The 143,596-nt window shown below is 47.4% G+C and overlaps 2 protein-coding genes and 1 pseudogene across 5 annotated transcripts; 2 read left to right on the top strand and 1 right to left on the bottom strand.

Moving 5' to 3' along the window:
- Positions 1-25,903: 25,903 nt before the first annotated feature.
- SLC6A17 (solute carrier family 6 member 17) lies at positions 25,904-53,339 on the top strand (the record flags this gene model as incomplete). 2 transcript variants are annotated; one of them, XM_080915352.1, is made up of 11 exons in its annotated part: positions 25,904-26,189; positions 30,417-30,574; positions 31,989-32,121; positions 32,747-32,928; positions 34,434-34,544; positions 47,198-47,439; positions 47,695-47,887; positions 50,135-50,318; positions 50,888-51,047; positions 52,364-52,526; positions 52,971-53,339. In XM_080915352.1, the coding sequence occupies 11 exons, from the start codon at positions 25,904-25,906 to the stop codon at positions 53,337-53,339; spliced, it is 2,181 nt and encodes a 726-aa protein (XP_080771478.1). The 2 variants fall into 2 exon arrangements, with proteins under 2 accessions (XP_080771478.1, XP_080771477.1); XM_080915351.1 differs by having other exon boundaries at positions 50,126-50,318.
- Positions 53,340-64,264: 10,925 nt separating this feature from the next.
- On the top strand, positions 64,265-85,699 carry KCNC4 (potassium voltage-gated channel subfamily C member 4). 2 transcript variants are annotated; one of them, XM_080916252.1, is made up of 4 exons: positions 64,265-66,031; positions 75,445-76,381; positions 78,203-78,406; positions 84,545-85,699. In XM_080916252.1, the coding sequence occupies exons 1-4, from the start codon at positions 65,348-65,350 to the stop codon at positions 84,598-84,600; spliced, it is 1,881 nt and encodes a 626-aa protein (XP_080772378.1). In that variant the 5' UTR covers positions 64,265-65,347; the 3' UTR covers positions 84,601-85,699. The 2 variants fall into 2 exon arrangements, with proteins under 2 accessions (XP_080772378.1, XP_080772377.1); XM_080916251.1 differs by having other exon boundaries at positions 64,268-66,031; positions 84,607-85,699.
- Positions 85,700-129,700: 44,001 nt separating this feature from the next.
- On the bottom strand, positions 129,701-131,013 carry LOC308420077 (histone acetyltransferase KAT8-like; annotated as a pseudogene). Its single transcript has 2 exons — positions 130,224-131,013; positions 129,701-129,730 (listed from the first exon to the last, which is right to left on the bottom strand). The product of its transcript is annotated as a histone acetyltransferase KAT8-like (transcript).
- Positions 131,014-143,596: the final 12,583 nt, after the last annotated feature.

The following is a 143,596-nucleotide window of genomic DNA, read 5'->3' as shown; positions in this document are numbered from 1 at the left end:
TGGGAGCCTTATTTTCTGCCACTGAGATCCAAGACATACAGGAATCAGGTCACACATCCTTTGAAGGCCTGTGCAGTCAGAGTCTCCATTAGCACTAGCACAATGGCCTCCTGTTGCCATGGGAGATAAGGACCAAAGCCATTCAGAGGTTCCTCTGAGTCATGGGTAGAGGGATGAGAAGCAGCAGGCAGGAAGTAGAGGCCTTCATTAGTCCTCTGTGTCATCTTCCACTGTCTGTCTTTGTTCCCAAGGTGCCCCATTTCTCTGACATTTGCCCCAAACCTGTTTGTCATTGAAGTCCAGTGGTTTTAGGAATCTTTCTCAGGCTCCAAAGTGAGTCTGTCATGAAACATAGAACACCAACAGTGATGAACCTTCTAGAAGCTACCATGAGTAGACTCTAGGACTAGACATTGAGATCTCTTCTAAAGACAGCAGGATATTTTTGAAATCCTCAGTGGTTCCCAGCTTCCAACTAAGCCTACTTAAGTCATTTTCATGATGCTCTTTCTACATCCTCAAACTTTTGTTAATTCACTATTATATTTTTATATAAATAGATTTTTCCCATGCATGTGTGTGTCTGTCTATGTGTGTCTGTGTGTGTGTGTGTGTGTGTGTGTGTGTGTGTGTGTGTGTGTGTATGTGAATGAACACATGTGTGGCATATGTATATGGAATATATGCACATGTGTATATGCTTAAATTGTCATACAGAGGCCAGAGGAAAAGGTTGGGTGTCGTGTTGTGTCAATCTCTTCTATATTTCTTTGAGATCGGGGATCTTACTGAACTTGGAGCTAGGCTAATGACCAACAGCAGCAACCCTCTGGTTTCCACCCCACAGCTCCAGGAAGATAGGTATAAATGTATATTACAGTCATATATTTATACAAGTACTAGGGATTTAAACTCAAGTCCTTCTGATTGTGCAGCAAGATCTCAAACTCACTCAACTATCTTCCTAACTCCCTAAAAGTAGAAACTTCTGGGCCATCGCTTCTCGGCCTTTTGGCTAAGATCAAGTGTAGAAACTTCTGGGCCTGACACATCATATTTCTGTGTAAGGAAAGAAATTGTCTTCCAGCTTTATTTCTTGCTTGTTCCTTAAGTTCAGGAATGTAGATGGACCCAGAGTGAGACAGATGTGCCTTCAAGGTCAAGGACAAAGCAAGCTTTTTTATTGGGCTCATCTGTGCTTGCCAATAGAAGTGCACCTACAAGGATTTGTCCCACCTCAGCCTTTACCTGAAAACTGTAATTCTACTAATGAGGCTCGCCCTTAACTAGCTATGTGCTATACTTTGCATCTGGATGTCCCTTGATCCAAAGCCCATGGTTAAAGGTTGATCCTGAGCTTGTTACTACTGGGAAATGATAGAAATTGTGAGGTGCGGTCTAGTTGAATCCAGGTCATTTGGGTGTGCCCTTTGGGAGAGTTGTGTGACCCTACCTAGTCTCCCGTTCTCCCACATACCCTGAGGTGCATGGTTCTATTCTGCCACATATTCTTGCCTAGATGTCGTACTATAGGTACAAAGCGATGAGGCCAGTGGACAATAGACACGAACCTCTACAACTGAGGCAAGATGGAGACTATTGTCTTTACAAATTTATTATCTCAGATATTTGCTATGCTGACAGCCAGGGAGCTTGCCATTGTCTTAGCTGCCTTTTCACAGTCATTTTCTTCTTTACCTTGACAGAAGTTAAGACTCCAGGTTTCTCTTAGAAGATACCAGGGAGATATTGAAAGTTTCAGAGTGAGGCGGAGACGCTGTGAAGATAGCGTATCTGTGCTTGCTTGAGAGAGGGCAATGCAAGGGTCCTTAAGAAGTACCATGGTTTCTGAGAAGGAAAAAAACAAAACAAAACAAAACTCAATTTCTATTTCTAGGTTCCACTTTAAAACGTCAGAAAAAACCTCTAAGGGTGATTTTTATATCAACGATGATAAAAACAAGATGTACCGTGGGAGAGGAGTGCAAATGAGTCAATTTGGTGTCCTTCTAAATCTCAGTACTCTAAGAGCTGAATGGGACACCCCGCTCCTGGCTACCTGGTGCTGACAAGTACCCTATTGCCTGCATTTGGAAGCATTGATTTTCCTGTATCCAGGTGAAGTTCTCCATTGTCTTCTCACTGACCTATACAGAGAGAAGCTGGATGCACCCTAATCACCTCCAAGTTGCTCATGGCTGATTGTATAAGCCATTCCTCTGCCAGGAACTGAGCACAGTGTCAGACAGATTTTTTTCTCATATGCAGTTTGTTTTTGAAAACCAGAGCACTGTGTGACAACAGTAGAAGGTGGGTGTTGAGCCATAGGAAGAACTGCTGTCCCCTAGTTGGTCCCAGGTGACCACATGAGAAGGAACTACCCTGTGCTGCCTCTGCTCATGGAAGCCCCTTCTCCTTTCTGCTATGGATAGATGACCTTCAGAGCACTGTGGTGTACAGGTCCAGTCCTCTCCTCTCAGAGTTCTATTCCATCTGCACAGGGGTCCAGGATGAAGAGCACCATCATTTTTAGACCCTACTCTGTGCTCAGTGTATCACCATCCTCATTTCCATCCCATCTCCATCACTGCAGTTGCAGCATCTCATGTGGATGAAAGCCTCAGTCTGCACCCACTGCTGCTAGAAATGTGTTGCTTGGACCACACATGGAGAGACCCATGGCTCCAGGTTCATATGTAGCAGAAGATGGCAGTGTCTAGCACCAATGTGAGAAGAGGCCTTTGGTCCAGGGAAGGCACGTTTTTCCAATGTAGGGAAATGCCAAGGCACTGAGGCGGAGAGGGTGATTGGGAGAGGGAGTGCACCTTCTAGAGACAAGTGAAGAAGGAGAAGGGATGGGAGAAGGAGATAACATTTGAAATGTAAATACAGAAAGTATTTAGTAAAAAATAAAATTACAGAAAAGAAGAAGAAATGTGTTGCTTGGGGGAAATCCCATTGGCATCTCAGCTAGCTGCGAAGGGGGACAGTATTGACTGTTATCACCATTTCATGAGCAAGGAGACTGAGTCCTGAGAATGAGGTGACACCACAAATACTTGCCCTCTGACTCCAGGAGCCAAGGTGAAGTGTTTGTCTCAACCTCATTCCGTGTTTCCTCTGCTGCTCTCAGTCTTCTGGGTTTATTTACACCTCCTGCCCTAGCCTCCTGAGTTGCTGGGGCTATAGTCTGCTCCCCTTGCTAAGGGGATGAGTTTTCTAGTACATACTGTGTGCTGACCCACCCCACTGTTTCCTAAGAACTGGGACCTGATGACTCTTTATTTTTTCCCCTAGGCTGAAAATTTTACTTCATCTCTTCTGTGAATTCCATTTGATTCATTTGTGAGAGGATGAATCCGAGTTCATTAGGCCCCGAGGGAGAGTGGCTATGGACGATGGGATTAAGGAGACAAAGGTGCTTCGGGTGTGAGTTAGCTGTAGGATGAATGGAACTAGTTCATTCCCACTAATAGAACTAGTTTTCAGGTCCCAGTTGCTAGACCCAGGGAATCACATGACATTTGACCTTTTCTCCAGGTGAAATGGTACATATCCACAAAGATTGTCTCTATCATCTGAAGCCACAGCAGGACAATCATTTTATCTCAGAAGTACAGTGTTTCTTTTACAGGCTCAATGACACAGTGACAGTGGTGGAAAGAGACTTCCTTATCAGCTATGTTTTAGATATTAAACATATCTAATTAATCATGGGCTTTGTTAATTAATCTTCGCCAACTAAGCACAACCTGGTGGGGTGGGGTTCCCATGGTGGCCATTGGACGAGGCACCATTTACTAACACTAAGAGTAGATGAAGAGTGGTCATGGAACATCTAGCTGCTTTCATATAGACATAATTATATGGCTTTTCTGTTTTTTAAATTGTTGCTTAAGAAATTTTCCCCAAATGTAGTCTCTCTAGCTTAGGGGCTAGAGAGATTCCTCAGTGGTTAGGAAAACTGATTGCTCTCCACAGAACTTGGGCTTGATTCCTATTCTATGGCAGCTTACAAGTGTCTGCAACTTCAGTTCCAGGGAATCCTACATTCTCTATTGGCCTCTGTGGACACCAGATATGTATGTGGTGTACAGACAAACATATAGACAAACACCCATACACATAAAATCCGATAATGAATGAATGAGTGGGCAAGTGAATGGATGATTTAACAAAAAAATAAATAAATAAGTCCCATGGTGTAAAGCATCAGACTTGTCTCATGAGTTTTGTGGACCAGGTGCCATGCAATAGCTTTTCTGGGCAATTGCCTATGCTCTATGCTGAAGCAACACAGTCTTGCTAGAGTCTGGAAAATTTGCTTCCAGGAAGACCTGCTCACTTGGCTGGTAGGCTGCGTTTTAGATCGAGGGTTGGCTTCAGCTTCTCAATGAGTAGGTCTCTCTGCATGGGCTTCCTCTTAGGATGGTAGTTAGTTCTAGAATAGGATTCCAGGAGAGAGAAAATGGCACAAATACTTTCTTATAGCCTAAATTTAGAAATAGGCATGAGATCACTTCTTTTATCTAAGCGGTTGTGAAGCTCAGATTCGAAGGAAGGAGATAGATTTCACCTCTTGAAGAAAGCATTGTCAAAGGATTTGGGAGCCATATTTTAGAATACCCACATTAGGGAAATATCAATAATTGGTGTCACTCAGAGCAAGGGAGGAAGGGAGAAGTCATTATCTTAGTATCTGTGTTTTCAACATACTCAGAAGTTACATATATGACAGGGGACCCACTCCACAAGCCCCTAAATAGCAAGGATGAGAGCAAAGGCTTTAAACATGGGCTGAGCGCTCTGTATGACTTGGGTGATTGACTGAGCACACTAAGTCTTAGCTCCCCATTCATAAGACGAAGAACCAGTCATACTGTCCCCATAAAACCACAGTTTAATTTTTGGATTATGCTATGTGCTATGCAAAAGGAAGACTTTTTATTCAGGATGTTCAGAGAAGAGATGGCCATTGGGATCGAAGTGCTTGAAAAGACTACATGGTTCAAGTCTATGTCCCATTTCCAACTCAGCACATAGACAGTAGCTTCCTGTTACTTCAAGAGCCTGCCCACCAGTGATGCCTTTCAGGCTTCAACTCTGACTCATTGAAGTTTTGACAATGTGGATTGGCTTTCCTTCTAGAGACTTCTGGAACACGCACTGTCCTCCCAATTCCTGCCTCCCTGTCTTATTTTCTGACCCCCCTTCTTCCTTCTTAGGAGCCAGTCCTCCCACCAGTGAGTCCTCCCACCAGTGAGTCCTCCCACCAGTCAGTCCTCCCACCAGTCAGTTCTCCCACTGAGACTTTCTAGACCATCTCTTCCCCGGGATGGTCTTAGCCATGGCCTCTGTGGTTAGGACTCCTGGATTTGAATTCAGCTTGCTCTCCTGGCGTTCTCATATGTCTAACTACTCTTTTCTATTTTTGATTAATATTTGTAGAGGGCCCATTGTGTGTTAAGGATAGACATAATCTCTGCCTTTATGGAGCTTCCATACCAGCCAAGGAGACCATCTTTGAGTAGCCTGTCACATCTTTAGACACCTAATCATTGTGAGAAAGACTACAAAGGGGAATCTATCCACCTGAAGGGTTAGCACTACTCTCCTCCATGGTCAGAAAGATATGGGGGATTCTGTTGTATGAGTGGACAGGAAGCAAGGGAAGAAGAGGAGGGGCCGGCAGATGGGCCTGAAGTTTGAGCCAGGAAAGCGTGGGAAGTGTGGGAATAGCAGAGAGAAGGCTGCTGGAGCAAGTGGGCTGCAGGAAAGCCAGGGAGGGATAGATGAGACTGGAGACAAGGAATGGCTTCGAGGCACTGTGGGCTTGTGAAGGACACCGTTACCTTTTCACTTCTAGAAGATTCCTCTTGTATGGAGAAAAGGGGTGAATCTGGGATTTCAGTTAGGAGATTATAACTGTCTGTGTGAGTGGTGGTTATAGTTTAGACACAGATCATGATAGAAGAATTAGAGAGAAGTGGCCAGACTCTAGAGGCTGTTAGTAGCTAAGGCCTCCAGGATTTAACATGGAATATGAAGTTATGAGAAGGAGGTAGGTTTCACGGTGACAAATGGGTTTCTGGATGGGAGACTTGGAGGTGGTGCAGTGAGCACAAAGTTGATTGTTGTGCAGGAGGCGGGGGTCCTTGCCTGGAAACGCAGAGCAGGGAGTTGAGTGTGTAGGACTCAGGAGACTCCAGAATGAAGGTGTCAGCAACAGAGAAGATGGTTTAGGAACAACTCAGGACAAAGGACCAAAATTCTAGAAGTTATTAATTACATAAAGGTGAGAAGGAAAACTAGGCGTGACCAGAGGGCAGAGGGACATACAGAGTGGAACTTAATGAAGGAGAGGGGCCCGAGAAAGTACTGGAAAAAGGTCAATAAATGAGGACTAGAAAAATGCAATGAAGACTTAGTCAGAGGTCATTGATGGGATCTATCTAGACGTCAGGATAGAGTAGAGCTGGCTAAGAGTGAGGAGAAGAGGAGGAAAAGAGACAGAGAACCTGGAAGAAGAAAGGTTGAGTCACTTTTTAAAGGAGATATTTGAACATGCTTAAGAGCTGCCAAGAAAGACACAACACGGGAGAAGGTGATGAGCCAGGAGAGTCTAGGATGCCTAAGGTTGACTCAGACTGTCAAGAAGCTGTGGGCCATGGGACCCAGGGGCTAAGTAAGACCTGGATTCAGATAGCAGGGGAGCTCCCCTGCTCTCTCAGGGATGGGCAGGAGGAAAAGAGCTCAGCTGCTCAGGCAGGAACAGGAGGAGCTGGGGGGGTGCTGCTCCAGGTGGGGGAGCTTCTGAGGACAAGGCAGTTTCTGAAAGACCAGGGAGACAAGCCACATGGAGGCACTGGGAATCGAGAAGCCCATTCGAGGCTGGTGACCATGAAGGCAGAGGGAGATGGCTCCATACTGTGAGTCTTCTCTCCTTCTCCACCAGAGAACTTTGGATGAAGAAACCAGGTATTGCGTTTACTCAGGATTAGGGTTGTCAGCAAGTGGATATGGTGAGACAAGGAACTTCTACCTGATAGATGTGCTTTCTTGGTATGCCTCAAAGCCAGGACCTCACTGCCTTCTTTCCCAAATCTCCTTTTTCTGGGTTTTGTGTTTGTTTGTTTAGTGACAATACAATCACTCAATAACTGTAATTTATCAAGCACATGTGATATCAGATAATTTAAAATAAGCATCTTATGTGATCATAACAACAACTGCATAGGACATGCATTTTCATACAGTATATACCATGTACAGACGTGGAAACGGAGGCTCATTCGGTTGTAGATCTGACTTGGGGTATGTAAGCAATGACAACCTAGATAGAAACTGAAGTTCTTTACGGTCACCCTGCCAACTCTAAGTCCCCTTTCCTTAAAACCACCTTTATCTCAGGATTTTCTTCCTGTCATCCCCTGTTTCTGCACCTCAGTTGTCACACTGTTTGCTCATCTCCCCCACATCTCTTACATCACTAGCTTCTTTCTTCCATGGACCTCCATCCTGGTGATTTCCTGGTTGATTCCACTCAGACAGTGATCCTGATGGGCCTTCCCTGTAATGTCCACAGGACTGTAACAGTGCCCAGCAAACGATAGGCTTGTTAAATACCTGCTGATTAAAAGAACCAACTATTGGGAGAGTTTGCTCTCAATGGATACTTTGCATTCCCAGATGTCTCAAGGGCCAAGGAACTGAAGGCCTTTTGTTACAATAAGGTCTGGAGGGTCTTTGCACTGTAAACTGGTGAACTGCTTTGAGAAACAGAGGTGGTGGAGGGCAGTTCTGTTTGCTGTTCATTAGGATAAAAATTCTGTCCAGTCAAATTCCCTGCAGGTTTTCTTGTAGTCTATTATGAAACATTGAGGCTTTCCTAAACTTGAAGCCCCCTCCCCCCAAAGGGCTGAATGAAGAGAAACTGATCTGAATATGAAGCATTTCACTCCTAACCCAAGTTCTTTGTTTCTGGCCCTGGGCTTCTGAGTCTTCAGTCGTCGTCCATAAACCGAGGTCAGGCCGGCCAGTGAGCCGGAAGTACAATATCCCAGTATTCGATTCTGGTCACCACCAACTTTCACTAGGAAAGTTAAGACGATCTCACTTCCTCCATCCTTTCTAAACAGGTACCTGCTTAGGGATACCAAAGGTCCCCTAGAGCAGAGATAATTATTTTAGACTTCCCAAACAGCGCTTCCAGCCAGACAAGTCCTGTCACCTCTTGCACTCTCCAGCTGTGTTTCAGCTCAGGCAACCACCTGTATGTACATAGTCTTCACTTTTACACTTGCCCTGAGCAAATAAATACATTTGCACTGTTCCCTTCACAATGGCTGCCTTTCCTCCTTCTGCCTACATATCCTTTGGGGCCAGCATCCTTCAACACCTGTTTGGTACCCAGTCACAACTTCCCTCTCTCTTACTGCCCTCACTAGACTCATCTGTCAGGGTTCTGGGAAACTGAGTTGTATAGGGGTTGCCCTTGTAGGGTGGTAGGATGGAAGATTGCCAGGGGGAAAAGGCAGCCAAAAATGGGAATTGAGGAAACTTCCACGCAGGGGTGGAAAATGAATAACCACTGAGTGGGATTGGGAGGGTCAAAAGAAGATGAGTCTGTGAAGACAGGTGAGGTCCCAGCTCAGAAGGCCTTTGGCCAATGGCGGTCCATTTTCCTAAGAGCAGATGACCTAATGAGAGCTTCGGGTCTCAAGAGGCTTCTTTCGGCAACCCCTCTCCTGCTCCCTGCCCACCCTCCGCCAGTGTCCGCCATCAGAACCTCGCACGCAGCCGGGGAGCCTCGCATTGACGCGGGCCCGCGCGTGAGTCAGGCCTGCGTCACGGCGCCCCGCCGCCAGGGTGGCCTTTCGGAAAGCGAGGGAACAGCGCGCACCGCGCTCCGCCCAGCTCCGTTCCGCTCCGCAGAGCGACGCGGACCGGGCGCGGGGACGGCGGCATTCGGCCAGGGCCTTCACAGCCACGCGCTCCCTCCGCGGCGGGATTTGTACTCGGGCGGCTCCCTAAAGCCCCGAGCGAGCGGAGGGCGGGAGAGGGTTGGGACTGGCGGCGACGGAGGGAGCGACGAGCCAGCTGAGTCGCGTGCGCCGGCGCGCGCAGCTCCGGGTACCCCAGCCCCGGCTGGGGCCTGTCGCTGCCTGACTCCACTTGCCCTCGGGAAGGACGGTGCACCTGCGACCCGTCGGGGACCAAGGCCACTCGGCGGGAATCCAGGGGCCGAGTCCGCGCGACGGCCCACGCGGGACAGGTAAGTAGCTGTCTGCTCCCCGACATGGCATCTCCGGGACAGCCGCTGCAACTTTGCTTGCAGCGGCCCCGCCCCAGCCTGGAAGGCCAGAGGACCCCCATTCAAGGCAGCGCTTCCTCCGGGTCGGGTCCGCAAGACCCTGCGCTGGCTCAGGGGGCTCCTCCTGCCGCTCCAGTCACCGTTGCCTGGCGACGGAGGCCCGGAGCGGCGACGTTCTGGCGCGTCAAGGGTGTACAGCAGCTCCTGCACAGGTTGGACTTGAGCTTCAGCTTCTGGAGCTCAGGATGCCCCAGAACTCCGGAGGTAACAGGACAGCTGCAGAGGCGAGCGCTGACGGAGGACCAGCGAGGCCAGCTCGGTGGGTTCCTCCGCCTGGAGCGCTCCCAGGGCGCAGCCCCACGGGGAGGCTCCAGCGCTGCTGGAGACCCCAGCCTCAGACTCTCGGCCACGGGCCCGTGACCTTGACGGTAACATTGGCTAGTGAAGCTGAACGTTCCGCGGCCGAGATGAATATTTCATTCCCAGCCCTGAGGCTACTCCTCAGTGAATTTGGGGCTAGGTTGGAAGAGCCCTTCCTCCCTTGAGGCAAGCGCATCTGGGGACGGAAAGGCAGAGATAGGAGACGTGCACAAGGGGCCACAGTCTAGAGGGGCCAGCTGTCTGGAGAGAGGCCTCCGCCACATTTATACCTGTGCAGACAGGGCTCTGAAGGGTTGTTCACAGTACGTCAAGACTGCTCCCCCCAGGGGCGCGGCCGCCTTGGAAGGAAGCCCGATGCTTCATTCTCTTTAAAGCCCAAACAGCTCTATCAGGGGTTCAAATTCAGTTCTGAGGCTACCGGACACAGTTGCTGTCAAGTGGTCTTTATTCTTTGAAATTGTCCCTCCTTTCCCTCTCCCTCCCCTCTTTTCACCCTCCCTCCATCCTCCCCTCTCTTTCTCTCTCCTTTTCTCCAATTCTCTTTAGAAATAGTTTAATGGGACATGTGAATTAGGAAGTATCTAAGTAGCGCTACATGGAAGGCAGTTGTGAACCACAGGCAGGTTGGATTGGGTTGGGTTGGGTGGGGATGAGGAAGAAAGACTGCCGTTGCCCTTTTGACAAAAACCTGCAAGAGACAGAAAATCCTGAAATGGCTCTATAAAAATCTGCCCTGAAACTTTAATGTCTACTTTGGTGGGCTTCGGACTATGTGGTGCTTAAACACGTGTGCCTCCCGCGGTTTTCGCGGTGAACCGTGCCCAGTAAGCTAGGGCCTTCTCTTGGGAGAGAAGGACTTTCAGGTCACACCTGGTTGCCCTTGGCTGTGGGCAGGCCATCAGAGGTTGTAGCTCCTGTGTTCCCTTTTCCTCTAATGGAGCAGCTGTGGCTAAGTAGGTGGCTGAGTTGAATAGAGAATTTCTGCAGTTTAGCCTACGGTGACTCAGTGCAGGAGGGGAATCGTGCCCACCAGCTTTGATTGGAGTTAGCTTAGCCTGAGTCACACAGAGTCGTGTGTCAGCTGTTTGTGAGTTCCTTGGAGTTCTTTAGCAGGACTCATGAGCTGGAATGGCCCAAGCTCCAAGTACTGTAGGGGTGGGCAAGTCTTCGGAGCAGATCTCAGCTTGCCCGCTGTTAATGAGGTCCTGTTGAACTCTGTCCCCATGGGGATGGAAAGCAGGACCAGACTGCAGTGAAGGTCCTGGGCTTGTGGTCACAGTTTGGTCTAGTGCTCCATCATATGCCAACATGGTGACCTTGGGCAAGTCACCGTACCACGGAACATCTGTTTTCAAAGTTGTTAAGAGGACACCCTTGGTAGCATCTTTCTTACTTTGTGACCAGTGCTAGACACAGCAGGTGCCACCTCTTCCCTTGTGGATCTCAACCAGAGATGTTCTCCCCCACTTCTGCTGTGTGTGTAAGAAGATGGCTAGATCCTGTATGACTGAATCCATGCTCAGCTTCAGATGGAGCCAACTCTAATTTTCAAGTTTCCTCTGGAGGGGGAAACTGGAACAAGAGCCATTCTTGTGTGAGGTGAGCAGTGTGATCCTTTAGAATAGCTCCTGGGTGACTCCAACAGAGAGACCTTGACTCACTGGTATTATTTATGACTGTGGCTTGTTCCCAAGCTGAGTAGACATCAGGGGTTCTTTCTTTGTTTGGAGATGTCTTGCCATCTCCCTACCTACATGTCCTATCTAGAGCAGAGTTAGAAGCTTCAAAAGAAATGCTCAGCAGAACTGATGCTTGCTTTTCCCAGAGAGGAAAGAGAAGAATGAGTCCCCCACTTTCTTGAGGGGTACAAGGCTTTTTGTCCCCTTCTATAAAGTCCCCAATCTAGGGCTGACATAAGATCCATTCATTGAAGAATGAAGGACATGGTTGGGAGGTGGTGGCACACACTTTAATCCCAGCACTTGAGAGACAGAGGCAGGCAGGTCTCTGTGAGTTGGAGGCCAGCCTGGTCTTCAGACTGGGTTCTAGGACAGCCAGGGCTACACAGAACATAAGGTCCCCCAAGGTAGCAAGAAAAAGTTCAGGTTGACCATGAGACTCCAATTAGCTACTGAAAGTGTGTGTGTGTGTGTGTGTGTGTGTGTGTGTGTGTGTGTTGTGTGTGTGTGAGAGAGAGAGGGGGGGGGAGAGAGAGAGAGAGAGAGAGAGAGAGAGAGAGAGAGAGAGAGAGAGATTACATTGTATGTTCACTCTGAAGTCAATGCTTTCTGTATTTGTCTGGAAACATCCAATAGAAACAGATGAGAGAATCCCAGAGCAGGAGCACCCTCCTGCCTGGTGCCCCCACCCCAGACTCTCCTGTCCAGTTTTGCTGCAGGAGGACGATTCATCATTAATCCCCTTAAAAATGCTAAGATAAGCTGCAGAAGAGTTTTAAAAAGAAGGCAGATTGCCTGCCCTCCTCCAATCCCCAGGCAAAGTCTAACTTATCACTGGCTTCCAGGCTATGCTGCAAGAAATCCTGACAGCTGAACATCTGAGAACCAGGATTGAAAAGACAAAACAAAACAAACACCCTAGGCTGCTGGAGGTCAGAAGCACAATTCTGAATTGCTGGTATACTATCCCAAAACCCAAGTGGGATAGAGCTCTGAGGGCAACGCCTGCTGCCTTCCATTCCATTCCAGTACACCCCCCCTCTTCCATCCCTTCCCTCTTTCTCTCAGATAGTGTCTCAGGTAACCCAGGTTGACCTCCTATTCACCAAGTAGGTGAGAATGACCTTGAACTCCTGACCCCTCTGCTCCCAAGTGCCAGGATTACAATGTATAGCAGCACACACATGCTTTTAGGAGGGGGAAATGTAGTTCTGGACTGCAACACTTCATGCTGTGGCTGGCACACATAGATAATACCCAGTTTTGATCAGGGCGTCTGTGCTAAATGCTCTCTTTACAGGGCATCTTATTCAATTGTTCCCTCAATCCCAGGAGACAGATAACACTATCTGTAGTTTATAAATGTGGACTTTGGGGTTCAGAGGGGTTAACTAATTCGTTCAAGGTCACTCAGAATAGTGAGTGGCACCTGGGACATGGCAGTTACTTCTGTCAGACTTCAAATTTCATGTTCTTAACCACTATGTGATATGCTCTCAATAACAAGTTCCTAATAAATAAATAAGAGCTGAGAGTGTAGGCATTTGCCAAAATAAGGTTTATTAAAATCTGTGGGCTCTGCTCTTCAAACTAGTGCCCTGGACAAGAGAGAATTAGCTCTCTGCCAATGGGAAACTGGCAGAAAGTGAGCAGACCCACTCTGTCAAGGTTTAAGGAACATGACATTTGGTTCCAGGCGAGTTAGAATCGAGAAAAAGATTCCGGACTCTGTCTTGGTGTTCCGTAGTCCTGTCCCCATCTTTCTCCTCTTGAGTTCACCACTCCAGATTTTCCTTCCTTAAAGTTTGTCTACTCAGGGCTGGTGCCTGGAGCCAGAAGGGATGAGGCAGACCAAGTCGGATGCTGCCCGAGAATCTCTGCGTCTGCAGAATCAAGGACAGCAGGAGTGGATGGGAGCTCTGGTGTGTCAGGTTTCCCTGCTGGATGGTATGTGCCAGGGATTCGCAGTCTCTGATGAGGCCCAGACCCCAGAGCCAAAGCTGGCACACCAAGGTTATTTACTGCAGCTGCTGGCAGGGACTGGTGAGGGCTGCTGCCTGTTTCCTAGTCACTATCCATAGAGCTGCTCCTCTTCTTAGGCCTCTACCACTTGTGTCCTTGGCTGTCCTGGGAAAACAGGAGAAAACTAGGCTCCTCCTGCCTATCTGTCTCTTCCCTGAGAAGCTGCCATTCCCAGAGGAACAGGCTTATCTTGTCCTAGCCTGCTTCCTATCCCGAAACCTCTAGAGACCTCAAAGGAGAAGTTCCTGTAAGTAAGGCTAGAGAGCTGAAATGTGAGCATTAGTGGTCCCCTGCCCAAGCCAAGAAAGCTACCCAGAAATCTTTGCTTCAGGGGCAGCCATTTTGTGGAGATGCAATCTGCTGATAACTCTTCTTTCTCTCCCTCTTTACACAAGTAATTTTTAAAAAATTAAAACATTCATCGATGTGCAAATTAAGTTATTAAAAAATCACACAATTAGGTGTTCTCCGTGAACAGAAAACTCCTATGTGAGAACCAATGCTCCGAGGCGGTATGAATTATCATTGAGTTACTAAGATAGTCTTATCTCAGAACCAGGTATATTTTATTAGAGAATGGTTCTGGGTCCAGTGAGTCATAGGCTACCTCAGTCTACACCTTAGAGTTGAGGTATAAAGATTTATTTCCTCTGTAGTTGTGGGATGGGAGTGAAGCCATAAGAACCCCAGATCTAAGACCTGGCACTATGTTCTTTACCCAGCTGTTCACCTGAAGTTGCCTCACCCCACCCCCATCATTTACATTCACTAGCTTAACTAGAATTTCTTATGCACTATCAATTTGTCAACCATTCTTTTATTTTCAAATAGAATTCATTGGCCCTTACTCCCCAAACCCCATCAATTGTATTTTTCCCTGAATAAGCTCCCTAGACCCTAGTGTAGTTTAAAGATCCACAGGAGCTGTAAACAAAGTATGTTCACAAAAGATGTGAATATCACACAGTAGGAGGTCCTGGCAGGTGCTGCCAGGTGAGAAGTCCGTGAGGACCTAGACCATGTCTTCTTCTTCTGGGATCTAAATAGAGTTCATGTTTTTCTTCTGGGCTGGTTCCCAAAATGGCTGCTGGGCGCTGTCCACGGTCCTGCCACACCCCAAAACTAACTGCCTGCTAGTAATTTGGGACTTCCTTACAACAGCTAGGAAGAATCTGTTTGGCCAGGCCTCCAAATGCAGTATTCTATTAGTTATTTAGTTTTAGAGAAACACCGAAGAAAGCAAGGAAGCTCTTGACCCCAGGAAGATGCCATGGTCCATGAGATTGTTCTTCTGGACCTATGGGTGTGGATTTGGGTGCAGCATTTTGCAAGGCAGCAGGACACACTACAGATCTTCCCAATGAGTGCTAACCGTTTACATAGTCTGAAAACACGATATGCAAAGCCTCCTTCATTTATCATAATGTTCAAAACCAGTATTAATTTTCCTGTGTACCATGATTTGTAAAATGTTGGAAAATACTAACCCATGAGAAAGATCCTACACTACGGAGCTTGGTAAGCCACAATTTAAAAACTTAGCTCTTGCACTAATGGCTGGGTAACCTTGTATGTAATGGTTGGAGTTTCTTTGCCTAGGAATCTTCATTTACCAAATGATGACTGAACTTTCTGTTCATGAGCGTAGTAGGTTGTTGTTTTAACTTGTTCCCAGTAAGGAATACTTTCTTCCCCAGATGTTTACCAAGCTGCACAGAGGGCTGGTGAGAAAAGAGATCCAACCCTTCTTGTTCTCGGGAAGGAGACACCATGTGGGGACTGTAATTAAGGGTTTCTGATTACCACTTCTTCAAGTGCTCTTCAGAACTCTGCTGGGTAACTCAGGTAATTGGACACTATGATCCTTCTGTGACTCTTTGAAACAAGAGAAAATAATGAGTTTAAGAAAATCCAGGTCAGAAGATTTGGACAGATGCTAGGAGACCCATCTGTCACCATTGTGAGCCTCTGTGGTAGGGAGAGCAGGGAGTAAGGCCTGAAATCATTCACTTTTGTTTTCAGATCTAATTTTAATTCTTTTCTTTCTTAAGCTTGGTATACACAGAGGTCTTCTGTCTGGGGCCTGGACTGTCCAACAATCTGGCTCCTCATTTTCTTTCCTTCAAAATGTTTACCTCATGCAGCAGTCTGACCCAGGTTGCCTCCATTTTTACTCGCTCTCCCAGTTTCTCCAGTTGTTGCATTACAGGCAGCCGTCGATCCTTTTGAAAATAACTGTGTCAGACCCCATCTCAGCTCACAAATCCCCAAGTCCTTTCTGCTAGCCTCAAAGAAAGCCCAAACTATTTTCCATGTCTGTGGGTCCTGCCTGCTTTGGGCATTCTGTCTCCCAGTCTCAGCCCATCCCAGCATCCCTTATGCAGGGTGCTCTGGCCATTGTTGCTTACTTTCACTAAGCACCCTAGTCCTGCCTTAGTGCCTTTGTGCTTTCTGGTTCCTTTATCTTCACTGCCTTCCCAGGAAATCTGAATGGCTCATTCTCTCTCTGTTTAGGCCCCTTTGTTATCTTATCAGAATGTGCTCTTAACGGCTCTACATCTCACCACAGTCCCCCCCATCTCCACTCCCTCCTTTGTGTTTCATATATCATGTAGTTATTGACCTCCCAGCATGAAAATATAAATCCCACAGGGCATCGACACAATTTCCGCTGTCCTCTGATGTCCCAGAACAGGGCCTGGCACATAGTGTATAGTTTATATTGAAAGGAGTAAAGGAAATGAAGAAAAGAGAAAGGAGGGAAACAAAAACCAATATCAAATGTATTTTCAGCAGTGCCTCTAATTGACAGGAATCTGGGTTCCATTCTTTCAGGCCAAAGTTCTTTAAGTAACGATCACTTGCATGTCCCTACAAGATTACCATGTCAGTGGGTTCCCTTGGGCCAGTTCCATGTCTGTTTCAGGGCATGCCACAGGTGGATGTACCTATGTTCCTGGCTGAGCCAAATTCCTACACTGTCTGGACTAAAGGAAGCCCATGTTGCCTTATGGGGAGTGGGGGGCTCTGCTAACCACAGTCCTTGTACTTTTATACACATGAATTAGGAGTGTTCATCCCTGTCTTTCAGGTCCAGAAGTTGGACTCAAAAGAGGCTACATACATTCTCAGGGATTCACTGTGGGTACATGGCAGAGCAGGATACATGGCTAGGTTTTCCTGCTTCTAAACCCCATGCCCTCCCATGATTGCAGCCATGTTGGGAGTCAGGCCCTGGAGTCAGGCCATGACAGTGCAGATCCAGTGGCCTCCACTTTTTGATCACACACTATTTGCCATATTCCGTCATTCCAAAAGACATGTTAATGCTCATCAGTATGTCTCAGAAGCAGGATGTAATGTGTGATCAATATCCATCTCAAAATGGCAGCTGGTCTGTGGCAGAGGTGACCCAAGATCCAAGAATCTCTAACTCAGTGAAACATGTGTAACCCCTTTAGCCTGTGCTTCTTCATTTTAAAATGTGGATACCGGTGATGTTTCCAGTTACGATCATAGAATTAAGTAGACAATGGCTGAGTGGTGCTGAGCACCAGGGCTCCCACAGAGGTGGGACTCAAGCAGTGTGACTATTGAGGTTTGGTCTTTTGCTTGTACTGTAATGATAAATACTGGCACCCAAGGTCTGGTTGTCCCCAGGGACCAGAGGATCTGCACATGGTTTCAAATGACACTATTTGACTCCCCCCACGAAGTTATCCTTGATTGATGAATAAAGATGTTTGTTGCCAGGCTGGAGATATGGCTTAGTGGTTGGGAGTTCTGACTGCTCTTCCAGAGATCCTTAGTTCAAGTCCCAGCAACTACATGGTTGCTCACAGCCATTTGTGATGTGATCTGATGCCCTCTTCTGCTGTGTGTAAAGACAGCTATGGTGTGCTCATATACATTAAATAAATAATATATATTTTACAAAAGATGTTTATTGTCTATAGTTGGGAAGAACTGAGATAGGTGGGGTTTGAGGTTCCCAGAATTGGGGTCTAAGGAGAACCATGAGGAGGAGAGAGGGAAGGTGGAGAAGACGCCATGGCGTAAGAATCTTTAAAACATGGCCACGAGGACTGGCCAATTGGATTTACTAGTAGCCCAGATGGAATATAACAAGTTATAACTGAGGGTTATGGGAAGTAAACATAATAGCATAGAGGGTGGATGTCTGCCCAGCTCTAGTGCCCATTGAGGCTTATTATAAATATAAAGGTTGCATGTCTTTTATCTGGGAAATAAATGGTTGATCAAAGGCAGGGGAGAAACCCCAGACTGAGATTAAATATTTTATTCAACATGTGACCCGTGGGCTGCAGTTTTCATTGTCATTGTCACCCTTGTTATATCTTCAGAGGTCCCCCAGAAGACAGCTCAGCACTTCATGCTATCAGGATGACCTCATGCCTACAGAGCACCATGCCACCCATCTTACATACTGAGCATGCATTTCTCATAGGAAATGGTGAAAAGGAACCGGACGGTCTGGCTTGCACCGGCCATGCCCACGCCCACGTTCTCCAGTGCCAGTTTCTCGCCGTCTGGACCATCTGTCCCTTTTCCTGCTTCTTTTCTCTCATGACTAAGAAAAACAAGATTTTGGCCCCACAGAACACATTTAGCAAATATGGCAGGAAGGCAGAAGACATTGTAGAAGGCACAATTGACTCCTTGGCCTCATTTGTTGTTGGAAACCACCCTATCCTTAGCCCCCTGGCATACTCTGTGCCACCTGGTACCCATCCACACTTATTTCTAACATGAAGATGAATCCCATGTGTGTGGTGGTGAAGGTGGAGCACAAAATGCTGGCTCCTTGAAAAGAGGAAAAAGACAATGGATCACAGTCAGGCTTCTTGGGGTGCTTTAGTTTCTAGACTACCACCTGAGGACATTTTTGGGGCACGACATGTTCTTAGAAATCAGAATATTTCATCAGAAAGTGGAAAGACTTTTATAAAACTAAATTGGATTGGAAAATTTTTCTGAAGGGAATTTGAAAAATGCAGGTTCATTTTTTTGTATTATTTATTGAGCATGTATTAATAGAAAAACATCAGAGTTTAGTCTCGCCAAATAGGAGACCAAAACGCAAACCCTACAAGCTTGTGAAATGGAATGATCAGAGAAATCCTCATTCCCTGTATTTGGCTCCTTCCATCCACGTGGCAGCCAGATGTAGTTGGTAGGTAGGTGATGCTCTCTGTGTTACAGATAAACAAGGAACAGAAAACTGGCTTCTAAGTTCTGCTTTCACCGCACATGCTCAGAGAGCTGCATTTGATTAGCATCCTGGTGGGGTTCAGTGTCCCCCTGGTCAACTCAGCTCACTCTTTCCCGGCCTCTTTGTTTTAAAGGCAGCAGTTGAAGTTTAAGCATGGAAGGGGGGTTATTCTTGGAGGGTGGGGAAGCAAGGACTCCAGAAAGTCCACTTCTCACCCGTGGAAATTTGTAGAGTACCTTGTGTGTGACAGGTGATGGTTGTACTGGGAACAGTGAAGGGTGGATCAAAAGCTGAGAGCTTGGTTCTTGTGCTGAAGGAATGTCTCGTTTGGAAAAGGGATGTGGGCACACAAGCAGCTAGCTGACTGTCCCAGGGAACCAAGGTAGTCTTATGGAGTATGCTAAGAAGGGAAGAGGAAAAGGCCGTTCGTGTTCACTCAAAGAACTGCAGGAGGCGTTATAAGAGGTAAACTGAAGAGGTGGACCTTGGAGGCTTCCGAAGGTTGCAGACATGGAAGGGTTTCTGGACATGGAAGGGATTGAATGTCTTTGAGAAGGGCTATGGGTTCTCTTTAAAGTGCTGCAGATCTGGATGACATAGTGTTTCTAGCAATTGCTTCTGAGGACCACATGATGGTAAAGCTACTTGATGCCAAGATTGATGACTTCAATTTGATCCTGGAGACCCACATGGTGAACAGAGAGAACTAACTCCTACAAGCTGTCCTCAGACAACACATGCATGCACCCGTGCACAATACATATGATAGACACAAACACACATACACACAATATAATAACTATAACTATATAACTATACACATACATACACATATATTTTAAAGGTCATAAGTGGATGGCTAAGGGAAGTGAATAGGCATCCTACCAAAGGCTCCTAAGCAAACAAAGGGCCTGAGGCACAGCAGGACAATGGGGTCGGGGGAAAGATGGACACATGTGCCAGACTTCATGACATTTGGATGGAGTGAAAGAGGAGGATTCAGAATGGGGTTGGGGTTCCCTGCTGGCATGTCCTGGGAGAGGGAATTTAAGAAAAACCACCACTAAACCATGCATGCTCAATCAGCTTGCCTTTGGTGACTGTCAGACATTTGGAGAAAATAATTAAAAATAAGCAGGAGGACAATTTGTATCTCTGAGAGCATTCCGACCTGTTTTGAGCTATGTGGAAGCCCAAGGCTCTGAGGAAGCTAGGAAAACTGCCGGGGTCACAACTACTGGTCACATGGAAATCAGAAAGCCACTAAACAATCTCTGAGGAAAAGGGATCTAGCCACATTCTCTTTTTACAATCAGGTATTCTTGAACTGGACCTTGGCCTTGCCACTTAGCAGTTAGAGCTCTCGATTCCTGCTCAGTGTAACGGTTTCTCTTCAGAATGAACTGAGACACAGGCTGCTTTCCATGTTCATAAACTTTAGGGAGCAGAACTGGGCATACCACAGACTGGAAAATATGTGCTCTGTTGTGTGAATAGTTGGGCTGACTGCCTGCTTTTCCAAAGATGGCATCTTGTTTACCTAGCTTCTCTGGAAAGTTTATGCCTTAAATGACCTCCCTGAACAAGAACCATCCCAGATCCAGAGGAGCCAATCTAGCATCCCCAAAGAGACTTTTCTCTGTGTTTATTGGCTTTTGGGTGGAGGCCTCAGTGTGGCCCTGCTCACAATCTGAGAACAGTCATGCCCTCCCTAAGGCTGATTACCAAGGTGTTGTGTTTGAACATTTGTTGTGGAGCCATTAGCGCTCTGGGAGGAGATATTTTTACCTGTCTGCCTCCTAGTCTCACTATATTGGTTTTTCTCCTTTCTCTCCTTTAAAGAAGATTCACAGTTCACTGCTCAGTCCTGCTTTTCTCACATGAGCTATTCTGAGCTGTGAGCTACACGGGTTGCTAAGTGACAAGCTGGCACTGAAGGCTCGCTCTGCACTCGAGCCCCTCTATGTTGTGCTTTAAGTAATTGAGGCATTCTTTTCAGAGCACCATGCAACTTCATCATCTGATGTGCTGCTCTTGAAAGACTTCACAACCTACCCCGACTACTACAGGGGGATAACTAGAGTATGGTTAGGCTGGCTGTCAACACCTCCTCTCTACACTCCAGCAGGATCTCAGCTGACAGAGAATGGCAGGACAGACAGACTGTAGAACCTGCTGCACCCAGTGCCTGGGTGGGGTAGGTCATGACTTGCTCATATCAACATGCAAGAGGGACACCCTTTAGACATATGCTGGGAGGTTGCACAGAATCCTCACTGGCCCACTGGAAACAGATCCAGGGAAGTTAGGGTTTAGGCTCCATATTTGGCTCATGACTGGCCCTATGGGATGTAAAGGCAGAGCAGAGAGAGATTGCCCTCTCAGGATTCTAATGTCCTGGTGTCTGTCCTAGGCTGTCTTAGGGCCATTGGCTAACAAGTAACTGTGAATTTCCATACCATGATCTGAAAGCTGGCATTTAGCCAGTACATAGATTCCAGGCTTGGGCACTCACTCTGAGTGTGTGTATTTGTGTGTGTGTGTGTGTGTGTGTGTGTGTGTGTGTGTGTGTTTGTGTGCGTGTTATGAGTGTGTGTTGGGGGTTGGAGGGTAGGATTAAAAGGCTGCTGGTAAGAAGCTGTACAGGGCTGCTGAGATGGTTTAGGAGCTAAATGCCACTGCTGCTAACTAAGCCTGATGACCTAAGTTCAATCTCCATCCACTGGAAAGAGAGAAGAACCGTCTCCCACAAATTGTTCTCTGAGCTCTTCATGTGTGTGTGTGTACACACACACACACACACAAATAAATAAACTCAATAAAAATTTCAAAGCACATTAAAGATGAACAAGCAGGTCCAGGTACTTGTGAGGTGTGGCCCATGCTCTGCTTTACCCTTGACCTGGGTGCTGCCATCGGTAAACAAAGTGCACACACAGTTAACTGCTTGCTTCCCTGAGTTCCATGGAGTAGAACTCAAATAAGAACCTATGGTGAGGCGTGTTTGTGAAAACTCTTAGAGTCTGTGGCTTCTGTCTTGCGTGACAATTCTCAGTGTTGTGAGGAAAACTTTGGAACCTATCTGTGACAGATGAAAGGACAGAAGCCACGGTAGTTGATACACAGTGATGCTGAGATTTGAACTCACACCCAGAACAATCAGTACCCCATACTATATCAGTATGCAAAAATATTTTAAAGTGGCTTCAAATGGCCACAAAGGCCATATGAGCTATGTGATTACTAATAATAGTAACTTTTCTAAGTGATGTTGCTAAGCTTTTGAACCCACACCTGCAGCTGCATGGTGTGTACTTGGCTCTCTGGGGCTCTAGGGTCTGATGAATGGGGTGTTGATGAGAAGCCTCAGGGGATCCCAGTTCCTGTTATGAAGGATGAATGCTTCTGGGCTGGGGCTGTAACTCAGTGGGAGAGTACTTGCCCGGTGTTCACAAGGCTCTGGGTTAGATCGTTGGCTATACACACACACACACACACACACACACACACACACACACACACGAGAGAGAGAGAGAGAGAGAGAGAGAGAGAGAGAGAGAGAGAGAGAGAGAGAGAAGGTGGACATTTCTCTCACTCTCTGCTCACTCTGGCTTTCTTGGTATTAAGGGAGGGATCGTGTAAACAAATGTGAATAAAAACGTGAATAGTTTAATATGCAAAGTTCAATAGTGCTAGGCCTTCGGGCTGCAGCCGGACCCTTCTCTTGTGCCTGCATCTGTGCTGGGCACTTCCTTCCAGCATTTGTTTGCCTCCCAGCAGCTTTTTGGAAGAGGAAGCCTGTCATTAAATAGAGCCATTTCATTATGAGAAGATGGGCCCTTCAGTAACTAAGAGGTCTCGACCAGGAGTATGTGGTCAATTCTCCAGAGGTCAGTACCTCATCCAGACGCCCATCCAAGTCCTGGATGCCCATCACGCATTTTATGTCCTCTCCTCTCTCTGGCCGTGTAGACCACATTGCTGTTCTTGAATCACACTACTTACGTGTGTGTGTGTGTGTGTGTGTGTGTGTGTTTGATCTCTGCTAGTGTTCTCTCCTGTCACTTAGGGCTCTGCTCCAGAATCACCATAGTTACCGTGATGCCTTTCCTGATGCCCTTCATTCCCAGCCTGAAGGCAGGGGTTCCATTCCTCCCTTGCTGCTTCTCTTTGCTGCACACAGCACCCCTGGCCACTACATTTGATATGTATTTAGTGTCTGATTGTGTGACAGGAGGTCTGTCTTGCTCACTGTAGTATCGCTGTCCCCAGCACAGATCCTGACGTGTCAATCCTGATTGATTAGTGAGATTCCCTGTCAGGAGGACCTGGGTAGGATGAGCAACTTATTTCCTCTCTCTGGGGCTTAGTGTTTTCATACATATATACATACATACGTGCCCCCTCCCCACATATACACAAACACACATGTGCACACGAATGTTATATTGAGCAATTATAGGGTCCCTTAAGATTTAATTTTTCAGAATTTCTGCACCTGAAAATACTCCCTGGGTGTAGAACCTCCTGATTTTGGCTACAGCCCAGCACTGCAGCTCACAGGCTCCCATCAAAGCTTGCATCCTGCAGACCCAGTGGTACCTGGGTCCCTGGGCCCCATCCCATAGAGTAGAGGACACTCTATGAATGACATCAGTAGAAAGAAGGCCACATAGCACTGGGTGTGGCCCTGTGGCTGTGGCTGCTTTCTGCATTGGTGCTTGAGAATTTCTAGCTTAAAGTGGTGACATTTTTTTCTTTTCCACATTAATGGCCAGAGGCGCTAGTCACTAGGGATTCATGGGGAAACATGTGCTCTAGTTGGCTAGCACTGAGATGCGTTCTGCAGCTGGTGGGGATCTCCCCTGGGTTTGTCCATTTCAAGCCTGATGATGAGTAAATCAGACCTAATGCACTGCAGTGTGTTCTGGGAAGTCCTATGTAGAAAAAGTAGCTGGGACAAAATTCTAAGCCAAAGCATCTGGGTGGTTGCAATCTCCAGACCCCCAACCAGTATCCTTGGCTCTAATCTGCAGTAAAAGCCTTCAAGGTGAGTTGCAGGGGATGAGTAGGTTCCCAGTCAAGGAGCTCTGTGAATGCTTCTATTTGAGTGGGCTTGGGTCAGGGGCCTTCTGCATGTTCATACAGGTACTCATCCTGATATGCCAGCCCTAGACACAGGTATTGTATAACTCCCAGAGTACCCTTCACTTATGTAGCATGGGCTATACAGCAACTGGAAAGAGAGCCTTGGGGGCTCCTGAGACCACAGATACATCCTCTAGGGCACCCGCTAGGACACAATGGGATGTTCAGCTAGCCCAATACGGGGTCTCAACAGAATTCCTTATTGGGAATTCTGACAACTTTTAAGCAGGTTGACTCTGCCCCAGTTCATCCAAAGTCTGAGGCCCTGATGTGCTTTTCCTAAGATGGAAGAGACAGCTGCGAAAGATTCACTGCTGTTCTTGAACAAAACTAGCAGTCTAGGGTCACCTCCTGATGTGGTCCATGGCCTGGCATGTGTCCAGCTAGCAGTCCTCAGACTAGCATAGATGGTTTGTCCCCATCGGATAGGATTCACAGATTGATTGAATGTGTAGCAGGGTAGGGATGGTCAGGTCCTAGCTGGGCTTGCCAGAAAGGTAGTATCATCCCCAGAAGAGAGAATGTCCCGTGCCCTTGTATCACACAATGACCTTGTCTGTGCTCCTCAGGGGGCATAGACGCATGAGAAGAATAGCAAGCCTGGCTTCCAGAGACAGCTTGTTCCCTTAATAAAGTAATTACAGCTCTGGCTAATTTACATCCCTAGAAAGATGCAGGGCAACGGTAGGCTGGTGTGTGTGTGTGTGTGTGTGTGTGTGTGTGTGTGTGTGTGTTTAATTTTAAATTCTCCAGCCTCTCCTTAATGAGGAGGTGCCTTGAAACATAACAGAATGCTGGGGCTCTTCAAAGCGTTCATTTTCTCAGTGCTTTCTTCCTTTAAGGGAAAGTGTAAAAGACAAATGAGGGATGGCAGCCGAAGGGGAGGGACCTGCCTCCCCCACCCATGTCGTGCAGACATTATCTGCCATAAAGCTGTCGCTGAAGGATGGAGAACCAGCTCTTGGCTGCAGTGGCCTTCAGATAATGTCACTGCTGAGCAATGACCCAGGATTTGTTGGCACCGAGCAAGTGTTTCTAGAGCTCTGGTGCCAGAATTCACAGCGGAGCCTGGGCAGGTCTCCTGCCAGGGAACTATGAAAGGGACCAAGAAACTAGCATCCAGGAACCCCATCATGATTCCTGCAGAGCTTCCTGGATCATTCGTTGGTAGGCCTGGGAGCCCTCATTTCCACAGAACTCCTAGTGACTCTTCGGCCCATGGATTATGTTTTTCAACAGGAAGAATTTAGAGAAGTTAGACACGGACTTCCCATGTGTATTAGTTACTTTCTCATGTCTGTAACCAAAGACCTGGCAAGAAGCAACTTCAGAAGGACTTCTTTAGGTGGTAGGAGCAGCTAGGGGCACTGGCAGCAGTGAGCACACGTCTGCTTGCTCACATCTGTCTTCACAGACTAGGAAGCCCAGCCAGGGGATGCTGGCTTGTTTTCTTCCTTTCCTCCTTCTCATTCAGTCTGGGACCTCGGCCCATGGGATGAAACGGTACACACATAGGGTGAATATCCCCCAACCCCTCTTAAAACACTCAAAAGGGTACTTCACAAAGCAATTCTTTCATCTAACAAGTTGATTGTCGAAATTAGCTACCACACCAGGGTAGCTTTGGCTAACTAGAACACATTAGAGATAGATGTGAGCCCCAACCATGCTACCTTGGAGGGAGAAGGCTGTGGGCATGTCGAAAGGTCTTGACCACTCTAGGCTCTGCGTTGCAAAAGACGGATGTCACGGTGAATGACCTTTATTTCAGTTTAGCATATGGTTTTGTTGGTTCTGCCATAGTAGGTTTCCAGCACCTTCTAGTGATGTCCAGGCAACACCTATGGGAAAACAACATGTGTGTTTACCTTCAGCTCCCCAGTGAGTATCCTGGAGGGGATAAAAGCAAGTTCAACCCCTGAGAACCCTCTCTAGTATGGGATATCTACCAGGGACTTGATTTGGGTTCTGTCTGTTTACTTTGGGATCCTGATTTCTGGCATCATCAGTGAATCATCTGCTGCTCGTCTGCTTTCACAGGCTTTTGGATGAGAAAAAGCTGACAGGAGCTGAGCCCCACCTTCTCTGTGTGCTGGGGAATAGGGCTACACAGCCCTGGTGGCACCCATGCCTAAGAACAGCAAGGTGACCCAGCGTGAACACAGCAATGAGCACGTCACGGAGTCAGTGGCTGATTTGCTGGCCCTCGAGGAGCCTGTGGACTATAAGCAGAGTGTACTGAATGTGGCTGGCGAGACAGGCGGTAAGCAGAAGGTGGCGGAGGAGGAGCTGGACGCAGAGGACCGGCCAGCCTGGAATAGCAAGCTGCAGTACATCCTGGCCCAGATCGGCTTCTCTGTGGGCCTAGGCAACATATGGAGGTTCCCCTACCTGTGCCAGAAAAATGGAGGAGGTAAGAGGTAGCCATGACTGATCAAGGATACCCAGAAAATGGGCTGACCTGGGTTAGGAAGGGCCATGCCTTTGCTGAGAGAACTGGGGTCCTTGGGGAGAGGAGTGCAGGATTCCAGAACAAGACTTGGAGAGTCTCACAGGGGCTCGCGGCTATAAAAAGGCTGGAGGCCACGATAAGAAGGTGAGCCCTGGACATGGTTGAGTGCACCCCTCTAAGAGTTGTGCCAAGAACGTAGCCCTTTTAGCAACACTGTCAGCCAGGTCTGGGACCTCGTACAAGCTGCTGAACCTCTTAGGGTTTAGTGTGCAAAACTGAGCATAAGAGTACTTCCTGCCTACAGGATGGTTGGACGGTTTAAATGAATTTCACATACTATGTTGGTAAAAGCAAGTGTTGGCTGTTACTGTCAAGCACTTATGAGATACAAAGTACTATTTTAAGCACTTAATGGATTCTGGGCCTACTGCTAGAAACTCCTCCTAGCTGAGCATCTTGGAACAGCCAAAGCAGCAGTTTGACACAGTTCATCCATTGGCTCCTCCCAGCAACCTTGTTTAAGGAAGAGGCCATTGTCTTTACTTTAAAGACTATAGAACTGGGGTACAAATTGGTTGGGTAATTTTTTTCTGGTCATGTGGCATGAAGGATTAATGCTCGTGACAGGATTTCACTGGTGGGCCTGGCCCTGTCATGTGCACTTGACACCATATGGGCTGGCTGCCAGAGGTGGGGTCTGATGCTGCACCAGCATGCAAATTTCTCTTGAGCATTATGGCTTGCTATAAAATTGTTATCAGTACTGATAAAGCACCTAGGGCAGGGAGATATCCCTAGGCACCCTCTCTCCAGAGTGTGAAGATTCACCAGAATTTTCCAGAGGCAGACTGGTTTGAAACCATGGGAAAATTACAAAAAACAAACAAACAAAACAAAAACAAAACAAGAAACAAACACTTAGTAATCTTGTGTTTTAGTTTTTTCTTCCCTGTTGTGATAAAATACTCTTATTAAAAAGTAGCTTCCGTGAGGAGAGGGTTTATTTGGCATATATATATATACATCCAGGTCACAGCCCATCATTAAGGTAGACCAGTGCTGGAGCTTAGACAAGAACTCACAATACCATGAAAACACTGCATGCTTACTCGTGGTATAATGCTTAGCTGTCTCGTGCATAACCCAGACCACCTTCCCAGGGAATGATGCTGCTCATAGTGGGCTGGGCTCCCCTCGATCAACTACTAATCAAGTCCATGCCCAGAGGCCAGTCTGATCTGGGAAATTCCTTTTCGGATGACCATAGTCAAGATGACAGTCAAAGATACAGAGGAAAGCAGGAAGCTGCACTGTGTTCCTGAAAAAGCTGCCGCAGGGAACTTAATAGCTCCTGGGTCGGCTGCTCTGGGACCACCACACTCCAGCCTGTTGGGTTGTCATGGTGGAGATATGAGTGTCTCTGTGCCCACAGAAGTGCATTGGGAAGTGTTGAAAAGGTAGACCAAGAAACAATCAGCAATACAGAATCTCAGACAGAGTGCAGCTCTCAAAGGCTCAACCTAGTGACCCACCTCTGTCAGCCATACCCCACCTCCTAAAGGTTGTATAGCAGCATTCTTCTTAGTCTGCCTATTTAAAACAACTCATTTCTTCTTCACAACAACCCTATATATAGAAGCAGGGAGTGGAGGAGTATGAAGTAGCATTTTTGTAAATAAAACAAAAGGGGGCACCATACAGTTTTGTCTAATATTTTCATTCTCTGTTCATCAGTGGTCCTCAACCTTCCTATGCTGTGACCCTTTAATGCGGTCTCTCATGTTGTGATGACCCTCCAACCAGAAAAAAATATTTTGTTACTACTTTATAATTGTAATTTTGCAACTGTTGTGAAGAGTAAGTAAAAATATGTGTTCTATGGTGTTAGGCGACCCCTGTGAAAGGGTTGTCTGACCTTGAAGGGGTCTTGACCCCCAGCTTGAGAACACTGGTCTGCCTAGCTCACAAAACAACAGCAAAGAGAGATCAAGCCATTTGTCCAAAGTTGCAAAGTAGATGGCAGGGCCTGGGTTCCAGTCTTGATGGTCCAACCCCAGAGCCTGACCTCAGCTTCCTTTCAATCCTTATAACTGGGGCCAAAAATTGACTGTGCTGACAGACTTCTGTCGCTACAAGTAGGAAGGGTTTGCCAAAAGCAAGGCACAGGGCATAGACAGGGACCTGGGGGACTGCAGTGGTTATGTTCCACTAAACGCCCTGATGCCCCAAGCGGTGCTCCCCAAGCGGTGCTCCCCGCTGTTCAGTTCCAGAATTCCTGAAAGACAGCAGCACCGGAAGAGACCCACTGATCTCCAAGTCATGTTTCCAAGGTGGAAGAGAGCACTGCTGCATGTCCAGATGACTGCAGCAGGGATCGATACACAGATTCGCCTTTGACTAACCATGAACTCAGCTCGCCTGTGTGTCCTGGCCTCGAGCCCTCTGTCCAGACTAAGTTCCGTGTGGTAATGACTTGCAGTCATGATTGGGATAGAAGGGACCTTGGCCACAGGAAGCCAGTCCACATTTTTTTCTTGCCATAGATCACTTTTACAGGCTCTCCCCAGTTTGTGGCAGGAGGAAATATCGACAGGAGATACTAGTGTGCTCTGACCCTTCCGCTCATCTCCCGGTACATCTTGTCCCGCCTGAGGCAAACAAACAAACACTACAGTGAGGCTCTTTCTTGTCTTTCTGCAATAGATTGCTTCTATTGCTTCTGTTTCCACTGAAGACCAGGAGGCTGAGTTAAGGACAGTCTAGAGGTCTGTGCCTATGGTTCTTTGGTCTTCCTCCTGTGGCTCCGCTTCCCTCCACCTATGAGCACTTGATGGGCAGCTTGTGAGTGAGAGGATGGCTGTGTGTGTGCATAAGTGTGTGCCTATGTGGGGTGTGTGTGTGTGTGTGTGTGTGTGTACACAAGCGTGTGTGCTAAGTTAGTTGCTGCTCTGTAAGGCTCAGTGGAAAGCTTCTCTTGGAATGTTCTCCCCACGAGTTTCTTCAGCAGAAGTGTGCTCAGGTGGCTCCCTACAGTGTGACCAATCCAGGACGTGTGTACGCATATGCTTGCTCACATTGCCCGAATGAATCTGAGGAACACACCTCCCACAAAGTCTCCCAGAATGTCGTCTGTGCTTTCTGTTTCTCCTGCATCCTCCAAAGCCCGAGTCTGGCCCAGAGGAGACCCATGATAAACAGCTTCTATTGCTAACTGGTGGACTTTGTGTCCAATAGATGCCTGACCCCCAGTGTTCATTGGCAGATGGTGTGTGTGCCAGAAGAAGGGTGAGTTACAGAGGACAGAGCAGTGTAGCTGGGGGCTTTAGAAGACTCCTCCCTTGAAAGGCTTTCCCTGGAGGTGCTAGGAAATCCAGGAGACAGGGGCCAGCAAGGCAATTTGACAGGCAGGGCCTGGCTGATAGTGCTGCTAACAGGGCTATATTCTTGGCACAACTCTCGGTGGGGTGCACTAGACCATGTCCAGCCATGACTTTAATTCTCTTGCTAAATGCCCTGTCACTTGGAATTGAGATTGTGTCTGCAGCTAGGTTTAAGACAGCACGATTAATTTGTTATCTGTAATCTTTAGCAAGATCATTCTATCCTTTATGATTCCCTTATCACGCTTTCCTGAACAGCTAATTTCTCTTCCATTCCACCCAATTAGCTGTGGATTAATGATGAGGCTGATCAGACCCTTTCTCTGGAGAGTTTCCAAGCTCCTGAGTTTCTCAATCTGCTGTGTCAGCATCTGCGTCAGATGCCAGCAGGGCTGGACCACATAGTGGGGTGGGGTGGGAATGAGCCCTTGGGGATGAGTGAGCAGGAGCCATCATGGCATCTGAGTGGGTTGTGGGCAGGTATCCACAGAACACTATGTAAGGCCAATGTCTGAGACTTGACATGCGGCCCCCTGAGAGGCAGGGAGCCCTGTGAACAGAAGGCTCTGGCATCCACATGCCCCCTCATTTCACATCTCAAGTCACAGGATCAAGGAGAAGAAAGTCCGGATGTGCCCGTGTAGGAAAGATCACAGCCATGAGCCATACTATTCACAGAGAAGCTCCAGATGGCCTAAGAGATGTGGCTGAGACTGTAGTACGTGGCTCCCACGCCCCTTCCCTCACACTCTTGTCACTGTGCCCGTGCTACGGTTGAGACTGTAGAGCCTTTTTCTTTTCCTTGCAGGTGCCTACCTGGTGCCCTATCTGGTGCTGCTGATCATTATTGGCATCCCTCTCTTCTTTCTGGAGCTGGCTGTAGGCCAGAGGATCCGCCGTGGAAGCATTGGTGTCTGGCACTATGTGTGCCCCCGCCTGGGGGGCATCGGCTTTTCCAGCTGTATTGTAAGTTTGGTGCTGGGGGGGTGACACTGTGTGGGAAGCAGTGGGGCCACTTGCAGATACTATAAAGGACATTCTCAGGTTAATGGATCACAGTCCTGGGCCAAGACAAGTGGAGGAAGAGAGACCATCAGCAGAATTACAGCTGGTGTCTCAGGGCTATAGCTGACATATTTCCTAAACTGAAAGTTGATGGCACTGCCAGAAACCACCTGTGACATTCACAACTGATGCTAAAGAGGGAAAATGTGACAGGTTCACAAGACTATCTCAGTCCCTATTATCTGGAGACAGATGGACCATCCCAGGTCCCACTGCTCCTTACCAGCCTTCAGCTTCTTTTGAACTCCATTACCCTTCCTTGAGGAGAATGCTTCGAATGTGTGCGTTGTAGGACCCCTCGCTAGTGCGCCATGTAAACGGTTGAAATAATCAGACTGGAGCCTTATGATCAACCCATAAGGTTTTGGGGAGACCTCGTGGGCCTTGGATGGGGACTTCTAGGCTCATCTGTGTGGCTGTGGATGAACTCTGGCTGAGGAGAGCTGTATACATTTGAGGCAATGCAGCATCCCCTAAAGGAAAAGCCCCCAGCTGCCCACGTTCACACTTGAGATAAAAAACTAGGATCCACGCTATAGCTGACCATGTAAGCTATGTACAGGTGATGCCGGGTTTGACCACAGGACAGAGCAGACTTAATAGGAGGTTTTATCTTCACACAGGTGCTCACATGAGAGGGAAGACACTGAGGACCCTTTGCACTCACACTAACCAGACATCCCAATTGTCTGGGTTAGCCAGGACTTTGGAAGGGACCTCTGAGCATCAGGAGTAGATGCAGCCAAGCCCTGACTATAAAACATGGATAGACCCTCTTATTTTAATACATTTAATACTCTTATTTACACTCTGTCAAGTGTAATTACCATGACCCAAGAGGCAGGCTGCTCAAAGTTTCAAAGAAAGAGTAGCACCCAAAAAGAAGAGAAGACACAGGAAAACAGCAATCCACACAGTCTCAAAATACATCACTGTCTGGACCTATAAGGACCAGTGCTGTGGTATGCCTCCATGGTCCTGGAGGGCATCTCTAACTAAAGTCCCAGGAAATGATAGAGGAAGGGCTTCAAGTATCTTACAGGGATTTAAAACTGGAAAGGATTAACATTTTAAGAGTTTATTGCTTAAAGGAGCAAATTTTAATATCCCAGGAATTCCTTTGTGGCCTGCCTGAGTACCAGATGAATCAGATGAATGGGGGAGGACTAGCAGCAGGCCCTTCCTGCTCCATCTCATCCCCTTTCATCCTCCACCATGGCTGGTTTTGAGCTGCTAGGCCTTGCATGGTGTGCAGGCAGGTATAGCTTTACCTATAGCCACTATGATGGTCTTACCTTGGTCCTCTCATCCTCAGGTCTGCCTCTTCGTTGGGCTGTACTACAATGTGATCATTGGGTGGAGCGTCTTCTACTTCTTCAAGTCTTTCCAGTACCCACTGCCCTGGAGTGAATGTCCTGTCATCAGGAATGGGACCGTGGCAGGCAAGTGTAGGATCCCCAAGGAACCCCAGCCAGCCCCGTTCCAGGAAGGACTCTAAACTGTTTAGTGCTTAGATTCGGGATTTCATTGGTTTCTTGAGTCACCTTGGAGAAAGCACTTCACACCATAATCCCCTCCTTTCTCCCCCCTCTCCTGAAGGAATGATCTACTGATCTTCTGGCCTGGCTCACAGAGGTCTCAGGGATTGAATTTTGTTTAATTATGAAGTACTGTGTTACCCTAATAGCATATGCCTAAGAATGATTTTAGACTGTTCCACAGATGAAAAAACAGGTCCCGAAGCCACTTTCCCATGCTCAGACTGTCCATTTAACCAATGATCTGAATTCTGGGTTTCCAGCCTCGGTCTCCAGGCCTTTCCCCAAGAATCTTCAGACAGACTTGGCTCTTCTGTTTGTGGATCAGTGAGCACAGGATGGTCTGGGTGGGAACGTAGCCATTTGACCGTGGTCTAAAGCCTTTTCGGTCCCATCAGAGACTCAGGATTCCTGAGGATCTTCCAGATCTCACTCTCAGCTACCCACTCACCCACTGCTACCTGGGTAGGGTCCCACCCAGGACATGGCCTTGAGGGCTGGAAGCTGAGGCTCTGTGACCTTACTGTGGTTTTAGTGGTGGAACCTGAGTGTGAGAAGAGCTCGGCTACTACCTACTTCTGGTATCGAGAGGCCTTGGACATCTCCAACTCCATCTCAGAGAGTGGGGGCCTCAACTGGAAGATGACACTCTGCCTCCTTGTGGCCTGGAGCATCGTGGGCATGGCTGTAGTCAAGGGCATCCAGTCCTCTGGAAAGGTGAGCTGGGATAAGGCAGCAGGGACTCCGAGAGCAGGAGCTTGAACCCCAAGCCACCAAGGAAGAATACTAAAGTGATAGCCTCCCGGGAGGGGAGGGAGCATCCGCACTGCAGACAGCCCAAGGATGAGCTTGCGAGAGTCATTACTGGGACACTTAACTGCCTTGGTGCTCATAGTTCAGGCCTGTGCTGCAAACACCAAGGAGAAGGAAAGCTGGGGGTATTGATCTTGGGGTGCCATCTGTCTAGATGCTGCCTCCTCAGGTTCCTAAACAAAAGCTCTTGCACTGGGCACTCCAAGCAGTTGTTGATGAAGCTCTGGCCCTCACACTATCCACTGGTAAAGGGCTGTTAGCTCAGCTGAGAACTTTGAGTCCCCCAAGCAATCCAGTCCCTGAAGGTGCATAAGGACTGAGCCCTAGCCATCATTCCCAGCAGTTCCAGCCTGTATTATTTATGACTTAGTAGAACTGGACTGCAAGAAGATGGCAGACATCTGATAGGCTCCCACTCATTTTACCAATGGGGAAACTGAAGTCTATACAGGGGAAAGCGCCTCATGTAATATCATCCAGCCAGTCTGTCTGGGCTGGTGCTGGAACCCTGTCCGTATGTCTCTCTGTCTGTTGAGGTTCTTTGGTCCTTTATCAGATTCAACGAGTACCAAAACTAAGTTGTAGAGAGCTGGTATCACTTCAGCTACCAGTCTCCTCACTCTCTGGAGGCCACAATAAGTAGTTGAGATTTTGTGGTATTTGTCAGAACCGCCACACCCATACATCCTTGGTTCTTTCTCACCAGCGTATAAGTTAAGGATATTACAGCCCTTTAAAGGTGAGAAGATGGAGGCATACTAAGATGAAGGAGCGAGCCCGAGGCCTCAGGAGTGGTTGATGGAGGCTGCAGGATCAGTCCCCAGGACACTAGCGCGAATGCATCCTTTTAGCCTTTCTCCTGCCCTGTTCTACTGCAGCTGAGGGTCCATGAGCAAATTCTTTGTTTGTGGCTCTGTACCAGGCACACCGGGCTGTGGAAAGGTGCATGACATGGATCAGCTAGCAACTAGCACGAGGCTCAGGTTCAGGATCTCTAGGGGCTAGACCCTCTTCTGATGGGCTCTGCTGGGGAAATGTGCCAAGACCTCCTAGATGACTTTTGTTACAGGACCTCTAAGGACAGGGGAGACAAAACTGGAAAAAATGAGAAGGGAGGGCACAGAATTTCTTCACCCCATAACAGCCCTTAGGAGTGGAGCCTAACAGCTCATTCCTGCCAGCCCTTGAAAAGCGGAGCAGCTTCAGGCACAGCCATGCTGACTCCTCTGCTTGTTCTGCTCCTGCCTGGGCCCAGGGCCAGATGATTGGTGGGTTTGGCTCAGCGCCTGGGGGCTCCAGGCTCCAAGTTCTGCTGCCTAGTATCAGAGGAGGGTCATGGGCCCCAGCTGTGAGCAGTGTGCCTGCTGTGGGAGGGGCTGGCCTGACAGGGGCTTTTGTCTTCTCTGCAGGTAATGTATTTCAGCTCCCTCTTCCCCTATGTGGTGTTGGCCTGCTTCCTGGTCCGGGGGCTGCTGCTTCGAGGAGCAGTTGATGGCATCCTGCACATGTTCACTCCTAAGGTAAGGGTTTGTGGCTCCCACGTGTGGGGGATCCCCATCAGATCCACCGGGCCTGGTCAGCTTCATGCAGTTTCACCTTTAGACCCTACTGTGTGTCAGGTGTATTGCCAGTCCCCCCTGCCCCCATTGAGGGGCACAAGGAAAGGGCCATAGGCTCTGTACTCTCGTTTTAAGGAGAGAGCTAGCATATCAGTTTGGGTAAAATCAGAAAAGGCTGTAGACAAGAGGTGGCCACTGACATGAGCCTTGCAGAGCAGGATGAGCTTCGGCTTTAGTATGATTTACTAATCCAAGGAAACCGCAGAGCAAGGATGTGGAAAAGCACCAGGCATGCCTGCAGCAATGGTACAGGCAGATTCCACTGAAACGTGAGGGAGGGGCTTCATTCATTCATTCACTTACTCATTCATTCGAGGGGTGGCTTTCTTTTGTGGGTCTGTGGCAACAGGAGCCAAGAAGATGAACTGCCCTCAGGAATTCCAGTTTGTACCCAAACCAGGGAAACGGGGAGCCCACCCAGGCTCCCTCACAATCCCACCAATAACCTGTGAAGGGAATGCACAGAAACTTTAAAGAGGCTGCAAATGAGAAACAGGTGTCCCTAAGATGTATGCCCAGCCTTCGGGAAGGTGGTCTGTCCTCACAGCGTAGCCCTTTAAAGCCCTGGGCACAGCTATGGGAGTCATTCCACTGGGGAGTAATAATTGTAGACTGCCTCCAGCTGGTGAGACTAAGAATTTCATCTCTAAATCCTTTTGATAAGTAGCAGCCAAAAGGGGCCTGCTAAGATTCTAGCGCATATGCTCCAGGTCAGACTGGGTCAGACCAGCTGGAAACCTCAGAAGTAGAGCCTCCGTACCTATGTAAACAAATGCACATACACACTCCCTTACACAGGTAGTTCACACTGAGTGAGACAGAAGACCTCAAATTCTATGGAGTTTGAAGTCCCCAGGTCCCTTTGACTCTCCTGCCCTGCTATTGTGAGTAGGTTCTGGTGGGTGGAGGATGGCCAAGGTTAGGGTCTACACTACCCATAGCTGTACAAACTGGCCCTAGGCATCCTTGGACCAAACAATCGAGATTTCTACAGACATACTCACAAAGCATGAAGTACATTTCCTGAAGCAAGCAATAGGGCTGTGCACGTTATATCTAACAGATAACCAGTCGGTCTCCTCTAGAGTAAGTGTTTATTGGCTTCTATGAGTTACTTCAGCGGTCACCCTAGAGTCACAATCTCAAGTGTCTGCTTGAGTCGTTGAGTTATACTTCACTGAGCTATATGAAGATGTTATATGTATGCTCTGGTTATGTGTATGAATACAGAGCTTCACAAATGTCTCCAGATAGGCTGCTGACGGAGTTAAGCGTCACTGGTATAAAGGATTCAAAAGATAATGGCACAGGAACATTAGACTTGGCCACTAGACCTGGCACACACAGTTCTTCAATTCACCTCACTGGATTCACACACCCATTATATTACCTCTTTAATTGTGAAATATTTCTAACATAAATATACATATCTAGTAATATAATAGACATTTTTAAAGAAGTAAAACATCACAGATGCCAATAAAGTAATGCTCTCTGATGTGACATTCCTTTCTTTTCTCAAGGATAGCAACTGGCAGTCTGCTCCTGCTGCTGTAGCAAAAGACTTTAGACTAAGTAACTGATAAGCAAAAGAAATTTTATTACTTACAGTTCTCGAGCTGGGAAGGTCAATGTGAAGGCACCAGATTTCACAGTGAGAGAGCAGAAGGACTCAATCCGTCATCGAGAAGTCGGGGCAGGAACTCAGGCAGAAGCTGGGGGACGCTGCTTACTGACTCACTCTCGGCTAGCTTTCTTATATCTAATATCTTATTTCTAATAACCCGAGTCCCTATTATAAAGACACTAATCCCATTCACAAGAGTGGATTCCAAGGAATCGCTCCTGACTATTAGGACCCAAGTGAAAACTGGGGGTTACAGAAGCTGTTATTCTGAATTTGGGATTTATCCTGCTAACGCATCCTTTGAGATGTTAGACACAGACATATTTCCACAGAGAGTGCATAGCATTTCTACTTACTCTTACAGTCTACGTGTATCTTCACGGCTATCCTTCTATGACTTGCTTTGATTTTTCATGACACTCTTCTTTTTGTTTTACATATACTGATATGTGGGGCTGTAGCACACCTATTTCCGTATGTTTTAGTGTTTCACCACAGATCTGAACTAAAATGTTCTTATTTGTCAAGTATATGTCTACTTGATGGTCATTTATTTCATTTGTTTCCAGTTTTTACTTTTGCTGACATTGCTATGTTCTGGTTAGTTTCCTTGTTGCCGTGATACATAGTATGGCCAAAGACAACCTGAGAAGGATAGGGTTGACTTCATCTTACCCTTCCAAGTCACAGTCCATCATTGAGGAAGAATCAGGGCAGGAACTCAGGCAGAAGCTGAGGGGTACTGCTTACTGACTCACTCTCAGCTAGCTTTCCTACGTAGCCAGATCTATCTGCCTGGAGCTGGTGCTGCCCACAGTGGACTGGTCTCTTCTACATCAATCAAGATAATTTCTTACAGACAAGTCCACAGGCCAGTCTGACCTGGGATTCCCTCTTCCAAGCTGTGTCAAGTTGACAATAAAAACTAACCGGCACAAGCTACAATCAACACTGTTACAGGAGTCTTTGTTTCTCTAGGGTATCTACAGTAAAGATTGAAATAGCTGTCTCAAAGGGGATACGTATCTTCAGCCAAAATACTTCCCAAGTGGTCATAGCCATGAACACTAACAGTATATAACTCTCAGACAAGATTCTTTTTTGCCCATCAAATGGTTGCATATAGCTTCTGAATTCATTGAGCAATGGGGGCACCTCCTCCCTCAAACCATTTCCTGGATGTTTTAGAAGCCATGTGAATGAATCTATCTTGGCATTAAAGAGGCCAGAATCTTCTGAGCTCAAAAATCAAACCCAGGAGACCCTAGAGGATCCAAGTCCCTAAGAACTAGCTTGGTATAGCTCATGGCTCATCTGACTTGTTGGTCTCCAGGACATTGCATCCACTGAGAAGTTTTGTGGTACATGACTCTGGACGGTTGCATTGAGCAGGGAGGGGTGGCTAAGAAGACTTGAGCTCTGCTCCATCAAGGGCACTGAAGCAGCCTGTGCTACCGTTTGCCTGGAGTGAGGTTTCTATTTACAGACCTTCATTACTGTGCAGAGAAGATGAACCCACATTCAGAACAAGCCATTCAGCAGTCAGTGCAGGGTGAAGACCACTGTGGAGAGGTGTCTGTTTTAGATCATATGAGGTAAAACATGGGTCTCTGGGGCCATAATCTGAGGATCTCTATGTCCATTTAAGGTTCTTGGTACCATGGGGTACCAGGTAACTATCCGGAGGTGCTCAGGCTTCAATATCAGTAACATCCCAATAGGTCATACCACTTTGTCATCTTGAAGAGTCCAAGGTAATTCTGACCATGGCATCTCAGACATTTTTCAGACTTTGTTAGATGATGTGAGAGGTTCTCCCTCCTTCCCTGACTTCTTCCAACATCAGAAACTATTCGGGATATAGGACTTATCCTTTTGGCAAGCAGAGAGCCAGTGGATCTGACAACTGCTGCGTACCAGGATGCTGGGATGACTCACCAGTGCCTCTGATGGGATCGTGATTGGTGTTAATGGCTACTGGATTGCTTGAAATTCCCAGACAGCTTTCCCTTATCATTTTTTTTCATCCAATTGCAAACCCATGTCACCATAGGGTACCCTGCAATTCTTATGTAATTTACCCAACATATAATGGTGAATGGAGTTTTCTTAACACACAAACTCTCAGAGTCAGAATTACAGCAGACAGATTTCTCAGCCCTTTACAATGGATGGTATAAGCTAAGATCCAGCACTGATACTAACCACTGTGGCTAAGGGAGAGAACGGAGCAGAGAACAAAAGAATTGGGGTATCTAGGAGAAGAGTTGTGATTTTATAGAGTGGTCAAGGAAGGCCTCGTGGAGAAAGAACATTTGAATAGCCACTCTAAGGAGTCCCATTCTCCTTAGCTACATGCAGATGTGGAGATCACACTTTCCATTCTAGACAGAGAGACAATGAATGAAAGGAACTTGAGGCTGGGCCATCTTGCAAAGTCTAGGAAATGTGCTGGAATGGAAAGAAGGAAGGGAGAACTGTGGTCTAACTAGGGCTATGAGGATGTAGGGGGCCATGAAGGCATTTTGTTTCCTCTGTTGGAACTTTGGTCAGTGGGAGGTTCAGGGCAGAGGGATGGGATAATATTGTCACCCTGAGCCTCTTAGAAAACTGCCATAGGGCTGGAGAGATGGCTCAGTGGTTAAGAGTACTGATTGCTCTTCCAGAGGTTCTGAGTTCAAATCCCAGCAACCACATGGTGGGTCACAACCATCTGTAATTGGATTTGATGCCCTCTTCTGGTATGTCTGAAGACAGTTACAGTATACTCACATACATAAAATAAATAAATCTAGAAAGAAAGAAAGAGAAAAGGAAAGAAAGGAAGGAAAGAAGGATGGAAGGAAGGAAGCTGTCATAGATAGTCCAAGAGGAGAACAGGGAGGTTTGCTTGTGAGAGTCACTGGGTGGGAGGCAACTGCCAGCCAAGCAAGGATAGCGGAGTGACTTGGTTGAGTTGAAGAAACACTCAGAGAGCAGACTGGGGTTTGCTGTTGTTTGGATGTGATGTGTGGGAGAAGTCAAGAGGAACTCCAAGGCCTTTTGCCTGAGCAACCAGAAGGATGAAGATGACATTTACAGAGATGGGAAGGAGGGAGGGAGAAGCAGAATTTAAGGTGAACATTCAGAATATTGTTTTGGATGTGGCAGTTCTAAAATGTCAGGTGAGCAGGTGGAGATGCTGAGTGGCAATTTACTCTAAAAATCTGGAAGAAATGGGTGAAGGAACAACCTTGCGATTCCTGGGTACTGGAATTCAAAGCTGTGGCTTGGTTTATGTCACCTGGAGGGTGAGCACTGTCAGGGACTCAGCTCTGGAGCCAAAGTGTTCATAGGTTGGAGGAGAGATAGCAAATTAAGAAGGCGGATGTCCTGGGTTTCACCACCAATGTTAGAAAAAAGAATGAAGGGGGGAGGGTATGCTCCATGGAGGTGCAGCGAGGCCTGGGGACAAGGGGGATGTCTCTGGGGGACCCAGAATAGAGTTTATTCAGGGCATGGGGAGGGGAGTTAAGAGGGTCGTAAAGGCAGAGAGAGAAGAGGAGTAGAGAAGCAGAGGCCAGCCATGAACACATTGCACGTGCAAGGGTGGGGGGAGAGGAGGGATAAGTAGGGGAGAGCAAGGGAGCAAGAAGTCAAAAGGCCGAGAGGGGGGAACAGCCCTCTTTATAGTGTCAGGTAACTGGGGCGGAGCATACCTGGCTATTGCCAGGTAACTATGGGGTGAGGTATACCTGGCTGTTGCTAGGTAACTGTGGGGTAAGGTTTACAGAATCTCAACACTCCTGCTCCTAGGCAGAGTGGGGAGAAAGCTTGAATAAAGCCGAGATGTTCACATGATAAAGACCAATCAGCCAGCAACAGAAGCGTCCTTGGTGACCTTCATAGATGTTATTTTGGCAGAATATGGGGGACAAACTCTAGTAGTAATGGACTGAATGAAAAGTGAGGTGACAGGTCAGAGACAAGCAGGCGAAAGCGTCTATATCCGTTAGTTTAACTGTGAAAGGAAACAAACAAACACGGAGAGAGACAAATGCAGTAATAACTGGAGAGGGTCAAGGATGTTACTGCAGAATTTATGTAGTGATGAGAACAAGTCATTGGACACTGTCAGGCTAGAATTGAAAAACCAGTCTGCATCTCTATATAGGATGCAATGATTCTACACGTAAAGCTTAAGAGAACTCACAAAATGATTTCACAGAGTTCTAACATGAATCTTCACGGCAGTGTGGTTTACAGTAGACCTGAAGTAGAAACAACAGAGCTGCCAATCAGCTGAGGAATGGACACATACAAAAAGGTCTGTGCATAAAACAGAATGGTGTCCAGCTATAGGAAGCTATAGGAAGGGATGAGGTACCAGAGCTGTGATGATGTATAATGTGCATGTGACACAAGCCTAAGGACCCAAATGTGACACCTAAAACCCACATAGAAGAGCCAGGCACGGTGGCATGTACTGCAACCCCAGCTCTGTGGGTGGGGACATGAGAAGACCCTTGGGACTTGGTGCTCAGCCATTTTAGGTTCTATTCTAGGCCACCAGTGTTCAATGACTTAATAAACCAGTGAGATATTTTATATCAAAAACAAGCAAATAAAAGGTGGAGAGCAACCGAGGAAGGGGTTCAAGGCTGACCTCTGACCTCCACTCATGAACTACAGAAATGTATCACCCTCCCCTATGAACACACACACACACCACACACACACACACACACACAAGAATAAAGTAATCTACAATACATGCTACAATATGGAAGATCCTGGAAAACATTAAACAAAGTGGAAGAAGCCAGACATAAGAAGCTACATACTATGTAATTCCAAGCATATGAGATGCCAGCGCAAGGGAACTCATGGAAATAGTATTTTAGCCATCATTTAGGGCTGGACTTGAGGGGAGAGATGAGGAACAATTGTTAATAGAAACGTGCTTCTCAAGGGGAAGGGAGAGTCTCTAAATTAATAGTGGTACAAATTCCATGACATTAGTGTGCTAAAAATCGTTGAACTGTGTACTTTAAAAAGATCCAGATGGCATCAGGGAGAGGCCCAGTGTCCTTGGGGGAAGAGCTGTTGTTAGCTGGATTCAGAGTTTCCACACCAAGAGTGAGCAGACCCTGGCAGCGTGCTGTGATGGAGAAGATGTGGGGAGGAAGGGGTTGTAATGATGGGAGTCTTCTTCTGATAGAGTCATCTTTCTCAACAAGGTAGGAAATTGAGTGGTTAGCTGAAGAATGAAGAAGGGGCACTGGAGAGCTAAGAAGGTGTGAGTGTGAAGTCACTGTCCATATGGGAACAATGGGCAAGCATGGCCCTAAAAGACATCTGGTAAATAGGGCTCAGAAGTGGGCAGGACCTTGGTAGCATGGACCACACCTAGCTCTCAGCAATCTGATGATGCAGCCTTTTGCACATGAGTATTCTGAAAGCACATAGCCTCCCAGGCCGGGGAGGTGCTTAAACAGTTATATTCCTCATACACATCAACTTGCTTAAACCCCTTAAGGCCCTTCAGGGTAAGTGTTTTTATTACTGCTGTTTCCCAAAAGAGGTGAATGAACTGTGACGTGAGGCTGTGAGGAGACAGAGCAGCGCAGTTTGCTAGATGCTCTGGGACTCTGTGGGACCTGGAACGTACACCGAGGAAGTATGATGAGGAAAAACAGGGTGGTGTGCTCCCAGTGTGGGAAGTGTTCCACGGGGTGTGGGAGAAATACACGCATACGTGTGTCTGTATATGTTGTAACGTGAGATGTGTATCTCATGTGCTGCTATCTGTATGAATGTCACTGGAAGAATTCTCAGGAAGCCAATGTCATGGTCACACATGTCTGAGGAAGGAAACTGGATTTCTGGGATTGAGGGGTAAAGAAAAGGAGCCCAAAGGACCAAGAATGTATGTTAACTCCTGGAGAAAAGCAGAGAAGTCCCCGAAAGTCCCAAGAACTCAAGAAAAGAGTTTGGTTCTGGGACTTCTTGACTCCTGTTTGAGCAAAGACCTCTCATCAAGAAGATGCCCAGCTTCCACTGGGAAGACTCCTCATCTCTTGAGACCTATTTTCATAGCTGCAAGATGGGGTGCACAGTGACACCCCTGCCCAGAGATACCTACCAGCAAGTGGAGAACACATAGCAAGCACAAGCTATTATTATCCTTGTCCCTTGCGAAGGTGACACTATTCTTAGGCAGTGGGAACTCTGCACTCCAGTGCCATCTGGTGTCTTGTGGCTCAGTCTGGCTCTGCCATGGCAGGTGCTAGAGAAGTACTGAGTGTGTGCTGCTGTCACGTGTGAGCTGTTGTCACTCGACACCCAGGTGGTGCTCAGCTGCTGCTTGTGCATTCAGAAAGCATCTTTTATGCTGCAAAACATCTTGTTCCATTGGCAGGAAGTGACTTAACCACTGTGCTAAAGAAACAGCAGGAAGCCAATGCTATATCACACTGGATACCTGGGAAGGAATAGGCTTCTCTCCAGATTAGAAAATCCTGTCTCATCTCTCCTCTTGTAGTCTTATCCCAGTGTTTGGAAGAGACATGTCCTGTCTAGATAGTGAGTGACCTCTGTTGTCACTTCCTAAAATCACATACTGTCACTCCATGACAAGAACCTCCTTTAAAATCAAGCAGCATCAGGCCTTCCATACTGAAGCCTCCTGAGTTCACCTTCAGGTCAGCTTCGGGTAGCTGTTCATCTCCAACATCAAAGTGTCCCATTTAAGCTATGGACTAGAAGCAGGGCTGTGGGAGAACACTCACACAGGGCCATCTCCCCTCCAACGACAAGCTTTAGCATTCGATGGTTTTATGAGGCCTCAAACTCAGTTCTGAGCTATCAGTCCGCTTCAAAATTGTCCAAGACTGGAGGGGGTTGGGGTGGGTTGGAAGAATGAGATTGCTCTCATATGGATGGTTTCTGAAACCGGGGAATGACTAGAATAGGGATTTGCTACACTACCCTTCTCTACAGGTCGTATTTTAAAAGAATAATGACAGCCATGATTTTAACATAGAAACAATTGTTTGTAACAAAAATCATTGCATACACTTCAACCCTGCCCTGTCCTTTGAGGTGTCCTCAAAGCTTTTAGATCGGTCTTACTCACCAGTTTGGAACTGGCTCGTCTCCCCTAGAATAGCTGCTTTTATTTAAGAAATTTGGCCCTAAACAGTGATGGGTTAGACATGTAGCCACACACCTGCTTCAGTTTCTGGGAATAATGAGAATCCTAAGGAACTCCCATGCTAGAGTCTCAAACATAGATGACATCATCACAGTAGATACCAAGAAACACCAGTGAAGTGTAGCATGCCTTCAAAGTATATGTAATCCCTCAACCCATTTCTGGAGCCTTTTGGAGAATCATTGAAAATTTGTCACCCAAGGGAGTGAGGGGAGAGGGGTTTAGAAGAGCCCTTTCATTAGCAAATAGCCATTTTCTTCTCTTTTTCTATTAGTCCTACTGTAAGGAAAAGATGACGGGGCACCAATGAAAGGAAAAGTCACTGAAAGGAAAAGTCACAGGGCACCAATGTTGTGAAAAGATGACATTCCAAGCCTCGGCATCAATGTTAGGGGAAAGATGAATAGAGTGGGGGGCATATCACCCATGGAGGTGCGGCAAGTCCTGGGGGTAAGGGGGATGCCTCTGGGGGGTCCATGTTGGGAATCCCTTCCCCCTGAGGGACCAGCCACACAACGGTATAGTACAGAATAGAGTTTATTCAGGTCATGGGAGAGTTAAGAAGGTGGTAGAGGCAGAGAGAGAGAGAGAGAGAGAGAGAGAGAGAGAGAGAGAGAGAGAGAGAGAGAGTAGAGGAGTAGAGGCTGGCCATGAGCATGTGGAGGGAGAGGGGGGAAGGGAAGGGAAGAGGAGGGGTAGGGGTGGGAGAGCAAGGCTGCAAGAGCAAGAGAGAGAGGAGGGGGACAAGCAGCTCCTTTTATAGTGTCAGGTCACTGGGGAGGAGCATACCTGGCTACTGCTGGGTAATTGAGGGGTGGGGTTTACAGAATCCCAACACCTACTACAGACCCCTGTTTACTAATGTCTTTTTTTTTAAAGTTGCTTCTCTTCACTTTGAGTCCTGTAGAACTCATTTGGAGGGAAAATACTTGCACATGTGAGGCTATTTATAGTCTTTATTGATTCACTTGGTGTGAAGCTTCCTATTGTGTTGCTGAGACCCTCAAGTGATGGTTACAGGGTGAGGCCCTGGACCTTGCTTGGGATGTTAATGCAATTGTGTCTTAAAATACAATTAGAAGCAAAAGCCCTCAAGTCTAAAGCCCTAAGGTTTTACACAAGATCCCTGGGCTTGGTTTCCAATGTAACAAACAAACACACATACACATTTAATCCTTAATCAAAAGGCAGACTTTAGTGTTAAAGCTAGAGCTCAGAAGTAGAACAGGACCCTAGCATAAAGAAGGGCCTGAGTTCCACCCCTCATACTGTACATGTGTACACACACACACACACACACACACACACACACACACACACACAGAGAGAGAGAGAGAGAGAGAGAGAGAGAGAGAGAGACAGACAGACAGACAGACAGACAGAGACAGAGAGCGACAGAAACTGCACATGAGGAGGCACACAGCAGTGCAGGACATCCTTTTCCGATTTTGTCTCCCAGGCTCCTCTATGACCACTGATAGAGAACCTACCCTTCAGCATTCCCGCCTGCTTCTCGCTTTTCAGGGAAAGCAGAACTATCAAGTCAAGAACCCCTCACATGACAGGCAAAGCTGTAGGTTTTTTTTTTAAGATCTTTTTATTTACTACATATAAGAACACTATAGGTATCTTCAGACACAGCAGAGGAGGGCATTAGATCTCATTACAGATGGTTGAGTCACCATGTGGTTGCCGGGATTTGAACTCAGGTTAAAAGTTAGTGCTCTTAACCACTAAGCCATTTCTACAGCCCTTCCTTTTTCCGTTTCTAACAAGTAGTTCAAAGGGCTCTTGTGGAGGACAGCTCCATTCCCCACTCCTATATCCCTTCCCTTACTAGTTTTCTTTAATCTGATTATCAAGCCAGAAATGAGAATACAGAAAAACAACAATCTCATTTCACAGACCTTTTCCCCCTGATGATACCTTCTCTGCTACCTTCTAAGGCTCCTTCTCTAAGAACTAGCTTATGTGCATGGCTCCATTTCTTTCCCCATGCTTCTTGCCTCCCTTCCCTCCACCTGGCTCCAGGGCCTTTGGATCCCTGAACAGCCAAACCCATCTGTTACCTCCTGGCTGCTGACTTCCTCTCTGGGGCTCTTTCAACGAGGTGCTGACCTTCCCTTTACAATGTCCTGGCCCTGGGCTTCCCCACTTGTACCTCTCTTGCTCCCTTCAGGATGACTTTCTCTTCCATGCATGAAACCCTAGAGATGAATTTGGACCCAGGATCTGCCCTCTTCTCAGTGTCTACCTGTATCCTACAGGGCCGTGTGCTAGGCACAACCTCTTTCTTCAGCTGTACTCAGCAGTAAAACTGCACTATCTGCCAAGCTCCCTACTCAACATCTGGCACTTTGAACTCAGCTTCTCTGTAACTGCTGTGTAGACATGCTCTGCCCAGCCCTGCGGACCTCTTCTCCCCTGAAACTCATCTCCAGGCCAGCCACAGGCATGGCCTTCCAGTCTAGCATATCCATCTCCAGTCTATCTTTAGGGTCTCCATTTCTCTCAGCACCATCTGGTGACAGGCAAAACCACAACCACATACCCCTTGGATTTCCAGGTGTTTCCTTGTGGCTTCCTGGCTACATACATACACCTGATACTTTTGTGAATGTACATCCAACAGTGGCCTTCCTTCTTTATCCTCTTAGTGTTTCCAGAATCAAATGCTTTCTTACAATGAATACAAAAATCTCTAAAGGCCTTTGACTTTTTATGGATTTTCTCAGAACCACTTATTCTATTCCACCTGCACTATCCCACCTGCACTGCCTCACCTGCACTATCCCATCTGCACTGCCTCACCTGCACTATCCCACCTGCACTGCCTCACCTGCACTATCCCACCTACACTGCCTCACCTGCACTATTTTATCTGCACTGCCTCACCTGCACTATCCCACCTGCACTGCCTCACCTCCCCCAAACACACTTGCTCACCTGTACTATCTCATAAGAACCATCTCACCTGCACCACTGTGTCTACATCACTTCTCCTGGCCACATCATCACACCTGCACCACCTTTTCTGTCTATATCACTGTACCTGTACCTACATCACTGAACCTGTACCACTCCATTTGCTTATCTGACCCGCACCCCTACCTGCACCAACATATTTATACTGCTTCATCAGTCTAACCATACTACCCTCACTGTATAACCACCTTGGGCAATTTTATGTCTCTTTATATGCCACCCCATGCTCACACTGATCTGTCACTGGTCAGAAGGCATCTCGAGGATTCCCTCCCCTGAGAAGCATCCTTGCCTCCTGACCCACTGAGTGCCTGACTGTCCCAACCCTTGCCATATTTGCAATTTAGCATCTGTTGGTGGGATCAGTTTCCCAATGTCCATCTCTCCAACTAGTCCATAAGTTCCAAGGATGCTGGAAACTTGAGGAAACACGAGTGAAAGAAAAATTGATTTGATAAAGGTTAGAAATAGCTCCGTGTCACTCAGATACTCTTGTAGCTCAGCTTCCTGTGTGAGCACTCAGTATTGCAGCCCTTTGAGGTTGACACTGTTATCTGTCTTTTGCACCTGAGGAAGCTGTGGATCAGAGAAGTTGGTGAGTTTCCCAAGATCCCACAGACATAGCTGTTTTATACCAAGTCATTTTACATGGACTCGGTTGAGGCTGAGGAAAGGGCGGGGATGGTGGGCACACGATTAAAACCATCATCTCTTTGTCTTTCTTTGCTCCCGTGCTCATGCCTGTAGCTGGACAAGATACTGGACCCCCAGGTGTGGCGGGAGGCAGCCACACAGGTCTTCTTCGCCCTGGGGCTGGGCTTTGGAGGTGTCATCGCCTTTTCCAGCTACAACAAACAAGACAATAACTGCCACTTCGATGCTGCCCTGGTGTCCTTCATCAACTTCTTCACCTCCGTGTTGGCCACCCTCGTGGTGTTTGCTGTGCTGGGCTTCAAAGCCAACATCATGAATGAGAAGTGTGTGGTCGAGTAGGTGGCATGGCCCCTCTGGTTCCTCCTTTTCCTGTCTGCCTCACCTAGGGGTAGCAGGTGGAATGGGCAGGGTGAAAGGTCCCCTCTGTTCCATAAGGAATGAGATCATCATCTTCCTTAGCCCTGGCTCACAAGGACAGGTTCATGGATGTTTCTGTCAGAGACCTGTGGGTGCCTGCCTGGGTTTCTGAGAAGGGCCTCTAAGGCCCTACTCCTACCTTCTTACTTTGTCTTGCCTTCTTTGTGCTGCAGGAATGCTGAGAAAATTCTAGGGTACCTCAACTCCAATGTCTTGAGCCGGGACCTCATCCCACCCCATGTCAACTTTTCTCACCTGACCACCAAGGACTACTCAGAGATGTACAACGTCATCATGACTGTTAAGGAGAAGCAGTTTTCAGCCCTGGGCCTGGATCCCTGCCTCCTGGAGGATGAGCTGGACAAGGTACTGGAACAGGCCACCCTTTCCAGGACAGACAGGAATCAGAGATAGGCTAACTGGCTGCAGCTTGGGAACAGGCTTTGAAAGACTGTAGAGAGTGATTGTTTACTAATAAACACAGACTTACTATGTATACTCACAATGTATGTCTGGAGAAAGACCAATGTCAGCCAAAGCATCTGCCAGAGGTTAGCTTATGATTAGATGAGGGGCCAAAGGAAGTATTGAAATCACAGGAGCCATTGCTAGTTGAGAGAGCCTCCCCGTCTGTCTGTCTGTCTGTCTGTCTGTCTATCAAGATTATTTTATTTTTATATGCATTGGATTTTTTTGCCTGCATGTATGTCTGTGTGAGGGTGCCAGATATTATGGAACAGGATTTACAGTTGTGAGCTACCATGTGGGTGCTAGAATTGAACCTGGGTCCTCTAGGAAAAAAGCCATCCCTCTCAACTGCAGAGCTATCTCTCCAGCCCAGCTTCACCATTTATAGAGAAAACTTCCTATGCACAGGGCCCTATGTATATAGTGCACTTAGTACATGCCAATACCCTTTTGTTTCCATTTCCTTTGACAATGCCCCCCCCCCGTAGCAATGCTATAAGTTGAGTATGAATATTGTCCCCAGTTTTATCAAGGAGCAGCCTGTAGGTTGGGGGAGGAGCTTGGTCAGCATTTCACAGCTAATGAATAAGCAAGCAATATATATATATACATATACATACATACATATGTGTGTGTGCATGTATGTATATCAACAGTACTCTTGCTCCAGAGTCCCCTTTCTGCATCACCCCTTGAGATTTCTGCCCTCCCTGGCTGCCCCCACTTCCATTGCCACAGTGATACTTAGCTCCTGGTCTAGAGCAGAAATCCTGCCTCCTCATTAATGCTCAGGTCGAAGTGAGAATAACTTTCCTATGTTTGCAATGTTGTTAACTTTCGAGATGACTCTTCTGCTAGAAGTGACAATAGGAAACAAAGCCACAGATCCCAGGACCCTGCCTGGAGCCAAGGTTCATGTTGGGGATAGCAAACCCTAGAGCCCCTGAGATTCTTCATAGACCAGAAGCTTCCCTTAGAGATGTCTGAGCACATTGTCAAAGGCAGCCCTGTAGCCTGGAGATGGAGTTTGGTTGTATGTAGCATGTAGTATGTATGTAGTATGGAGTTTGCTTGTGTAGCATCCATGTAGCCCTGAGTTTGAACCTAACCACTTAAAAAAAAGGATTAACAGAAGAAAAGCGCAAAGACAGCTCCGCTGGTCTATGGGAGCTGCATTCTACATCCCTTGCTCTCTCCCATGATCAAGAGTGAAGGAGCCCAACTGGAGGTTCCTCTTCTTCCATGTTCCATAAAATCCCACCCAGTCTCATGGGGCTGATCCTCTGACAAAACTAGGATTACAGGAGTTTTTTCACACAAGGAAACCTCAAGAGTATCTGAATGACAACTAAAAACTCAGGATGGGTCATGTGTTTCCTCAAAATCACAGGGCAGTTATAAGTGATGTGAGCAGGCAGTGTGTGAACAGGTGCTCGTGCAAACGGCCTCTGTATTAAGGCAAAGTCTCTTCCTGGACTTTCCATGAGAACCCGATATTGTTATAAAATCTCACACCAGCTTAACCTTAAACCAATGAAACCATTGCCTCTGTGGGAGAATGACATAGGATGGGTACTTAAAGACTACAGTTGCTTTTATTGCACAGCTGAGCCTGCTGATTTAAGGTCTGGAGTTTGGCAGTTCAGAAATGGGAGTGGCCATTGTAACAAAGATGGTGCCTTAGAAGAGCAGACAGAGTCTTACACTGGGTGTGTTTCTATGAGCTTCTTCACCTAGATCACTGGGATCCTTGAACAACTTGTAGATTATAAGTCCCCAGGAAAACTCTCGGGAGCTTTCTTTTACATCTTGGTTTAGTTTGGGTGGTTTGAGACAATAGTAATCTGCAATCCAGGTTAGCAGGAAATTCAATGTGGCTCAGGCTAGACTTGAACTCATAACAATCCCCCTGCTTCTGAGTGCTGGGATTAGAGGTATGAATCACTACAGCTAGCTCTCTCCAGAGATTCTGATCCTCACTAAAGTTGAGGACCCACTCTCTCAAGCTGAAAGAGTTCAAGTGGCAGTGGGGATCCTTGTGAAATGGAGGGAGGGTCCTATAACCCTAAGGACAGGGGAAAAGAGTCAGGAAACTTGTGGAGTAAAAGTGGCCCCTACTCTCTACCCCACCCTCAGTCTGTGCAGGGCACAGGCCTGGCCTTTATTGCCTTCACTGAGGCCATGACACATTTCCCGGCCTCCCCGTTCTGGTCTGTCATGTTCTTCCTGATGCTCATCAACCTGGGCCTGGGCAGTATGATTGGGACCATGGCAGGAATCACCACACCTATCATCGACACCTTCAAGGTACCCAAGGAAATGTTCACAGGTAACTCCCTGTTGCCCTGCCAGACACCAGCCCAGCATGTGCATGACGATTAGGTTCTGACTTGATCGGGTCATTCAGCACCCTTTCTGCAGAAGGCCCTTCTCCCTCACTGCAGACCTTGGATATTCCACTCAGCTGCTAACACTGTCACGATATGCTTTTACCTCTTACCCGCATCCCTGGGTCACAGGGATGGGGTAGCGCAAGTTCTCTCAGATGGGAAAACTATGGTGTCCTGGGGAAAATAATCCCAGGACCAATCCGTTGAATCAACTCAATTCAATTCAATAATTAAGTAGAGCAGTTGTCTTGAGCCTGGTGTTGTACCAGGTGCAGGGACCATGGCAGAAGAATGCAGTTTTCCCTTCCTCAAGCCTCCTGATACAGGAGAGCTCAGAGCCTCATCTTCCAGCCCTCTCCTGCAGGGCTGTGCCTGTGGGTCATGGAGAAGGGCAGGCTGCAAGCCTGCTTGAAGCAATGTGATAGAAGGGAGCTGGGTTCCCCCAAGCCACTAGGATTCCACCCACCCTGCACCTTTGCCCCCACACCGGCCTCCCGGCTCTCTGTAGTGGGCTGCTGTGTCTTTGCATTCTTCGTGGGGCTGTTGTTCGTCCAGCGCTCCGGGAACTACTTTGTCACCATGTTTGATGACTATTCGGCCACCCTGCCACTCACCGTCATCGTCATCCTTGAGAACATCGCCGTGGCCTGGATTTATGGAACCAAGAAGTAAGGAGGTCATAGAGGAGTGGCGGGGATCTGTGGTGGCTTCCTTCCCATAAGGGCTTTCTGGGGAGTCTCGAGTTCTCATGGCTGCTTGTGAAGGGGACAAGAGATTATGGTCTATCAGGGTTAAAGGGCCCCTTGGCACTGTAAAATTGAGGGCTATAAAGAGGACATAAATGCTGGAGGCTACTTGGCTAGTTAGAAACAGAGCTTTGCTAAAGACCTTGGGAATCCTGGGTTCAGGTTCTGATGCCAGCCTAAACGATCAATTACCACAGCCCCTTTGCTAAATATCAGTCCTTACATATCCACTAAGCTTGTTTAGCACGTGGTTGGGATTTGATAGGCTCCTGCTCTCAAAGAGTTGGTGGACCTCAGCAGCCTGGTTTATAATTTTAATGTATGGTTTTGGTATCAAGTTTAGGTTTTGCAGGGAAAGAGGATTTGGTTTTGTGTGTCCCCACTCATAGCCAGCTCTTATTTATGGCCAAATATGCATTCCCAGGGACTTCAGGACTGGTACCTCCCCCATCCCTAATTTACAGTGTCCACTGTCCTTGTCCTCAGAGGGACCCAGGCCTTCCACTAACTACCTTGGCTTGACCCTCCTAGATGTTCATATGGGTTTGAAATCCAGCATCAGGGGAGTCATTTGCATCCTGGGAAGGCACAGAAGGAGGCACTGAACACATAAGAAAAGGAGCCCCCAAAGGAGATTGAGTTGTGGGTCCAGGAACAACTGTAATTTTGAAGCAGTTATGGATGTAAATGCTTCTAGTTATCTTCAAATAACTGGGATGTGACAAGAAATCTATTTGGGATAAAGTCACAGGTATTGTTAGCACTCCTGATGTGGCTTGCAGTTATGATAGAAGGAATGACGAGGGTCGGTTAGTGTAACTGGGGTAAAGGTGAGTTTTGTATACCACTGACACCCATATCCTGCCTGCCTCCTAGAATTCTAGCAGAGTCTGGTTTGGGGAGTTTCTTTCTTCCCATACTAGGAAGGTGCATTGCTGCCTCTCCTCCAGCAGGGGGAGGCTTGAGCCAGGCCGGTGGGAGAAGACGGAGCTTTGAGAATCCAGAGCTTTCTAGCACCTATCCACTTGGTGCAGGGCCTGTCTAATGGGCCATATCTCTGGAGGAATGTGGTGTGAAGTAGGCAGATCCGAGCCTCCCGAAGATCACGGAAGCTACACACTGTGAACATTGAAGGCAAAGGCCAGCAGAGCTCGAAGGGACTGGTCAGAAGCAAGTGACTGTAGGAGAAAGGGAGGAAATGGTGAGGAAACTGCTCTGTCTTCTGCTGTGCCTGGCAGGTTTATGCAGGAGCTGACAGAGATGCTGGGCTTCCGACCGTACCGGTTCTATTTCTACATGTGGAAGTTTGTGTCTCCTCTGTGCATGGCTGTTCTCACCACAGCCAGCATCATCCAGCTGGGGGTGTCGCCCCCAGGTTACAGTGCCTGGATTAAGGAGGAGGTGAGTGGTACCCCCCCAAACCCCAGAGTCACTTGCATCTTCTCAGGCCTTTAACCTAACAGACAACTGGAACAAAGCTTTCTAGAGCAGCTCCTTTGTAACGGGTCTTGCTGGGTGTGTTGCACTCCTATGAAGTGGCACCATTGCTATAGTATAAAAGGAGAACCCGAGGCTCAGCAAAGTCAGTACACTTTCTAGCTCTTCTAAGGCACAGCCATGTTTTTCGTGTCTGTGGAGTGGAATTACCCGCCCTTTCTACAGATGTAGAAACTGAGGCCCCTTTAACCTAGCTGATATTTAAACAGCTGACCCTGGGACCACACCCAAGTAGCACTCCATGGGGAGGGAGGAAAGTGGGGGAGGCCAGGGTGGGACAAGATTGGCCTGTAGGCTCGGGACTGTGCTGTCTGGTGCCCCGCAGCCTCTCCCGCTGTCACCCTCTAGGCCGCGGAGCGCTACCTGTACTTCCCCAACTGGGCCATGGCGCTGCTGATCACGCTCATTGCTGTGGCAACTCTGCCTATCCCTGTGGTGTTCATCCTGCGGCACTTCCACCTGCTCTCCGATGGTTCCAACACCCTCTCTGTGTCCTACAAGAAGGGCCGCATGATGAAGGACATCTCCAACCTGGAAGAGAATGATGAGACTCGCTTCATCCTCAGCAAGGTGCCCAGCGAGGCGCCCTCCCCCATGCCCACCCACCGCTCCTATCTGGGGCCCGGCAGCACATCACCCTTGGAGAGCAGCAGCAACCCCAATGGACGCTACGGAAGCGGCTACCTCTTAGCCAGCACCCCTGAGTCAGAGCTGTGACCACAGCTCTACCCTGCCTGCCTCCCTTCAACACCCAACCTGCCCACTTGTCTGGGCCTGGCCTCTTCCTCCATTTTGGCCACCAGACCTAGGCCAGTGCAAGGAGAGAGGATCTGTCCTGCCTTGTTCCCCACCCAAGTCCAAGACTCCCTACCTTTGAGCAGGGGACTGGGGACAATTCAGTCCCTATTCCAGGCCCCCCAACCCATGTAACTTTTTGAGAACTCTTGCCAAGTTGCAACCATGTAACCACAGCAATTCCAGTATGGGGGGACTTCAAGTGGACACTTTAGGAGCCACCTCTCCTTCTCCTTGTAAAAGCTATCACTTGCGGTTCTTGGGTCTCAGGAAGGATCCACTTGTACTGTTTGGTCATGGTGGTGATGCACAGAGGCTTCAGGGCTGAGGGTGCAGGAGACATTAGCCCAGCCCAGCATATGAACAGGACTCATCATCCAGCCAGGATGGGGATGAGATCAACCTGAGAGGATAGGGATGGGGATGCGTGTGTCAGGACTCAGGCTTTGCTTTGGCAGGAGGTATATGGAATCTCCTCAGTTCTGTCTTACGGGAAGGCAGGGCCCTCTCAGGCTTAAGCATGAATGCTGGCGCTGAAAGACATGAATCCAGGGTTAGTTCATGGAGTCTTTGGATGTCCCTGTTTACCCCGACAGGGGCAAAGGGGGTATGTTCTTAATCCTGCCCGAGAGTGTAGCGATGAGGTCACTTTAACTAGGGCTTAGCCATTTTTCAATATTCTCTATCCGACCTGGAGCCAGGGGTGGTGGGTGGTCTTTGCCTCTGTCCAGAGAGAAAGGGGCACAGTGCAGGATGAGGTTTCCAGAGCACAATTTGCAGGTCCCCAGCACAATCTAGATGGTTTGGAGCACAAGCAAAAACATACTCTTCCGCACCTCACCTGGAGCTCGGTTTTCTCCTTAGTGGCAGCTTCTCCCCTGGAATGAGGGTTCCTGGAGTCCAGAGGTGTGCCACCAGGAGCCCTTGTTTCTGAGGAAAGACAGGTAAAAATAAGTAACTAAACTCACTGCCTGCTCGGGCGGCCACACATTCTCCTTGTTGCACAAGCACAGCCACTGGTGTGTACATCATGTGAACACACCTTGGAAGCCTTCTCCAAACTCCCCTAGCCTGTTCAGAGGAAAGCCTCTGTTTAGGTTCCAAGGGAGATACGTGTATGGCAGTGTCCCTTCTTCTAAGGCTCCCCTGCTTTCCTCCTTCAGAGCAGCCTGTGAGGATTCGTAACCTGATCTGAGAATCAGAACATCTCTCTGCAGTATCACCTCAGAGAGATGGGAATATGGACATATATGATTGGTTGACTCCGATGGATGGATGGATGGATGGATGGATGGATGGATGGGTGGGTGGATAGGTGGGTGGGTGGATGAGTAGATGGATGGATGGATGGGTGGGTGGGTGAATGGATGGATGGATGGATGGATGGATGGATGGATGGATGGATGGATGGATGGGTGGATGGATGGGTGGGTGGATGGATGGATGGGTGGGTGCGTGGATTAGTAGATGGATGAATGGATGGATGGATGGATGGATGGATGGGTGGATGGATGGGTGGGTGGATGGATGGATGGATGGATGGATGGATGGATGGATGGGTGGATGGATGGGTGGGTGGATGGATGGATGGATGGGTGGGTGGGTGGGTGGATGGGGTCACCTTAACTAGGGTTTATTTATTTCTCAATTTCCTCTATCCAACCTGGAGCCAGGGGTGGTGGTCTTAGGTACACACACACATACACACACACATACACACAGTTTCTATCTTTGAAAGTTCTGGTAGGCAGAAACAGACTGAGGCATTTTCCAGAGGCTCCTGGGTTATTTTTATGACCCAGATTTCCCTCAGTAGTGAAAGGGATAGTCTAGGCCCAGATGTTCACCGCTTACACCTAAGCCTACTGGGCACCCCCCTCCTTAGCCTGAGAGGCCCATCCTCTCAGCTTGCCATCTCTCTTCGCCCTCAGCTCCACACACCTCTCACTTCTAGCCTTCCTGGTCCCACCTGTTCTAGTCTTTAAAATGAGAGGGAGATGAGTTTTTGGGGCACAGCATCCCATCATCGGCCCCCTCACCTGACAACACCTTCTAGCTGGCCCCATGCCTAGTCCCAAGCAGAATTAGAGAACAGGAAAGCCAGGCCCCAGCAGAGACTCCACTATGTATACTCCTCTCCACATGCTATTTCTATTGTACAGTCAATGCGTACATGTGGGTGTAAACCCTGTGAAATGACAAACCCAATATTATACTGTGGCTGGTGGACTATTTCCATCCTCAGTGCTGTAAAGATCTATTTTCATTGTATATTTGATATATTTTTAATTTTGTAGCGTGGCTGGGCCAGGCCCCAGCCTGCAAGCCTGCAGTGAGTGGGGGTGGGAGGGGGGAGCTGAGCCGGGGCTGTTTGCTTATGCACTGGGGGGCTCTGTAGTGTGTGTTGTAGCCTTTTGCTGTAGGCCACAATCTGTCCTGGCTACACCTTTGCTGTGAGTTGGACATAGGACACAGAGCTCTGTGGTTTTGTGTGTGTGTGTGTGTGTGTGTGTGTGTGTGTGTGTGTGTGTGTGCGTGTTACATTCGTTGGTGTGAGTGCATAAGGTGCTGATCTGTGATAACCTCCCCTCCCCCAGTGTTCATCACCTTCTGAAGACCCCGTGTCTTCCTCTTGGCTCTGTGGGTGAGGCCTCAGAACAGGCACTTCTAAGAAACACTAGCTGTGGGGAGAGGCACGTGTTTCTGCAGGTGACTCATTACCATTTCACCTGGGTGGGAAGAGGGCCTTGGGTGAGGGATAGCCCCCAGAATTATTTTCCAGTCGACCTTCTGTTGTTCACTGGAGTCACAATGTCTTAGGCAGACAGTACCAGGTTTCTTAGGAGGAAGGCACCTCTCTGCCCTTTGGTCCAGCATTTGTCCTTGAAAAAGTCCTGAGTACTCAGAGCAACAGCTGCTTCTCAGACCTCTGCTGGCTCCTTGGGAGAGAGGGTTGGGCTCACCCGACCACTGAAGACCAGCTCCAATTTCTGGAGAGGAACTGGAAATAAAGGCCAGTCTTTACAGGGTCCCTACTGCCACTGGTTGGTGTTGCCCATATAAAGCCTACCAGGAGGCGAGGGGTTTCTGGAGCTGTGAGTCAGTCGAGTTGGAGCAGTGCAGAGGTACACCTAAGGGTTCCTCTTTTGCCTGTTCTCAGCTCTAATCACCAGCTTCTTGCTCAGGGAGCCCTGGACCCTTTCATGGAGAAACAAGAAGTCTGAGGTTCTTGGGTTGGGGGGGGGGACATGAGGTGCAGAGGGATTGTACATAGGGTTGGCTTCTGCCATCACGCAATAAATCTTCAGAGGCTGGCTGCTGCTTTTTAAGTGCCAGGAAATGTCCTCCAGAGGCAGTGTGTGTGAGCCCCGAGGCTGTGAGCCAGGCCCCATGCAGGCCTGCAGTATTACCAGGCAGGGACTGCCTTTCTTCCCTTCCTTACCCCTCCCCCAACTAGAGTATGCTCACTGTGAAAAGAGAAGTGAGATCAAGCAGGTTGTAATGCACCTGACTCTCTGTGCATCCCTGGGTCCCTCTCCTTAGGTCTCAACTACGGGGAGCTGGGGGAGGAGGGCCCAGAGTCATTTCTCATGAGAAGTCCTGCTTTGTACAGACCTAAACACATACCAGGCAGTCACTTCCGGTCCAGACACACATTCAGAACAGTTAAAGTTCATGTGTCCTGGACTAATCAGTGCTCTGGGTCAGGACCACTCAGCCCAGGAGAGGAGATGAGGCATCGCCACCCCAGAGCCCCCACTTCATCTCCCCTACCCTGGTGTACAATAAAGTGTCTGTTCTTAGCAACCCTCTCTTGCCTTTCCTTACTTCCAGGAGGGGAGCTGAGGGGGGCTTGGGTGGAGCAGTATTCTTGTGGGTGCTGGCTGAGAAATTTGAAGACAGAGATGCAGTCAGTTTTCTAGGAGTGTCCCCGGAAACACGTGTGCACTGTGCTTGCTCTTCCTAGGCCTCAGCAACTCTGTACATCTGAGATTTTTCTATGAGGGAAATGCTTGAATCTACATTTTTCCAGGTAAGGAAAGTAGGGCTCCATCTGATATAAAGATGTCCCCTTCCAGGACCTTTCAGGGTAATTCTTATCCAGCCCGGTTTCAGGGAAAAACAATATAGGTTTACTTTTGCAAGAAGGACTGAGGGGGGATACAGGGAAGGCAGGGGACTGACTTGATCTTTAGGGAAGTGATTTAGCTCACAGCAAGCCATGTTCTAAGTCCCGAGCGTTACCCCTCACTTCAGATAATAACTTTTGGAGTCTTCAGTGGGAGATAAAGGTGAAGAATAAGAGGTAATACCTACCACAAGGTCTTGTTAAATAGACACCCGCAGGATGTTCGATCATAAAGACTAGAAGGGGCTGGTGGCGGAGAACCCCCTCTTCCTGCCTCAGCTAGGAATATAGTCTTAAGAAGAGCCTCATCTCTCCCACCCCAGTCAGGCTCAATGCCATGTGACCTCAGTTTCATTCAGAAGAGTCCTCCAAAGGAACCTTCCATTTCTCTCCCTGCCACCTGTTGTTCCAGGAGCAGCCACCACGTGGCCAGAATCTCTTTCAGCCCTCAGCCTGGCAAACTCAACTGTCACTTTGTGAGGTAGTCACACCCTGAGCAGACTCCGTGTTGGTCATAGCCATCCCCAAACAGGCCGAGTTCGGCCAAGCAACTCTCCTGTCACATCAAATGTCCTACTTGTCTCTCAAACAAGGGGAAGTCCTCGTGCTGGACGAATCCTCACACAGTCACTCAGTCTTTTGGTAATTTTGCTTGAAATGGTTTGTTTTCTATGTCAGTCTAAACTTTAAAACAACCATCATTTCATACCTCATGATATTATGAATGAGGAAGTCCAGTAGGGATTGGGGCAGCAGATTGGTGGGAACTAAAGAGATGTTCAGTTGGTAGAAGAGCTGGTGCGGAGTCTTTCTCGCATTTATTTAAATATTTGGTTCTTGGGTGAAAAGGGTAGGAGTGGAGTTCAGCTGAGCCTGTCAGTCAGAGCGACCGAATTCTTATCCAGTGGTTCTGAGTACCCAGAGAGACCGCTTCAAGGGTAGAAAAATGGAAGCTGGAAATGCCCATTTCTTAAGGCCTGGCCTTGGGAATATATCGCCTCTACCAGTCTACAGATCACAGTATCTGTTCAGAGGCACACAGACCTCGTTGTAGATTGGAAACTGGAGGCTCCTCATTTAATAAACCTATTCTGGGGCATTGGATGTGTCCACTGTCCATCTCTGGCATCTTTCTGGATGCTTCTCCTGAGAGGATATTAGCTCTGAAACTCAGAACTGAGACAGAGTTAATCTGTTCTGACAAGGAGGTGAGCAGCTAAATTTGGGCCTCAAATGAAGGCAATTAGTAGGAAAGAAGATGACAAGGGCATGCCAAAGGACAGGAGAGACAGCTTCTTCTGCTTCATTTTGGCCCCAGGAGCAGGCTGTTTGAGGTTGTTTCTATCATAAGTCTGTCACCAACCTTGGGCAGGCCACTTAACCCTCTGAACCTGTATGACAAGAAAACTTCCTTGAGATGCTGGGAGGAATAAATGTACTCCTGAGGTTCCAGGTTGACTGTAGAATGGAAGTTTTTCATAGGGAATATGCTATATGCTGATTATTAATTTCTATCAACTCAGTGTGAGTGCAGTGGCCCCGCTTCACCCATGCAATGAGCCAGCACCCCCGTACCATTGTTAAAAGACAGACTTAGCCTAACCCTGGAAGAAGCCATGGAAGGTATAAAGAAAAGGTCCCCTTTCCAGGGAAGCAGGCACTCATCAATCCTATCCCTGGCTTGTTTCCTTTCTAGTCACAATCAGACACAGCCTCATCCAGCCCTAGCCACAGGCATGGGCTAGAGAATTCTATAAACTCCTGGAATGTTGTGGCTTGTTTGTTGGTGAATCTTCAAAGGCCTCCCCATTCTTTAACCTTTCTCCTATCAGGAATATTCTCTGCCTTTCCTCTTGAACATGGGCAAGAAAATCCCTCTTCTACCCAACAGAAAATGGAGGACGTAATGCTATGAACTTGTAGAGCTATGTCAACAAGGGTATTGTTCTAGGGATGATGGTAATTGGGGGATGGCACTTTAGGAGGTATTCCACTTACCTGAGACAACAGTGTTAGAAGCTGTGCGCTTGCAGGTGCTCCCACTGACAGCTGCAGCTGAGCTCTTAGCCTGTGTCAACCGCCAGCCATGTGGATGTGCCATACTGAACTCAAAGGGTCCTCATCTATTTGCAATGCAACTGCGTGAGTTCTAAGTACCACTCCACTAGGCCCTTCCTAACTTCCTGGCCCATACAATCTTGAACGGAGAAAAATTACTGGTAAACTTACATATAGGGGCACTTTGTTTCACAGTAAAAAATAACCGTGAAGTGAACTCAAGGGACAGTCTGACGTAATTGCCTTGTAACAGCTGAGGAAAGAGAGGCAAGGGGTAAGGCTTTCTTGAACAAGTAGAGCAGAAACTGTAGCCACAGCCTGGTTTCCGGACTTCCAATCCAGTGTACTCTCTACCACATTACAAGGCCCTGGTGGGAAGTGTTCTCTAACTTCCAGTCTTCTTCCGCCAAGTCCTTGCATCCAGCATGAAGCGGGTATTTGGAGTGCCTAGAATTGTGCTAAACCCCGAGAACCCAGATAAGAGCTTGGCTCAGGCAAGGTTCCTGACTTTAGTGTGCCCACCTCCCAGTGGTGTCAGACATACTAGCTTAGATGGGAAGGACCCTGGAAGATGGGCAGAAGATTCAAGTTATTTAATGACAACAACATATTATGAATAAGAATTACCCCATGTAGACAACGTGCCAGCCGAAAAACTGAAAGACCTGGTAGGCTCTACCCTGGGGCTCCCAGGGTCCTGCTTGGCAGGACAATGTGTCTTTCCCTAGTGTCCAGAGCTAACCTAAGAAGATGGATTCTTGGGCTTCATGATTATCCAACAAAAGCTTGGGTTTGAGTTGCCTCTACAGACAGCTGCTCCCCTTTCTCCAGGATACTGCCGGAGGGGATCAAACCAACAGGACTAATTAACTACTCCACTGGAATGAGTCTGCTTTTTGGAACTTAGCCCAGGTAGGAGGAATATGCACTTTTCTAGATGGAGAAATGTGGAGTGCCAAGGAGTCATGCCAGCTGGGCCCTCACTGTGTGTGTGTGTACGCATTCGCGTGCGCCTGTAGGGTGTATGTGTGTGTGTGTGTGTGTGTGTGTGTGTGTGTGTGTGTGTGTGCACTCCCCATTCCCAGCTGCCTCCCACAGACCAAATCCTTGGGAAAAGAGACCTAGGGGACCCTTCAACTGGCTCTGGCTCTGTGATTCTCATGAACACACTCCTACATGTGGAGACCACATGGGCCTCCATGTTTTCTCTGTTCTTGGTCCAAACCCAGCTATAGCTCCATCTCTAAGGTTCACTGCTGCTGCATAGGCCTGAAACCCTCATCAGGAGCATGCCTAGGAAGCAGCACCCACCCAATCCCTGCAAGTCCTATGACTCTAAGCCACTGTCTCTAAAGCCCTGAGTACTAACCCAGCCCTGGGTTGTAAACTGTACCTTTCTAGTCTCTTCCTCTTAGGAGATGGGCCACCAAAAAGCATCTGGAGTTCTCTGAGGTTTTGAAATGAGGTCGATCTTGTCTGTAATCCTTGTCAGAACCAATGTAGCTGATCTCCATATTGCTGGTAGTACTTTGGCCCATCGTCTTACATACATTCTTCCTGGAACCTTCCTGAGACAGCTCTCACATTTTATTTGGAGCCCTAGAGTCTGGGGGTGAGAGCGGAAGAATAGAATGAACTCCTGAGCCAACAGGTTCCCGGTCTTCTCTTGCACACCCTACTCATCCTGCATAGAATCAAAGACCTACCACATGTGCCTGGTGATGAGGTCTGATAGCAATTCAATTTGCTGGGCTGAGAAGGAGCAGGGCATGCTGGGAAAGAATGCCGGCTCTTTGGCCTGCATCTGGAGGAGGGGTTGGTCCCTAGCAGGACCTGTGATGCTAAGTACCAAATGATATAACTTTGCCCTAACAGCCATGGGCCAGCTCTTTGACCTGGGGCCCCTCAGAAAAGGGGTGCCAAAGTGGAAAAGTGACCAGATGACTCTTGTCACTTAAAAGAGGGAGACCACAAACTGTCTCCAATGGGGAGAAACTTTAATTTCAGCCTCTTAATTTCCCTCTGACTTCAGTAGAGATGGGAAAGGAGCCCTGCAAAGGATACAGGAGATCAGGAATCTGCAACTGAGTCACTTTAGATTTAAGTGTGGCCTTCTGTCCTTATTCTTTGGCTACCCCTTAATTCCAGCTGGGAATTTACTGCATCTGATTCCACAGTGTGAACTGGCTCTAGATGATCTAGAGAGACTACGAACATGGGAATGGGAGAAGCTTGGGGAATAAACATTTCCAGCAGGGCCCAGACAAGCTTGCTTAGGCTCTATCAGGATCTTGAGGAATGAAGAACAGAGTAGTTTCCTGGGAACTTTAGGTGGGGCTAAGGCCTGAGGTCTTAGAATCAACAGGAAATCCTGGGCCAGCTGCTGTTAAGAGTCCATTTCCTACACACCTTACAGCCTGGAACCAGTTCTTTAACTGGGTTGTTCCAGCACCACTAGGGGGCAGCACCCTCCCACACAGTAGGGCAGGGGGCTCACCTCTTCTAAACCTAATCTAAAGATTTTGGAAGAGATTATTAGCCTTACCTCTCACACAGAGCTGAGGGCAGTAAACCTCAGAATGTCATAGGAGCTCGCCAGGGGCCTTTCTGAGCTCTTCTTGGGACCCTCTAGTGTCACACCAGCTTTCTCATCTACCTCTCTTCTTTCATGGTCTTTTTCCCCCTGCAAGGTTCCTTCTCCGTGCTCCCCAGACACTCATCCCCATCCTGCCAGTGTGCAGGATGGAAGCACAAACTGGAGAGAGGTTTCCCGGGATTATTTTATTGGCAGATGTGTGATCAGTGTCTAGAACAGCTTCTGGAAGGTAGTGGTGCTCAATGAATAAACAAATCAAATTTGGATTACTGTGGCCTGTTTTTTTTTTTTTTTTTGGCCAGGAAGCAATCCTGAGAGGACGTTAACGTCATCATTACAGCTAGGACATCAGTATCCCCTTGGTAGTGCTTCCTTCCTCGATCCAGTCCTCGATCTTCTCTTCTCGGTCATGTTGTGGTATTTCTTTTGCTGCACTAAACTCTGGAATCCAGACATAATATCTAAGAGTAAGGAGGTGCCCAAAGAGGATGTCCACAAATGAGTGCTTCTAACTACAGTCAAGATGGTGGTGTGGTCCACTCCTGCATGCTAGTTCACCTCACCACGGATGATCATTGTGTGTGTGATCATTATGATAAGTTTTTTGCTTTATAGAAATCCCTTGCATGTACATTTGGCCCTTTAACCTCTCTCAGAACAGGAAAGCCCCGGCTGGTGGATAGTTTGTTGTCATTTTGTTTGCCCAATATGGATAGCGCTGCCTATTCCAGAAATCAGATGGCTCACACGTGTGGTATCAGGTATGATGTGTCAATCACTTTGCACTGTTTAAAAACCCTCCTTGTATCACCCAGAGTACCTGAAGCAGAGAGAAGGAGAGGAGATGGAGAAGGAGGTTATTAAAGATGTAGGTGTGGTTCTAAGCTTAAAAAAAAAAGAAAGAAAGAAAGAAAGAAAGAAACCTAAAACTAATGAATCTGGAAATTGCTTTTGGGAGAGGGCCAACAAAATCTAATGCTTCATGTTTTGGATACAGCAGCTTCTCAATTACTTAGCAAATGGGTCCTCAGAGGCGGCCACCGTGGGTGTTATCAAGATGAAAAAACACAGTGCAGCCTAGAGAAACCCGCAGTCTGGGAGAGAAGACAAGGCAGAGGAAGTGCAGGACTGGAGCAGTAACCGGACCATAAGATGGCACGAGGCAGAGTGTGGCACTTCCTATGTTCTCTTCATTGCAACAAGGAGCCAGGCCTTCAACCTGATCATCTTCAGGGACACACTCATAAACCAGTTCTCCCGGGACAGCAGCCGGTTTAGGACGTCCCTCCACCTAGACCAGAAACATTTCTCTGCTCAAGGCCATGCTGTCTTGGCTCCAAGGTGGAGACTGTGGTGAATGTGTCCGAGATCATAAATATCAAGAGCGAGAGCATCCAAGACACAGGATGGGGCCATGGTGGTCAGTGTTTCTGGAGGACTGGACAGTCTAATTTGATGTACAGACTCGCCAATCTATTCCACCCTGGCTTCTAGTCAGCCACCATGAAACAGTGAAACTGCAACAATACGCCGTGCTTAGCTGTAAGACATACAGGTTAGGCTGGTAAAGAGGTGCAGAGAAAGAGACAAGAAAAGAGAGAGGTTAGAGGTCAGGGGTCGAGAGCGCTTGGGTGTCACCAAGGGCTGCAGTGGGTGGAGCTGAGGGCTAGGGAGAGGCGGGGAGTGGGGCTGAGAGGGGCTGGAAACGGAGGCGCGCAGAGGGCGCGCGCATCGCTGGGCACTGGCTGCTAGCAGGTTACGCGCCTCGGCTGAGCTGAGATGCGCGAATGAAGGCTGAGCTCAGCTGCCCGAGCTCCGCAACGCCCCAGGTCGGCCTTGCGCCGCGCCGCGTCCACCCCACTCCCCGGAGGGCGCGCCCGGGTCAAGTGAGGCCGAGAGGAAAAGGCGCCACTTGGAGCGTCGCATCCTCTGCCATCGCGGGAGGGAGTCGCAGAGCCCTCTGAGCACCATTCCTCTGGCGCCCGGGCGCTCCCTTTCCTAGACCACCTCGCGCCCGCCCCTAGCAGGGAGCCAAGGCCGGCGCCCCGCCCGGAGATGGGCAGACGCGCAGATGGCGCGGCTCCCGGCGCCGCCAGATCGCAGGAACCCGGCGCCGGGGCGCTGCGCTGAGGCTCCCTTTTGGCGCGGCCTCGGAAGCCTGCAGGTGTCCTTGGCCATTCGGCCACCGCCCGGGACACTCCTCCGCCAGCACTGGGTGCCTGGCTCTTCAGAGCAGCCCCGCCCTCCAGGCTCTGCGCGGCGCAGGACGCCCCGTCTGAACCCCCCCTCCTCGTCCCGGCGCGGCCCCCGCAGCGCTGCACCCAGCCCGGCGCAGCTCCCGGCCTCGGACGCAGGACCCGGGCTCGCTGCTGCGGGCGCGCTTGTTTTCCTGCCGCCTGGTCCTGCGCAAACCCCACCCGCTGGTCCGTCTCGCTTGGCTCAGCCCCGCCCGCCATCGGTGCTCCGCGCCGGATTTATGAATGGGGGGAAGAGGCCACATGCCCGCCACCGCCGCCTCGAGTTGACCGCACACTGCTCGGCCCCGCAGAGCTCTGGCTACCCTAAGAACATCCGCCTGGCCCCGGTAGCCACTCCGAAGACTTGTTGCTGTTACGCTGCTGCCTCAGCTGCTGCCTCCGCTGCTGCTGCCGCCCGGAGAAACCCTGCCGCCTTCAGGCTCGCCGCGTTCTAGGAGCCAAAGGGTGGCCCGTGTGAGTGTGAGCGCGCGCGCCGCGGACCCTCGCTGTGCTCTAGGACTGTGCGCTTCTCTGCCTTTCTGGGGTTGGGGGGCGTGTCCCCGGCCCGGAGCATCCTTGTGCTTGCCCCTACCTCCTGAGATTCCGGACCCCTTGGTTTGAGTCCTCGACCCTGGTCTTCACCTTCTGCCTCCCCTAGGTTCTGCCTGCTTAAACCCCAACCACCTGTGCACCACAAAAAGCCAACTCTTCCTGCTCCGCGCCCCGGGGGGTGGGGGTGGGGCAGGGGCTGAGCTACTCCGCAGAAGGGGCCGCCACCACCTCCTGCCTCCTCCTCCTCCACCACCTCCTCCTTATCGTCTCCTCCCCCTCCCCGTTCTGACGCTGCCTCCTTGGGAAGGGTGTTTGGAGGGCAGCGGCCGCCCCAAGCCGGAGCCCCGCAGCGCTTCTTATGATCAGCTCGGTGTGTGTCTCCTCCTACCGCGGGCGCAAGTCGGGGAACAAGCCTCCGTCCAAAACATGTCTGAAGGAGGAGATGGCCAAGGGCGAGGCGTCGGAGAAGATCATCATCAACGTGGGCGGCACGCGACATGAGACCTACCGCAGCACCCTGCGCACCCTACCGGGCACCCGCCTTGCCTGGCTGGCGGATCCCGACGGCGGGGGTCGGCCAGAGTCGGATGGCGGCGGCGCAGGCAGCAGCGGCAGCAACGGTGGCGGCGGCGGGGGCTGTGAGTTCTTCTTTGATCGGCACCCGGGTGTTTTTGCCTATGTGCTCAACTACTACCGTACGGGCAAGCTGCATTGCCCCGCAGACGTCTGTGGGCCTCTTTTTGAGGAAGAGCTCACTTTCTGGGGTATCGATGAGACAGATGTGGAACCCTGCTGCTGGATGACCTACCGGCAGCACCGCGATGCTGAGGAGGCACTGGACATCTTCGAGAGCCCGGACGGGGGCGGGGGTGGCGCAGGGCCGGGCGACGAGGCTGGCGACGATGAGCGGGAGTTGGCTTTGCAGCGCCTGGGCCCCCATGAAGGAGGCTCTGGCCCTGGTGCTGGGTCCGGGGGCTGCCGTGGTTGGCAGCCCCGAATGTGGGCGCTCTTCGAGGATCCCTACTCATCCCGGGCGGCCAGGGTGAGTGGCAGAAACCAGGGTCTCCCTATTTCGGTGTCCAAGGGTTTCTTGGTGCTAGTGTTGGTCGATTGGATGAGGGGTGGTGATGGAAGGAGACTGGCATACCTGGCAGACTGTAACTGCCTGCCTCCTAATCCTACCCCCACCCTGCCCCTTGGGAATACGCCTCACCCCCTTCTTTCCTGCACAGTCCATCAGGAGATTGCACACACTTAACTTACTACTTGGACCTAGTCCGAGCTGCCCGCTCTGGGCGCATGCCCCCTCAGTGGGTGGCATGCCTTCAACTCGAACATTTCTCATTCCTTTTTTGACCAGCACAGTTGTCCTCCACAGGACCACAAAATCCTGGAGAGCTTAAATTTGGCCTTTGTCAAGGGTGAGGCGGGATCAGGAGAAGGAATCCTTGATTAGGAATCCAAGAGAAGGAAGGATTATGTAGGACATGCCCCTGTTTACATCCTGCTAACAGTTCTGTATGCAGGAGCCTATGCATTTCAGAGAAGGAGACCTAGTTTCTAGAATACCTGTCTCATAGAGGGCAGAGATCTCCAGAACCCAGGCTTCCTTTCTTGATTGGGACCTTATTTTTTTTTTTCTAGGAGCAGGCCATGTCCTAAGCTTTCTGTGCCTGTCTTAGCCTGGCCTTTGCTAAGATAGAGTGAGAAGTAGACAGGAAAAGCCACCTGCTTTAGGCTCTTCAAGATCCCAGGACAGTGGCCAGCCACAAGCTTCCTGGTGACGATAGCAGATTTGTCACTGCTCTTTTGTTTCTGCTGCAGCACAAAGTGGCTTCCCAGAAAGCCCTGGTTCAGGTTACACTGGAAATAGATGTATACAGAGCAGGGGAAACAGGTTGATTTAGACAAGACCTAGTGCCTGTTCTGAAGGTAGGAGGGGGTCCCAGAAAGATATGTATTTTTTCCCTCACTTCATTATCCTTGGGCAGCTAAAACCCCGAAGAAGGCTTCAGACTTTAAAAATAGAAAAGCCTGGAGGTTGGTATCTGATCTCTTAGCCTTCCCCTTAAAACCTGTCTGGGAGACAGAAGGAAAAAAGAAAAGCAGTGTGTTTTGCTGTGTCTGGGGTGTGCCTCTGGAAGCTGAGGTTGGATTGATTGATTCCTTTGGCACCCCAAGTTGTCATGTTAATGAGTCTCAGAGCCTTTCCCTCCATCTTCTTCAATACCCAGTGGGCTGGGCTTCAACCTAATCATGAGAGAAAAAGTTCCACTTCCTACCCAGGGGAGAGCTCAGGGTTGAAGAATGCAGCTAAAGGAATGGGTTAGTCTGGTGTAGATACCAAGCCAGGGTAATGCATCTCCTGCCTGGAAGAGAAAGGCGGTAGGTAGAAGTCTTAGCAAGAGGTTCTGTGTAGGGTTGGGACTTGAGGTAGCCGCTGGAAGCCTGGTTTTGAGGCCCCTGTCTACCTTGTAGTACTGAAATCAGTTAAGAAGGAGGGAATACAGCGAGGCCCCTGACTACTGCCCCTCTGTTGTGAGCTTACCACCCTGACAGTGCTGATCCTTAGCTTGTCTTTACAGGAAATCGAGTCAGGCACAAGTCACTGAGACAAAGTTGTGGGGTAGGGAGGAGGCAGAAAGGGGACAAGCCAGGGAAGTAGTCCTTAGAAGAGCTGACTAAGTGAGCCAGGCCCTCTTTCTGAGCATTCTGGGATCTCTGTTCAGTTTTTTCCCCTCTGGAACTGTGAGAGGCTCTGCCATCAAGTAGAGGGCTAATTCTCCCATTTAATCAGGAAAGGAACCAAGAGTCAGACACATGAACTGTCTTGCCAAAGCCACCCTTAGTTTCCAGCCTTCATCTCATTAGTGCTGATGTGGATCATCCTGAGGAGCTCTGGCTGGCACAAGAGCCAAAAGACTTGCCCACAGCTGAGGAACACAGGCAGAGACCAATCCTGAGATGTCCCTGGACACAGAAGTGGGAATACGCAGTTCATAAAAAAGAAAAAGGAAAAGATAACAACTCTTCACCGAGCCTCCTAATACCAGGGCTTTGCTATGGAGATATCACATTAATCTCTATTATTCCTAATGAACTTAGAACAGTGTCCACATGACAGATTGAGTCTGGGAGCGAGTAAACCACTGGCCTGGGATCCCAAAGCTGGTGGTGGGGCTGTGAATCAAAACCAGGGCTCCTTCATGTCTAAGACTTTACTCCCATAACTACCGTGTGATTTCCCCACCGAAAGAGGCTGTTTGCAGGATGGAGAAGTACCTAGTTCCTTGCTCCAGCCTGCTTGGTGTCCTGGGGTTCTTTTCTTCTGTAAATAAATATCAGGAACCCAGGAACCAATGGGACTCAGAAGTCCAAGGGAACATCAGAAGGGACATGTGCCCTGTTCCTCCTTAAGACTCGAGGGTGCAGTGTCATAGAGTTCTGAAGCTGCATTTGTTTTCTCCACTGACCCCAAGTTGGCAGAACTGTCACCCATAGGCGATCTGTACTGTTTCATACCATTCAATCAGCTGACATTCACCCCCGACCCCCTGAAGGAGTTTGCAACACTAGGGGTTTGTAGGCTCAAGGTGTCACCTGGGAGGGCTCATGAGGGCAGAGGAGCTGTGCTCTGGGCCGTGAGCATACAACAGCCCGGTCATTTGACTAGTGCATTTTGACAGGAGCAAAACAGACACAAACGGAAAGTGAACTGAGCTAATTAGGAAAGCCTGTTGCCTAGCTACTGGCCTGGCCATCAGCTGGTCCACTCAGGAAGGCTCCTAGGCAGGATGATCACTCTGCTGAGGTGAGGGCAGACTGGTTGTATCCTAAGCCTCATGGACACTGCCCTGAGGTGGAACAAAGGCTCCCTTGGATGTTGTATAACCCAGTTGGAGCCAGGAGGGGTTGGCCTGCATTCAGATCTATAGAATCCTGCTTTGCTCCTTCTGATAGCAGACTAGAGGCCTACCTAATGGGACCCCGAGCTACCTTGATTCCTTGTTCTGTTCCTTAGAAGTCCCAAGACGAGTTGAATTCAACTCAGTGTTCAGCTGTTATAAAGAAGGGGCTAAGGCCCTTCTCTTTTAGCTAAGGTTCCTGGTGGATCGTTTATTTTACTACATTTTCCTTCAGAATATAAAGGGGGTAATCACAGGACCCCCAATTGTCTCAGGGGAGCAGCTAGAAATGAGTGTCCTTTCTCAGGCATCTACTATGCATTAGCCACTTGACTGGGCTTTCTTCTGCTACCTCCTCTGGCTTGGGAGAGGCAGGAATCGTTCACCTCGATAAACAGACAAGAACACCAAGTCACAGTGACACCTCTCTGGACAGTACAGCCAGTAGCACTAGGATCCAAACCCATGTCACTTGAGCCCACGTCTGCAGCCACTCCTGCCTCAGTAGCTCCAGCCCAGAAAGGCTTCCAGGGGACTTGGGGTGGCTGTCACCGGAGAGCCTCTTCTTCCCATCCACTCCTATCCACTTCTCTATTTCTTATCATGTCTAGAACTGTCTGGGTCTGACTCCTGGCTCTCATTTTTTCACCAGGTGACTTTGATAAGTAATACAAAAGGCCAGACTTTGTTGCAGATAAAAACTAGGCTGTGGGACAGAGGGTCTGACATGGTGGGTCATCACAGTGCTCATGACAGTCTTCAGTGAGAGCCAGCACTTGCTGTGCCAGCTAGGGTGATTGTTTAGGGTCAACATGGAATATGAGTCTAGAAGGGTAGTGCCAGCCCATCCTGGATAGCCCAAAACTGCAAATTCTGCTGATACTGCCCTCAGGCAACCTCCCAGGTTCCTCTCAGAGCTATTTCTCTTTCTCATTCTGAACAGATCAACATTTGCTTCAGAGCATCTTGTCTCTGGATGACGAGTTGTTTCTGTTTGTCACCATTTTTGTAGGAATGTGAAGTGGGGGAGGGGAGTGGAATTACATGTGGGCTATTTTTGAGAGCTAAGGAATGAGCAGGCAGACGCACAGTTAGGTAGCTGGGCCTTGGGGAAAGCTGGCTCCTTGATCCTTAATGTCCACCATGGACAGTGCCAGTGTAACTGCTGAATGCCAGCCACTCACTGCATCCTGCATACAACCAACATGCCACAATGGCCCAGCTCCCTGCTAGATTTTCCTTCTGGCCACGAAGTGGTCACCTAGCGATTAGCACGGAGTCCTGTCAGGAAGTCTGTTTGGCTGGCTCTAGAGAGCTGTACAGGTGCTAAGTGACTGGTGTCTGGAGGTGCTCCTGGGCATACCTTTGTCACCTCTAGCTTCAGTCAGGTGGCTAATCCCATCTTCTGACAGCTTGCCAGTCCTATGAGAAGAAGCTGTGGCCACTTTCATCACTCTACTCCTCTAGAAGATGCTTACCCGGCACTTACTACATGACAGCTACATGCTGGGCCCTAGGAATGTAAAGAAGAGTGCAGTGGTCTGAGGAGAGTTAGAGCAGGTGGAATGGATGGCAGTCGAGAGAGCTCGGTGACAAGAAACAGTAGTGTTAGGTGCATTGTGATGGGTGCTGTGGTAGGTGTGAAGAATAAAACCCAACAGGCAAGGAGGAATGTTGAGTCCCACCTCTAAATGGGGAGGGGATTCTAGGAGAAAGGAGAAAGTCAAGCCAAATGGGCCTTGTAGGAAAATGACTTGTGTCCTTGGATGATGGTTAAAAGAAGGCATGCTATTAAAAAAAAAAAAAATGACACCCTACTCGGCAGAGTCAGGGACAGAATTGTCTATCCAGGGAAGACAGGTCTGCCTAGGACACTGACCGAGGGGCTCTTGGACCGCGACTTGGGCTGGATCAGATCCCTTGTGGTTGAGGTCTCAGATTCTGAGCAGGCCTGTGAAGCCCTTCAGCAAGAGTGAACACAGGTGAGGGTTAGTTTTAGTGGCCGGCTTACAGCCAGGATTGAGAAAGGAGGAGTAGCTCTCCGCTAAGCTAGGACCTTCTGCATGCCCACTTAGGAGCCAGGAGCTGCCTTTCTTGACCCTGTTCATTCTTTTCTGTTAGCCCCAGGGCACCCTACTCCCTGTTCAGCACTGTCTGGGTAGGAGGCTCAGCCCCTCACCCAATCTCCACGGATCTTCCTCTGCAAGCATCTTTGGCTGTGTTCTCAATTTTTTCTTCTCCTACACGTCTTCCTTAATATAGGTTTTTGGGCATGAATCTCCTTATGTTTATCTGTCCATCTGTCTCCCTGGCCCTCCTTCCTTGGACTCCCCTCCCCAGCCCCCAACGATTGTATTTAGTTTCCATTGACTAGTGTCTGTCACCTCTCCCCTCCCCCAGCCTGAGCTGGATTCCAGACACTCCATGCTCTGCTAAGTTTCACAACTATCATTTCTTTTAGTTCTCAAAACCACTGCATTAGGCAGAGTCTTCTCTCTAAGGCTCTAAGTCTCTCCCTCTGAGACTGCGGGCTTGGGGCCTTTTCACTGTTCCTGCTGCCTCAGGAATTCAGCTCTTCCCTTAGGTCTCCACTCAGGCCTCACCTTGTCACTGTGATCTGAGCTGACCATCTCCTTTGCATTAATGCTCCTACTCCATGCCTCCTTTTTCTGTGTCTCCAGAAAGCTCATACCATTGGATATGCAATGTATGCTTCCTTTTTGTCAGCTGCTTCTTTCCACTGGGATGGAAGGTGCAAAAGGCAGGAGTGTTTGTCTGTATTTGTTCTGCTGTTCCCAGCATGGTGGTACATAGTAGGTGTTCAGCTTTCCACTTTGTAAATGATGATTCCAAGGCTACCTGGGGGCTAAGACATTCACAGAGGTCTCACAGGCAGTTGGGAACAGAACCTAATTGGAACCCAGAAGTGTGACCTTTAGTTTGTTCAAAGGCAATGGAGGAGAAAAAGCTGGTAATTTGGCTGATATTTGCAATACTATGGGCCTTTACATATAGACAGGTCCCTTGAAAGCCATAGTGGCCAGCATGTGTGTATTGGGGGGTGGGAAAGAGCATGTCTCAGGAGAACAGGGAGCTGGTTGGAGGGGTACAGTCTTGACTGTTACTCCAATCCAGGGTGCTGAAACCCACCTTCCTCCTCTAGCAGGCACAGCCAGTTCACACCAGCCATTTTCTGCTTGGGCAGTTTTGACTTCCATTAGAATCCATAGCCCATGTCCTCACGCCAAGGAGAGAGGAGACAGCCTCAGGCATGGAGTCCAGGACAAATCACTTCTAGCCCTCGGGTTTCTTTGTCTCCAAAAGCTGAAAGGAAGTTGACTTGTACAAACTTCTGATGATTCAATGATTAGTCATTTTTAGACCTGGGGTGGGGGGGATGTCCCCCTGATACCACCTCCACCTCAGCTTGGTCACCATCTTATGGAATACTTAGTAGCTCCTAGGCATGTGCTGTGTTGAAACTCATCTATCCTACAGTGGCATCATTACCTGGGTATTTGCATTGTCCCAGCACATAGAGAGAGAGAATGGCAGCAAGGGTACACCTCTTACTTGACTGATCAGAGACAACAGACACCCCAGCAAGGCGTTTAAGCTCTGCTTTGCCCTAAGACTGCCTGATGAGAGGGGGGCTCAGGCACAACTGTCAGGATTCGGCCTCTTATAGGATGCCATTGCTGTATTTGCTGTCTCTTGGGATCTCTTTTGTCCTGGGCAGCCTGAGTCAAGGGCCTTGTGGGAAATGAAACAATATCCCTCCCTCAAGGATGAGACCCAGCAAATAGAACCAATTACACCAGCCAACCACTTAGAAAACAATTGCCTGAGAGTAATGTAGAGGAAAGGAATACTGTAGGTCACTGAAAGTCCTGGAGGACCTATACAACCTTATGGCCATTTTTGGGACAGCTCTGTTCTTTCAATAAATAAATAAATAAGATAGATAGATAGATAGATAAATAGATAAATGAATGAATGAATGAATGAATGAATGAATAAATAAATAAATAAAACCCAAGGACAAGGAGACCATAGGATTGGGGTTGTTTCTGGCCCCATGAAACTGGTCTGGGCCTATTGTAAGTGGCTATGGTGGAGGCAGCTAAGGAAGGCAGGCGGTGGTGAAGGTGAGGCATCTCCCTCCTGCCTCTGCTCCCTGTGCTCAGCCCCTTGGCAGCTCTTTCTGACCTTGTTTTTCCACATCACTAATTAACCTCATGCCAGGCTCCCAGGTGGGCTGAGTCTGCTGGCTAATGGTCCCTCAGAGAGGGGTGGGGGGAGTAGGTTGGGCTTCTGTGCTTCCTAGCAAAACTAGAAGTTCTGTTCCCACCCCTCACACTGGTTCCTTCTGCTTCTTCGAACACAGGGTGGAGCCAGGTCCCTGGATTGCCACAGCCACAACCTGCAGCAGCCTGTGTTGTCTTGGCAGCCCATATCTCAGGGGAGGGAATGTGAGGCCAGCAAAAGCACTTGAAATTTACTTTCCCGAGGAGAAGTAGGTAGGGAGAGCTGTAAAGTAAGCAGTGTCTATGGCACCTCCTCTCTAACGTGCTCCTTCCTTGCTGTTCATGGTCAGCCCACCCTTGCTTAAGTGTAAAGGAAGTAACATCGTAGTGCATGGTGGGAGACCTGTCCTATGAAGGTACATATCCTCAGGCGGATGGGACAGGCTCAATGATCAGGGCCTATATTCTTGGGCCTGGGAAGTGACTCTGCCCAGGGGGTTAGTAAAGGTGATATGGTTTAAAGCTATAAAGGGAATGCATAGACCGTATGATTTTTGGTTCACATCTGGTTCTTTCCTGCTCTGGGCAGTATGGCGCCAGAATAGTCATGTAACCTTTCTGATCCTTGGTTCTTTTTCTGTGAAGTGGAAAGATGAAATCTGCCTCCTATGTCACTAAGAAGACTGAGGCAGTGACACACATAAGGTGCCTAGTAGTTCTAGGAAGAGGACAGATGGTAGATTTCATGTCCAAAATTCCTTCCTTGACTTACTTCTATCCCAGAGGGCCCGGGGCTATGGATTCCAGCCGGTTTTCCATACCACCTGTTTTCCATTGGTATCTTGCACTGCCTCCTTCCTTTTACTGTAGGCACATCAGAAGGAAAACCCCTGCCAGGCAGACCTGACTGTTCACTGGATGGGGACAAGGACAAGGTCAGGTAGAAACTGGAGCAGAGCAGGCACGGAGTTGTGAAATGTGCAGCCAGGGACTTCCCTCAGCTGCCTATATAGTTCCAGCCCTCTACCCAAGGGGAAGCCAAGCCCTGTCCACCGAGCAGGAGCAGAGACAGTAGAGACAGGAGGCTAGACTTGGACAGTGAGCATCTTGACAGTGCTGAATGAAATGGAATGAATAACAGGTGAAGGCTCTGTAATTGGTGTTATTACACACGAATCTCATCTCCGTTCACAATGGCTGGCCACTTAGCCCAGCCATTCCTCTGACAGATCCTGCTGCCGTCGTACTAGCCGAGATTCCCCAGACTGTCAGATCATCTGACACATGTCTGCCGCCATTCTGATCCTGATCAATACAGATCATTTGATTTAGGAGCTCAGTGACCCAGCTAATATCAGGGGAGACATTGTTCTGAGAAAGCTCACCTATCTCCTGTCATAGACATATATGTCCCCCTTCCTGGACATATATGAATTGACTACCTAGGCAGAAGGTGGCTCTAGGTGGTAGGTGGGGTCATGAAGGTCAGTTGGCAGAAAGAGGTTGTTCCTTACAGCCCTTGTCTCTGGACATCCCTTAAAGTGATGGACTTATCTAGATGGTTTACTAAAGTACTTCTTTGACTCTTGTTCTCTTCAAGTTTCTCATTCAGTAGGCTTGTGTGGCTAGAGTTTATTTTCCTAACCTGTTTCCATGCACCTGATGATTCTGGTTTTGACCCCCACTTCAGGAGCCTGATTATTGTAGCTGTGGTATGTGGCATGCACTTCACCTGGGAGCTTATGAGGAAAGTGGGGGTACTGACCCTTCCCTAAACCTCCCAAGTCAACCACACCTGAACAGGGTTTTTACCTGGCTTGACCACACACCACTACTTGAGAAGTTTTAAAGCATGAAACGGGAATCTCTGTATAGTAAGCGGGGCCAGGCAGCTATGGTGTCCTGACTTGTGGTTTCCAGACAAAAACAGCCTCTGTCTTCTGAGCACCCTGGTAAAGATTAGGAAGCATTGCCCTAGATCAGAGGAGTGGTTCTCAACCTTCCTAATGCTGAGACCCTTTAGTACAGATGCTCATGTTGAGGTGACCTTCAGCCATAAAATTATTTGGTTGCTACTTCACAAGTGTGATAAATCATAAATATCTGATACATGAACCACAGGTTGAGAACTGCTATCCTAGAACATCAGTACATACAGATCCTCTTATATCTCTACCTTAATCCTACCCTTTGACCAGCAATGGGCTAGTAGCCTGTATGCTCATTTCTATGAGTAGAGGTCACTGTTCCCAGTGAGGTCAACTGTTTCTGACTTGACAGTTATATCCTATTCTGGCCTACAGGTGGTAGCCTTTGCCTCTCTCTTCTTCATCTTGGTCTCCATTACCACCTTCTGCCTGGAGACCCATGAGGCCTTCAACATTGACCGAAATGTGACGGAGATCCACCGGGTAGGGAATATCACCAGCGTGCGCTTCCGGCGGGAAGTAGAAACAGAGCCCATTCTTACCTACATCGAGGGTGTATGTGTGATGTGGTTCACTCTCGAGTTCCTGGTCCGCATTGTGTGCTGCCCCGATACACTGGACTTTGTCAAGAACCTGCTCAACATCATCGACTTTGTGGCCATCTTGCCCTTTTACCTAGAAGTGGGATTGAGTGGCCTGTCATCCAAGGCAGCTCGAGATGTGCTGGGTTTCCTGCGTGTGGTGCGCTTTGTACGCATCCTGCGGATCTTCAAGCTCACACGCCACTTTGTGGGGCTGCGTGTTCTAGGCCACACACTCCGGGCCAGCACCAACGAGTTCCTGTTGCTTATCATCTTCCTGGCCCTGGGCGTGCTCATCTTCGCCACCATGATTTATTATGCTGAGCGAATTGGGGCCAGGCCGTCTGACCCACGGGGCAATGACCACACCGACTTCAAGAATATCCCCATTGGTTTCTGGTGGGCTGTGGTCACCATGACAACGCTTGGCTACGGGGACATGTATCCTAAGACATGGTCAGGGATGCTGGTGGGTGCGCTGTGTGCGCTGGCTGGTGTGCTGACCATTGCGATGCCTGTACCTGTCATCGTCAATAACTTTGGTATGTACTACTCCCTGGCTATGGCCAAGCAGAAGCTTCCCAAGAAACGAAAGAAGCATGTACCACGGCCACCCCAGCTTGAGTCACCCATTTACTGCAAGTCTGAGGAGACTTCACCCCGGGATAGCACCTACAGTGACACCAGCCCCCCTGCCCGGGAAGAGGGTATGGTCGAGAGGAAGCGAGCAGGTGAGTAGGGCCCAGTATCCCTTTCCCCTATGTGGTCAAGGGAGCTCCCCTAGCCCTTGGATTTTGAGTCTGTGCTATATTGTGTGTAAGATGAGCTTCTGGGAGGGCAAAGTATTAAGACCAACTTTTGGCCCCATGGTTTAATGATCTTGGTGAACACCAGTGTTTGTGGAGTGAGCTATCCTTCCAGTGTAGGATATGTGGACAGTACATGGGGACAGTATATTTCTAGTTCCTCTCACCCCCCTTGCTTTGTTCCCAGAAGCCAGTTCCTTCCCCTCTGGGCACAACATATCAATGAGAATGACATATCAATATCCTATCCTATTCTGATGAGACCCAAATGGGTGGTGGCTATGTCACATTTTGGGAAACTAGAACAAATGCCAGTGCTGATCTGATTAGGCAGAGAGCAGGGCAGCTGTTCCTCCAAGGTGCATCGACACATGAGTCACCTCTTTCCCAACATTCACGTCTGCTGTCTCTTGGCCTAATGGCTGTGATAACGTAACAGCAGTGGGAGGCTACCTTCTGTTCAGTAAAGCTGGAGTGGGTCCTAGGCTCACAGCCTGACATGGATAGAGGGGAGACATGGAAGAAGTGGTCCAGGATCTTTGGAAAGAGGCAAAATAGAAGGAGCTTGTGTCAGTGTCCTGAATGGAGTAAGACTGAGCATCAACCTGTCTTTACATCGACAGTCGACTCAAGGAGGCTCACCTGCTCTGGGTCAGGAGACAAGAAGGAAAATCAGCATAGTCCCCAACATGGGAGGAGCCAGAAGACAGGAAAAGCACTGGGCAGGGTTCCCAGGGATCGTAGACCAGGCTGAAACATGACTGGGTATCAGGCCACTGAGGCTGGGCTCAAAAGAGCTAAGAGTCTGAGGAAGCAGCTCCTGGTTAAACTCTAGAAGCGGGACTAGTTCCCCAGAGAGAGGCCTGAATTCAGACCTGTGACCTTGCCTGTGTTGGGGTTAGTTGCTCTCTAGGCTTAACTAGGGTCTGGATCTTCCTTGATAGAGAAGCGTCCTTCTGTTGGCACTATTACAAAGATTCTCCTTCCTATTCCTTTTAAGAATTCAAGATGTGTTATGAGGTTCAATTAGAGCTCAGAGAAGAGCCTTATGACCAAATGCAGGGAGTCTTAGGTAACCTAGATGTGCACAGCATGGAGGTCCCTATCCTGTTTAAGTGGCCACGTGGAGATTTTGCATGGCCAGTGCCAGAGCCACTGTCTTCAAGCCGGGTAACTCCACCACATACAGTCAGGGCTGTAGTGACTGGGCTACTCTCCAACAAAGGCAAGGTCTCCACAGGGAAGACTTGAATCGGAGCCTCTTCCCTTTATCTTCCCAGACATAAAAGAGTCCTGCCCCAAGCCCTTCAGCTGGCCTGGGTGCCCGAGGAAAGGAGTATCTGTCTTAAGTGGTGCAGGGAGAAAGCCAGAGACACTTCTGAGCATGTCTGGTACTGGAGCCACCACCCATTATCCCTAGTAGCCAGGTATTCTCTGAGGAATGCACACTCATCAAGAGCCTACCTGAGCCAGTCCCGAGGGGAAATGGGAATTTGTGCCTGCCAGGGTTGATCTCCTGGGACATCCTCACAAGCCCGACTGGGAAGTACTGCTGCTATAGCGTGTCTGTGTTGTGGTCCAACCCCCAAAGGAGGCTCTAAGCCAAAGCTAAGAGACAATCCTTCAGACCAAGCACAGGCATTCTGACTTTGCTTCCTGGAGCCAGGATCTGAGACCCCCAAGTAGCTCTCCTTAGGAAGGCCCCAGCAACCATCTTAGTTTCCTTTCTCTCTGTCCCCCCTCCAGACTCTAAGCAGAATGGTGATGCTAATGCGGTGCTGTCTGATGAGGAGGGAGCTGGTCTCACCCAGCCCCTGGCCTCGGCCCCCACCCCTGAAGAACGTCGGGCCCTGAGACGCTCAGGCACACGAGACAGAAACAAGAAGGCAGCTGCCTGCTTCCTGCTCAGTGCTGGGGACTATGCCTGTGCTGATGGCAGTGTCCGGAAAGGTATGGCTCCCTGGACTGGGCAGGTGGGGAGCCCCCCCAGAGCTGAGTCTCCCCAGCCCTCCCCACAGAGCTTGAGGTCTCCCCCTCCCCTGAGCCCATGGCCACCATCCCCTCTGCCTTGGATACGTCCTCGCTTTTAGAACGGGTATCCTAAGTTGCCAGTGTCTGGATTAAAAAGGTCCCTAGCATCCCCTATGGAGCCCCTCCCTCAGAGGTATCCACCCAGTACTAGACATGTGAAGGGACACTCTATCACCTCCCCCACTCTGGTCCTGTAGCAGCCTTTAGGTAACCCACAGGGTCATACTCAGCCACTTCTCTAGTCCTCCTAAACATGGCCAAAGCTTCCCCAAGGAAGCAGACTCAGGGATTTCAGGTCTTAGGTCTTAGGTCAGAAATCCTACACAGGCCATGTTTCGTCAGTTTTTCATTGGGGTCCTGGACCCTAAGGTGGACTGACCCATATCTGCAAGCTGCTAGGGTGTGATGGTTATGGGGCAGAGCCAGGGGTGGCTATGAGTAGGAGGGCAGGGAGGGTGGTTCTCTCTGAGGAGTGACCTGGAGTATCTTCAAAGTTAGTGGAGGAGCCTCTTTCCTACCTGACAAGGGAGGTTAGAATCCTATCACTGTGCTTGGTGCATGGCAGAGACAGAGCTGAGGTTAGGTTGTGCAGCTAGAGACTCTTAGCCTTGAAGGAGAGAGGGAAGTAGAAATCACTAATGACAAGGGCCAATGGTGGCTGAGAACCACGAGGCTCAAGACCAGACCCTTGTCCTTCCTGTTTGCTGATCCCACTTGACCTTGCCTGTCCTGTGTCAGAAGCTCCCCAACATCCTGCCTATTTCCAGGAGAAGCTAAGATCCTCCCTAAACAAGTATCACCACCAAGTTCTCCCTCTGACGGCTCTTTAACCAACCAGGTTTCCCACAGGCTGAGACTGGTTTGAGTCTGTCAAGCGTAGTACTTGCTGAGGAATACAGCCCATGATGCTTCTGGACCCTAAAAAATGGCTCCTAGCTACCCAGTCCGGGTAGACTCCTGGGCTGCCTTCCCATGTAATTGCTAGGCATCCTGATTTGATGAGCTCCGAAAGATGGGCATCCAGCTTAGCTGGATAACTGAGTAACAGCAACAGGAGCAGCAGTCTGGCACCTGGAAGGAGACGGCCCAGAGGCTCCAGCTAAATGGCTCTAGGTAGAGAATTCTCAGAGTTCATACACCCTCACTTGCCAATCCTGTGCTCCAGTCTCCCCATCCTGGACATGTCTTCTTCTCTTTACTCCTCAAGAATGCAGCGATTCTCTGCATCCTCTTTTACACCCAGAGAGCTGTGCTCAGGCTGCAGGCTGCTGAGAAACGGTGTAAAATGCATCCTCTACTTCTGTGGAGGACTTTAGAGCACAGAGCTGGATGGAGGATGAACACCCTGGCTTCCCTTCTTGTGTTGTGAGATCCGTGGTAGAAGCAGGGAGTTGGAAGAGACCATAGGAGTACACGTTAGGAGAGTCCTGACGGCAGGTGCTCCTTCATGTACGGGCACCATGCAGAAGAACCTGCATCCCTCCACTTTGCCTCCCTGGGGTGCCTTTGGGGCCCATCTGCTCTATTTTCAAGATGCCTCCACACTGCTTCTTGGCAACAAGCATGTAGCTCAGCCAATTAGAGTGACCTTCGAGAGGGAACAGGTGGGTTGCTGGGAAACAAGGCTTGCTAAGCAAGTGTGGCAATTAATATCACCAAACTCCCAGTGTGCACTTAACAACTGTCCCCCACGCCACACCTCTCTGCACTTATCTAGACCTAGGACAAAGAGGCTGAGTCCAGGCTTTCTTCAGCCATCAAACTGACCCCATCGCTAACCAGTAGTTTCCAATGAGCCAGGAGTGCATATGACACCTCACTGGAGAAGGTACATGCATGAAGCTGTGGGGTCTCTGTGCAGCTGAACCACCAAAGAGCTAGAGGGGAGTAGGACAGGACACAGATCCCATGGTCTGCCCTCAGGTGCCCGGGAGATTGTTAGGAAGCTACTCCCAGCAAGGAGAGGTTCTTCCACGTCAGTTTGAGGCCACCTGCCTACCCAGCAGTCTCTTGAAGTAGCATGGAGCATCCTTGATGAGGGGATGTTCCTCTTTGACCCATGTGCCTTTTCTTCATCAAGGCTGCGAAAAGTCCCGGAGTCTAAACAACATAGCCGGAGCAGCTGGAACCAGTCTGGGGCTGTCTCCACTGGCGTCGCGGTACAGCTCGCCCTATCCTCCGAGAAAGCTCCTGCTCTCGCACCCCTTCCACCCTCTCACCAGCCCCCCACCTGGCCACTCAGGTCCTTAGCCACACCCATGGCCTTCCTCAGCTCTGACACTGGGATACACATCTAAGCTGGCATGCTTACATGCCACCCCAGCCCCTGTCCCTCCTGAGGTCTGAGAGAACAGACAGGAACTCCAGTCAGGATGGAGAATCTGAGTCCCTGAGCCAGACCCACACAACGGCAGGCTCCCCCACGTGTTCAGCCATGGAGTCTGAGTGCAAGGAGGAGATCCTCACAGGGCTGCCCCCGTCACGGCCATTCTCCTGAAGCATGGGTGCTGGCACACTCAGGACTGTGTCTGGGTTTTGCCTCCAGTTCAGGATCTTATAGGCCTGGCCGTGGTACCTGGAGTATCTGGAGCAATCCATCCTTGCCTGTGAGTCACACCTACATTTATATTTCAATCACAGAAATTTCATTTGCATTCCTTATGGCCTTTAACTAATAACCAAACAGCTTGTCTGTCTGTCTGTCTATCCACCCAACCAAGATCAGCAGGGAACAAGGCTGTCTCAAGGGACATCTCTGCTGGTGTTAATGACTGCTTAGAACAGCAAGCCTGTGGCTAGAGCTGCCCAGAGTATAGGATCTGGTGCTTTCCAGCTGTGACATGGGGCACAGGTGGGAGTTTTTAGAATCTAAACCCCAGGCTTGGTGCAAGCCCTGGGCAGGGTATCTAGGTGTAGGGAGGCCCTCCTCCCTGGGGCCTGTGCCCAGATTCAGTGGGTGACACCCTGCGGCCCACCCAGCATCCCATCTGTGCCCCGTGCTGCAGCCTCTCTCCATACTGCTTCCTCTGCTTCCGCGCGACAGTTTGCTCCCTCTCCCGCTCCCTCAGATTCCCAGCCCTGCCTCTGAGTCACCTGCCACTCCCACCCAGCCTCTGCTCTGTATTCCTGCCAGAACCAGAGACTCATCTAATTTCTATAATTAAGTGTATTCATTTACCTAACGAGCCTGGGAGCACAACAGGTTTGTGAGTCATTGGGTGAGCAGGGGTACACCTTGCACAGGGCCAGCTGAGGGGAAGTGAGGCGACAGAAGCCATCCTGTCCACACCTGGCACTGGCCCCACCCACTCCCAAGAAGCCCCTTCCTCAGGCTGGGGCTAAAGACCAAAGCCTCAGCCACAACATTTCCTGTTTCACCTGATGGGAATTGACCTGACAGCAGGGCCACGTGCCTGGCAATTTTAGAGTCAGATTATGCAACTTAGAGGGAGTGACTAAGGAAGACCCATATTTGCTCCCTACAGGGTAATCAAGAGATCTGGTGAAAGAGCTTTAGGGACCTGGCAGGATGCTGGGACCAAGAGAGGGGGCGATTCAAAAGGTGGCCCAGGCTTAAGTATAAGATTGTTTCCTGGGGTCAGCGTGCAAAGCACACGGCAAACATGTCTGTCAGCACTGAGCAAACACTAGCTGACCCGCTGAAAAGATCTTTTAGAGCAGGCCCTGGGACACTCCACTTAAGCTGTGCTCTGTAAGGCCTGCTGCCACTTGCTCTCAGGCTGAGATGTCTTCTGAGATAAGGAGATAAAGAAAGGTGTTATGGGTAGGGAAGCCTGTGGGGTAGGGTAAGATGCTGAGTTTGAATGCAGCTCCCTGTGGCAGGTTCACATCACCCAGCAGGGTTCCTGGCACCAGGAGGCTGTGGTCTGCCAGAGACATGTTGAGCCAGGTGTCCAGTTTAGCGGTACCAAAGCTATTTTCTCTGACTTGCCGTTCTGGTTTGGGGAGCTGAGGCAGCTATTTCTGTGGCAGCCCTCAAGTTGTCAGGAGCCCAAGTTTCCACGGCACCCACCGCCTCCTCCCCTCTTTCCTCCTACAGGGATGGGCATGCTCATAGCACCCCTGTGGGGGGCACAGATGTCCCTGGGCAGCACAGTGCATCTGCCAGGCTGAAGCCCCCAGTGCTTTGTTGGAGGGATGGGTTTCTATACATGCCCCTCCCCCATCTCCTGGCTCAACAGGGAAGAAACAGAGGCCCACATGGTGGAAGAACTAGGTAGGTTATCTGCCTTTAGCTACCTCAGGACGTTTGTGCTTTCCCAGGGTCCTAGGAAAGAAGGAGTCCATCTTTGACAGAATATATATATTAGACCCTTCCCTAAGAGGTGGTGGCCTGAACAGCCTCAGGCCCATCCAGGCCTTGAATATCCTTCACTAGCAGAAAGGTCTCTCCCACCCAGACACTGAGAACACAGTTAATATTTCCTTGGGTCAGACTTGGAATTGGATCTGTTACTTTGGATACTTGGCCCTGTTGGGGGGGTGGGGGTGGGGTGGGGACGGGGGTGGCTGGGCCCCCTCTTAAAGGTCAAGCAGGTAGCCCAGGAAAGAACTCCTAGCCTTGCCTTCCTGTCAGTACTACTGACAATCCTAGAGTTAGCTTCACAGCCCAACCTTTAAGACGGTGGCTGTGAAGGACCACCAGTGGGAACGAGACAGCTACAGCCAGGGGGACGCTGAGTGCTGACTCAGACTGCCATTCACAAAGTATCTAAGAGAGCAGGGCCCTGGCCAGTGTCCCTCAGAAGCTCCCGCACCATCCCTGGTGAGTTATGTATGTTAGATTCCAGCATAAGACTCCTAGAAAGAACCCACCCCCCCACCAACTATCAGAGGACCCCAAGGGCAGAGAGCACAGAAACTATTGACAAAGACAAAAGCCACCCAAGGCCATTCTCTGCCCAGGGCATCTTAGGGTGACCTGTATATAGAGTGTCCAAAGTCATTCCCCTTTTTCTTGTGAGTAGGGATCAATGGCTGGGTATTTCCGAATGTACCTGGACAGATCACCGTTAGGGAAAACAGGGCAAAGGGTACCTCTGTCTTGTCCTCAGAGATGGAGTGCATTGAAGAGTCTTAGGCTTGCTCTTGTGGTTTCCTGAGGGATACAACTCGCAGGCAGGAACTCTAGAAGGCTAAGGGGCAGGGTTTAAGGAGGAGAGTTGGGGCCAGAGCCTTAAGGGGATGGTAGCAGGTCACTCTGAGATGAGAACATGATTTTAGGGAAAAAAAAGAAAAGCTTTCAATGTGCCAGGGAACCCCAGAGTTGAATGTCAAACAACACACCCACCTTGAGCCGCAAACCTAATAGCTTTAGTAGTCAGTCTGGGAGGCTGAAACTTCCACCACATTGTTAGCTCTGTCACCCTAACCATCTAGACAGTGCCACCATGGAAGAAGTAGGGAAGAAGACCCAAGCCTTGGATATCTGAAGCTGAGGCTGTAGGTTTTCTTAATAAGGCGATCTGTGCCAGCTTGGCATGTAGCCTCTGCCCAGCCTCCCCCTAACCCCATGCCCCATTGAGCACGACATGGCTCTGTACCCCAGGGATACTTGCTCCCTGGGATAGTGAAATTGTCCATGGTGGGGAGGGCGATTGGAGCTATTTGGGGTGGAGCACAAATTGAGTAGAGGACAGCTAGAGTGACGGTCCCCATCAGGAATGTTCCCCACTAGCTCCCTGCTGAGCTATATGGAGTTTGCCGTGGTTCCTCTCCTTGCTGCGCTAGAACTCTGAAGGCCTGAAACAGTAGTGGTTCTTGGAAATGGTTACCTGAGCTTCAGCATACCCGTCTCCACCGCCTGGAGGTGGGTTGGCAGAGAAGAGATGGAAGGCTCACTCCACTCCTGTACCACTCCAGCTCTTCCTTGCCTCTCAGCCCTGGGTTCCCTATGCCTTCCAGCTCTGTTTTGGCTGTTCCTTAGCCCACAGCCTGTGGGTCAGAAGCTGGCCGGCTTCCTTCTAACATCTCGTTTTTTGTTGTTTCTCCTTTTCTTTTGCGGAACTCTTTACCCTGCCCTCCCTACCCTGCCAGAAGGCAATGTTGAGCCGAAAGCGTGCGTCCCAGTGTCTCACACCTGTGCTCTTTAAACACAGAGACCTGCCAAGACGCCCTCTCGTCCAACTATGCCCACGCTGAAGTCCTCACCCTCTCTTAGAGCGGCACCAACGTGAGAAAGACAGACAGACAGAAAGTCAGAGGCTTAGGAAAACTCTGGAACCCAGGCACGAATCTTTTGCTGGGAAAGACTCAGCTATCCTTGTTTGCACAAGACTGGTGGACAACCTCCCATGCGACACTCAGAGCCCAGAGCCATCTGGATCTGATACTCTGTTCTACTGTACATTGAAGAGACATATATGCACATATAGTATCTATATTCATACATACTATATACTCTTGTGTGTAGTGCACGTGCTACTGGTGGTCTGTCTTCATCGTTAGGCTATGTCTCCCAAGTCCTCTGCCTACCCTGTTTCCCCACCCCCTTTTCCTTCATGGATTGTTTCTTCTGACCATGTGTGTGGGATGTCCCAGGAGAAGTGTACCTGGGACCTGCCCCTCCAGTTGGGTGGTCCCAGGCTACTCTCATTTGGGGTCTTTTCCCCTGCTAGCAGGTGGCCTGTTGAAGTCAGTTGAAGGCAAGATTACCCTTCCGGGGTCACTGCTTCACTAGCCCAACCCCACCCCAGATTGGGGTTCTACCTCCCACCCCACAGCCCAGTTTGTGGGACACTTCTAGGGGCTCTTTTGCAGCCTCTGTCACTCCTTCCAGAACCCCTTCTGTGTCCATGACAGGGGGGAATTTCATTTCTTTTGTGTGTCTCCTTTGTCCATTTCTTTTCAAAGATGCTGCTGGGCAGATGGAAGGGGATCTGTTTGCCCATCTGGCTCAGGGGTCTGAGAAGGGGACACCTTGGGCAAGAGGAGACCAGTTGCAATACTGTACTTCCTGGCCGGTGGCCAGAGGATGCGTGCAATAGCAGAGGCCAGGTGACCCCTTCAGCCTTGGCCTCTGCCCCTCCCTCGGCCTTCCTGCCCACCCTTGGTATTGGTCAGTCCTTTTCTAAAGCTGTCCCCTCCTGTGTGTCTGAGGCACGCCTAGGCTGGGCTCACTGTGCCCTGTCTGCATGCCCTCAACTGTCATGCTGTGCTCGAGTACCAATAAAGACATCTGAGTGTCCTGCTGCTCCTCGGTGAGCATCTGTCTCGCCTGTTTTTTTATGACTGTGGGTCTGGGGGGTGGGGAGGAGACTTTTCTGAGTTCCGATGAAGCTACCACCTGTGTCTAAGGAATGCAAGTACATCTGAGCCTAATTGAGTGCCTACCAGGGACCCTCCCTGTGGCTAAGCTCCTGTATTTACAGCTAGCAGGCAATTCTCAAACATGATCTGCAGGAAAGAAATTAACTCTAAAACCCTGGTTCCCCAGCAGTGTCCTCACAACCCACTATTGTCACCTGAACCCACCATAACATGAAACAAACTTCCCTGTTTGGGGAAGTCCACTGTGTGCCAGCTTCTTTGTACAGGGACCTCCTTCTCCCTGCAGCTGCATCAGCCTAAATGGGCCAAGGCCCAAGGGAGGCCAACCATGGCAATGATGACTAAAGGACTGAAGCCAACGTAAGACTGGTAGCACAGCCATGAGCCTCTTGGGGATGGAGAGTAGGTGCTTTGGGTACATGGGCTAGGAAAGTACCAAGTTCTGGTACACTGGTAACTCTTGACATTCCTTTAACCCCCATGTAGGAGCATACCCACGGCTGTCTTATGGATGTACAGGCCTGCAGCTACTCAGGAGGGCCCCCGAGCTGGGCTTAGGACTTTACTGTCATCATAGTTGTCTTAGGGTTTCTATTCCTGTACAAAATGTCATGACCAGTAATCATGTTGGGGAGGAAAGGGTTTATTCAGCTTACACTTCCACATTGCTGTTCATCACCAAAGGAAGTCAGGACAGGAACTCACACAGGATAGGAACTTGAAGGCAGGAGCTGATGCAGAAGCCATGGAGGAATGCTTCTCACTGGATTGCTTCCCCTGGCTTGCTCAGCCTGCTTTCTTATAGAACCCAAGACTACCAGCCCAGGGATGGCACCACTCACAATGAGCCCTCCCCACTTGATCACTAATTCAGAAAATGCCTTACAGCTGGATCTCATGGAGGCATTTCCTCAAGGGAGGTTCCTTTCTCTGTGATAACTCCAGCTTGTGACAACTTGACTCACAAAACCAGCCAGTACAATGGTAGAGTCACTAATCTTCAACAAGATCTGTGGTTTCATTTGTGCTGGGCTCTGTAAATTACACGGCCAGGTCTAGGTGTGTGTTCAAGACTCCTTCATCCTGAGCATAAACTGAGTCATAGGACCCTCCTTTTAGTCTTGATCTCTCACTTATTGGCTGGATAACTTGGGAGCCACTCTTTAAATTCAAACAATGGCGTTAATAAGCCTGGCCCAGGGTCAGGTGTCTGCATACAGCAAGCAGAAGACAGGCAATCTACAATAAATGCTAGTTCCCTCCTCACCCTGGGCTTCAGCTCAGGCTTTTTTTTTTTTCCTGCAGATTTCTTCATGTCCAACATACTCAGAAAAGGACAAGAGCTCAGCCAGAGCTGTCCAGGGCAGTACAGAATGGCAGAGTGAGGACCGCAGGGCCCTGGGGAAGAAACAAACAAGAGGAAGCCTATTCCTGAAGGAACATGGAAAACCAGCCGTGAGCCTGGGCCAGCAGCAGAGGCAGGGCGGTGGCAGGCAGCCAGTTGTCAATTAAAGATAAAATCTCTCCTCCAACTGGAGGGCAGATAGGGCTGTGCCCTCCTTCCACCACCCCCCCTCCATGAGAAAGCCATTTGCAGCCAGGCTGCTCAGAGAAGCTTGGCCAGGCGATAATGGGATGGGATGTACTGCTGGCTCCCTAATGACATTATGCATCAGGGCCCACATCCAGAATAGCTGGTTTTTTTGGTTTTTTTTTTTGAGTTTAGCTGGGTTTTTTGCTTTGTTTTTAACATAAATATAAAACCATATTTACAGGGCTAAGAGCCTAACAAACAGCAGAGTATTGGATGCCGGGAACACCCAGAGGGGACCTAAGGGGATGTGACTGGTATACACAGTGACACCTTCAGAACTCTGGAATAGACAGATACAGTTGCCCTTCTACCTCAGAAGCTGCATTATACAGGAAGGCACACTCTAGGCTCTGCTGTCCCTGGGGCCAGAGTTGAGTCCTAACTTGGGGGCTGAGCCTTTGGAATCAGAGCGATCTGAGTCCCAGACCTGTTACTTCCTAATCCTGAGTTGCTTAGGCTGCCCGAATCTCCATTCTTCATCATCTTACAGGGGTAAGAGGGGGTATATGGAGCTATAGGAGAATGACACAAGCTGGTGCCAAGGAAGCATGATCATTGCTTACTAAGCTGACAAGATAGCCAAGTGGGCAGATACTTGTTGCCAGGCCTGACAACCTGCATTTGACCCTAAGGACTCACATGGTGGAAGGAGAGAATTCATTCCTGCAAACTGTCCTCAGACCTCTCCATGCACACAAATTAATAATTAAAAGCCATTGCATTTAAACACAGATGGATGGGAGGTTACCATGGAGTGACCTCCACCAACAGCAGCAGCAGTTTGGTTCGGTGCCTTCACTTTTCAAAAGAAGTGCTGTGAATGAGCCTCTCAGGGAGGCCCTGTTCTTTTAATAAAGGAGTTAGGGGAATAGCTGACGAACGGCACACACTTGTTTCACCTGAGACATATGTGTAATGCTCATGGAAATGCATTCTGAGATTGGCATGACAGTTTGCTCCACAGAGAAGAGAATGCAGCGTGGCATATGTAAGGTCGTACCTTCAAAGTCACTGTAAGAGGCGAAGCTGAGGTTCAGGCCCAACTGTACTCAGTGCCTGGACAGCAGCTAAACCAAATAAAGCTTAGGAGGTAAAACCCCTGGTGTGGAGCTTTTAATATTTTTCACTACCTTAATCGAAATTGATACCTTTATTAAGATAAGAAAACCAGGGCTTGAGGAAGTAGGTAGTTTAATTCACTCTCTCATGGCTGTGTACACACAGTCACACACAGTTGGGAAGGGACATCTTGGCTTTATTAATTAATGATCGGTTGGCAACATCTAACCCAGGCAATGACAAATCCCTTCTTAGTGCAAAGCCAGTGGAATCTTATTTTCTGACACACAGAAGAGAACCTTGTGTGTGACTGGCTTGGAAACCAGGTTACATGAGGAGCAGCTTGTCCTGGAGATCAGTGGAAAACCAACTCTTGTTCTCAGATACTTGAAGGACGTGCGTTCATGGGTGCAATTATTGGTAGAAATGTTAAAGAGACCGATTTTGCATTCAAGAATTAAAAATGTTATTTGTGGCTGGAGCACTTGATTAGTCAATAAAGTACTTGCTTTTTGAGCATGATAAACTATGTTTGATTCCCAGAATCCATGATTTTAAAAAGCTGGTCATGGTAGTGTGTGTTTGTAGTTCTAGCACTGGGAGGTAAGACAGGCAGATCTTGAAGGCTTAGCAGCCAGTCTGTCTAGTCCACTTGGCAAGTCCCAGACCAGCTAGAGACCCTGTCTTAAAGAAAATGAAGGTGGATACACATAAGGAACAATACTCAAGGTTGTGAACACACACACACACACACACAGAGATACATATACAGATACACAAACACAGATACACACACACACACACACACACACACACACACCCCTCATTTTTGTTTCCTTCACAAATGTAATGGGAAAAGCTGGTAGAAGATATCCCACATCAACTCAGCAAGGAAGCTTGATCTCCTTTCCTGCATCTCACTGTCCCCCAAGAGGCAGCACTACAAACATCTGGTCAAGGTCTTTCAGCTTTCTAACAAAATGACTGAAGATTATTAGGAACAGACCACTCTATAGGCTGAGGGGAATGGCATTCCTAGAAGGATGGGGAGGCACCAGTAGCCAAATGCTTGTTGTGGAAAGAATTTCTGCCTGGTGTGTGAGGTGGTTAGACCTCTGACCAAAGACTGACTCAGTTGGAGCAGGTCCAGAACCTAGGGATTCCAGGAAGACTCAGATGAGCTCTTTTCCTGATGTGACTTTTCCAAATTCCTGCCATGGCAAAGACATTTTGTGACACTTCTAGTCCGCAGGGACCCGGTAGACATGGGCTTGGGTTACCGTGTGATCCAGCACTCACCACCAGAGTGAGTGTGGCATTCTCACAGTGAATGCTTTCATCTAGCTCAGAACTCCCAGCCCTTCGTGCACACACCAGCGGGATGTGAGCTAGCCCAGTCCCTGGGGACTGTCATCATCCTCAGGCCCCAAACAGCATGCATTGCTCCAGAGGACTGTCAAGGACTCTTGAGACCTGAATGTCTCTAATACCCCAGTTGTGCCTCCCCCCAGGTGTCTGCTTGCCTTTCCAGAGACTCCAGGGAAGAGCCCGGTTAAAGTATTTACTGGGGTCATTAGGGATTAGACTACTGCAAACCGCAGAGTCCAGCTTTTGGTTGACTTTGGGTCCCTTGCAGAATGCTGATGACACCCATTTCTAGCCCCATTTTGGAAATCCCCTCTCACATCCATTTAGTCATTCAGCAATCACGTGGTGGCCCGACTTCGTTCCCACGTCACTCTCAACAGCGTCTTTTCCGTTACTCCGCATGGGCCTTTGACTTCACCCTCCACCTTCCCTCTCTCTCTGTGTGCACACCCTAAGGCTGACCAGAAACTGGACGGCAGAACCACATCACCATCTCACCTTCTCACTAAGTCACTCAGTTCCCAAACACAAAGCCTGTGCTGCGTCCTGGGGAAAGGGAGTGAACAGGACTCCTGCCTTCAGCTTGTGGGCTAGAGGAGGATACAGGCCCGAGACTCTTTTCTGGCTTGGAAATGTATCTCAAACGTCCTTTTCCTGCTCCCTTCCAAAACCGGTGCAGTTCCGTCAGAGGTCCCCAGCCTGTCTTTTCATGCCCACTCCACTTCAAGTAAAAGCCCAAGCCTGCAGTGGGGTGGGGGTGGGGTGCTGTGGCACAGCTGTTTCTCAGCCCTTGTCTCTACCCCACCCTGCCCCTAACCTCAGTGCGCCCTCCCTGCCCTCACATCTGTCTTCTATAGAAATGTGTATATTTTTCCTTTTGCCATTTCCTGTTCTATGATTATTGGTCGCCTCGCAGTTATCTTCCCTTACTTGCATGGCTGTGGTATGTGTGCATGTTCCTGTTGCACCCGTACATCACGCCATGACATACCACGCATGTGGAGATCAGGTCTCACCTTCCGCTCAGTGTATCCCAGGCTATGGACTTCTGCCTGATGCTCCTGTCTCTTCTATCATGTAGGAATTCTGGGATTACAGCTTCGATCGCATCAGGGTTTTTCTATGGGGTCCGGGGATTGAGCTCAGTTTTTTGGGGGCTTGTTATAAAGTAGCAAGCATGTTTAGCTGCTCAGCCACTTTCTAGACCTCTGCTTGCTTGCTTATTTATTTACTTACTTACTGAAACACTCAACATAGGTGTCATCAATTCATCTGGGCTGACTGGCCAACGAGCTTAGTGGATCTACCTGTCTCCGCTATCTTCCTCTCTCTAGTGCTACAATTAAAGGTGGATACCTGGACTTTGTTTGTTGGCTTGGGAATCTGAATTCAGGTCCTCATACTTGTGCAACAGACATGTTACCAACGGAGCCATCTGTCCAATGGAGCCCCAGCTTGGTCTTCTGTTGTTTTCTATTACAGCCAGCTGGTTTTCTTCAGATTACTTGTCTCTCTGTATTGCTACATATTTGCCTCTTGTTGGCCTCTGTTAATTGCTAGTGCCTAGCACAATCCTAGGGGCTCAGTCCCTATTTTATGAATGAATGAGCAAGCAGGAGGCCAACTGAGCCCACAGTCGCTGAGCTCAGCCGTGCCTCACTTCTAGGGCATTCCTGGGAGCCCTTGGGGAACATGTGAAAGCTGTTCTCTTTCCATTATACATTTCCTGCCTGAGAAGCTGTCAGAATAATGAGAGAGGCGGGGGGTGGGGGTGGAGGAGAGAATGCATGCCAGCAAACATCTCTTCATCTCTCTGTCCTTCCGAGCTCTCCATTTTCTACCTGATTGGGGGGGGTGCTCTAGTGGAGTACCCCTGCCCCACTGCAGGCTTCTCAAGAGGGCTGACTCCTGGCTTCTCTTGCAGAGCAGATACTCAATAAGATGTTTAACCGAATGAATACATAACAAGAAAGAAAGAAGCAAGCATAAGAAAACAAGATAAAGACGGAAGAGGAAGAAAAGGTGAAGCACTGGTGTAGATGATGTAGATGATGAAGATGATGAAGAGAGTCCTTATCAGTTAGGAGAACTGAAAGTGAGGCTGGGAAGAGGGAAGAAGAACCCTGGAACCCATCTGCTTGGGCAAGCATTCACCTCTAGCCAGTGCTCCCAAGAATCCTATTCTTCATGAAACCCCAAGCCTTATAGTCTTGCCTATGTCTCAGGTGAGATGAACAGATGCTTGGGTTCACTGACCAAGAGGGGTTTGCAATGCTGTGGGTCACATACCCCAGGGTTATAGGGTATGGCTACCCACCAAGGAAAACCTTAGTAGGGACAAGAGATCAAGATTCCTTAACCCAAGATCAACTCCACTTCTGATCTTGGAGACCCTCTTTGCATCTCTTCTTTCTGTTCTTTGTATGTGGTTCTCTGGCCCAGTGACTTTCAGAGTCCTTATCAATTAGTGGTGAAATGTTCTCAGCAAACTAACCACCAACAGCCTCCTTTGCAAACTCTAAGCCCCAGAGGCCAGGCTTCAAGATGTAACTGCCTCTACCTCTTCTTTAAGTCCTAGGCAATGACCCCCCAGGAAGACCAAGGGGCCAAGCCCAGAAAGCTTGGAGGCCCAGAGGCTCCTAGCTCTTCTGCAATAGCTGTTGCCATGGTGGCTTCCCTGGGGTGGCAGCTCCCCAGTTGCCATGGAGAACAGAGGTGTGCCGTAGCACCACCACCATCATGACTGCCTCTGTGGAGAAGCAGCCCTTTCCTGAGCCATCTGTCAGCCCAGTGAGTAGTCAGTGCACCTCTCCATGTCTGGGGAACAGAAGTTAGGCTGTCCTCACCCGAATATCTTGTAATACTAATATAGTAGCAGACCCTCTATCTCCTTAGGGGACAGCTCTGTTTATACTCCTGGCAAGCCCACTTGGGAATGTCCTTTCTCTTAGGATCCCACTAGAGGTAGCAACCAGTTCCCATGAAGCCTGAGCAGAATGGGGAGGGAGAAGGTACAAAGGCCCCAGGGAAACCATTCTCTTTTTCTCTCCGGACCTTAGTACTGAATTGTGACAAGCTGGATTTCCCTGCACTTGGTTGAAATGTTGGTTTCTAGAACACTCTATTTCTTTCTGTTTTCCACCCCCCCAGCTAGGGCACTCTGCCTTCCTCTTGCCGCTGCCTTCTCCTTTCATGACAACTCTACTATGTTTACTCAAACTTCACCATCTAATCTAGGAACAAGAAAATGTTAATCATCCACATTCCAGCATGAATTAGGGGTCTATGTATGTTTTATTTCCCAGATAAAATTTGAAGACCTCTCACTGTTCAGAGTGAAAACCTTATTGTATCTTAGATCGTAGATCTAAGATTTGCTTGTTTGTTTTGCTTTGTTTTTTTAAATCTAAAGAGGGCATGATCTTCCTTGCATGGATGAAATTAGAGGGCAGGACTCCACAGGGAGTTATCACCTGGCTCTGATTAACCACAGAACAAATGGAGGTGCTTAGGCTGTAGTTCAGTGGTAGAGAGCTTATGTAGCATTCAAAAGGACTGGTGTTCAATCCCCAGCACTGAATTAAGCTATCAGAAATGCTGAGTAAATGCATCTGCCTTAGTCTAAAAGATCCTTCTCCCTTTTGGCCCCTCCCACATACCAGTATTGAGTCTTTTTCCTGGTAAGCTTCCGGATCTCTCAAGGTTCACTCAAGTATCAGCTCTGAGAGTCCTTCCCAAGCTCTCCCAGGGCCTGTCCTTCACGTGTGTACACTAAGCACTTTGCATACTTACCACAGTGATGACTTCTTGCTTGTTTACTAACCTAAGCCCCTGCTTCGTGCTCAGGAGCCTCAAGGAGAATGGGTAGATGGGTTAGGACTGAGTTGGCCACCCACTGTTGACTCCTGTCACCTTGCTTCTTTTGCCTCTGTCCTTCCAGCTTACATCTGAGTCTCGGAATTTGTTCAGAACAATTTCCCTGGAGTCTATGCTCTAGAATCCCTGCCTTCCCACCACAGCCCTCCAGCTCCCTGGCTCTAAACAATTAAAGCTTTTTTCTGGGGTTAGTGACCACAGATCTGCACAGTCCACTCAGGACAGCCAGGGGCTTGTGTCCCGAGCCCTTTCCCTCCAGCCTTCTTCCTTCTCAGTCTTCACAGAGAGCATGCTGTGCCTCTTTCTCTCCTCAGCTCTCACTATGTAGTGGCTTGTGCTCTAGACAAAGATTCCCGCTGGAGAAGCGAGCCACAGAAAGAGAGGCTTAGAAAGGGGAGCATCACTCTGTGGGGTCCAAGCCAGGTCCATGATGTTGCTGAGCCTCACATTTGTGAAATTAGGGTGAATCCACAGAAACATCACATCACCCAAAGTGCTTAGGTAAATTAAACTCTGAACAGGTCCTCTGAGACCGTGTAAAGCAGGAGCTGGAGAGACGGGCTATCAATCCCCCTGACCTTTTAGGGATGTGGTGTTCTCTGGTCAGGGGCAGTTGCTCAGAAAGTTAGAGAACACAAGTCCCTTTGACTAAGTTCTTCCAAAGGGAAAAGCAAGTCAGTTCTGTGCTCTGTGCAGGCAGTCCCCCATCTGAATCATCTCATTACAGACAAGAAAAGCAGAGCAGGAGGTAGACTGCAGGTAGATCTCATGAGCTCAGACTCATTCTGGGCTGGTTCTGGTCTTGTGCACCCATCACCAATCTATGAGCAGCCTTTACCGTGGGTTTCACCTATTGCCACCGCTGCTGTCAACCCACACTGTCCATACCTAGAAAACTCTAATGCAGCCGTTTTTGTTGTTGGGGGACTCTGTGGCATTGGGCAAATGACTTAACCTTTCTGATTTTTGGCTTCTTTTCTAAGAAACCCAGCATCTCAGAGTCTGTGGAGGGGAATAGAGAGATGAAATGTGTAAAACATTAGACCCTGGGACATTAATATCTATGAGGCTCCTCACTGGCACAGACATTTCCTCCTTAGTGACACAGAGGCGGGATAACATGTGCTTACTGCCCATGATGCCGCCTGCTTCCTGGGCTATGTCCATGGTTATTAGGGTAACTCAGCCCTAATTTTAACAAGCTGCTTTTATTTTCTCTTCTAAGGCCCAAGCCTTGCCTGCACGCCCACCACACACACTAATGAAAGTAGAGTCGGGGAGACAGTAGGGGGAAGAAAGCATAGGACACATTGGAAACAGATGCTACAGTTTGAATCTTCAGTATCCCTAAATCCTGGTTCCCTGTTCAAGGTGCTATTACCTGGCAACAGAACCTATAAGATATAAGGCCTAGTGGGAAGAAGTTGGGTTCCTGGGGCAGTGGCATTAAGGAGGATACTGGAGTTCTTGTCCTTTTTCCTTTCTTTGCTTCTGGGACTCCATAAAGTGAGCAGACCTAACCCTGGGTGGATACCAGCTTTACCTCTCTGTCAGTTCTCACTGCCTGGTGTTGCTCTGCTGTGTGTTTCTGCCATGATGGACCATTTTCCCATAGTCCCCAAATGGCAGAACCTAGTGACCATGCACTGATGCCTCTGAAACCACGAGCCAAATAAGCATGCCTCCTACTAAAGATGATTATCTTAGGTATTTGTTACAGTGACAGGGAGCAGACTGAAAAAGTCAGGAGTCTAGAAATGAAGGAATAGGAGAACAGAAGATAGAAAAGAGAGAAGGAAGGAAGAGGAGAGGGAGGGAAGAAGGGATGGGAGAGGAGGAGGGATGGGAGGGAGGGGGGGAAGGAGGGATGGGAGGAAGGAGGGATGGGAGGAAGGAGGGAGACTGGAAAGGAGGGATGGGAGGAAGGAGGGAGACTGGGAAGGAGGTAGAAACAGAGACAGGAAGGAGGCCTGACTATTGAAAGCCAAGACTACGAAGTCTAAAATGAACCAAACAGTCTAGAAATAGAATCACCAGGCAAATCCCACATGTTCATCCGCTGAGCAAATGCCCAAATGGGCAGAGCAGGCACAATTCAAGGAAGACTCAGATCAAAACCTCAGAGGTAGGTCAGTCCAGGAAACATACATTCCATTCTGGCATGAATTAGTTCGGGTTCTTTTGGGGGGGATGTTTTCCTCATGCAATCATTACTTTTAACAGGCTGGCTTATAAGTGAGTTAGCCTGATACCACCTATCTTTGGCAAGTGTAAAGTTACTTTAAGACCAAGACTATTCTGGGTTTTTATTCTATGTATGGATGCTGCTGGCTGCAAGGGGGAAGAATTTTTTTTTAAATATATTTTTATGTGTTTCAGTGTTTTGCTTGCATATATATGTCTGTGTACCATGGTCGTGCCCAGTGTCTACAGAAACCAGAGGAGTATATCAGAAGATAGTTTTTGGATCCCCTAGAACTAGATTTTCAGACAGCTGTAAGCTGCCATGTGGGTCAAACCTAGCTCCTCTAAAAAAGCACCAAGTGCTCAGTTTGTAGACAGCTCAACAGGCTGGAGTGCCCTTTTCAGGTAGATCAGTTGTCTGAGCCTTTCCCAGGCAGTTCAGCTGGCCTCTGCTTCTAGGTAGAGCATGGCTGCTGTCTGCTTCCTATGGGCTGCTCATCTTGCCTGGACCTCTTGTAGAGATCTCAGTGTCTCTTCTAGGCAGCTCTGCTTGTCTGAGACTATCTTTCTGTATATCTCCTTACTGTTTACAGAAACACTTAGGGAGGAAGGGAGGGACCTTATAATCTGATCAGTTTGGGGGAAGTTCTTTTAAAAAATGTTTAAAGGGCTATTCACTGCATAGACATTGAAGACAGACATCCTTGAGTATACTTTTACAACCTCCAAGATGATTTTGTTGCTTCAAAGGTTTTTTTTTTTTTTTGTTGTCGTTGTTTGTTTGTTTGTTTTCATACAGTTCAGCTCAGGGCTGCTTGGAATTAACTGGACAGAACCTTAAACTCTAGCCTGGCTTCTACCCTGGCTATGTGACTTTAGCAATTGGCTTAACTTGTCTGAGCTACAGCTCCCACTTGTCACTGAGGGATAGGATTGTCAACCTCATAGGTTCTTGGGGGCTTGAATGAAATCCCAGACCTACGACTGAGCTCAGAAACTGATGATCATAAAGCCTCCTATTCTTCTCACATTTTCTCCTTCATAAACTGGGACAGGGTGAGTGAACAGTTACCCACACCCTGCCCCCAAGGGCTGGGGCTGAATGCTTAAGTCTGGCTAAAGGTGGAAGAGGTCTCAGCAGAAATGCTGGCAGCTTAGGTGGCTGGTAGAGAGGCAACCAAACGTGCATGTGATATTTGGAACACAACCGGAGATCCCACTGCATTTTGGCTTTAACTAACTATTTGACTTTTTTTTTTTTTTTTTTTTTTTTTTTTTTTTTTTTTTGTGGAGCTCATTTCTAAACATGGAGCTGGGAGCTGGCAGGCCTGGCTCCATTCCCAAGTTCCAATTCAGTAGCCTCTGCTTCTCTGGGCTTTCGTTTTTTTCTCTCTCCTCTCCCCATCATCAGAAGGTATTGCTGTGAAACCCAGCAGCAATCGGCTCACAGCAAAAACTGAAGCAGGGGGAGTCTTATCTCCAAGAAGAGATGAGCGGTTCCCTGATCCTCCTGGATTGTTAGTCTTGCATATGGTAAGTGCAGAGCCCAGGTGACATGAGAACCCTAACTCATTCAACTAGAGCCTGCTGCCTACCAAACACACACACACACACACACACACACACACACAAACACACACTCCAAGTAGCTGGCTAAAGACCTAGCCCCGCTACCACGAATGAGCTACAAGAGAGTCAGCTGACCACAGAGCATCATCAAATCTCTCCCACACTGCCTCTTCTCTTCCTGGCAGCTACAGGCTCTAGCCTACCGATGCTTGTTCTGTACCCATGTACTGTTTCTTCTGTAGAATTAGCAGTGAAAAGAATTAGTTCCTGGCTGCTGTTGATAGGGTGGGAGACCCTGGAGAATATTGCCAAGAATTGAGGTGTTCTTGGTTCTTCTTATTCTGTGATCTATTCCAGCTTTACTTATTCCCCTTTGGCCTGTTTCTCCCAGAAGCTAAGACTGGTGATTTAGAGGATGCTTGCAAAGGACTCAGGGCAAATGAAATCCAAGTCACTTCTTATCTCCCTCCAGATGGCAGGGATGAAAACTGTCCAGCTGTGCCCTTTCTTGCTTTGACTGAGTTAATGCCGGGCTTGGGTGGATATTGATAGCTCACATGAACCTGACCCAAAGGCTGCCTGAGATCAAGCATGAAGCCACCAATCATCATGTAACCTCCCTCAGTCCCAGGAGTCTTTGTTCACTGGAGACCTTAGAAATCACTTTGCCCGATCTACCAATACTTTCATCATCCTGGATTTGGACATTATCTCTGTCATTTGATGGCCAAAAACTATGTTTAGCTACCAACCATGATACAAACTTTATCCCCATTCACAGTGGTGGTAACAAGAGAGAAAGAGTCAGAGAACATGTGACCAGCTATCAGGCGCAAAGCTCCTTGAAAGAGCTTAAGACATGACATTTCCTTCCCTTTCTGAATGTACATAAGATATGCCACCATGGCTTCTCCAGACCCTTGACCTCAAAGTCTCAGCCTGCCTGCCAAACCTCAGTCAGCTCATGCCTTGCCTTCTCCATAACCCTGTTCTCCAGACAAAGCCCCACATCACTGTTCCTTAAATGTGTGCCCTCCCCTGCTTAAAGTGTCCCTCCACTATATCCTTCACCTTGCAAACTGAGATGTGTCTTCATCCACTACGTTCTGTCCACAGGATGTTGTGTCTTGTAGCCCTGGGCATCCGCTGCTTTGCTCAAGCCCCGTTAGGATCCATAGTTTATGGTCATCTTGCCTGGAATCTTTGTTGGGTCCTAGGAGTCTAGGAACATTTGTTATAAAGAAGGATCTCAAGTACAGATGAGGGCAAGTGAAGGATTGCATTTCTTCAATGTCATATGGAAGCTTCATTTAACACATCCACACAAAGATTATTGAATTCTCCAGAACTGTAATTCACAGATGGCTGTTGAGCTCTTGAAATGTGGCTAGTGCCATATGCCAAAATGACAATATTTTGGACTTGTCAGGTTAAAACATATTATTCAAATTACTTTTGTGTTTGTTTTTGCTTCTTTTGTGTGTGGGTTCTGTTTGGGGGGATTGTTTCTTTTGAGACAGGGTCTCGCTATATGGTTTGTAATGGCTTCAAACTCAAAATCTTCTTGCATAAACCTCCTAAGTGTTGGGATTACAAGTGTCTGAGCCACACCTAGCTCTTGGCTTTCAGTTTTGTTCCTAGTCAGTCTCACTATGTAACTCTGGCTGTCCTAGAACTCACTATGAAGGTTAGATTGGCCTCAAGCTCACTGAAGTCCATCTGCCTCTGCTTCCCAAGGGCTGAGATTAAAGGCATGTACCACTACACCCAGTTTATGGTTTTATCATCTGTCTGTCTGTCTTAGTTAGGTTTTTACTGCTGTGAGTAGATACCATGACCAAGACAAGTCTTATAAAGGTCAACATTTAATTGGGGCTTGCTTACAGGTTCATCAAGGTGGGAGCATGGTAGCATCTAGGTAGGCATGGTGCAGGCAGAGCTGAGAGTTCTACATCTTCATCTGAAGGCTGCTAGCAAAATATTGGCTCCCAGGCAGCCAAGATAAGGTATTAAAGCCCACACCCACAAGGCCATACCTACTCCAAAAAGGCCACACCTTCCAACTCCCTGGACTAAGCATATACAAACCATCACACTACGTATGTATGTATGTATGTATGTATTATGTATGTATGTATGTATGTATGTATGTATGTGCCTGCCTGTCTGTCTGTCTATCTATCTATCTATCGATCTATCTATCTATCATCTATCTATCTATCTATTGATCTATCTATCTATCATCTATCTATCTATCTATCTATCAATCTATCATCTATCTATCAATCTATCATCTATCTATCTATCTTATTTGGATTTTTAAGACAGGATTTCTCTGTGTATCTCTGGCTGTCCTGGAACTCACTGTTCACCAGGCTGCTCTTGAACTAATTGATCCACCTTCCTCTGCCTCCCGAGTGCTGGGATTAAAGGTGTGCACAACTGCCACCCAGATTTCTTCTCTTGTTATTTTATTCATGTGTTTCCCCTGCATGTATATCTGTGCACTGCCAGTGTACCTAATGAATTCAAAGCCAGCACTGGATCTCCTGGAACTGGAGCTAGAGATGATTGTCAGCCATCATGTAGATGCTGGAAATTGAACCTGAGCCTTCTGTAAGAGCAGCAAGTAAGTGCTCTTAGCCGTTCTGCCATCTCTCCAGCCCCATAGTTTTATTTCTTAATGTGGATGCTAGAAACAGCTATACCACACTCAGGGCACACATCTATTGGGAAGTAGCTCTAGAAGGTGGACTGACATATATTATTAATATTAATCAAGACACCAGACTATGAAGTTGCACATTAACTTGGACCATGTTTTCTCTGGTAGAGTTCCAAAGACTTCTTTACTGTATGAAATAAATTCAATTTTACAGCCCTTCCATTAACCAAAGGTGTCTTAAATGGTTATTAACAAACAAACAAAACAAAATATGAATAAAAGACAGGATCTTTATTTGTTTTTTTTTTTACATGCTATTCTTCAAAAAAATTGAACTAATATTACCATTTTATTGTTAATGAATATTTTGTTGCTGTTGTTTTAAAATAATATTTGGGAGCTCTTAGTTTCTTTTTAAATTCTTGAACAGTTTCATATAGGTACTAATGAATGTTGGTCATTTTTAACCTTCCATTGCCCTCTCTTATGTACTGCTTCCATCCTCCGGCTGAAGCTCTCCTTACCAATCAACCAAATCTTTCCATGAGACTCATATTTTTATTTCCTTTAAAATTTTTGCAAATTATACTTTGAAAAAACAAACAATAAAACAACAAAAAAATTATGCTTTAGTAGATCTTTGTCTCTGTTCAACTTTAAAGCAAAAGCTAAACTGTCACTTAAAACTAAAGGCCTAACATTACTCAAGTCTCCATAAATAAATATGGGGGAGTGAAATGCACTTGTTTGTCACTGGGGCTCAAGTTTGTACTGACAACTGTATTTCCCAGTAGGATTCCTGTGAGCTGCAGGTCTAGGGGTTAGAGAGGCAGAAAAAAAGATGAGACCCTCTTTTAAGACCCCCCCATCCCGGACTCCTGGTTGTTCTCTAGTGTGCGGGGCCTATGACCTCAAAGGGAGGCCAAAGCAAGTTCATTAAGAAGTGGGAGCTGGGATTGGCTTCATATCTTTTCCTGCCCTGGGGCCCAAGTACCCTCCAATTCTGTCAGCCAAGCCTAATGTTCCTCACATCTAGTCCCAGGCAATTTTTATTGTTAGAGGTCACAGCTAGGTCAAGTTGCAATGCCCACCTCAAGAGCCAGGTCAAAGGCTGTCCTGAGAGATGTCTCTAGGTCCCAAGTCATGGCTAATGATTGGAAAAATATGTCTCTTTCCTTTTCCCCTTCTAGGCATCTCCTCAGTGAAGCCTGGCTAACTGGCAACTGAGGCCAAAGGTGATTGCAAATTCCCCGAGGACAGAGTTTTTTATTCGAATGCCTGGCATCTGTTTAGCACGTGACATGGTACTCAATAGACGTGAATCTTCCATTTCCTCCCTCTGCCCAGCTCCAGCACAGAGCCAGCTTCCAATGAGCCTGATCTATAGACTTCTTGGCCTGAATGGAGCGCCATTAATCAGTGCCCCCTCTGGGAGTCTGGGCAGGATCAGCTGATAATTAGGTATCAAGCTCAGGGCTGGTGACCTTTCAGAAGTGTCACAGTGAATCTGCCCTTGTCTGCATTCTTCAAGAGAAAAAAGAAATCAGGAAAACCTTTGCTTCTGGAGTGCATAAAAGCAACACTTTTTTCATTGTCCAAGTGACAACAGTGGAGGTTTACTGTTTTAACCATTTTTAATGAGCCCGGACATTTAGTATGTTCACAGAGTTGAACAGCCATCACCCCTATCCATCTCCAGAATGCTTCATCATCCCTAAATAAATTAAACATGAACCCCTCACCCCCATCCCTGCACAACACCATTTTACTCAAGTCCCTCATCTAAACAGAACTGCACAATGATGGTGTGTGTGTGTGTGTGTGTGTGTGTGTGTGTGTGTGTGTTTGTGCGTGTGCGTTTGTGCGTGTGCATGCGCTCATGTGTGTTATGCGCTCACATGCATGGGTTTGTGTTGTTCTGGACTTAAACCCAGGGCCTCAAATATGCTAGGTAGATTCTCTGTAAGAATCTACCAGTAAGCTGCATATCTAGCACTTTTAAAACTCTTATTTTGAGACAGGTCTCACTAAGTTGCCCAGGCTAGCCTTGTGTTCTCTCTGAAACCCAAGCAAGGCCTAGAACTTTTGGTTCTCCTGCTTGAGCTTTGAGAGAAGCTGAAAAGACAGACCTGCACCACCAGGTGAAAAATACCGTCACATGTATAGACAATATTTTATGTGTCCTTACCCTCTGGCAGGCACTTTGTTCCCCAGCCCCCTTAGCACATCGTGGACAGCCTTGCCAGGAACATGCTGGACTAGTGTCTGCTCAAGTCCCAGTTTTCATCCTTTGAGGATATGTACTCACAGAATTCTGGGATCTATGACAATGCTTAGTTTTCAATGTGACAGCAGCGTATCTGAGTTGTTTTGTGCAGGCTCTAAGGTGTAGTCACAGTAGCATCTTTAACCAGCACAACAGCCCTAGGGATGGAGATGATTGTTACCACTTTATAAAAAGTGAGGTTTAAAAAAAAGAAAAAGAAAAACTGACTTCCGTCAGTGACTGACAGCAAGTTTTGAAACCAATCCTCCTTGATTCCAAAGACACTGTCATCCCTGTACTGGAACACTGAGTCACTGGAATCCGGTGTTTGAGGCCAGCAAGGATATGCTGGGTGAAAAAAAAGAAAAGAAATAAAAGGGTGGTAGTGGTGAAAACAGCCTCCAAGAGTCCCACCTAGAAGCTGTTACAAAGTAACACCCCCATTTGCCAACAATCACACCATAGCAGGGAATCAGCTGCTGTGGAGAACAGGGCACAGCTCCCTCTTGTATCAGATGAAACAGCCTTCCAAATGGTTTCCAGACCTCCTGTAGCTGGAACACCCCAACCCTCTACCCTCCCAGTGTCTTTCCTGTCTCCCTAACCTTGCCTCTTATCACAAACCTTATTTTCCCCTAGATCAGCCGTTCCCCTCTGCAGGAGGGCTCTTCATGTTTTTCTGGCCTTCCACTGGAGTCTTTGCCCTTGTTGCTTTATGTAATAGCTCCCTGGGCACAGTTCACATCACCTGCTCTGTATAGTTCCCAAGAAAAAGCCATACCTGTTAAAGAATCTGCAAGACTGATCGCCTGGTTAGAAAAGCTATTTTCAGCCTGTGGGCCATAACGCCTTTGGCAAACCTCTATCTTCAAACCTGTACGGTACCGGACAGCAGCAAAATTCCAGTTATGATGTAGCAGCAAAAATAAATTTATGGTTAGAGGTCATCACGATGTGAAGAATTGTATTAAAGGGCCACAGTCGTAAGAAGGCTGAGAGCCACTGGGTTTGAGCTTCATGATATGTAGGGAGTTGGAATATTGCAGTTCTAGAACCAAATTAACTTGGGCTCTCTTTGCCTTCTTAGCAACTATTCAGTGTCTACCTCTGTGTCTGACCCAAGATCCTTGCAAGTATTGGGTACTTATTTTAGGAGATATTAGCTTAACAGATCACTAGGTTCCACTAATACCAAGGCTAAACAAGGCTGTCAGGACCTGAGACCTATGACTGGTGAGATGTGACTGCTTTCATGTAACCCTCTCTCATATAATATCTCTGCCTGTGGCACCGAAGATGCCTTGATTTATGACTTTCTTTTTTTCTGTAACTATAAAAGCCCCGCGATATGGTTTCCATAGTTTGTGGTGTTGGGGAAAACCTGTATCCATGTTCCCAGGCCATCCTGATGTCACTCTTATTTGGGTCAAGAGTAAATAAGCATTCGATTCTCCCCAAGGAGAGAGCTTTGTTTTGTGTGGATGATCGATCCTCTGCAAGCCTTTGAATCACTCAGTCGGCGGCACCAGGAAAGAAGGGAACAAAAGAGAGAGCCAGATTTACCCTCCTCTGCCCCAGGTTGGTGAGCTCTCCGTACAATTCCTGTGCCACATTTGGTATCAGAAGCCTGAGCCATTTGTGATGCGAGATTCCCAAGAAAGGGGATGACACTATCCTCTCTGATAAATATGTCCTGTCCACACAGTTAGTCGAAGAGTGTGACAGAGGGGCTTCTGGTGGAGGCTGAAATTGGCCTAGGGACTTCCACAATCGTTGCTTTCACCCACTCAGTCATCCCAAGGACCCACAGCTGGACTCCCCTGAGGGAAACAACACAGAAAAAGGAACGTGGAATCTTCTGGAGTACACAGCATCCTTCCAGGAAGAGACCAGCAGCCTAAGAGGCCTTTCCCAGGCCTCCCACACTGAGGAAGGATCCTCAGGAGAAACAGGGAGGCTGTGAATGAACCCACCAGGCCAGGCAGGGAATACCTTCTGTAGGCTCTGTTCATGCTTTGATGTCAACACTAAGGGTTGGGAAGAGGGCCACAGCAGACAAAGTTGGGGTGGAAGGTGGGGGGAGGGGAGAGTGAAGTAGGCATAGAAAGAAACAGCCAGGTATCTTGCATGGCAGCTGTTTGCACACAGCTTCTAGCAGGGGAATGTCTTAGGACGGAACTCACTGGCCAGGGCCTCTGAAGAACCTACACGGGATGAACCATACTCACCCTCTAACCCAGAACTGCTCAAGCAGCTTGGCTCTGGGAGTTTAGATAGAGCACTTCAATTCCGCAGGCCAAGAACATGAAGTGTGTGGCAGAAAGAGAACTGGAATTTGCTCAGAAGTCAAGGATTGGGGATTATTTGCCCAGTAGAGGAGGAGGCACTTAAGTGACTCTGCTGTGATTAGTCGTAAGATGTTGAGCTGGCGGATTGATTCAGAGGGTCCTTACAACAGCACTCTGCGGCAAGCAGGGCAAGACAGCAATCCCATTGTGCAGGCAAAGAAAACAAGATACCCAAAGGAGAAGGCCCTGTAGGCTACTCATCCATCCACGAAGCAAATGGGGCTTGACCCAGTGTTTCTGTCCTTGCTGCCTGTCCTGTAGGCAGGAGTCCAATGAGTCCCTCTCTGAGAACAAGCCCACACTGGCGAGCTGTCCAGCTGCTCACCAGTGACTGACCAAGGGAAGAAACAGAGGTGGGGACAGATTCTGAGTCACCTTGGCAGCCCACCACATGCCACCTCCACTTTAATCAAGGTGCCCAGGGGCCATGCACTTGGGTCTATTTATCTGATGAGGCCTTGGCAGGGGTGGCTTGGAGAGCTTAGAGGTTTCATGGCTGGGGGTGGATGTCCAGGTTCCGTGACTCACTATTCCTACGTGAAAATAAGTCTGCTAAAATGATTGCTTCTTTATCCTTCCATCAAAGAAATGAGGTTCACAGTGCATTCCTGGCTTCCAGAGGAGACCCATCACCACATGCCTAAACTACCCTGGTTAGAGCTATGGAATTGGTCACTGGGGTTTAGGGAGGTAAAAGGATGGCTGACAGAGTAGGGTGAGGCCTGCTTCATTTGCTAGCCCCAGGCTTGGAGGAGTGGGGGCAGATGGCTTTGCCCCTCACTGGGTTCTCCTAGTTACATCTTATTTGTTGGAGCACTCTGAAATGTTCCCCTTGGTCACAGGAGAAAGTGGATAGGCCAGATGGGGATGTGGGGGCAACCTTAATGTGGCATCTGTCACATTATTGATTGCCAGGGTTAACTCAGCAGACCTGGTGGGCTAGATGAGTGTCCCCTTTCTACCTCACTGCTCCATGTGTGTCCCTCCCAAAGTCTCATGCTCAGTGTGTATGGGTGACATTCCTTGAATGAGGGGGATAGTTCTTGAGTCTTTCATACTTGTATGCCTTCCTCTTGTCCACCCAAAAGAACAACAATCAATTGTGCTAAAAGTCACATTGCTCACAGCCCTGAGAGGTCCACTCCAGAGCACACAGCTTCTTTAGGGTAGAGGCCGCCATCTCTCCCCAACTTGTTGCAGCACACATCACAGGGTCAGCCTCCCAGCGGTATACATGAGTGGGTATAGCTTCCCACAGCTTCATGGTCTTGTTCAAAGCATTTGAATGTACATTACCTCAGTGGGCTCTTCTGAAAACTTTTGACATGGAACATGCTTTGAGGACTGGTACTGTATGTAGCTAAAGTGACTAAGCTGTGTGTAGAAAAAGCATGGCTAGGCACTGAGTTCTGATCCCAAAGCTAACACCCCTTCTTTGCAGAAGACACAGTCATATAAGGGATTTACTGCCTCTTTACATTGTTTTTCTCTGCTGTTTCTTCTGTGACATGGATCCTGGTAGGGCCTTGTGAAGGAAGACATCAGCCTGACTGAAGGCAACTGATGTCAGAGAGGGGCAGGGATGGAAAGTACATTAGGAGAAAATTGAAGGAGATCAGTACCCAGCCACACTGAAATCTGTCAAGAGAAGACTCTCCCAGTGTCTTCTAAGGGTCCATACTAATGCTGGTTTAGCGGTCTGCAGGGCCTGTGTGTTACCTTATGACCACAGGAAGCCTCTGGTGGAGGCGAGCAATGTTCTACATATGAAGTTCCAAGTAGCCCCAAGAGCCTTCCTCCAGCAGGAAGGGAGAGGAAAGCATCAGAGGCTAGCTAGCTTCTTTCACCTGACAGAGGAAATAGAGCAGAAGGAAGGAATGAGCTGTACTCTTAGCTGCAGGGTAGCAGTGGGAATTCGAAGTAACTCTGCTCTGCCCTGCCCCTCCCCACAGGTAACCCCCCCACCCCCAGAGGCTCCTGCCAGGACTGAGAATTAAGTAGCTTCATATTTGTTCTCACTTTCAGCCACACCAGGGAGGGTTTGGAGAGCTTCCAGGAGCCCCACCCCTTCTCTGTCCCTGCAGCGTCTGATCCCCAACACTCACCCTAAAATTGTTACGTGGTCTGGGGCATCATTTGTACCTAAGTTACCTGCCCATACTGGGTATCCAAGCACAGTCCCCAAGAGCTGTGGTCATGTTCCATTTTTCTTATCTGTGGTTTATCTGGCTTGGAGGAGGCTGGAGCTGGAGATTCGGCTGGAGCCAAGTGTGTGACACCTGTCTTTTTTTCTTTTTTCTAGACCAGTCCTGGCATGGGCTGCATGCTTTAAGCTCTGTACAGCCTCCTGCTCTGGGAAATGCAGAATTAATTGAATGACATGTGCAGTGATTACGGGAAGAGACAGAGATGGGTTGGAGGAGGACTGTCTGTAGATCCTGCCAAAGAGACTAGGAATTAATTCAACTTGTCACTTTATAGTGAGCACCCTTAGCAGGTGTCAGCTAAACGGTCACCTGATTTATCATGAATACAGTACCTCATAGCCTGAGCATGCACTTCACAGAGCTAGCCAAGCCTCGTGGAGACTCTTACAGAGGCTATAAGACTAGGGTGGAACAGGCCACAGCTGGAACCACAACGCCTTTCTATCCTATCCCATTACATCTAATCCCATATCAGCTTACTGCCTACTAGGTGCTGGAAACAGTGCCAGGGTTATACGCAAAAGGATCTTCCAGCTGAAGCAGCTCATTGCCTAGCAGATATGTCAGCCAGATAGATACATAGTGTATCCAAACGTCTACCGTTAATCTTGACTTCAACTCCCCGGTAAGGTCTGCTGAGATCAGGGAATGTTCATGCTCTTTTCGTCACCCCTGCAACTTCAGTGCCCTGCACAAAGCCTGGAACAGAGTAGGTGCTGAATATACATATATTGAGTGAGCAAGTAAGCAAACGCTCAAATGAAGTGAGTTGAGCAACAATACCCCCAAACTGTGAAGAGTTAGGATTCAACATGCGTTTTGCTGATTGCTCCCTTCAAACCCTTTAGTTTCCTCCAGGGAGCAGGACAGGGGGTACCTCACCTCTTCTCACAATCCCTTTCTCTAGACCTGAGCTCTACAGTCTTGTATTCAAGCCCCAGTCTGAGTCCCCCAAGTCCAAACTGGCAAAGAAACTAATATTAGCAGGTCAGAGTCAGCACAGAGATACTTTAAGATGCTCTGACTGGCTGAGGAGCCCTAGACAGAGCTGGGTGTATTTTTAGCTCTTTGGGTATCTGGAAAGGTATTGAAATGCAGCCGATGTTGCAGACACCCAGGCAAATCAGTATTCTGCTGCTGGCCTCCCCATGCCAGCAGTTTCCATTCAGTGTCTCTGGAGCAAGGGTTGCCATGGAGATTGAGTGCCAGGACAACTGAACTCCCTGTCAGAAAGCCACAGCACAGGTAGAGCTCTGGGCCAATGAGAAGCAGAGAGCTCCCTGGATAGCCAGGTCTTCCTGCCTTGAAGATAAATGGTGGCCGTGCTCCCTGGCACCCTTGGAAGGGGTCAGTCAGAAGACAGAGGGCATTGTCCCTGGAGTTGCATTCTTTAAAGGGATTAAGTCTAATTCTCCCACATACATCCCTCTCTCTCCTTTTCCCATGAAATTTTGTTTTTTTCTGAATGACAGTTTAGGGGACAAGAGGGCGATAAAGGGAGGTGAAACAGGCACGTCTGGCACAAGCCTAGACCACATGTGCTATGTGAGGCTGGAAGGGGTCGGGCCTCCAGTCCTGGAGCTGTTGGAGGTAGAGTCCCTCTCTTCTGGGTAGCACTGCATAGGACCCTCTCATTTTATCCTTGCTGTTCCTGTGTACCTGATATACTAAGCAACTGAGATGAAAACTGGAGGCTCCAAGAAGCTAGTAGCCCACTTACACTGGCAAAGCCACAAAGCCAGAAGAGCATCATTCTCTCACATACAAAGACTCTTAGAGAATCTCGTCTTATCCTCACATGGCACAGAGAAGAAACTGAAGCCCAGAGAACATAGGATTGACCCAAAGAGTTTCTTTGGGTTTCTGGAAAGGTATTGAAATGAAGTCAATGTTACAGATAGTGGGGCGGGGGGGGGGGGGTCCAGCAGGGGCAGTGGCAGGGGCAGGATCATTTGCTAAATTTTCTTCTCATCCTCCAAATCTTTTTCCAGAGAAATGTGCTATCCTAAACATTTTCTGGATTGACCTTTAGCGATGGAGGACTAAAATCAGTTGCTGTTAGCGGAGACTTTATTTCAGGTACTAAACATTAGTTTAGTCATGTTCATAAAACAGTTCATGCTATGAGGTTGATAGGAGGATCACCCGTTTAAGACAAGCCTGGGTACGGAGTGAGTTCAAGTCCAGAGGCAGTTATTCCGGGACTGGGATGGCAGAGGAGCCCAGTCCTCAGGGATAAGGGTTCTTTTTACTTTTCTTCACCACCATCTTAAGCACATAGTTTTAATTCTAAAATGTTCAGGATGGCTGTTGCATCAAAGCCATTAACACCCACATTCTGTGTAGGTAACATGGAGAGGAAAATGACAGAAGAGTGTGCATGCATGGGCAGATGTGTGTGTGTGTGTGTGTGTGTGTGTGTGTTTGGGCACATGTACACTTGCACACTGGTGTGCGAGTTTTCTTCTCATCCTCCAAAATAAATTCACCACTAACAGCAACTGATTTTAATCCTCCATTGCTAAAGGTCAATCCAGAAAATGTTTAGGATAGCACAGTTTTCTGGTAAGAAATTTGGAGGATGAGAAAAAAAACACCGGTGGTGGGTGTGTTTGGGGGGTTTTGTGTGTGTGTGTGTGTGTGTGTGTGTGTGTGTGCTTGTACACTTGCACACCAGTGTATTTATACCCTCGCTGCTATTTCCTTTTATGTAGAAATCTTTCTCCAATCTAAGCTCCATTTAAAACCTAATAGCACCTGCTGGCTGAGAGGGAGGCTGGGAAAAGTTGACTTTCACCTAGATACATGCTACGGTAGATAAGTCGGGTTGTGGGAAGGAATGAAGGGCTGGAGAAAGGTACTAGGAAAGGAGCAGTTTCCATCACTGCGTCTTGCTAGGCATATTCCTCTCCTATAGTTAAGAGCTCATGTTTTTTTTTTTTTTTTTTTTTTTTTTTTTTTCACTGTAGAAGTTCTCTAAGGCTGGGGAAATGCATTCTGAATAAAGTACTTATGAAATTAGCTTTAAGACCTAAGTTTCACTTCTCAGAACCCGTATGGCCTGTGTGTCTCTAATCCCATCTCCTAGTGGGAGATGGGAGGAGATAATAAAATTCCTGAAAGTTTAGGAGATAGCTAGTCAGGCATATGCAGTGGGAAAAACAAACATACAAATAAAAACAAATTCTCAAAAGAACCCCTGACTCAAGGTGGAAAGCGATAATGGACCTCTGAGGTTATACTCTGCCACAGAGCGCCATGGCGTATGCGTGCTGGCATTCTCACACGTGGATTCAGGCATACACTCACACACACACACACACACACACACACACACACACACACTGATTTTCTAAAGTTTCTTCAGGGCATGTGGGTCTGTTTGGCGATGAAGAAGGAAAATGGCATCCGTCCTTGCAGTCATCCATATAGGTGTTGATTAAGTTCTTTCTAGAGTCAAAATCAATGTCAGTTCAATTAGGTTTGAAAGAAATCAATGGGCCATATCATGGCTGGAAGGGGCCGGAACAAAAGTACCTAATCCACTAAGTAGCTAGAAGGATGCCATGGCTTCAAGTGCAGTCAAGTCACAAGCCCAGAACACTTCTGCAGTGTCCAGAGCCTCTTCTGCACAGTTCTGGAATGCTGAAACCTGGTTCCTTCAGGCTGGGGCAGCAACGCTGCCCAGAGTTTGCAGAGCCTCTGTTGAGGTACAGCTTCTGCCACACAGTCTTCAGAAGCTTCATTCCTTTCTGAATCTGAGGCATCCATGAGTTAATGGCAGATGAAAGACAGAGGAATGTTTCCCTCCCTACAGGCCAGAGATATCCAGAAGTAATTGAAAACCTGGGTCCCAGGTCTTCACCTCCTGCCACTCTCACTGAAAAACTTCAAAAACACATGGAACCCAAAGTGTCCCAGACTGGTGCTTTCCAACACCATCTTCCAGGGCTTCATTGTTCAAGGTATGACAAAGGTTTTGAGAGAGGATGATGACCAAGCTAGGGTTGGGCTATTCACAGGCAATTGCAACATGAACAACTCAATGAGATGAGTCCAGACATCCCTACTAATTTCAGAATCCACTTTCCCAACAGAGACAATGGATTTGACATGGGGGATCTTGTCCTCAGCTGAAAACCATAACTCCTTAGATATATTTGCAGATAGTCAGTCACAGACAGCCCTGAACAAGATATTTACTGGGAAGTCTGGGGACAACAGGCAAAGGCCAAGAACAGACCGCATGTGGCTCCTGCTCACTGGTCACTGCTTAGAAGAAGGTAGCCTAGGAAGAAAGCCCTTGTGATTCACCTATAGAGGCATGGAGGGGAGGCTCAAAAGGTTGAGGATCCAAGGCTCTTTGTGACCTTCTTGGCTTTCCCCCTCATCCCACTCCCACATCTTATGACTTCTCCCAACCCCATTTGAGTAATCCAGTGCAGTGGGGACTCTGTTACAGAAAGCCACATACAGTTCTAACTTCTGTCTAAAGATTACCAGAACTGAGAACCCAGAGCCAACCTACACCATTCAGTGCCTGGCCTGGCTTCTCCCCAGGCTCATTGGTCTATGTTGGGAGCCTGGCCAGGCTCTGGTTAGTTAACCATTGATCAGGATGTAAACTCCAGCCGAATTCTCTCTCAGTGCTCCTGGCAAACTGATCGTGCCTTTCATCAGACCCAAACCCTTCCTCACTTGTGTCCCTGCATCACTCTGGTGGATGAGAAGAATGAAGCTCCTCAGATTATGTGCACTCTATCCAGAAGAGAATACAGATTGTGAGCTGCGATGTGGGTGCTGTTAACCAAAGTTGGGTCCTCGGCGAGAACACTAAGTGTTCTTAGCTGCTGAGCCATCGCTCCATCCTTTATATTACTCATGTTATAAGGAAAGAGAAATGACAACAAGTATCTGAAAACAACACAAAATATCTAACATCTTCAACATAACTACCTGAAATATGGTTGATAAGTCATTAATGGTAATGAACATTATTGTCCTAAAATATTTTGCTTTTGAGATGTTAGCTAATGTTAGAAGGAAAAAAAAAACCTACCTACTTAGTAAGATATTAAAAAAAAAAAAATCCATGTCATGAAGATAAACTTTCTCCATTTTTTCACCAATGTTGAAATTCACTGTACAGCTTAGTCTAGAATTTAACTCCTTGTTAGCTGGAATAATAAACATGGGCTTCTGGTGCTTTTTAGTCATCAAAAAACACGAAGAGCCACATGCCCTCAGGGAAACGTTTGCCTTTTCTACCATGAAAAATGGTTGAAATAATACACAAAAGCAATACAGTAATAAAAAAAATGCAATCTTTTGTCAGCAGGAATTACTGAGAGATGCACAGGAAACATTTCTGAAATTTTTCAGAAATGAATTTTGAGACAGTGTGCCTTATAGACTGTGTGTTATGCATTTGATTAAAAGTATGGAGATTTTTAACAACTTGTTAATGGGATTTGCTAGGCTTTATTGAAATGTATGAGAGAGAAAGAGATGGAGGGAGGGAGGGGGAAGGAGGGAGGGGGGAGGGAGAGAGAGGGAGGGAGAGATGGAGGAAGAGAACTGGTTTTGATCCATTGAAGGGAGGCTGTATGGGAGAATAAATGACTTCCTTAATAAAAGCGTTTTATGAGAAAATTATTGATGTAAATAACAAGAGGAGCCTCCTGTGGTTACAAACACAGACCCACACTTGACATTCAGTCACTGGTCTCCTGAGATGTTAAAGCTAGGCATGCACAAAATGGACACGTGCTGTTGATGTTCTCCATTTTGTAAGTATACAGTCCATAAGCTGCAACAGAGCTCTCATACACGTCGTAATGGGAGGTAGAGTAACCGGGAAGATTTTCCACTTACATAAAGGCTCACAAATACTTCTCTTAGCCAGTACCTAAGGGCTCACCAACATCAGAGATAAATTACATGTTTTGCCAATACCAAAAAGACAATGGTTTTTCCTTCTTGTCCATATCAGTGATGATAAGCGACTGTCAGGTAAATTTTTAATAAGCAGTCTTAACCTGTGTTTTTAAGATAAAAGTGATACAACCTTTTGTCAAAGTAAAATTATACTAAAGAAGGAACATTTGAAAACTGATGTTTGTGTTTCCTTTGTTACAATAAATATCCACTGAGCACGGCTTGTAGTGCAGTCGGCCCTTCCCATCTGCTAGGTCTGTGTCTTCAGATTAAATCAGTCCTGGGTGGAAAGTGTAGTTGGGGCTAACATGATTGCATCTGTGCTGAACATACACAGACAAAGGACATTTTCTTCATCTCTATTTTATGAACAATTCAGTTTGGGGCTGGTGAAATGGCTCACAGTAGGTAAAAGCACTTGACATCTGAGAACACAATGGTATTGGCCGAAAATCAGACACACTGATCAATGGAATAGAATGTAAGACCCAGACCTAAGTCCAAGTGCCAACAGATACCTGATTTTTTTTTTTAGAAAGACGCCAGAAATACTCGCTGGAAGACAGACAGCATCTTCAATAAATGGTGCTGATCAAACTGGACAGCTGCATATAGGACAATGTAAATAGATTCAATGCACAAAACTCAATTCCAGATGAATCGAAGTCTCATCATAAGGCCAGATACACTGAATATGATAGAAGAGAAACTGAGGAATGTCCTTGACTGGCATAGGGAAAGCCTTTCTGAATGGAACACCATTAGCACAGGCATTGAGACCAACAACTAATAAGTGGGACCTCATAAAACCAAACAGCTTCTGCACAGCAAAGGACACTGTCATTAGGATGGAGAAGCAGCATAGATCTAATACATACATACATACATACATACATACATACATACATACATACACACACAGAATTCTTAAAAGAGGAAACTCAAGTGGTTGGGAAACACTTAAAGACATGTTCAACATCCTTAGTCACCCAGGAAATACAAATCAAAACTATTTTGAGATTTCATTTTATATCAACCAGAATGGCCAAGATCAATAAAAAATGACAGATCATGTTGAGGACATAACATTCATATATTGTTGGTGGGAATGCAAACTTGCACAGCCACTGTGGAAATGTGTATGGTAGCACGATGGTTCCTCAGGAAGACAATAATAAACCTACCTGAAGATCCAGCTATACCACTCTTGAGTATATACCCAAAGGATGCTTCATCCTCCTATGGAGGTATTTGTTCAATCATGTTCACTGCTGCTCTACTCATAATAGCCTGAAAGGAAACAACCTGAAAGGAAACAACCTGATGTCCACCAATGAATGAATGAAGGAACTGAAAGGGTTTGCAACCCCATGGGAAGAACAACATTATCAATCAACCAAACCCTCCAGAGCTCTCAGGGACTAAAACACCAACCAATGAGCACACATGGAGAGACCCATGGCTCCAATTACATGTATAGCAGATGACAGCATTCTCTGGCATCAATGGGAGAAGAGGCCTTTGGTCCAGTGAAGGTTTGTTTTCCCAGTGAAGGGGAATGCCAAGGCGCTGAGGTGGGAGAGGGTGGTTGGGAGAGGGAGCACCTTCATGGAAACAAGTGGAGGGGGAGAGGGAATGGGAGTGGGAGGAAAGGGGATAACATTTGAAATGTAAATACAGAGAATATCTAATAAAAAATAAAATTTAAAAATGTGGTACATTTACACCATGGAATGGTACTCAGCCATTAAAAAAATAAAATGATGATATTCACAGGTAGATGGGTAGAATAGGAAAAAAATCATCCTGAGGGAGATAACTCAAACCCAGAAAGAAAGTTTTGATAAACAAGCTATAATTCATATAACCATGGAGGTTAGGTAAAGAGTAGGGAACTAGGCAGGAAGGATGGATCTCCTTAGAAAAGGAAATAGAATAGATTGTTATGGATGGTCAGAGTAGTACTGGAATGGGAGAGTCAGACTGAGGGGCAGAGGGGGCAACAGAGGGAATACAGGGAGGGACAGATAAAACTAAGGACCATTTGAGGGGAAACATAATTCATTATAAGCTTCCTAAAATATATACATGAAGATGATCTAAATGAAATCATAAAGTAATGCTGTGTGTATGTGTGTGTGTGTGTGTGTGTGTGTGAGAGAGAGAGAGAGAGAGAGAGAGAGAGAGAGAGAGAGAGAAATCCCAGCTGAACATGTCTTGTCACCAAATGAAGCTTCTAGTACTGGGAATGGGTCACATTCAATTGCATTCTTAGCCAAAATGGTTCCATGGGAACTCTGAAACAACACAAGTTATTGATTGCTCTCCACTAAATTACAGTAAGTCCCTATCGCTAAAGGAAACAGTACACAACATGAAGAAGTCAGGCTGATGCCTACCTAGAACTTTCACCCCTATGAAATAGTGCTCACAATAGTGGAAGTACTCTGTGCACTACAGAAAGAGAAAAGATAAACACCAACCTAATTACAAACCCTTTGATCCACAACAGTGACCTGCCTACAAAGTACTCTGGTACAATAGTGGCACAAACTTGTGGGAATAACCAACAAATATCTGACTTGAGTTAAGGCCCACTCCATGAGATGAAAACCAGACCCAACACTACTTATTAGATGGCCAAGTAGTGTTGACTAGTGAGACTAAATAGCCTAGGGACCTAGATGGGAACAAATATGAGGCTCACATCCAGATAATACACAGAGAGTAAAGTCCTTGGAACACTCAACCCTAAATAGTCTCTATTAAAGTCCCACCTCTCAGAGCTCAGGAAACCCCAAGGAAGAGGTGGGTGGCAGAGGGAATGGAGGGGAGGACTCCACGAAACTAAGAGCTTCTCAGCACAAACAGGGTTGTCACATATATGAACTCACAGAGACTGTGGTGGCATGCACAGGACCCATGCCTATATGGATCTGTAGCAGATGCAGTCCTAGAGCTGAAAGGACAAATGCCCACATCCCTAACCTAACTATTATAGTTAGCCACTTGCAAATCAAAATTAGTTCCCCCCTCCATCTTTTCTCCAAAAAAGTCTCACTGGGGAAATACACTACGCTTAAGGATAGGCCCCATGCCTAGCTTAGCTGTAGATGACAACACAAAAGGATCTCAAGGGCACTTTGGAGGTTCATTGTCTCATAATGTAAAGACAGGCCTTTTTTTTTTTTTTAAACCTTACAGAGCTTTTGGGTGTGTGTGTGTGTGTGTGTGTGTGTGTGTTTTAATTTTGTTTATTTATTTTTATTAGATACTCTGTATTTACATTTGAAATGTTATCCCATTTTCCCACCCTACTCTCCTCCCCCCACTTGTCTCCACAAAGGTGCACTTACTCCTAATCACCCTCTCTACCTCGGTGCCTTGGCATTCCCATACATTGGGAAAATGAGCCCTCATTGGACCAAAGGTCTCTTTTCATATTGATGCCAGACACTGCTGTCTTCAGCTACATATGCAACTGGAGCCATAGGTCTCCCGATGTGTGCTCAATGGTTGGTGTTTTAGTCCATGGGAGTTGTGGACAGTTTCTTTTGGGTATATATTAAGGCTTCCGTTATGCAGATCTTTTGGGGGGGGGTTAGGGGTAGGATTCCTCTGTGTGTGAACATGTGTCTCTGAATCCACTTGCTTGCAGATTTCATATTTTTAAGGGTTAAATAATACTCCATTGTGTAAATGTACCAGTTTCTTTCTTTCTTTCTTTCTTTTCTAAAAAGATTAATTTATTGCATATAAGTACACTGTAGCATTCTTCAGACACACCAGAAGAGGGCATCAGACCCCATTACAGATGGTTGTGAGCCACCATGTCGTTGCTGGGAATTGAACTCAGGACCTCTGGAAGAGGTCTTAACAGCTGAGCCATGTCTCCAGCCCAAGTTTTCTTATCCATTCTTCCACTGAGGGATATCTAGGTTGTTTCCAGTATCTTGGCTATTATGAAGAGAGCAACAGTGAACATGGCTGAGCAAGTGTCTCTGTGGTAGGATGAAGCATCCTTTGGGTATATGCCCAAGAGTGACATAACTGGATCTTGAGGTAGATTGATTCCCATCTTCCTGAGGAACATCCACACTGATTTCCACAGCAGCTTTGCTCTCCCTCAGCAAACTCTTCCTCTTCCTCCACATCCTCAGCAGCATGAGCTGTCACTTGTTTTGCTGATCTTGGCCGTTCTGACAGGTTTAAGATGAAATCTCAAAGTAGTTTTGATTTGCATTTCCCTGACGGCTAGGGATGCTAAACATTTCTTTAAGTGCTTCTCAACCATTTGAGTTTTCTCTGTTGGGAATTCTCTGCTTAGATCTGTATCCCATTTGTAATTGGATTATTTGTTTTCTTACTATCTAGTTTTTAAATTTTTTATTGATTTTTGATATTAGCCTTGTATCGGGTGAGTAATTTCATTCTATAGGATACCAATTTGTCCAAATGATGATGTCCTTTGCTTTCTAGAAGATTTTCAGTTTTATGAGGTCCCACTTATTACTTGTTCTGAGTGCTTGTGTTAACGAATCATTTTCTGTGCCAGTGAGTTCAATGTATCTGGTTTATGTTGAGGAATCTGTTTGTATTCTAAGGAGAGACAGAAAAGGTGTGGGTAAGGATGGGAGCTTGAGGCTTAAGAGGAGAACCAGACTCCAAGAGCCACACTGAGCCAAAAGCTGAAGCTTTATTCAGGCTGTGAGTTTCCCGACTGTCCCCAAGTGAAAGGAATGCAGCATGCCAAGAAGGAATCTAAATTTTTATAGGGTGCTTTTAGTTGGGTGGGAGTGTGGCAGGAGACTATTAAACAAAAAAGAATTGCAGTAGGCAAAAGATACTGTGTAAGCAGTCCCCCACCCCCAGCCAGGGAGTGAGGGAGGGGACTCTTAGAACGGCAGGAAGGTGTGGTCAGGCTGTTCTGCAGAGACAAGGGATCAGCAGACTTCTGAGAAGTGTAGAACATTCATTTTTCATTTCTCTGATAGAGCTAGGTTCCATGCCGGTCTCCAGCTTAGTGTCTTTAGTGACTCCATCTTGAACCAAAGATCTAAAGCCTCATTTTTTAAACTGTGGGTGCTGACTTCATACAGGGCTTCACAACTGAATGTGGGCATGTCTTGAAACCTTTGGCACAGTAGCACACGTAAGCATGTAGACATAAATTTTTTGCAACCTGCTTTTAGTAGGAGTTCAATCTCTTCTCTAGCCCACTACCCAGCAGAGGTCGTGGAAGCGAAGTTATTAGGATATAGGGGAAGTGGACCTGTTTAGCAATAGTTTTTTTTGGGGTGAGGTTGATCTTCTTGGGCAGCAGTTCAGTCCTGTGGCAAACATCAAATATGATTCAGCAGCTGTAGACCAGTCTGTTAGGCAGGCAGACACCACAGATGAACAGGCAGCTACAATCCAGTCCTTTCAGCAATCAGACACCACGGAGCTGTAGTTCAATCCTGAAGAAACTGCCAGGCTTGCCAATAGGCCTAGAAGGAACCAGGCTGCTGCAGGAACCTCAGGAGCAGCTCTTGGGTGAGTTTTTCTCAACTCGGTGTTACCACAAGTGGAGCTCAACAACGCTATATAAGGTAAACATGCATGTCCTTAGCAAAGAATAATAACAAGGTGGAGCAAACCAAACCAATGCTTAGTTCCTTCCCCCACTGTCTGTGGGGACATCCCTGGCCCTGTCACATGTCTGCTTATATCAAAACATCCTCTCACCTGTGTCTGCTTCAGGAAAACAGTCTTTCAGGCGTCTGCATTAGCAAGATAGCCTTTTATTTGTGTGCCCCAGAAAAACATCATTTGACATAACCAATTTTCCAAAGAACTAGAAGTTTCTACTTCCTAAGTATGCACACACACACGTGTACACTCATACAAACAAACATACATATACATGTGTGCACATAGCACACACATACCATTTGGAGGAAAAATGCCATTTGAGCTATTGACTTGAATTTAACTAAAAATCATCTAATGATTTTTGGCTTGGCATCAGGACAGAATTTCCAGCAGTTTCTGAAATGGCCTTAAACATATCTCTGCCATTTTGTATTACACATTCATACAAATCAGTGCCCTTAGCACTGACAATTATAAAATCAAAACATCAGCCAACTCAGAAAAATGTAGACTTTGCTCTAACCCTGCAGCATCAAATACTCAGCCAAGATTTACTTCTGTGTGAAGAGTTATTTGTTACAATAGGATGTCCCATTACCTCTACCCGACCATTAAACCATGCAACTCCGGCGGTTTCCAAGCACCCAGAACATAGTCCTGTGAACAACAGCATGAACTGCAGAATTGTGGTGAGTCTCATTCAGAAACATTCATTGGTGACTGTGATGTCTGGTGACTTCATTTGGTGACCTGCTTGCATCTGTCACTCGCACATTTTCTAATGTAGAAGGGGTGGCCATGTGCTTGCAGTCCTAGAATTGATGCCCATCTGGTTGCAGAGGGGACATGTAGGGTCAGGAGACCTCGAGATGATCAGTGTTCCGGAAATACCCAGCTACCATGAGCCCAAAGCCAGATGTTGCCTCATCCCTTAAGTAAGAGTCTCAGTAATAATGGCTGTTCTAGGCCAAAAACCACAAAGTGACATTCTGGGAGACTTGGATGCATAAGGTACAACTTAAAAATATCTGAGAATGTAAGTATTTTTCTTCCCCTACACCTGCTGGAGTAGCATGTCCACACGTCTAGGCTAATATTAGGGTTGTTTATTTTCTGATGCTGACATCTCCTTGGCCCTCTGAGATTGCTGCTGGAGATAGAATGATTGATGTTTGCCTTGGCACCCTTGGACCAGTAAGGATTACCAAGGGTAAGAAGGAACGTGTCTGGGCAATGCAGACAGAGAGACGCCCAGAAATATGCACACTACTCCAAGCAGGGCCATCATCTGACCCACAGTTATTTCTGGGGTTCAAAGCGGTTCTTACATAAGGAAGACCAGCCTCTAGAGGGAAATGTTTCAGGTTGAGAGCTAACAAGTTCAAGGCCCCAGTTTTAGTCACAAAATAAGAAACAGTCTGGGTAATTAAGATGGTTTGGTGGGTAAAGTTGTTTGTCCTGCATGCCTGGCAGTCTGAGTTTCATCCCAGGCTTTATCCCAGGAATCCACCCACATGAAGACATAAAGGTAGAATGAGCCACTGTCTAAGTGTTCACTGCTCTCAAGTTTACAAGTTTCTCTGATTTCCATATAAGTTCTGTGGTACATGTGCTTATATACATCACACACATACACACACACACACACACACACACACACACTCACACACACACACACACACACATATACACACACACACACATACACACACACACTCACACACACACACACACACACATACACACACACACACACACTCACACACACACACACACATATACACACACACACACATACACACACACACACACACACACACACACACACACACAAACACACACACACACTAAAAAGAAAGAAATAGTCTTACTGTGGAAAGACCACTTCAAAGCATATTCAGTTTCAGACTTGGAAGGCAACAGTCTCCCTTTTAAAATTCATATTTTTCCAGTTTTGGAGAAAGTGGGCATTAGAAAGTCCTCAGAAGCATCTCTTTACCAGGTTGGCTTTCACTTTGGGTACAAAGCTCTCCAAGTCTGCTAGTCTAGTGGGTAGGAAAATAAATCTCTTTGTAGTGGCCCCTGAGACCACTGAGGCAGACAGAAGTACCTGAAAGGAACTTTACATGCACAGCGTAGGGGGATGCCCCTTCCGCCCCTTGAGAACTCCATTCTGAAACTATGAGTAAACAGAGGTGAACACAAGAAGAGGTTTACAAGTATGTTATGTGCACAGGGATGTCACAGAAAAGGAAAGTGAATACCCAAACCTGAGCTCATCTAGACACCCATGCTCTTCTTTCTAGGGAAGATGGAGGAGGAAGGTACGAGAAGAATGGAGGTAAGTGGAGCAGAGAGGGAGGTGGAGGAGGGAGGTAAACAACTTAGGGGAGAATAATTTTGTAGAAAGATGAATAAGCCTCAAAAGAACAGGTGACAGCCCGTGACAGAGTCTGTGGGGCCGTGTCCACTGCCAAGCTTCTCTCCTGTGATACAATTAATTTTCTCTGGTTGGTGAGATTCTCTAGAAAGGGATTTTTGACAGCTATGTTCCTTTGGGGAGGGATCTGTCTTTAGCCAGATAAGGGAGGCTCAGAGAAAGCCTCTGCCTGTGTTTGCTATTTCCCAAATGCCCTCAGAAGTAATCAGCAGACCAAAGCAGCATCACGGATTGATACTTACTGAAGGGAGGGAGTGGAAGAAAAACCACAAAACTTAATTTATAGTAGGCTGGGGTTCAGTTGCTAGAGAGGCTGCCCTCTATTCACACATTCCCAGGTTTGATCCCCAGTTCTTTGCAGACTGGGCATGTTTGTTATACTAACGCTTGGAAGGTACAGGCAGGAGAATCAGAAGTTCAAGGTTGTCTACACAGAGTTCAAATCCAGCCTGGGATATGAAACTTTGCCTCGAAAAACCAACAACAACAACAACAACAAACAACTTTATAGAAATAAGCGTAATAATCCCAAAATCTGAGGGAGGCTGAGACAGGAAGATTGTAAATTCAATCCATCCTAAACTATATAGAAAGACCCAAGTTCAAAGCCACCCTGAACTACACAGAGAGACCCTGCCCCATTAAAAAAAAAAACAAAACAAAACAAAAAAAAAAAAAAAAAAACAAAAAAAACTAGTCAAATGGCCTGGAGAGATAACTCAGCAGTTAAGTCTTAACTGATTAACCCTCTTAACTGTTAAGAGGATATACTGCTCTTGCATAGGATCTGAATTTGGTTCCTGGCACCCATGTGGGTGGCTCACAACCACCTATAACTCCAGCTCCAAGGAATCTATCTGTCTCTACTCACCCCTAAGGGCCAAAACAAGCTTGCAAGCTTGCAAGTAGCTGATGAGTGAACAATAGAACTCTAGGTCTCCCTTTGTCACTGATGGCCCAAATTAAATTAGATTAGATTAAGAACTGCCCACTCACAGGATGGTCCCTAGAAACTGGCTTCTTGGCTTCTAGAAAAGAGTTGTATTGATCCAAAGGAGAACCCGTCCCAAGAGTATCTTCGGGCAGCCATCCCCAGGAAATACTGCGCATGGCCACCCAACTCTCTTCTCTGGTTGCTTGAGTTTCTTAGATTACAGCACACTTACTTTAACCTTCTGTAGTTTGGAGACAGAGTTCAAGTAATCACCATGTGCCATTTTAGCCCAAGTTATCTGTTGTGGGACCCCAAAGAAGATTTCAGGGCCATGAGGAAAAAACAGGAAATGACTTGTTGGGCAATGGACGGTTCCAGAAAGCATGAAGAGACTGTGCAGGAGCTGTATGGACATTAACTGGGAACAGAAGAGGATAGCTTCCAAGGCTCTACATGAGGACAGAAGCCATAAGGTGCTACCGTTCCTGCTTCTCTGTGGGGGAAGAATGGACAGGACAGCAAATGACTCATCCTGGAGGGTCTCCATGCTGTTGCACAGGTGGATGATCTTGGCTGAATGGTCATGGAATTGGGAACACACCCACAATGCTGAATTAGAAGGGCAGGGCTAAAACAAGGAATGTGCTCCATCCCACCAGCAAGGAAATCACTTTTCTCAAGAGAAGAATCAATAATTGGTAGAAGGTTCATGGAGCCCCTTGAAGTCTCTCTAGAAATACAGGCCTCCATTGCTGGTAACTCCAATTGAGTCCTTATCAACAGCCAGGCTTGCCCTAAGCACATTAGTTTCTCCAGCATTCTCAAGAAGTAGGGACAACACTCCTGTTTGTAAACAAGGAACATGGCCTAAGTGTACAGACGTCATAAATGGTAATACTGGTACTTGAACTCACATGGTCTGGCTTAGTTTCTACTCCTAGGTACCACAAAGGTTGCTGCCTTCAGTAACATTCATTCTTAATGAAGGGCTCACTTCTTCCAGTTAAGTCTTTGGTATTTATACCCCAAGAAATCAGATTACAAAATGATATCTGAAGTTGTGAATACTCTGGGTTCCTGAGGACCCAGACTTTTATTTTCCATTATTTTGAGAAGTGGTTGTTTTTTGTCTTTCTTTCTTTCTTCTTTTATACATCCCTTTATCATCTTCTGGGTAGCTCTCCAAGGACACCCATTTCTGACTTTGCTGAGCAAACAGCATCTGCCGAGCGACCTGCAGCTAAATGAACTGAAGCAACCCCAGAGGTCTGGTAGCTTCCATTTAGCGAGCATCCTGGGCCTTGTGTAGGCAGATCGTACAGGGAAAGAGCTGCTCTTCAAGGCTTTTCGGGTTGTAGTTGTCTCAGGCACCTGTGCAAAGTGGGCTTTGCTGAACTGACTACTGCCTTTTGGGAGTTGGGGCTGGGGGGATGGAGGCCACTGGGAACCCATGTAGAATTCCATTTCAGGCTGCTCAAACCAACAACTCTCTCCATTTGGATGTGAAAGAGCATTGTGTTTGCCTGCTTTTGTTGTTACTGTCTAGGGGTTTTCTTTCAAACAAATTGAGGCTCTGAGGCATGAAGACAGATTTCTGATTCTGTGCTGTAGGTACATGTGAACACACACACAGGAACACTTGGCTGACAGGAGGCAATTTTTATTCCACTGCTTCCATGGCCTGTATGTTCCAGATATCAACACTCTCACCCTACCTTCCTCACACTCTTAAAAGACATTTAGAATTTGGCTGCTGTCTTCTTTCCTGGATTATACCACATTCTTAGCTTCTATCTCACTGAAAACAAACAAACAGATTCAGCCCTCAAAAGCCAGCCACCATGTTTAATCTCCCTTATCCCATTTCCTGGATCCTTCACCCCCAGGAAAGGGTCTTGGCTGTACTGAGGAGACAGTTTCTCCCAACACCCTCCTATAGTACAGAATCTAAACCATATAGAGCTTGTTTTTCATTCAGAGATATTGTAGCATAAGAGCCACTGAGTGTAAAATCAGCCCTTTTGGCACACATTTCTCAGATTTCTTTTTACATTCAAGATCATGTATTAATAATGACAACCCTAGTCAAGATACAGATGACTTCTGACCCTGACAGGATTCCTCACAAACCCTTGAGGCTGCCCACTTTACCCATGCCCAAACTCTCACAAGCACCACTGTGGGTTGGTTTCAGCCTTTTCTGGATTGTCACACACGCAATGAAACCTAAGTCTGCCTTTTATTTTTTCACCTAGTTGGAGAGTCATCCATGTGCTTAAATATATCAGTTGCTCATCCTTTCTTTTTAATGCTGATAATATGTGATAACATATTATCCATTTACCAGTAGGACACTGGGTTATCTCTAGTTTGGGGTAATTGGGAATAAGCTTTTGTATAAAAGGTTTTTGTCTCTGTTTATCTCTGCCTTTGTCTGTTTCTCTTTTTCTCTGTATCTCTCTCTGTGTTAATACATATTTAGATATATTAAGTATATATGAAGTTAACTTAAGTATATATGAAGTTAAATATATACTTACTTTGCAACTTAGAAACCTCATTTCCAGGTAGTCACCAGGAGAAAGGAAAACATACATGTAAAGACCTCGACATGTATGCTGGGGTACTGGCTCATGGTGTAATGGTATTTGCACTGCAAGCATGAGAACCTGAGTTTGAATGCCTAGCACCATCCCTGTAACTCCAGCATGTAGTGCAGAGACAGGTGGACCCTGGGAGCTCCCTGACTAGCCTGATGAAAACACTGAGATTCTGGCTCAGTGAGAGTCTATGTCAAAGGAATAAAGTGAAGAGCAACAGGGGAGACAGATGACATTGTTCTCTGGTCTCCACAGACACAGCTGTGTGCACCTGAACACGTGTGTGCGTGCATCACACACACACACACACACACACACACACACACACACACACACACGAGAAAGAGAGAAAGAGAAAGAGAGAGAGAGAGAGAGAGAGAGAGAGAGAGAGAGAGAGAGAAAGAAAGAGAGAGAAAGGGAGAGAAACAGAGACAGAGGGAGGAAAACAGAGAAACAGAGACATTCAGAAACAAAAGCCTTCTATAAAAAGAGTTTATTCCTAATTAACCCAAACTGGAGATAACCCAAATGTGCTAAATTGTGTTCTAAGGTAGTTGCATTATTTTGTATTTCTTTTTAAGCTACTTAGAATTTCATAGACATATATGATGCATCTTAATCATATTTTCTTCCACTTTCTCCCTTCAACCCTCCCACCCCTGGTTCCTTTTCCCAATATATTCCCCTCTTCTGGTTTCAAGTCTTCTTTTAAAGTAATTCACTGAATCCAGTTAGTGCCACCCCCTTGTGCATGACTGTGCAATCAATCATTGTGGCACAGGCAACTTGCCATTGGTCAACCCCCAAGGAAAAGTGACCCTCTCTCCCCCAGAAGCCATCCATTACCAACAGCTTCTTAGTTAAGTGTGGGGCCTTGGGAGCCATTTCACCCTCCTTGCTGGAATTTTTAACTGGCTTGAGCTTGTGAAGATGACCAGGGATGCTGTAAGTTCATGTATGTAACAGCTATGTCGTGCCCTGGGCATGGCTAGTTTTACATTTCTATTGCTACTTCGGATGGTCTTTTGTTCTGCATCTTTATCAGTGTTAACCGACTTTCTGATCCCATCTTCCCTTCTTCTGAAAGATGTGCTCCATGGTACTTTAAAATTCAGTTTCCATGCCCCTCCTCAATGGGCAATCCTAGAATGCAGAGACTAGGACTCATTTATTTCTATATCATGTATACAGGGCATATCAAGGTAATAGTATCTTGATAAACCATCATCACTTGGATGAATGAATGAAACTTGCCAGGTGGCTTAAAGGTTTCTAAGAAAACAGGCCTACTGATGCACTACCCTTCTTGTTTGAAAAAATCACTATGGTCCAAACAGCATCTCCTAAGTTACAGGCAGTCCTTGCTTACTTTTGTCCTACCCCTTCTGGAGTCAGGCTGACTCCAAACTCTTCCCTCTTGTCTTTTCCCCTTAGAGAGCTTCCTATTACCTGTCTCATTACTTTGGGAGTAAGTTAAGGACACCATAGACAGGGTCTTTCCATCAGTGCCAGGCATTGCCAATGGTTTCTTTCTAGGTATGTACAAGCTACTTTGACATATAAAGACTGTAATATAAAGAGAAGGAACTGGCTTGAAGTAGTTTCTGCCTGGAAGGGTTACATCATAGCTAAGGCACTGAATGAGAAGGCACTGATACATTTCTGTTGCAGTAAATCTCCAACCACAGTAAGGCATTGCAAAAAACACACAACTCAGTTACAACATTTATAAGCTGCACACCTACATTGTGCAGATAACCACTACACTGCTCAATTCCCCAGCTATGAGATCCCTTGTTACTTGTGGCTTCTCCAGGCCATGCGGTTCTGCTCCATCTTTCTTTCACCTCTTCTTCCTCTGTTTTCTTCCTATCCTTCCCTCTCTTCCCCCACTCTCTAAAACCCCCAACCCTGTGGGGCGCTGCCTGCACATTCTCCATTACAAGATGGTGCTGACATCTGGCTGGAGTTAGCAGTAAACAAGTCATGTGTGCACGTGCTGGGTAACTTTCCACTCCTTGAGCTCTGCCTCTCCCATGGCGTCATAGGGCCTGATGAGTTTCAACCAATCAGGGGGCTCCACGTCCAAGGCGAGGACTGATTCCTATATAAGGGGATGGGCTAGATAGTTCGGGGTCTTCGTCTTCATGTGTTGCAAGCTTATGCTCTGCCTCTCGAGAGCATTAAAGCTATACCGCAGAAGAATCCTATTTCGTGTGCCGCGTCATTCTTGCTGGCGAGACGGTTGCGTGGGACACAACCCTACCTTTCCCTTCCACTGCCCAATCACAGGTTCTAGCCTTTATTTGACCAGTTAAAATGGGGAGAAGGTTCATGTGAAATCACTTGATCCACTCCTCATCCAGGCAGCCCGCTTGAGGAAGCAGAATTAACATCAGAATTCAAACAGCACCAGGGCAACCCACACACGTCTCTATGTCACACACATGCACTGAAAGTCCTTTAGTCTGTCTTTCACTGTTCTGGCTAGTTTTATGTCAACTTGACACAAGCTAGAGTCATCTTAAAGGAGGGAACCTCAATTGAGAAAATACTTCCTTAAGACACAGCTGTAAGGCATTTTTTTTAAACTAGTGATTGATGAGGTAGTGCTACCACTGGGCTGGTGGTCTTGAGTTCTATGAGAAAGTGGGCTGAACAAACCCACAAAATCAAGCCAGTAAGCAGCATCTCTCCATGGCTTCTGCATCAGCTCCTGCCTCTAGATTTCTGCCCTGTTTGAGTTCCTGTCATGACCTCCTTTGATAGTGAACAGTAAGAGTAAGCAGAGTAAACCCTATCTTCCCCAACTTGTTTTGGCCATGGATGGTGTTTTATCACAGCAATAGTAACCCTGAGCTGTCTATGGTGGCTATTGGGGTTTATTTGGGAGGTAAGAAGCTTAGTAGTGGGTTTAAGTGTCTTCAAGGAAGGTATTCAAATGAATGCCAGGAAACAGGGCTTTAAGGCCAGAAGAAATTGCTAATCAGAGTGGATGTTGGTCCTCTGACCCCAACCACAGAGCATCAGAAGTCAACATCTAATAAGGATCCTCCTGGCTTGACTGTAGGATGCCAGGTTTCCCCATAGCATACCTTAATCCCCTACAGATTGCTCTCAAGTGGTCTTAACTGAGACTTATACATTTTGTAGACAATGGAGAAGCTTTATATTTATTTATTTTATGTGAGTACACAGTAGCTGTCTTCAGACATACCAGAAGAGGGTATCAGATCTCATTACAGATGATTGTGAGCCACCATGTGGTTGCTGGGAATTGAACTCAGGACCTTTGGAAGAACAGTCAGTGCTCTTAACTGCTGAACCATCTCTCCAGCCCACATTCAGCTTCTTGATAGTCTTAAATGCATAGATATGGAATGCAAGTAGACAGAACTACCCCCATCAGATGGCCTGTGGGCATGTCTGTGAAGCATTTTCTTGATTGTTAATTGATGTAGAAAGGCCAGTCCACTGTTGGTTGTGTCATCCGTAAGCAGGTGATACCAGTCCTGGGTGAGCAGACCTGGGCTGTCTGAAACAAACCAGTAAACAGTGCTCCTTCATGGTCTTTGCCTCATCTCCTGCCTTGAGTTCCTATCCTAGCTTCCCTCAATGATGAGCTATAACCTGTGAAATTAAATAAACCCTTTCCTTCCCAAGTTGCTTTTGATCAAAATGTTTTATTAAAGCAGCAGGCAAGCTAACTAGAAGAATTGGAAAGGTCTAGAGGCTGGTCACACAAACCCTAGAGAAATTGAACAAAGAGAAAATAAAAGACAGCCTTCAGAAGTGAAACAATCACAAGTTCTAAGTATCTGTCCTCCCAACCCCCATGAGATGAGGACTGCCTGGAACTGACAGTGTAGCTAGGGAAAGGCTAGACTAGGTTGGTTAACAAAGGAACCTTGGTGATCATCTATGCTGGGAATCAGGGAGACTAAGAACTGAATCCTATGGTGGGGGAGGGACTTGCTCTGGACACACGGGTGGTAAGTAGGAGGGATAAAAGTGAAACACCAATCTTTAGACTCTTGCGAACAGTTGGAATCCAGAGTCCTGGCAGCTCATCAGGAAAACCCAGTCTAGAAAAGTTCTCTTAAAGAGCAAAAAGCTAAAAATGGGAAGTAAGATTTGCTGGAAGCCCAGATCTGTTGGATTCGTTCATTTCTATCCAAAATACCCCCACACTTGCGTGTCTCCAGCTATAGGGGTTTCAGCGTTCAAGTGTGTTGCCAGTGAACACTCCCTTCTTCCTTAGAAGATCATTTCAACAAAGAGTGGGCTAGCTGCTCCTAGAAATGTCTAAGTCTAGGCTTGCCAGGAAGCAGACAATCCCAAAGGGCCATTTCTGATATAGTGCATGGCAGAAGGAGCAGTGCCTGAGGCTGAGGAGAGTGCTGGTCCGCATAGGCTTTAGGAATGTTTCCTTGATGTGCAGACGACTCTGCTCACACACAGAAGGCTAAGATACACAAGTTAACAGGAAACAGAAAAGCATCTTGAGTATAAGGCAGAGAGAAAATGGCCTCTGCATGCAGACAGGTATAATGGAGGCCCCAGAGAAAAAGAGAATCAAATAGGTCATTTCACAAAGGGCTTATGGAGGGAAGAAAAAAATGGCGTTGCATTCATTTAATTCCAGCACCCAGGGAGCAGGGGCAGGTGCCTGCTCACAAAATCTCTGTGAGTTTGAGGCTAGCCTGATCTACAGACTGAATTCCAGGCCAGCCAGAGCTACAGTGAGACTCTATCTATATCGAACAAACAAACCAAAGAAACAAATAAACAAAGCTTATGTGTCTATGAAGCAAGTTTTTAACTTTATAATCTAAAGAGAACTTCCAGACAAGCATGCTGGCCTAATCCTAGCACTCGAGTGGCAGAGGTAGGGAGGTCTAATTTAAGGTCAATCTGGGCTAAACAGTAGGACCCTATCTCAGCACTTCTCTAAGGTTTACATCCAAGGAGATGAGATTTAAAAAAGGGAGAGAGGAAGGAAGGGAGTGGGATATCTCAAGCCTGCTTAGATATCCCATGATTCCATTTCTAAGAGATTGCGTTGACTCTTCTTTCCTAGAGATGCCTCATATTTGGCCTGCACGAGTGGCTTTCCGTCCTCTACCTCCAGTAAAGCTGTTCCCAAATGCCTTTGTCTTCATGTAATCTGATTTCATGTATTATCAGAATGACTGCTCCCAAATCTCCAAGGAAAGGCGCTGGAGCTAGCGGTGATGTCTGTCTAAGCCTCAGCGGGTCCCATGACAATTGGCTTTGGCAGAACAAGAGACCATTAAGAAGCTGAGTTACAGAGGAAGTAGGAGAGAAAGCTGCACCCCTGTAACTGCAGATAAAGCTTCCGGAGAATGAGCTGGGAGTAGAAAGAGGACATCTAGTTAGAGAGCTAGGAAGCATCTTTTCACCAACTCAGTGTGGTCCCCAGAGAGGAAGTGTTCCCTTGCCCAGATCCTTCACCTTTCATAAACATTTATTGTGAAGAGAGACCAGTCCTGGCTTGGTGCTGTCTGGGCTTGACCTCAGTGCAAAGGAAGCAAACAAGTAAGACATGGAGTCTCCTCACAGTTTATACTAAAATTCTGTTGCCACTGAGAATAGGCCTTAATTCTGGCATGTTATCATTTTCTTTCTTTTCTTTTCCAGTACACCAGAAGAATTTACTTTGTTAATAAATGACACAAAACAGGTCTGTACATATATTTACAGGTTAGAGGCCAGGAAACACAGATCCAAAGAAGGGTACAGACCATGCACTTCTTGGAAAGCTTGACTTGTTTGTGTTTCGGGGGTGCCCATTTGAGGCAAACAGAGTTCACTGTGATAGGTGGTTTCTTATACTGGGCACTTTTGAGGTGTTCCTCTGCCAGCTTAGGTGTGACACAGATCATACGCTGGCCATTCCAGTACTTGACCATGTTGAGGGACTGCACGATGCTGATGATGTCACTCTGGGTGATGCTAGTCATCTGGCTAAGAACTTTGATAAACAATGTGCCTAGAAAATCTAGCAGGATCTCCAGCAAGACCCATGACCTTCTGTAGCTGAGTTTGCCCAGGTTGCCCAGTGGCTTCTCTGGGGAGCCTACAGTACTCTCAACCTTAGAAAGCTCATAACTGAAGGCGATGAGAAACTCCCCATAGCCACACTGCTGCTAGAGAGGCAGGGTCAGGATGCAGGCCACGTTGTTTCTATCTGGGGATTCCTTCTCCTTAGAAAAGTAGACAACAATGTGAGCCTCTTGCCTATCTATTTCTGTCAAAATGTAAAAGGCAAGGGGCTCCACATCAAAATACAAGGTCTTGTGGTCCAGGAAAAGCTTGGCCAGCAGACAGGTTCTGACAAAATATCTTATGGTCTTTTCCATCCACATCATACACAGAGATGTTGCTCCTTCAATAGCTCTCCTTCCCTGGGGGCTGCTGCCACTGCCACTGGTCATGGGGATCCAGGGAGGGACATTCATCAGACCTTTGGGTCTCTGCCTGGTGGCTTTCACTCACCAGTATAGCTGAGTCTCTGCCTCTCAGCTTTGCCATCTGCAGCTCCAATGTTCAACACCTTACATCCAGTATATTCCTCATCTGTAGATAGGATCCATTTCCTAATGGGTATGAAGAAGCTTTTCCCTAACCCTCACAGTCATTCTCTGACATGTTTTCAATGAGAGCTTCCGAGCTCCATGTCAGTCTCTTTGATACAAAGAGTTCAGAAAGCACAAGACCCTGGCGCTATCAGCTCCTCTTTCTTTTACTGAGACTAGGATCCTGGCACTTAGAACATGAATAGAGAACTGACCGAGTTGGCCTCTGGGTCAGAATTCCCATGTCCAGGTAGACATAATTCCTCTATGTCCACTAATGGTGATCACTGATGGCTCTGTCCATCTTGGGAACTGTGTTCCTGCCGATGCAGTGGGACAGGAAAAGTGAAGAATATGGCTGAAGCTACCCAAATCCACACTAGGGAAAGAACTCAAAGCAAACACTTATTGGATGTGAGTGAGTGGTGTCTTACAGAACATGCTCTGACCCTTACAGATAGAACACTTTGTTCAACTAATGTCAATAACAAAACCACCCACCCTAAAGATTATTGGGTTTTCTGAGGATGTAACCCAGATTTCATTCTGTACCAATCGTACATAGAACCCGAGACATTCCAGCACAAACCTAGGAATTCAGACTGCTACCTATGGTGTCATTCAAAACTGAAAAGGGATTCTAACAGGCATGAGCATGGCAAACGTGGCTCCAGCATGCCTACCCCCATTTCCTCTGCCTTGCTAAAAACCATTAGATGGCATTCCTACTCCTAAGGCTGACTCCCAAGTTACAGCTGTATTGAAGTCCAACAATCAAAAGCCCCCTTTGGCTCACCTAATTAACATGCCCAATTAAAATTAAACTCCTTATCCTAATAGTGAATGTCAGTTTCTTTTCCTGTTGCAGGGATAAAGTACTCTGACAAAAATGTCTAAGGAGGGGAAGGGTTTATTTGGCTCATGGCTCAGTTTACATGGCAAGAGTTTGAGAACACTGGCCACACTGATCCACAGTAAAGAGTATAGACCAACAAACTAAATATATACACTAGTGCTAATCTTCTCTTCTTCCTTCTATATACTCCAGGATTCCTGCGAGAGATTGGGTCTACCCTCAATAATGATGGGCTTTCCCACCATTAGGATAAAGAACACAATCCCTTCCAGACATTCTCAGATGATCTTAATCTAGACAGTCCCTCACAGGTGTGCCCACAGGCTTGCTTCCTAGGTGTTAGGATGGCAGTAATACCAACCGTCATAGTGGATGTGTAGGCCCCTGCCCCCAAACACAATATAGTCACCACTGAATGCAAAAAAAACGAATCCCCTGCTACCGACATTGGGCTTTAGTGCCGTGCAGTTTGCCTCTGATTCCAGCCGGTTTGGCATCCATTTCTCATGGCAGTGCAGATATGCCGTCAATCTCTCTGGAGGCCTGTCAGTCCTGTGGCACATCTAAATGCATGAGCATCATCTGCAGCAGAGAGCAGGACATTTTGTATTCAGTATATTACAGAAACAAGTGTCCTACCAGCCCCAACAGCTTAATCTCTCAGGCAGGAGCAGCAGATCATGTCATCATGCCAAAGCCAAATCAAAAGTTGACAAACACAGAGCTTGGGGGGTACATAGGGTGGGAAAAATGAGTTGATAGGAGAACATTTCAAAAACTCTCTATAGTGTAGCGATGAGGAGTGTACATTTTCACCAGGAGAGCCCATTTTTTAATTAACGGAGGGCTCAGATTTTGTTGTTAACTGTCTGTTTTCTACACTGTCTGCTTTAGCTGCTATCAACTACCCCACACCCAACCAAGACCTAAATTTAACCTTCTTTTTGCATTTCAGTAATCATAGGAACTTGGGCTCCCTAGATAGGGGTGATCATCTAAGCGAAGCCAAGAAAGAAATGCACAGCATTAAAAAATGTCCAGGGCCAGCAAAAAAAAAAAAAAAAAAAAAAGCCTTTGAAATTGCTTGCTTTTTAGCTGGAAATGTGAACTAGCCTAGCTGGAGCAGGTTTTGATGCCTGCATTAGGAAGATAATAGAAATTGATGTTATTCCCTCTGCCACTTTTAGTGCCTGTGGGCAACTCTAGGCTCTAACAAATTAACAGTGGGCTGTACTTTGAGGGGAAAAAAAAGACAATAGAATTTGTTGGTGAAATGGGCATCCTTCAACATTTCCTACTCAGTCTTACCCACCCTAGGAGAGCTGGGTCATCTCTTACTAATAACCCTGAATTCTTCCCCACATCCTGTCCCACATGGGGTCTCTGTGCTTTTCACGATTATGGCACAGGGCTAACAAGATGGCACAGTGGGTAAAGGGGCTTGCTGCTGAGGATGACGACCTAAGTAAAAAGAGATTGACTCCCACAGGTTGTCCTCTGACCTACATATACACATACAAACACACACTCCCGCACGCACACACGCACACACACACACAAACAACAATTAAAAACTATTTTCTAAAAATCCAAAGTTGAGGAGCCCTGGAATAAATGATTCCTAACTTCTCTTCAAGCTGTAAGAATATCTGCCCTTTTGTAGTTATAAACCCACATGAGCATGTGCAATTGAGTTGTTTGTATTGTGTGTGTGTGTGTGTGTGTGTGCGCGCGCGCGCACGCGCGCACGCTCGAGACATGTATAAAGGTCAGAGAAGGAGTCAGTTTTTTCCTTCCACCAGCTGGGTCCTGGGAATCAAACTCAAGTTGTCATGCTTTTCCCTAAGCCATCTCATCAGCCCCACCTCGGATTTTAATAGCAAGATCAGGGGGACTAGCTTCAGGTGCCAGGAGGCCATCTTCATCCATCTTTCCCTCCTGGGCTCATCATTTAAGAGCCAAGATCATCTGGACCATCTTACCAGTCACCTGCAGAATGTAGACAATGGCTGTCCTTGAGAACGGCATCCCCAGTTAAGGAAGCCTGATGGGCGCTGGGACAGAATCCAAACCTGCTCTTCTGGCAGGTCTCTCTCGTTAGTGTCCTTACCTGTCAGCTATGCAGTCAGTCCTGGCTGCAATCTTTCGTCACTGTCTAACGTATATTTCTTTTCTCCTCTGGGGCTTTTCCTCAGCTCTAAAGTGGTACATTTCCTGGAGCTGAGGAGTCAACTCTTTACCACAATTACTGCCATCCTTCAGGTTTGGATTCACATCCCTATAACTTCAGCTGTGAGCTTTTATTCTAGGATTTGGCAAATCAAGGAAAGGTCCGATGTTCTTATCAATCGGACATCTAATATCACATTTTTCTCCTGCACTTGTGGCAGACATCACCAATCAATTACAATTCAGCCATCTAACAAGGGTATGGCTAAGCATGGTGCTTTACCTAGCCACTTCCGGTTGATCAGAGTTGCTAGTCTAATTTTCACCAATTTGCTAACCCAGTCTCTGAACCATTCAAATGGCAGGAGTTAGGAGAACAATGAGGTAAGACCTTCAGCCAGGCTGTAAATCCTATAAGGAGAGAGAGAGGCAAATTCTATTGGGTGAATTAGTTCATCCCAGATATACTCAGAGCTAACTGATAGCAATTTGTTGACTGAATGAGAATCGTGAGTGTGGTATTCCTCCGAGGGCAAGCACACTGCCTCCTTGGCTCCAGGGGGTGAATGGATTCTAACTGGTAACTAGTCATCTGGAATGATGTGTGAGAGGGTGACCCTGGAGAAGGAGGGGTTTCAGGAGGCAAGTGATGTAGTGAGTGCCAGGCAGGTACAGAAAGGGAATGTAAGACTGATGGTCCCCATTACTTCTAAAAGAGGGTAATGGCTTTGAGACAGAACCTTGCAATAATCTGATACGTGTCATTTTCTCCCAGTTTTTAATTTTTATTATTCTTTTTCTAGCTCCCTGTGGTGATTAGAGAGCATTGGGGATTTTTAAGCTAACATTTATTGAATGGTTTGTACCTACAGCTTTATAAATATTAACCCATTAAATGATGATGACAGGTTGTTCCTATTTCGCCCCCATGTCCCAGAAGCCAAGGCACATAGTAGATAATTAGATGCTTAGATGCACAGCCAGTGGCTTGATATGCCCAGATTATTTTCCAAGCCTGTGCACTGGTTCTTGGAATCCCTTCCAACAGAAAGAGCTGGAACGATAGTGCTTGGTGACTGCAGGGCAGCGGGAGGCTACATACCACCTCTCCATCAGCTTTGAGAGAGAGGTCCCTTGGTGAAAGCTGTAGTGAGGGAAGCCATGACAAAGTTGGCCCAGGGAGGATCTAACCTTGCAAAAAACCCATGTCAAGGTCCATCTTAGAGGTCCAGGGTAGTGGATAATTCTAGCCTATTATCCCCATGATACCTTACCTAATTTTGAGAAGGTTAAGACAGGTCTCACTGGGTAAGCCTGGCTAGACTGGGACTTTCTTTGTAGAGCAGGCTGGGCTCAGACACCCAGAGATCTGCCTGTCTCTGCTTCCTGAGGACTGGAATGGAAAGCATTAGCCATCACACATAGCTGACACCTTATCCCAATGGTTTGCCCTCTGGTGTACTGCTCTGGCGTCTCCTGGTTGTTCCTCTCAATGTTAAGACTTGCCAGGTTTAGAGAATAAAAACAAGATAGCCAGCAAAATTTGAAATTCAAATCTAAAGACTTTCTTAATTATATATTGTTCCCCGCTATTCCATGGGACATACTTAGTGTAAGGAACCACTTGTTTACCTGGAATTCACATTTAGTTGGCTGTCCTATATATGTCACAATTACCACCATTCCTTATATTATTGTCACGCCAAATCATTAATATTTTTAATTATAATTTTGCCATGCTGCAACATTTTATAAGGGTTAATAATTTGATTATATAAAAATACCTAGAGAGATGGTAAAGTGTACATTCTTTGTGGGTACATCTGTGCACAAGAGCTTGGCATGTGAATCAGTAGACTGGGAGGAGAAGAAAAAGTATCATGTCCTGGGGGTGTGGGGGTGGAGGACCACTAAACAAAACAAGAATAAAGAAACAGAAGAAAGCGGAAATCTCTTTCTCAGAACAGGGTCTTTAACCTTTGAACTCTAGGGCTTGCATCAGTGGTCTCCCAGGTTCCTTGGCCTCCAGCCTCAGTCTGAGAACTTGTCATTCACTTCCCCCTTTTGAGGACTTGGACTGAGCTGTGCCACGTACATCTCAAGTCTCAAGCTTGCAGATGGCTTATCTTGGAACTTCTCGGTGTCCATAACCATACATGATAATTAATTCCTTTGCTGTCTCCACTCTCACCACTGCAGATAGATATGCATCCCGTTTTGTCTCCCCTGAGATACTCACATCATTGTCCTGTAGGTCCATCATTCTCACATTTGCTGACTTACCATCTTTGGTCCAAATTCCCACTGTCTCCCATTCTATGCCGTTATCTCTAGTAGAAATCCTTGGACCCACTGGGCCTGAGTTGCTGTCTATTTGTTTCCTGCCTAAAGTTGCCTTTGATTTTACCAGCTTCACCCCTCTTGAGTCCTCCTTGAGGCAAGCAGCTGCAGCCCTGGCCAGGACCCTATGTTTCCTTCCCGGAGTTGCTCAGATCTTGATGGGGACGTTATATTCAAGCTCCTGGGGGAACGGTAAGGGGGCTCCTGGAGCAGGAACAAGATGAAGCTAATGAGCCAAGAAATGTTGCTTGTGGTTTGGAAAACATCAGTCCCCTGGCTCAGACCCAAAACAATCATTCTAAGGTGTTTTTGGGGAGATAGTGGATGGAAAGCAATTTGCTGTTGGTTTTTGCCCCCAGGCTTGCCAGCTGCAGACAGGATGGGCTAATGATCTGTAGAAGCAGAACTCACCCAAAAAGACTAGGGGCTGTTCCCAAAGTCTGAGGCTGAAGAAGCTCTGGACTAGGAATGAGTGAATCTGGGAAGCTACTAGGCACGTGGGTTTCCAAGGCCTCCTTCAGACACAGAGAGGTGGAAAAAGGACATAGCCTTTGATCAAGAAGCTATAAATTGAGGAAGACAAGAAGGAGGCCAGAGGAAACATGAGGAAGGGCGCACTCACAGATACATACATACAGACATGCACATTCATATCCTTCTTCCCTCCTTTCTTCCCTCCTTCCCAGGGCCTGAGATGCCAAGACCCCATACCTACACTGGTCTAGACGAAGCAGTCATGCCCCCATCTCACTTTCAACCTTTCAGAGAAGAGCTGGGATCTTTGACTCTGGTATTTCCACCTACTGGCTCCCTGAAGAAAGGGGCATGCCTTTAACTCTCTCTCTCTCTCTCTCTCTCTCTCTCTCTCTCTCTCTCTCTCTCTCTGTGTGTGTGTGTGTGTGTGTGTGTGTGTGTGTGTGTGTGCGTGTACTTAGAAGAACTCAGTCAGCCTCAAAGAGAGTCCAGCAGTGCTGGCTTTGATTGTTGCTGCTATCACAGAACTAGTGATCAGTTACAAAACCAGAGGCCTTTGACAAGGCTAGATTCCTAATCAGACACGACCCAGTGACCATCCTGGAAACTTTGGATCAGCCTGAGTGTCAGGACAGAAAATGAAGACACATCTGGCAGGTCCTACCCCCCAGCCCCAAATCATTCACACACTCAAAGCCACTGTGAATGTCTTTCGATTGAGCCTAATTAAGCCATCTGCCCACATTAAACGGTAAATTATCTCAATCACTCTCCAGATCCCAGAGGAGAGAAAGATAAAAGGGAAATGGCATCCCCTGTGGACCTCCAGGATCCTGTCCTGCCAGGGATGGATGAGTCCTCCCTTGGGGAGAACCAGCCTCCAGTGTTTACAAATCTTTGTGTGTCCTTGAACTCTAGCTCAGCCATTGTCTCACTGCCTCTTTCTCTCGCTAGAGGGAGCAGCAGAACACAAGTTGGCTATGGGTCAAAAATATTCCAGTAGTGGTTTCCTTCTGGGATGCTTACTGTGATGGATTCTCTTCAAACGAGCTTCCCTCCAATCTCAGGTCCATGTCTGGGAAGCCGTGTCCTCACCGAGCTTCCCTCGGGTCTCAGGTCCACGTCCGGGAAGCTGTGTCCTCACCGAGCTTCCCTCGGGTCTCAGGTCCACGTCCGGGAAGCTGTGTCCTCACCGAGCTTCCCTCGGGTCTCAGGTCCACGTCCAGGAAGCTGTGTCCTCACCGAGCTTCCCTCGGGTCTCAGGTCTGTACCCACAGTCCTTCCTCTCTCTGCTCTGCAGCTCTTCTGGGCAGTGGCAGCAGTGTGGCTACATGCTGAAGGATAGAGTGATCTTCCTGATGTCTGTTGGTGCCAAGGTGGAAGAATCTCCTTACCATAAATTGCAGTGGACCAAGAGACCCTTGTCTGGCTTTGTCCCAGACATTAGACAGAGTATCAAGCTTGCGCTTAGTTGTTCAGGTTGAAGAACTGACTTACAGTCACTAAACTCCTAAGAGAGGGAGGAGCCCAAGGCAAAAGTGAAACACGTACCAGGTGCCCTGTTCTGAGGGTGTAAGCTAATCCTGAGAAAGTTGCTCGCTTCCTTCAGGCATAGCTGGAGAAACCACTGACTGAGTTCTTGGAATACCCTATCCAGACTTCCAATTGCCATGCCCTTCCTTCAGGCATACATGAGCTATTGATCATCCTGAAACTGACTAGCTTCCTGTCCCTTGCTTTGGACTTGGGTGTTTCTCAGTCTCTTCGGCATGCATTCCACAGCATTGTTTACAGTGGCTTCCTTTCTAGAAATGACTAAGTGCAGCCATTATTCATGAATTCATAGCAGCTCTACTCTTTTGAAAACGACTTAAGCCGAAGATTCTGGAAATGGCTGGAGCTCCCTACACTCACAGCGTCCTAATGAGCAGTGAACCAGGCCGCCTGATCCAGACAGGATTCTTACGTTGCCACAGGAGGCACTTGGGTCTCCCCTGGAAGCTTAGTTTAGTCACTTGCTTGCTGGGTTACTTTCCTGAGTCTTGGTGCCCTTGGGAGTTGTGGATTGATTATCCTTAGAGGGCTGTGAAGATTAAAAGGAACTGCCAAGTGTTATCTGAGCTCACATATCAGAACAGACTGTGGTCTCTTAAAAGTGACCATTTGATCAGTTAAGGTCTTCAAGGGTGATCTTACATAGTCTTGGCAATGTGCTTGACTCATTTATTGAGGTGCTTAATTAATGACAAGCCTCGTAGTCACCCCAGTAGATAAAATTTTCTTTTAGAGGGGAAATGAGAGTTGAGATAAGGTCTCATTTTAGCCCAGAATAGCTGAAAGAATCACTATACAGTCCAGGCTAACCTTGAACTAGCTCTGTCTGTCTTGAAACTCACCATGTAAACCAGGCTGGCTTCACACTCACAGAGTTCTGTCTGCCTATTCCTCCCAAGTGTTGGGATTAAAGGCAATAGACAAACAAATAAATAAATCTTTAAAAAATTAACTGACTTAACCTGAGGTGACGCTGAGTCCTGGTTTCCAAAGACCTTTCAAAATTGTTCTAATCTTACAAATTAGCATACTGAAGCTGAGACTTTAAGGGCACGGAGCTTGTATGAGATCCAGGTCTAAGAAGCTCCAAAGACCACTCCCCTTAGCAGGTTTACTATAATTCTTCTCTCATGGTTATTAAGTTCAGAGTGCTATATTAAAATGTGATTCTGAGTGTCTAGAAACATGGCTCATCTAATAAGAGTACTTGTTGCTCTTTTAGAGGACCTGAGTTCCAGTCCCAGCACCCATGTTGGGCAGCTCAAAACCTCCTATCAGTCCATGGGATCTGATGCCTTGTAGGTTAGGGCTGCAACACCTGGGTGAGTGAGCAGCCGAAGGGAGCAGCTCTCTGTGCATTAGAGTAAATAATGATGAAAAAGTTCGTAGTGGAGACGAGAAGGATTCTCAGAGCAGGACACAGGAGGAAGAAGGATTCCCCAAGTAAGTATGGCCTCCTGGGAAGGAGGGAGGGAGATGCAAAGGTAGCTGCTGCTACTTGGAAGCATCAGGAATCAGAAACGGGGCAGGAATGGTAAGCAAAGGATCTGTTATTCCCCTAATAAAGATCCAGACCACCAGGCAGCTGATATAGGTCAATAATAGAATACGTTCTTAGCAGTCATGGGATCCTAGGTTTAGTATGTGATATTAGAAAATGCACACACACACACACACCACAAGCAGACCTCAAAACCACCAGGAATGTGAGAAGTCCTGAGCTTCAGTCACTGCATCTGTCTCAAGGGTTCTTTATCTCAGGGTAATGACTACCGACTCTCTTACGAGGCTTCTTTGTTTTTAAAAGTATAGTCCAAGATGGGGCTCAACATCCTGTGTTAAAAGCTTATTACCAAGAGGACAGGCTGTCTTGTCACATTTGTGGTCCTATTTCATATTAGGGATTTGATTTGTTTTCTCCTATTCCAAAGACAGGTAAAAGGGAAGGTCTCACATTCAGGATCTAACTGACATAGTAAGAGAGTTGCAGCCTCCCTGCCTCTCAGGATGCATGCTGGGATAGCATCACAAGCATAGCACAGCCACACAGGTTGTGAAGTCCTCACTCCTAACCCTAGGCTGCAGCAGGTACTCTTCTCCTCTGGCAACATTATGACCCTAGGTGGGAACCTTAATCCCGTGTCTCCCTTCCCAGACTACACTATCACAGGTACCAGAAGCCCTATGAAGAGCTTGTAAATGCTGCAATGTCTCAGAACCATGGAAGACCTATAAATTCAAGAGGCATTTCAATCACATGCCTAAGTATGGAAAGGCGTGCTTGGATCCATGATTATTAACCACTAATCCGTCCCAGTATTTCCTTCCATTTTGGGTCTAGTAACACTTGTGACCTTGTCACTGGTAGAAACCATGATGTTTTCATAATGCTCTATTGTTGCTTCTAGTATCTTGAAATACCACACATCACTATTTCAAAATTAGACTGTTAGAGCTGAAGCTCAGATACACCAGTAATACAGTAATACTGGAATTCCAGCACTTGGGAGATTGAGGCAGAGAAACTGTTGCAAATGTGAGGCTAGCCTAATACATTGCAAAACCAGATTGCCTCAAAACAGCAGCAACACAAACATATATACAAATGCATGTATATTACCATATTCCAGATAAGAAAAATTGATAGCTATTTTAAATAAACAAATTTCTTTAATAATCCTACTAAAGTTACTTTCTGTGGTAACCAAATTATTGAGGGGTCTATAGCACTAAAAATGTCAGAATCCCGCCCTAAGAATCGTGTGGTAGCCTGTGTGACAGACACCGGTAGAGTGGAGTATCACTCAAACTAGAAGCTCCAGAAGATACATGCTCCCACAGAAAGGTGGCCTGGGGGGGGGGGGTCTGCTTGGCAGTTTTCGTTATTTTTAATTTTGTTTAAATTAAATTTTGTTGTTTGGGTTGTTCACAACAGATGGCTGTGAACCACCATGTGGTTGCTGGGAATCGAACTCAGGACCTCTGGAAGAGCAGTCAGTGCTCTTAACCGCTGAGCCATCTCTCCAGCTCCAGCACCCTTAATTTTTGTTTTTAAAAGTGGGGTGGACAGATTCTAAGTAAATGTTTACAATTGCCATCTCATCAAAAAAACAAACAAACAAACAAACAAATAAAAAACAAAACAAAAACCAAAATGAATGATAATAACAGGGGCCCAAATGAAAGAACAGCTTAACATTTTTAAGCTTTGAAATGTCCACAACTTTTAACTGTTCTCTACTCCCCAGTATGTCCTTTCAGCAAGCTTCAATTAAACCTTAAAAGAAAATGGCCTGCTTGTCTATCTCTAGGGACAGAAGAGTTGGGTCACTGGGGCCATTTGGTCCCCTTCGAAGAGGAAAGTTCCAGGGAATTAGTGGGGTGTGAGAGTTTTTAACAAAAAGAACCCATGGAGATGGAGTGTCTATAGGGCTAGAGGGGATGGTGGGGAGATATAGAGATGAGCCCAACAGCACAGTCAGGCAGGTCTCCAGCAGCCTTAAAGAGAAGGATATGAACAAGCTTAGGGAACCTCCTTGGCTTGAGAGTCATAAGGGAAACCAGGTGTTAGCCTGAGTCTGTAACTCTCCTTGGGCATGAGCTTGGCACAGTAGGTGAACAAGTAGCTCCCTAGACCTCAGAGCCTTGGAAACAGCCCCATGGAGTGAATGGAGTCATAGCTTCCTGTCAAGAACCAGATGAAGCCAGAGAGGCAGGGCTCCTGAGGGGAATGGCTAACCTCATGCTGTAATTCCTGAGAAAAGATAGTAACTTCACAAACTGCATATCTTAGATTTTCTTGATGACACTCTGAAAAGAGCCCCAAACTTAGCTATTTCTACCCATGAAAAAAAGAATGAAGAAAACCATAAGCCCATCTTGGATTTTAGTTCTTACCTGTGTGGTGGAGAGAATGAAGTCCCTTCCTTACTGAGCTGTGTCGATACTGACGACAACTAGGTCTGAAGGGGAAGGGCTTTACAAGGTAATAGAAAGTGCACGGAGTAAGGTGGGGAGGTCTCAACCTTCCCACAGATTCAACTCTCATTTGCACTGAGGTCTCCATCACTTCCTTTATTAAACACTTGAACTTGCATCAAACACATTACACTGAAAATGGAAAAAATAAAACATCCTTGTTTGAAAAAAAAGGAGAGACAAGACATGTAGACAATCATTCCGAGGCAACACCATCCACACAATAAGGCAGTCACACTACAGGCAAGGAGGCCCAGCCAAGGCAGTCAGTGACAGCTCCTAGATCTGGTACTACTGGAAATAAACTTTGAAGATGAAACATTTTCAAGGTCAGAAGGAGAAGATGCAAAGAAACCTTGTACAGAAACTGAAGAACCTGCACTGGGTGAGAGTTCTGCTGGGCTCTTGAGGCAGACTGAAGAAGACATGTCAAAGGAAGGTTAGGGCCAGGGTAAAGGGGTTACCCACCAACCTGAAGAATAAGCCTGAAGGATATAAATTCTTCAGCAAGATTATGAAGAACTTCTTACTCTTTAAGCTTGGAAAAGCTAATGATCTTTCACTTAGGTTTCAAACTCTCCTGGCTTGTTTTTCTCAGAGCAAATAAGTCAGTGAAGAGACAAAGACAGTTTAAGTAGAAGTTTGTTCAGCAAAGCTAAACATAGCAAACACTCCAAAGAGAAACTGGGGTAGGCTGCTCCTTGCTGTTGGGTTCTGTGTTGTAGTTTTTTTTAAAGATATAGTTATGAAGAATATTCATGGGGTAAGAGGACCTTTTCCCCTCCTAAATCAGGATGGACTGGGCCTCCTTTTAAAGGTATTTCTTCCCATAGTCCTCAGAATGTCAAAGCTACCACGCAAGTGATAGTATGATAGCACCATCTTTAAATATGCAGACTCGTGGTTAATACACATGTGTGGTGAACACCATGGTGCCTTAGTTTGTGATACAGAAGGAACAACCTAGCTATAACTTCAAGAATGTTTAAGTACAAAAGGTTCGTTCCGACAACTAGGAGACAGAAGACACCATGATCTAGTTGTAGTTTTCCTCAGCTACCTCATATCTAAGTTCTTGCCTACCTGGTTATTAACTGTGGGAAGTGAAGCTGGAAAGCTAACATCATGCCCATGGTAGACACTTAATGCATCGTTGAAAATATATGAA

The sequence above is a fragment of the Micromys minutus genome (assembly GCF_963924665.1).
Source record: "Micromys minutus genome assembly, chromosome: 4".
In the NCBI taxonomy this organism is placed as follows: domain Eukaryota; kingdom Metazoa; phylum Chordata; class Mammalia; order Rodentia; family Muridae; genus Micromys; species Micromys minutus.
Note: the sequence above shows the minus strand (reverse complement) of the source record. Positions and strands in the feature narration are given on the sequence as shown.

What these genes read in the sequence shown, in the direction of transcription:
- KCNC4 (XM_080916251.1), top strand. Translation starts at nt 65,348, where the DNA reads ATGATCAGCTCGGTGTGTGTCTCCTCCTACCGCGGGCGCAAGTCGGGG. An exon ending in GGTCGAGAGGAAGCGAGCAG is followed by an intron (nt 76,382 to 78,202) that starts GTGAGTAGGGCC and finishes TCCCCCCTCCAG; the next exon opens with ACTCTAAGCAGAATGGTGAT. An exon ending in TGATGGCAGTGTCCGGAAAG is followed by an intron (nt 78,407 to 84,606) that starts GTATGGCTCCCT and finishes CTTTAAACACAG; the next exon opens with AGACCTGCCAAGACGCCCTC.